Source organism: Camelus bactrianus, chromosome 28, assembly GCF_048773025.1.
Source record: "Camelus bactrianus isolate YW-2024 breed Bactrian camel chromosome 28, ASM4877302v1, whole genome shotgun sequence".
Lineage (NCBI taxonomy): Eukaryota > Metazoa > Chordata > Mammalia > Artiodactyla > Camelidae > Camelus > Camelus bactrianus.
Window position 1 is genome coordinate 8046173 of NC_133566.1, and position 144179 is coordinate 8190351.

The 144179-nt window shown below is 41.4% G+C and overlaps 1 long non-coding RNA gene and 1 other non-coding gene across 9 annotated transcripts; one reads left to right on the forward strand and one right to left on the reverse strand.

Annotated features, from left to right (window-relative positions):
* Nucleotides 1–9931: 9931 nt before the first annotated feature.
* LOC141575409 (uncharacterized) lies at nucleotides 9932–75655 on the forward strand. Of its 8 annotated transcripts, XR_012502936.1 has the most exons (11): nucleotides 9934–10300; nucleotides 21662–21854; nucleotides 22605–22892; nucleotides 25436–25550; nucleotides 30516–30648; nucleotides 49984–50102; nucleotides 52413–52490; nucleotides 56708–56934; nucleotides 58349–58446; nucleotides 61884–70854; nucleotides 71775–75655. It is a non-coding gene; the product is annotated as an uncharacterized LOC141575409 (long non-coding RNA). The 8 variants fall into 8 exon arrangements; XR_012502934.1 differs by having other exon boundaries at nucleotides 9932–10300; nucleotides 61884–75655; XR_012502935.1 differs by having other exon boundaries at nucleotides 9932–10300; nucleotides 62205–75655.
* TRNAA-UGC (transfer RNA alanine (anticodon UGC)) lies at nucleotides 49577–49649 on the reverse strand. The gene has a single exon. It is a non-coding gene; the product is annotated as a tRNA-Ala (tRNA).
* Nucleotides 75656–144179: the final 68524 nt, after the last annotated feature.

Genomic DNA, 144179 nt, shown 5'->3' on the forward strand with positions numbered 1-144179 from the left:
TCTGACTCTCTCCCTCAGTTATAAACTCTATGAAGGGAAAATGGAACAAAAAATCTTAATTCAATATGGTATTGTCAAAGTATAAAAATACTTGTCTTTGGAGGGGGTGGTATAATTCAAGGGGTAGAGTATGTGCTGGGTTCAATTCGCAGTACCTCAATGTAAAAAAAAAATAAGAAAAAGTCTTTAAAATAAAAGAAAAATAACAAATAAGAAAAGAGATCTCAAACAACCCAAGTTTAAAAAGAAAAAATGTCTTTTAAAAATAGTAGTCAGCTCGGTATTTTGATAGTTTAGGAGTTTGGGATTAACACATACACACTACTGTGTATAAAATAAATAACCAACTCCCAGGTCCTTAATAACCTAGTTCAACCTGAATCCTTTTCTTTTTTCCCCTAAGCAACCCGTGGAAGCATCTGAAATTCTCATCTTATAAAAGAATTCACTTAAAGGCGGTTTGAAATTTACTGGTTAAAACAGTTATTTGTGGTTCCATGAATATAGGTCCAGTTAGAAAGACAGACAATAAACCAGTAAGCAAATAAATATATGACGTACTGCCAGGTACTAATAATTGCCACAAAGAAACATAAAGCATATTAGGAGAGAAAATGATTGAATAGGAAATATGTGCATGCTATTTTAAATAATGTGGTCAGATAAGTCCTCTCTGAGGGTAAAATAATTTGAACAAAGTCCTGAATGAAGCAGAAGAGTAAGCCACGTAGGTAACAGAGAAGAAAAGCCTCCCAGGCCGGGAGAAGTGTAAGTACGAGACTTGGAGTTACAAACACAGCTGTCCTGGTGGGGACCATCTGGGCGGTGAAGATGGGCTGGAGCAGAACGGTGAGAACTGAGGCTGCAGAGACGGGTGAGGGACCGGATCACACAGGGCCTTGGTAAGGACTCTGGATATCCTTCTGAATACAATGGAAAATCTCGAGAGTATTTTGCAAAGGGGAACATCTTGATCTGATTCATACTTTAATAAGACCGCTGTGGGTAACATGTGGGGAATAAGCAATGGAAGCAGGGCAAGGTAAGCTGATGGGAAGCCAGTGGGAAGAGTGCTGCTGACCTGGATAGAGACACCGAGTTTGGGCTGGGATGATAGCGGGAGACGGGCTGAAATGGGGACACGATTTGACAGTAACAGTCACAGGCCTTAATGCTCGAGTTGGACACAGACACAGAGTGGTTCATGGTGATGAGTATGTGATATTTGGGGCTGAGCCACAGTTATTGCGCAGAGACCTGACAGGAGAATAAAGTGGGGACGCTGACGTGGGTAAGAAGGGTTGGTGGGTGTTGAATTCCCCCTAGAGCCTTGTCTCTATTTCTCTGTAGATGAAGTCAGCAGAGCAGTGATGGGTGTCCCTAGTTCTGCAGTGAATTGCGTGTTCTTCTCATCGACAAATTCGTGAGGCCAACCTGCCCATACAATTGCAACATCTTGAATCTGCTTCTTTCTATCCAGGAGGAGATTTCCAACTAAGATGCCAATCAAAAATTCCCGTGTCCAGAGTTAGAGCTGTGTGACTGTGGGATGATCTGAGAGATGCCTCCACAGAGGCTCGGTGTGCTCTCCCTCCCTCAGAGCACACAGTTCCCTTCAGTCCGGTGGAGAAGATTTCACAAATAGAACCTCTCAGGCCCTGGGGACCAACTTCCTGCTTTGCCGAGCTCTGAAAATGAGCACAAGTTCCGTGCAAAGGGCCTTCTCCAGGGCGCCATCTGGCAGATTACATGAGGACAGTGTACAGAAGAGTGGGAGGGTTGATGGTATAAATGGATTTTAATTTTTGCTCTGAATCTGATTCTGTCCTTCCGTTTTGTTAAGGAAGAGTTCTTAGGCCAGACATGATTCTCCTTTTTTTTTTCTATTTGATCATCCAAGAGGTTTAGATAGGGTATTTGTTTTAGGGTAAGAATCTTTAAAAAAAAAAATCTATGCAAATAGCGTCTTGTTAGGCATTTAGACAAGTAAATTCTCCCAGCAGTATTGAACCCCCTTGTTCCTCCAGGGAGTCTCCAATGGTATACATGTTCCAAATCTGGCCCAAAACCAATGAGGCTTTTTTTCTTTTAAGCACTTCACCATGGACAAAAGATGTCACTAAAGAAGGTGAGAAAAGAGCAGGTCCCCATCATCCAGAGTCCCTCCCAAAGAGCACACAGAAATAAAGAGGAGATGAATGAGAGAAACTGTTTATTTATACACACGCAGGAGCCAACCAGAAAAGTAACTACCATGTTAAATGGTGAAAGTTAAAGGCTTTTTTTTATCAACCTAACTTAATAGGGCAAAGGGGGAGGAGAGAATTGGCTTCCATGACAGGTTTTCTTCTACATCTATTGAATCTCAGGTGTCTTTAGCTTAAAGTGCTTTTGTATTAACCATGGGTTTTATCTGACTTTCCATTCCTCGAACTTTGTTTTCTTTTTCAAGATTCACTCATGTATTCTGAGCCCCTGGATTTTCCACGTGAATTTTAGATTGATTGTCAATTCCTGCAAAAAACCACCTGGGAATTGGGTAGGCATTTTTGAATCCTTAGATCTATTTGTGGACTATTGTCATCTTAGTAGAATGAAGCCTTCTGCTCCATGAATATGGGATTATTCTCTGTGAATGTAGGTCTTAATTTCTCTCAACAGAATCTCTAATCTATTGTAGTCTTCAGTGTCCAAGTCTGGTACTTCTTCCTCACCTCTTTTGGATGCTGATTCAGAAGAGACACGACCTCCTGGAGAACCTTTGCTGTCACGGAGCTGACATGGAACTGAGTCCCAAGAAGGCTTTAAATTCTTTTAAAAATAGGATTAATGTACTTTAATTACTCCATAGATGAGTAATGAATGGGTCACATTAACATAGGATTTTAATCCTTTTATAATTAGTAGAGTAATACAGACACATTACAAAAAATTGAAATATTGCCTAAAAGAGAAGAGATTCGTAATTCCCACCCACAGAGGTGTCTGTCATGAATGATTTCATCCTTATGTCTCAGTCTCTGTGTCTCTCAGTATGTCTCTCTCCATCTCTGTCTCTCACACACTCACAATCAGATCAATTTCCATCTATATTGATTTCACACATATGTGGTAATGTAGATGGGACCCTGGATGCAGACAATGGGTCTGCATACTTCCACCCTGAGGCCTCCCTTGACATTGGGTTGAGACCAGACACCCACTTTTCCAACTGCACAGCATTCATTCATCCACATGAACCAGAACGAGTGGACCCCATCCCCTCACCATCACCATTAGTGTTGCTTTAATTCCGACTGTTTCAACCAGTGCTGTGATGAACACCCTTGAAAAGGCATCTTTGAATAAGTGTGTAAGGCTTTTAGTGGGATGAACTGTAAGGATCAGAACTTCTGGGGAAGAGATGCATCTGTGGCCCTTTGATGCGTCCTGCACCCTGTTCTCCTGAAGAGGAGCGTCCCTTCACTCTTCCTTCCAGGAGATCTGCTGGAGCCTCTGCCTGCTTACATTGTCACCAGGGCTGGTTGTCACCTGACTAAAGACCCGCCAGTGTGATGGTGACCGGTGCTCTCTCTGCATTGTTTCCGTCTGCCAGTGTTCTCACCTGAGAGGTCAATCATCTCTAACACACACTGGCCACCTGCATTGCCTCTCATTGGAACTGCCCATGCCTGTTTCTTTTTCTGTTTAGAACACTGCGTTTCAAAAGGATTTTGGACTACAGGGATGGGAAACCTTTCTCCAACCTTGGGTTATGAGGAATGCATTTTCCAGGTTCTGGTTTAACTTTCAAGCAGTTTTTCTGGGCTTTTGCTAATTTTTTTGATTTGTTTGGTTTTGTTTTTGCCAGAGGAAGAGCTAAGCATCTCCCGTGTGTCTTCTGGCTGTGGTGTCACAGGGGGAACAGCAGTGTCTACCCTGAGATTATGCACAGAGTTACTAAAAGGGTTTCATTTTGTACATCACATCTTTAATCCCCCTGAATAGCCCCTTAAAATGATAAAAATGCTATTTCAAGTGAAAACAAAAAAATTCCCCAGCCCCAGCTTAAAACATGTGGGCAGGGACAAAAAAAAAACTTTTTTAAAGTTTCATTGACAGGGAACACCCAGGAGAGGTAAAGACACGCAGAGAGATAGAGGACTTGGGGTTGTCAGGAGCTGGGTGAGGAGGGAGGGGAGTACACGCTCTGGATCCAAGGTTTCAATTTAAGGAAAGAAATAGTGTGAAACTAGATGGTAGTGATGGTCGCACAACATTGTGAATGCCCCTAATGCTCCTGAGTTGCACAATTTAAAAGGGGAAAAGTCTATATTTTATTAATGAAACTCTAAAAAGAAAAATAAGGATGCCATAAATGACGTGAAACAAACAAAGGAAATTAAAGAAAATCAAACAAAAACATCTCCAGCGGAAGGGAACTCAAGTTTGGGAGGGGGAGGGGTCTGACGGTGGGATTTTGGAGAACATTTTGGAGAAGAAGGTGTGGGTGGGTGCAGAGGGGGCTCTGCCCCAGGGGGTGGCGATGCCTGAACTGGTTCTCAGTTGTCCAGCAGTCCAGGTGTAGATGCAGGTTCAGGAGGAGCTGCAGGAGCGGCAGGAGGGAGCTCGGGGCCTCCTGCTGGATCCAGATCGTCCTTTTATTGGTCTCTGACATCTTCCCCTGCCCCTGCCTCCTCTGTAACTATTGGATGTGGAGAGAGTTTTAAGTCTTGTGGAAGAGCTCATGCTGTGGGAGAGGAAAAATTTACCCACCTGCCTCCCTTTCCATGTGCCTCTTCAAGGACAGAAACCTTCCCAGAGCTTTCCCGACAGCTCCCACTGAGAAAGTGCCCACAGGATGTGTTCTGTGACTGAATTTTTCCAGATAGGTGGTCTGAGGCCATTCTTTGCTCTAGTCCCAACAGTAGCCTCTGGGGAAACCTCCCTGTGTGGCCCAGCCCTCGCCACTCCCTCACCTGCACACATGCACCAGCCCCGCCTTTCTGACCTTCGGGCTCTGCTTCAGGGGCCCCTGGCCCTCCACCTGACTTGCAGCGAGGTGGGCAAGGTGCTCCAGGTCAGAGCCGGGTGTGCTGAGCTACCCGTCAGCCCCGGGCAGGTCCCTGGGGAGAGCTCTGGGTGATGTCTAGGTCAGAGGACTGCCCCACTGATTTGTGTGCCATGGTGGTGGGGACACCTCATTATCCAGACCCACCTGGAGCCTGCACTGTCCCTCAGAAGAGTGGCACAGCAGCTCTTCACTTGGGGAGGGGCGTTGGTGTTCTTATTCATCAGCTTCTGTTAAATATGTGGTATCTGGCTCTGCAAAGACAGTGACCAGCAGCTGACCCGGCCTGGAAGTCTCAGAGCCCTGCCCGGCCAGGAACACTCCTGATTCTGTCCACTCGACCCTCTGCTGACAGATCAGACTGGGATCTTGTTCAGCTCAGACTCCCAGGAGGAAAAGACATACCCAGAGAGCATGGGCCGCATCTCGGGCAGCAGGACACTTCCCTGGCTCTCCTCATCCCATCCAGCCAGCTTTGACTTGGGCTGTGGGTGTGACCGGCCCCCCAAGCCTCCGATCTGCTCTTGCTTGTGTCAGAAACCCATCCCCATCGTGACTGCTCTACTTCCACCAGCCAGGAAGGGGCCGTGGGGCTACCTGGGTGGGATCTGAGTGGTGGCCTGGCTTGGGCGGGCCTGCCCTGGGCCTCCCTGTGTTACCTTTGGGTCTCTCGGGCCAAAAGACCAGAGGCGCCTTGGGTGAGACCTGACCCAGCACCGGCAGCGTTGGTACAGCTCCTAGCTGCGGCCTTTCTGGGGTCTGCGGCCTCGGGATATTGGGATGCAGCAGAACATGCCTCTGTCTCCAACCAAGTGAGCTGAGTAGGGAATTCTCTATAGAGTGGGTGCCTTGTGACTTCGGTTCCAAATTCTGTTGGGCTCTATTGCCAGGGAAGTGAGTTCACTTCCTGGGGTCCACTTATCCAAGCTTCCTCCTGGCACAAAGCTCCCCAAGGGTCTTTCTGGGCTGCCGATGGCTCACTTCCCACCCCATGCCATGTCCACACACAGTGACACCAACTCAGCCCCCCCCATAGCCCTGGGGAGGCCTGGATGCAGCCAGTGCCGCAGCTCTGAAGACACAGCTGGGTTCAGACCTGGCTCCCCCCACTCAGCAGTGAGGTCACCCTGGACAAGCCACGTGCCTCTCAGGGTCTCCCCAATCCCCCATCGGCACATTGGGTATCATTCTGGCCCCTGCTTCCTAGAGAAGCCATCCTGTCTCTAGACCTAGAAACAACTACTGCATCTGACACCCCCACGGGCTGGCATCACAGGGAGCTCGTGCACAGACTCAGCAAAGGAAGGACCCCACAGAGGGCTGGCGGAGCGCAGACCACATGCCACACAGGCCTGGGTTTGCCCTGGGGTCTGGAGAAAGTCACTTTCCTTGCTGCTTGCTTCCCAGCTCCCAGTCATAAGACTGAAATTAAATAAAACTGTGACATCGTCCGCTCTGGTATGCAACCTCCTAGGTCATTCTGTCATGTTGACATACAGGCCCAGTGTCCCATCTCGGCCTCTGTGGTGGGCTGCCCCACAATGCCTTCCTATTTTTTCCCTTCTATTCCCACGCTATTGTGTGATCCCAACACCCTCCACTGGAGGGTGGATGGACTTTGAGACCAGGTTCTGACATGCAGACTGACTTGTGAAAATGTGCGTGAGTTTCACTCATTACCAGCTCCAGTGTTCCTTCTCTCTGTCTCTGTTTCTCAGTGCCTCTCTCTCTGTCTTGTCTCTCTCTCTGTTTCTGTGTCTCCCCCTGCTTCTCTGTGTTTCAGTCTGTCTGTCTCTTTTCCTGTATGTATGTGTGTATATATTTATGTGCATATGTGTGTATATATGTGTGTGTATTGTTCGGGCCCAGGGCAGGTCACTTCTGAAAATCCCTTGATGGCATATTGATTATTTTGAATTCATGTTACTAAAGAAAAATTATCTTTGAAAATTGTGCAAGAACTTTGGTGGTATCTTCTCTAAGGATCAGCACTGCTAGGGAAGGGATGCACCTGTGGCACTTTGATATATCCTGCACCTTGTTCTGCCGGAGAGGAGCGTCCATTTGCTCTTCCCTCCAGGGGACCTCCTGGGGCCTCTCTGCTCACGCTGTGACCAGGGCTAGTTGTCACCGGGCTGAAGACCTGCCAGTGTGATGGTGGCCAATGCTGTCTCTGCAGTCTGTCCATCTGCCTGTGTCCTCACCTGAGAGGTTGAGCATCTCTAGCACACACCGGCCACCTGCACTGCCTCTCGTTGGAACTGCCTGTGTGTGTTTTGTTTCTTTTCAGAACACTGGGCTTCAAGAGGTTTTTGGAACATGGGGATGTGTAGCTTTTCTCCAACCTTGGGTCATGAGGAAAGCTTTTTCCAGGCTGTGGTTTGTATTTCCAGCTGTCTTACTTAGCTTTGTTTTCTGCTTTTGTTTGGTTTTATTTTGTCACAAGAAGAGCTAAGCATCTCCCTTCTGGCTCTGGTTTCACATTTAGAACAGCAGTGCCTCCCCCGAGATTATGCACAGAGTTACTAAAAGGGCTTCATTTGGTATGTCTCATCTTTAATCCATCTGGATTTTCCTCTCAAAATACAAAAATGCTAATTCACGTAAAAACAAACAAACAAACAAAAAATTCACCCGTCCATACTTAAGATATGTGGGCAAACAAACAAACAACAGCCACCTTTTATATGATTTCATTGATAGGGAACCTCCAGAATAGGTAAAGACAGAGAGAGACAAAGGGGATAAGGGCTTGTCATGGTCTGGGGGCGGTAGGATGTGGGGTTCTCTTTGTATACAAGCTTTTACTTTGAGGAAGCAAATAGTCTGAAGCAAGTGGTGTTGGTGTCACAGCATTGTGAATGCACTTAATGCTCCTTAAAACTGCACAATTAAAAATGGGAAAAAGCCAAACTTTATTCTTATAAACTTAAAACAAAAATAGAATATAATATAATAGAAAAAAAAATTCTGACTCCATAGAAGATCTGTCCTTTTGGCTTTAACCCCGTGCCCTATTTTCTAGTCTTAGTCTTACTAGCTCGGTATCTTTGGTAAAACAATGTTGCCTTTAACCTGAAATATACAGGAGAGCCTATTTTCAAGGCTCTGATCTTTAAGGATATTACCACTTTTGCACTTATATAAAGACAACAAGTTGCAGAATAGAAAATAACTTTTGTTTTGTTAGAGGTTTTACAGAGGCTCTATGATCTGGTCTACGTAGACAGCTGCAGACCGAGATAATGGCAGACTAATATCTTGGCGAACCATCTTCCCCAAGTCAGACTTCAGGCTCCTTTTCTACTAAAAAGGGGAGGGGCTGTGGTTGGTTGTTGCAAACTTCTTGGTGTAGGATTTCGTTGTTCTGGGAATCCTAGCAGCTGTCCATGTGGGTCAGATCATGGTGTTCCTGTAAAACCTGCAACAAAACAACATTTTTCTAATCTGCAACTTGTTATCTTTATAGAAGTGCAAAAGTGTTAATATCCTTAAAGGTCAGAGTTTTGAGAATAGGCTTTCCTGTTTATTTCAGCCTAAAGGCAACATTGTTTTACAAAAGGTGCAGAGCTAGCAAGACTAAGCCTAGAAAACAGGGAAGAGGGTTAAAGGAAAAGGCACAGATCCAATATGGAGTCAGATTTGTTCTTCTCTATTACAGTGACTTTTGGTGAGAAATAAGAGGATGATTCCTGGGTGGGTCCTCCACTGTCGCAGGCTGGAGTTCAGGTAGGATCCCTGCCAGATTCACCATGACATTGGACCTGATCTCCCGCAGAGAAAGTGACAATTATTGGATTAAAATTACCTGTCAAAATCCCTTCAATTGTCTGTAAACTGTACGACAGCAGGGGATGTCTCATTGGCCAGTCAACTACCAGTCTCCCCTGATGCAAGGAACAAGCATCGCGGCAGGCTCCATGGTGGCCTGGCCAGTGCACCTGCCTACTTTGCTCTCCAGCCTTGGCTTCCGAAATTTGACGCTTTAAAAGCTCCCGTCCCTCTTCCCTTTGGCCTGGTGTGAATGAACAAGGTCCCTGCACCCAACTGGGCTGAGCCTAGGCCACGAACACAGCCCCATGCACACAGCCCACCATCTGCTGTCTACCCCTGGGCTCAAGTGCACCCTCTGAACTCCCCCACCCCAAAGGTCCGCGTGCCCAGTGCCTCCGCCCTAGGGGTCCAGATCACCATCAGTACCATCAACCACCCAAGGCCCACAGGACAGTGGCTGGCAGCCTGGGATCACCCTAACCTATCGGGTCAGTTGAGGCACAGGGTGCGGCGATCAGGGTGCCAGGGCGGGAATTGGAACCGCCTTCAGCCCAGCCTGCCTCGTCCTGTAGCCTCAGACATTAACTATGAAGGTGCACACTAGGCTGGATCCCCCACTGGTGGCAGTAGTCATCATTACTGGAGCCAGAATTTCCCCACCCCAACCACAGGGTGAGGGGTGAGGGAGTGAGCTCAGGGTAGGGGTGCACTCAGAGTGAAGGGGATCCCATGGTGAGGGGGTACAGGATGAGGGGTGTGGGGCCTGCTCAGAGTGGAACTGACCTGGCTGAGAGGTGAGGGGGAAAATTTCAGGATGTTGGGGTCCTGTGGTGAGGCATGAGAGGTAAGCTTCTGGGTGTAGGGGCCATACGTTAGGACCTAGCAGGATAGTGTCAGGGCAGGGACCTCGGTGTGAGGAGAAGGAGCCCTGTCTTCAAGGTCTGGTGGGAGACTGGGCCTGGCCAGGGGTGGGAGGGTAGTAACAGGGAGGGGAAGTTGAACAGGGGAAGTGGGGCTGGCAGGGTGTGGCCTGGCCCAGGGCAGTCGTGGTTCTAGTTCAGTGCCAGGACCCAGTCAGTGGCGGGGTGAAGGCTCTAGGGAACGAGACCCGGAGGGACGAGCAGGAGGGGCCCCACCTGGCTCCTCCCGGCCCCAGTGGCCTGGGCCGGTAAAGCAGGAGACCCACCCGAGCAGTTTGCGCTGCGGGCGGGAGGAGGAGGGGCGCGCAAGCGCAGACGGACAGACACGCGGACGCCAGAACCCTCCCAGAATTCGCGGAAGCTGGCGGGAGCCGGTTGCTCCTGGACCAGCTCTTGGAAGAAGAACACGGACTGGGGTCTGGGCCACCGCTTGCCCGCCGCTCAAGTGCCGCTGCCAGGCAGTCAAGGAGGCGCTGGTGGGGGCGCGCTGCTCGGGGAGCCGGCGGGTGACGCCTGGGCTGTGCGGCTGGGGAGGCGCACAGGAAGGGGTGCGGAGGTGAGTTCCCGGCCGCGCGTCCCGTTAGGACCGTGAGGCGGGTCCCAGCCGCAGCTGTGGTTCGTGGTAACACCGCTATTAGTAGTTCCTGAACCCCGTGTTTTTACTGCCACTTATACCCGGGTTTAGGAGAGTAAGTACAGCCCCGGGAGGCGGGAGGGCGCCGGACGGCTCCGGAGCATCTCCGACTGGCCCTCAGACCATGGCCTGCTCCTGGGAGGCGGGTGCGGTGCGGGTGCGGTGCGGGCGCGGGGCCTCGGATGGAATGGGGGCTGCCCCATGAGAGCCCCTGGATTTGCTCCCATCTTCCCCGCGGCCTGACCTTGGGCGCGGCCTCTAAAGCCACAGGCTTGTGGTACTAAGGTTACAGGTCAGGCTGCTCCTGGGAGGTGGGCGCGGTGCGATCAGTGTGCTGGGCTGGCTGCAGCAGCAGCGGGAAATGGTCACAAACCCCGCGCTCTCACAGGGCAGCCCCAATCCCGCCATCGCAGCCGCCGCCATTCCCTGACAGCACAGCACCCGCCTTCCAGGAGCGGGCTGACCTGTAACCTGAGTTCCACGAACCTGGGGCAGCAGAGGCCAAGCTCAGGCTATGCGCTGGGGAGTTTGAAGCAAATCCACAGGCTCCCATGTGCAGACCCCATAACCCGCCACTGCCTACGACCACACCACGCCTTACTCCCGGGAGCAGGCTGACCTGGGAACCGTGCCTGGAGCAGCAGAGGCCGAGCCCTGGACAGGCCGTGGGGGAGATGGGGGCAAATCAACCAGCTTGCCAGGTCACTGCCCATCTCCCTGCCACTGCCCCAGGTTCGTGGATCACTTGATTTCAAGTCAGTGGGTTCCTGAGAGGGAGGCTCGGTGCACTCAGGAGGCGGGCGCCTCGGGGAGGGGTGCTGCCCCAGGGGGAGCAGGTGGACTTGCTCCCATCTCCCCCACTGCCAGACCTGGGGACGGCATCTGCTGCCTCATGTCGCAGGACACATGTCATGTCAGCTTGTCCCTGGGAGGAGGGCTCAGTGTACTTGGTGCAGCCTCAGGGACTGACAAGGATTTTAGAAGTGGGCTCTAGCCCAGCATAACTAACTCCTTTCTTCTCTTGCTTCCTCAGTTGGTGGCTGTATCGTCTTTTTCATTATAGGTTATTGCTGGATAATGAACATAGGGTTCTGTGCTATACAGAAGAAACTTTATTTAAAATCTATTTTTATATATAGTGGCTAAAATTTGTAAATCTCAAACTCCCAAATTTAGCCCTTCCCATCCCCTTTCCCTGGTAACCTTAAGATTGTTTACTAAGTCTGCAAGTCTGTTTCCGTTTTGTAGATGAGTTCAGTGTCTTTTTCTCTCTTTTTTTAGATTGCACATATAAGTCGGTATCATTTGGTATTTTTCTGTTTCTGGCTGCTTTCACTTAGAATGACGATCTCTAGCTCCATCCATGTTGCTGCAAATGGTTTTATTTTGTCCTTTTCATGGTAGAGTAGTATTCCCGTGTATAAATATACCACAACATCTTTATCCAGGCATCTGTTGCTACATTTAGCTTGCCTCCATGTCTCGGCTATTGTATACAGTGGTGCTATGAATACTGGGGTGCAGGTATCTTTTAACATTGGAGTTCCTTCCAGTTGTATAACCAGAAGTGGGATTACTGGGTCATAGGATAAGTCTACTTTTAGTTTTTTGAGGGATTTCCATGTTTTCTATAATGACTACACCAAACTGGTTTCCCACCAGCAGTATAAGAGGGTTCCCTTCCCTCTACAGCCTCTCTAGAATTTATCATTCATAAACTTCTGAGCGATGGCCATTCTGACTGGTGTGAGCTGATACCTCATTGTAGTTTTGATTTGCATTTCTCTGTTTATTAGTCATAATGAGCATTTTTTCATGTGTCTATTGGCCACTTGTGTCTTCATTGGAGAAATGCTGGTTTAGGTCTTCTGCCTATTTTTGGATTGAGTTGTTTGTTTTTTTGTTATTAAGTTGTATGAGTTGTTTATATATTCTGAAAATTAAGCCTTTGTTAGTCTTATCATTTGCAAATATTTTCTCCCATTCGTAGGTTGTTGTTTTACTTATGGTTGCCTTTGTTTTGAAGAAAATTATGAGTTTAAATGCGTCCCATTTGTTTATATTTTTCTCTTATTTCCATTGCCTGGGTAGATTGCACTAGGAGAACATTGCTAAGATTTATGTCAGATAATGTTTTGCCTATGTTTTATTTTAGGAGATTTATCATGAATTTTCCATCTGCATCTTAAGCCTGTACTCTAGATCTGTGCTTCAATTTTGAATTCTGAGCTTCTTAGAGAACACCTACTCTTAGCTCATATGTCAGATTCAACATGTCTAAAGCTGATTTCATAATCTTTTTTCTTGCAGGGTCTCCACTTATTCAGTGGGATAATCATTCTTCCGGTCTTGAATACCCAAAGGCTTGGAATGGTCTTTGATTTATCTTTCTCTCATCACCCTCCATATTTTGTCAGCTTCTGGAACTGTATGTTTTTGATTTCAAGTGTCTATTCTGATTGCTGATGCTCTGATGAAGAGCTTTCATCCCTGATACAGGAATTTTTCCTTCTGTTGAATTCTTGGATATTCTCTCCCAACCCTTTCAGTCAACCTACAATTTTGACCCTCCAACATCTAGAGTGAAGTCAAAGACTTACCACAACCAGATCTCAGCCAGGTAGTCAATCATTATGTGACTTAGCCTCCTAGGGTAACCTGTGCCTTATTAAAAACCAGGAATCACCAGGCTTTTCCTATCCAGTCCTCAGTTCAAATAGCTTAGAATTGCCCTGAGAACTAGTTGGAGCCCCATCCCCTTCATAGAGTCTTCCCTATTTACTCCAAATACTTCTAGCTCCTCTTTGTATTCCTGCACTGTTTATGATCTGTAGCCTTTAATCTAGGCTTTGAGTACTGACTTGGTACCATTCCCGGGTGGTTTCCAGTGTGTCTCCTCACTTAGCTGGTAACTGGAGAAGACTCCCGTGTTCAGCCTCTTTTATACCCCTCACCCTGCTTAGCATCGGGCAATAGCAGGCATCCAGGCAGTGCTTACCTACTTTATTTATTTGCAGGGTTGGTGGTGTGGAGTATAGCTAATAACTATTAATTCAGTGTTGCAATTAATAAGGAAAGCCAAGAAAATCCATAAAACTTTATCTCCATGTTCAGTTTAGCGCTATACCTCAACAGTTTACTTAACTCTGTGTTTACATTCACATAGTGTCAGTGCTTGTACCATTCCCTGAGGCAAGCAGTTGGAACGTCATTATGCTTGACTTTCACGTTACATTTCATACTGGATATATTTTATGGAATGACAAAACCTTCTTTTATAAGTAAACAGCCCGAAGCCCAGAGAGACTAAAAGCCTAACCCAGGGTCCCCTGGTTAGTGTTTGGCACAGGCCAGGACCACGGTTCACATCTTCCAGCTGCTCCTCTTCCAGTGCCTTTTCATTCCAGTGCTGGGAAATGTAGCCCCATCGGCCAAACGGCCAAGTCACATTGCTGCCCCTTTACCTGCCAGTGATGGCAGTGCTACAAAAAGTGGGAAAGGAAAGGTCAGAAATAGGAGTGATAAAAGACATGGAAGTGTGGGAAATGGATCCTCAGCCTCCTCCTCCCTAGTTGAGCGCCTCACAAGTATCCCACTCTGACAGTGCTGTTCATTGTTTACAACATAGTCTTTAAAATCAGACTGATATTTTATAGGACATGCCTTTATCCTGGTCCCTTTCCTGCTAGTAGTCACCGTCATGGGCAGAAAGTGCCTGACTGTGCTCTGTTTGTCACGTAGGTGGGAGGTAAAGCGGGAGAGGGAGCGGGTTGAACAGAAGCCGAGCTTTTTACAGCTCTGTTGTTCTAGGACCAGAGCAGTTCCACCCTTGCTTTCATCACCTCTCCACCTCCGAGTCCCAGACACCCACTCCTGCCTGCTTCCCCACATGCCACGTCCTGGGGGAGGACAGGGTGGTTGGCAATGCCCTCTCTGCCCTCCACTCTGGGAGGTGAAGGAGTCTGCTTTAACTTTTGAGCTGTCTTGGTAGTTGGGCTTTTCCAGCTTTTCTACACTTTTCCTATCCAGCTCTGAGAAATTGGAGATGTAACTTAACAATACATGGACTATACTAATATATTCAGTGGCATTAATATGATGTTGTCTGTAAGGTGTTCTGTGACTGGATAGGAGGTTTTTTGTCTCACAGGATGCTTCACATCCAATTCTAAAGGCCAACAGGATGCAGGTGTAATTCAAATGCTTACGTGTCTGTAAGGCAGAAATGAACATTATTTGGTAATATGACCATATGTTCATAGATGACAGTTAGTCCGCCGGATCTGTATCTAATAAAAGTTTAAATTCCAAATGCTTGAAGAAAATTTGTGGAACATGTCTTTTGGCCTGTAACTAGTTGCAAAAACTGAAATCACAACTCTACCACAAGCCACAGTGTTTTCCATTAGAGAAAGCCCTCTACTTTTACAACCTCTATGTAATGTGGTGATTTTTTGGGTGAGCTGAGAGATACCAGAGTATTTTGTTGGGAAACTAGAGTGGCATGACAAGTATTCTGGGACTGGTTACAGTTGAATCTCTACTTCCTACATCCTGGACTGATTACAGAGGCAATGTTAGTGTGGTAACCAGCTTCTGAATGCAAGTGTAGCTAGGGAGACAACAGAGAAAATAGAAGGGATATAAAGTAATGGAGGGATTTCAAAGCAGTACACATGGAGACTTTGACACAATCGGCTGCTGACGTGAACTTGGCAGGAATTTGTGAGAAGTGGTGGGTGTCATTGCAAGCAGGAGAGTCCTTCAGCTTTTGGGGTGAAAAGGAAAAGGGGAGAGCAGATATGGTGGCCACCTGGGGGCTACTTGTGTCCTGAATGTGAAAATGTCTAGTCCCCTGTTCAATTTTGCAGCCACAACTTCACATGACTCAGGGAATTATTTCCACCAGAAAACCATAAAAACATAAAGAACCTCTGTTTCCCAAAGTGTTTGTTCTCGATCTGAGATGATTGTCCTGTGGTGGGAGGTAAGTTGGCGATGGGGCCTATTACATCACCCCCCTTTCACTAAAAGTCTACCTCGCTGGTTTTCACCCTACTCCTAGAGGTGCTGTCATTCTGTTACACCTAGACCTGTAAGACTGGCTTGCCTGAATCCTCACGTGAAGAGGGACGGTTGTGTGCAGTTTTAAAAAATTGCTTGGGTAATGGGGTCCTATGTTACCCCCATTGGAAATCACTGTTCCAGAGCAAATAGTATGCTATAGAAACTATATTGTTTGTAAGATGTCTTCAGAAGTTTTGCAGTAGGTTTAAATATTTGCTTGGTGATGGCATCTTGATTGTTTGAAGGAGGCAACCCTCACTAGGGGCTATGTTTGCTTCCTGTCTGAGAGTTCCTTTACTGGCAGTAGGGTGTTTGTAGACAGTTAGACAGTTACCTGGTCTGAGAAGCCGACCTTGCCTGCAGCTGGGAATTGGCAGAAGAGTCAGTTATGGGAGGAAGGCTTTAGGATTATCTGGTAGCAGAATTCTGGGATCCAAACCCTGAGAAACCTTAGCTTTTTAGAGTATGTTCTGTAACAATAGGCTTTTGGATAATTTTAACACTTGTTATGGGATGTAGATTTGGGGAAAGACATAAAAGTGAAACAACCTTAAAAAAGAATCTCCAAATATTTTAAAGAAGACAGTTCTCAGAATGAGAGCTTTTCTGGAAAAGACTATCTCTTCACAGGGGAAGCAGGGAGCATGTGTAATGGCTCTTACGGTAACTTAAAAGGTAAACCTCACCCTCCCACTTAGCTATGTCCTGGTGTACGTACATCTTCCACATCTGTAGTTTTAGACATGACATGTCATTTTCTGGTACTGCATTCTGCTTCTGAGTGAGAGACTGACACAAAGTCACATAGCGATTGAAAAATTGCGCAAAGGACTTATTGTTAAAAATGTAGCCCTGTGGCAGGGTGCTGCATTTGCAAGTGACTTTCAGTACAGAGAACACTTAAAAGAATACAGTGTTATTTCTTTTTTTATACCTTCAAGCCTTTGAATAGAAGGTTTTCTTTGCAGAGTTTCTGGAGTACATCAGAACAAGCAGGAACTAAAAATAGCTTTAAGAAAGCACCAGTATAGACGTTGCTTATAGTATGGTATCTGTCTTAAAGTTAATTCTTTAAAGCAGGAAGTTGTAACTCTCAATTTCTTAAGAAAATATAAATATTCTTGACCCTTAATGACATTCTTTGTGGGGTGAAGCTGCTTTTGCTTCCATTCTGAGCATTGAAAGGCCTTCTATGATACTTCTACCAGTCCTTAATATTTTATTTTCCCTCTGTTGGGAACTTGTTATTAAACTTGAAGCAGATATAAATATCATTATCTTGCTACATATGTAGATATTCAGTGTTACATAGTCAGAAAGTTTGTGTACGTCACGCGTATCTACATAATTCCCCCCTTTCCAACTGTGTTCCTGATGAAAGGATGATGGGAAATGGCATTATGGGGATATGTCTTACAGTATACAGTGTTTCCCCTGTTCCCTCTACCAGATCTGGATGTTCTTTCATCTTTCAGCTTCTAGACTTACTAGCTCTTTTTCTTAAGCCAGGTGTAACTCATCCCCTTGCACACACACACATGTGTACACACACACACACACACACACACACACACACATTCTGCCATAGGGAGTAGCGTGCACCATCCCATTCTCCCACTCCCGCTCTGGACCCACCCACTGGAGGCATTGTCTTGAAAGAATTCTTTGTAAGTTCCTTTTTAAAACTCGAGTGGTCAGAAAAAAGGACTGATATCCACACCTAGTAGGCAGGCCCTCAAGGATAACTTCTATGGTTAATGCCAGGTTATCTTATGTTTGAGTACCTGGGTTTCATGTCTTCCTCTGCCACCTGTGTGACCCATGATTCCCACATTTCTGTCTCCCGCTAGACTTTTTCTCTCCAACTCTGGGCTCTTACAATCTTCTGCTGATTTGTCATCTTCACTTGGAACTCTGATATCTTAAAACCAACATGTGTAAAAACTGAGCTCTTGGTCCTCCTACCCCCAAACTGGTTCTTTCTGCAGCCTCCCCCATTCAGTTAGTGGGTACTTAATCCTTCCTGCTGATTGGGTCAAAAATCTTGGAGTTATTCTGACTTTCACTGACATACCCCATGAATTCTGTCAATAGATCTGGTTTAACACTGCCTTTAAAACATATCCAGAACCCAGCCGCTTCTCACCATGGCTCCTGCCTCCACTGCTGCTTCCCTGCCCTGAGCCACTGTCCTCTCCTTCTGCACAGCCCTTCTCAATGTCTTCCCTCTTTTAATATCTGACCCATTTCGACTATTCTCACCCGGCACTCAAGTGAGCCTTGAAAACCTAAGTTAGATCCTGTCGTCCTTCTGCAGTGCCTCCCATATCACTCCGGGTGAAAGCCACAGTCCTTACAACGTCCTCCAAGGCCATACAGTATCTGCACTGACCCTTCTCCGCAGCTCCAGACGTGCCCACATTCTGGAACATGCGAGGTGCGTGCTGAACTTGGTGATGGTTATTCCGTCCACCTGGGACTTCTCACCTCCTAGTCCTAGTCCTAAACTCAGTCCTCAGTGTGGCCTGCTCTGGTATTTAATACAACATCATCCTCATCCCATACCCTCAACCCTATTTAACTTGCCATTCTTTCTTTTTTCCATGGTTCCTCTTTCCTAACATGCCACCTCCTCTGGTGCTGTGTTGTGTGAATTGTCATCTCCACCCCCCACCCCAGCTAGACTCCAACCAAGCTTCGTGAGGACAGGACTTTTGTTTTGTTTATTGATCTATTCCAAGTGCCTAGACTAGTCCTGGGTACATAGTAGGCAGTCAAAAATAATTTGCTGAATAAATTAAAAGACTATTTTAAAACTGAATCATCCTTTCAGGAACGGGTGAGGAAAGGAAGCTGCATGAAGGAAAATGGTGCAGTAAATAATATTTGCCTCTTGTTCTTTGTGTGATATATATGTGTTTTAGTCTTAATTTGGTATCCCAGGTTCTTAATTTAATAGCTGTATTAAGGTGTAATTTACAGGCCATAAAATTCACACATTATAATTGTACAAGTCAGCCATTTTAGCTATTTCTAGAGTTGTGCAACTGTGTCCTCAAAAAGTCCCCTTGTGTCTGTCCATATTCAGTTCACCCTCCCCTCAGTGGCACCCTGATACTATTTGTTTTTGTTTTTTTGGCAATCACATCTCAAAAGACTAATTTACACAGCAGTACTAATATAGCTTTGCACTTTTAGAAATGACACACTTAAATATGAAATCAGCTGTCATTGCTGAATGTAGGCAGCAGTATCAGACATCGGTCAGAAGAATGGACTTGAGTGTCAGACTGGCTGCAGTCTTACCCAGCTCCACCATTTACCAAGTTACACAAATTATTTTCTGCCTCAAGCTCTTTATCTGTTATATGGGGGTAATAATAGCATCTTACAGAGTTGTTGTGAGGATTAAGCAAACAGGGAAACAAAGTTTAGTATAGTGGCCAGCTTATGTTATTACCTAAGAAATAGCCTTGCAGGTAGAGAGCAAAATTCAAATCAGTTTCTAAAATATGTGTAAAATATGATCCAGTTCCTGCCTGGTTTGTAAACATGTATGCCTACTGCAGAATGTAAAAGCAGACTAATTTCCAAAAGAAAAGATCATTTCTCAGCATTTCTTTCAAAGGTAGATGCAAAATCATTTTTACTAAATTTTCTATGCCCATCTCTGACAGAGCTTTGACACCAGGGAGGTAATTATCTGCTTTTTTGTTAAAATCATGCTGACCATCAGAAAGTGTTCTGAATTATATTTTAGCCTTTATGTTGGGAAATACTGTGAGACTTCTTCTAAATTAATGGGGGGAGGAGCATTCATTGTAGCTCTTGTAGCTTGATAAACCTGCACTAAATTATCTTTTTTAAAATTTAGTTAAAGTAATTAATTAATTTTTTGCAGGGGGGTGGTAATTAGGTTTTTATTTATTTATTTTATTTCTAGAAGAAGTACTGGGGATTGAACCCAGGCCCTTATGCATGCTAAGAATATGATCTTTCACTTGAGCTATACCCTCCCCCCTAAATTATCTTTAATAATGCCTTTTCCTCTGATTGGTTATTTTCTTTTATGTACAGATGCACAAAGCAGGGTCATCAGAAGCCTCTCAATTCCAAAGATGATAATAGTGAAAAACATTGCACAATGACAGTGAACCCTTGGCATATGAAGAAAGATTGTAAAGTCCTGATTGAATTAAGATGGTATTGTTACATTAACATACATGTAACCGTGGCTTTCTTACCTTTATTTTTCACTTTATAATGAAGATACTCCCCACCCGTCAAGGTTGCTTTGTTTGATATAGGGAATACCTAAGTCCTTTTCTGCAAGTTTTTTAAATAAGTAAGAGCAGGTAATTTATCAGAAGTGTGAATGGTGTAATCTGCTCTGTCTAGTATGGTAGCCACCAGCCACATGTAGCTATTGTGAATTAAGATGTTCTATAAGTGGAAAATACATAATAGATTTTCAAGACTTCTTACAACAAAAATAATGTAAAATATTTATTAATAAGTTTAAAAGTGTTAATCACACTTTTGAAATGATAATATATTGGATATTTTGGGATAAATATAATTATTACTGGAATTCACTTGTTCCTTTTTATATTCTAAATGGGATTACTGGAAAATTGTGACTGGCACTATGTTTCTATTGAGAGTGGTGGCTTGTAACATTGCAAATAATATGAAAAGAAAACTTTGGTTAAAAATTTTGTAATTGAGTAGTTGATTTACATCATATTAGTTTCAGGTGTAAAATACTGAGGCTCAATATTTTTATAGATTATATTCCATTTAAAATCACCATAAAATAATGGCTATATTCCCCTGTGCTGTATGATACAGCCCTGTAACCTATCCATTTTATACATAGTACTTTTTACCTCTCAATCCCCTACCCCCTTCCTGCCTCCCCTCTCCTCCTTCTCCACATTGGTAACCACCAGTCTGTTCTGTGTACCTGTGAGTCTAATTCTGTTTTATTATAGTCATTAGTTTTTTTATTTTTTAGATATACATATGTTAATACATAGAATAATTGTTTTTCTTTTTCTGACTTATTTCACTTAGCATAATACCCTGTAGGTACATCCATGTTATTGCAAATGGCATTATTTTATTTTTTATGGCTGAGTAGTATTCCATTTTGTGTGTGTGTTCATGTGTATAAATGTATGTGTATATATGTATATATATACATATAAATATATATATAAAATATACCACACCTTCTTTATCCAGTCATCTGTCAGTGAACATTTGGGTTGTTTCAGTGTCTTGGCTATTGTAAATAGTGCTGCTGTGAACATTGGGGTGCATGTGTTTTTTTAATTATATTTTTTTCCAGACATATACCCATGATTGGGATTGCTGGATCACATGGAAGTCTATTTTTAGTTTTTTAAGGAACCTCTATACTGTCTTCCATAGTGGCTGCACCAATTTACATTCCCACCAACCGAGTAGGAGGGTTCCTTTTTCTATTAAAAGTTCAAAAATTCTCTACATTTATATACTTTCCTTACAGTTTAGGACACAATTTGGCAAAAGCCAGATAGAATTTAATAGCAGTAAATACAGTACTTTTTTTTAAATGGCCACGCATTATAGATAGATATGTTATTGATGAGTTGGTTCCCTATTTTTGTAGATGCAGAAGTTTTTATAGCTTCACAGACATTTCAGACTTGCAGAGAGAAAAATTTCTTTACATTTTGCTGAATTTGTCTGGGTGGCTTTATCGAATTTGGTCCAGGCCTGCAGAGGTAAATACACATCCAAACCTGAACCATTTGAATGTCTGCAAGATTTTACGAGTCTAGAATGTCAGATCTGGACTATAACTCTGGTGAATGACATCAGTGAGTGGACTCAAGAAAACTCCATTTGAGTGCAAAACTTTTCATAAGCCAAAAAAGGCTTTGAAATTGTGGCAAAGCCAGAGACTTTTGTGCACCACAAACCCATGGGGACAACCACAGGCCTTCTGGATTGCCAAGGGAATTCCATGTCAGATGTCAAGCACTCATAGGAATCCAAAAAGTCCCTGCCAGCCAGAGCACCTTCATTGCTACTGTGCTGTTTTGAGCAAATGTCTCTTCATAAGGTTCAAATTGGTTTGTTGTTATTTTTTTTGCATAAAAAAATGAAACAATTTCTTGTTCCCTTGGTGAAAGTAAAAGCCTAACATTTTCGGATTTCTTTTGACAGAAAGCATGATCCTATGAATATAACCTCATCTGTGATGGTCTGCAGCTGGGAGCAACCTGATCAGTGTCAGTCCCTTTGCAGCCATTGGCTGGGAGCCTGCGTGTTACCTGGAATGATATTTGAAATATGTCACCCTAGCCATGCCTTTGCTGTGGGCTGGGAGGCGAGTTAGTCAGAATCTGCATTATGGAATGTATGTTTCAGATCCAAAGCTAGGAGATCTTTTTTAATAGCCAGAGAATGTATTCATAAATATATCTATTAATGTAATAATGCAAGAAAATTTTTAATGATTATTTTATTATAAACATTTACCCCCAAAATTGAAAATGTAAGAAGAGTGGAATTAAAACTTATCTGTACATTAATTATACATAAAGAATCTTAAAATCCTTCTAAACATTTTTTTTGTTCAAATGTAGATATTTTTCCCTTCCAAAAAGGAAAATTATTATTTCACATTTTTTGCTTTTTCCTTTTATTATATATTCCATATCAATAAACATAATTCTTTTAAATCCCTTTTAATGGCTGTTTAACACTATATTGAACAGATATGTAAATAGTCCTAGGTTTCAGAAATTGAAAAATTTGTCACTACAATACCATTGCAAAGAATATTTTGGTGTTACTATTTTTAGTTACTAATTTGGACTAAAAATTAACAAGTTTGCTTTTCTTCACCAAAAATATTGGTTATTTTATGAATGGACTGTAAGGATTTTAAATAACTTTTCAGTAATTTCAACAAAGAAATTCTCTTTAAGGCAAAAATGTATGATGGTTTGCAAATCTATTTTTATTACATCTTCACTTTTACCAGTGTCATATGTGTGTGTGTTTGCACAAGTGCTTTAACTAACAGCAATGTAAGAAAAATCTGTGTACTAAAAATGTGAAAATACTTAGTTTCCTGGTTTGTGTTTTCATTCTCCCAATATAGGTTTTGGATGACAAGCTTGTATTTGCAAAAATACACACCCTGTGGGAGGTGCTCTGTACATAGGCTGAGATACTGCACATAAAATTGCCTCTGAAGCCCAGTGATCTGAAAACCCGGTCCTCAGCCTTTGATAATTTCAGCTGTTTTATGAAAGTCCTCCAAGTGGATGAAAGTATCATCAAGTCGGAGCAAGAGTTTTTCATTGCCCTATTTGAGAAGAGCTGCGTGAATGACTTTTATATTCAGGATAGAGATACATTCTTCAATCCAGCCACCAGAAGCCGCATTGTAAGTCTAAACCGAGTTTAGCTGCTGTCTTGGGGGTGATTTAGAACCTGCTGTTGAATTATCAGTGATTTGGTTTGGTTTTTAAAAGCTGCCCATAAAAAGGAAAAAAGAGAAAGAAAAGAAATATGCCTACAGATTCCTGTTAGGATAGTAAACAGTGGCTGGTTAGTTACCCTGTATAAGCCACACACTCTCTTAAAATCTTTTTAGGTTTACTTCATCCTTTCTCAGATCAAGTATCAAGTAAGGGACAGTGTTAAAAGAAATTCGGGATTAACAGGCTTGTGTGCTCTGGGATCTGCAAGGCAGCTTTCCCTCCCCATGGTGTAAGTCAAATGGCAGAAACAAAATAAAGCACCTTATGTATCCTCCGGTGTTAACAGGAAAAGGCTAATTTTCTTGACCTTGTTTCTTCCTGGGTAAAATGAAAATAATATGTAGGAGGTGACAATCTCATTTAGGGCAGGAACCATGTTGTCTTGTTCACTGCTGAATCCCAGGCACCGGGAAGGCTGGGTTTAACGAGTCAGTGAATGAATGAACTGTATTTCCCCCAGAGTTACCATGTGGGGCAGTGTGGATTAGCGGCTAAGAGCATAGATTCGAGAGAGGAGGGTACAGCTCAAGTGATGGGGGGCATGCATAGCCCGCATAAGATCCTGGGTTCAGCCCCAACACCTCCTTTAAAATAGACAAATAACCCTAATTACTTTCCCACACCCCACCAGAATTACCTTATTATCTTCCCGCCAACAACAACAACAAAAAAAAGAGAAGTGGCCAAGAGCGCAGAATCAGGATGGAACACCTTTGCTGGTTTCTCGCTGTCGACCTTGTAAAAGACATTTAGCCTCTGTGTTTATCATGTTCCTCATCAATAAAATGGGGATAATAATAGTACCCACCTCGTAGAGTTTCTATGGGGATTAATGAATCTGTGTTAATGTTAGAACAGCCCTCGCTAATAGTAAGTACTACGCATCTGTCAGCTATTTTCAAAATTACTGACAGATGTTATTATCAACAAAAGAAGTATTAGTTCTTTGTAAAGGAAATGCATGTTAGACCATTTCATTTATCATTTTCTGTAATTCAGGCTTTTCCCTCTGAAATACCATTTTCGGTCTGTGCACTAGAAAGCCACAGGGTTTTCGAAATTTCATCTGTCTGGGTTCTTGTCATGATGGCAATACTGCAGAATGTTGACATTTATTAGGGACTCCGTCTGAGATGACAGCAACCCCGCAAATTCAGGAGCGCTTCTCTAACTGATAACATCTCACATGAAATGAAGTTTTTAAAATGTAACAGCCTCAGACGCTTAATGATGCCATAATTGCAAGGATGTTATATCTAAGCTCTTTAAATAAATCCTGTAATTGAAATAAAGGAAATACTATATTATGGTGCTCTATGACTTTGTTATCTTTGCTAACCATTTATCTGACTCTCTAAGACCAAAGAAAGCAAAGACTGAGATTGATCATTACTACTATGTAGTACACGTATTTGTGGATGAAGACAATACTGAAATGCACTGTTTAAGATATTAAAATGGACACTAAACAGCTGCTTGATGCACATGCATGAACAGAACAGGGAGCTGGGTGCAGGGAGCAGACACTGAGCTTCCTGGATCAGAGACCCAGCATAGCAGTCCAGCCCAGCAGTCCACATGTTTTATATTTATGTCCCAGCAAAATTAGAAGTGAGAGTCTGAAATGAACTTTGGGGACCCTTGCAAACAGCTGTCATGATTACTAATGTGGGACACCAGGATTCTGCAGTGTTTAGTTGGCATCTGTGCACAACCAGTTCTTTTCCACTAAAGCCTCTTGTAATTGCTGGTCCCAGATCCAGGCTGAGGAATCATCTTATGTGGTGTTTGGGAGGGAGGTAAGTGGAGTCAGGACCCATGTTAAGGCTGGGTGGGTAATAATCTGGTTCTAGTACAGTAGAAAGGAAAGTGGGTCAGGTGGGAAGGAGAATGACAGGATTTAAATTTTGTTTCTTGAGTAAGCTAAATACATATCATCATGTCAAGTTTCTTTGTTTATATTCCATGTGCTGTCACCGAATAACTACTGAATTGTGGGGACAAAAAAGCATGGGTTTTAGAATTGACCCTGCCCCTAAACAGCCAGAGTCCAGGTTCCTCTGGCGGTCCAAGGTGGGGCCTGGACCGTCAGGTGTCCCTCCACTGCAGCAGTTTGGGCACTTGGGTGGGCTAGTTTTTTTGCTGTGGAAGACTGGCCCGGTTGTAGGATATTAAGCATCTGCAAGGCTCTCACCAGATACCCACGGTGTTCCCAGGACTGTAACATCCAAGCGTTCCTTTCCACCCACGTTTGCAAATGACCCTCAAGGGGTTAGTATTAATCCTGGGTGAGAATTATGAAAAATTATATGGTACCTCCATCCCTTCTGGCAAGTGAGGGCCCCTTATTTACAAATGACCACGAAGTGTTAGCACCGCATTTTATCAACAGAACATGTGAACACGTGGTGACAGTGATGCTAACCTGTTTGCTTCTGCTTCCCAGTGCAACTTCAGCCTCCGTCAGAGGACCTCCGCTGCGCCAGCATACAGGGCCTTCTGTACAGGGGATGGGCTCCTCCTCGAAGCATAGACAAGAAACAGCCCTTAGATCTCATCAGGTGAGCTTTTGTGGAGAGCACTCCAGTGGGAAAGACTCAGGGTTGCCCTAATGGCATCTGAGGATGACAGTCCTCCAAGAGTGTTACCAACCAGGAAGCTCACAGGAGCTCTGAGATTTGTTGCCCCAAGTTTTTACTGGAGGCTTTATTACAAAGACATGATTTATTGGGTCACTACCGACATGGTTAACCCAAACCCTAACTGTAAGTCAAAACTTTCCTTAGCCATAACCGTTGAGCCCCTTCCTCTCCAGGTGGTCACTCACTTGTCACAAAGCTCAAAGCCCCACTCCTCTAATCACATGGTTGGTGTATCTGGCTGGCCAGTCCCCATCCTGAGTCAACTCATAAACACAAGCCATCCAAGGGTCCAACATGAACAGCAAAGACATTCCTATCTTGGGAAATTTCAAGGCTTTAGTGGTTGCCGTCCAGGAACTGGGACCAGAGTCCTACCGAATTCTTCATTAAACAGGAGTAAAAGTTAGATTTCACTTAAATTATAAAATAATAGAGAAATTCTCACTGCTTTGCTGTATTTGCTGTTCGACACCGTTTCACTACACCATGTGACTGTAATGTCGTGCTCAGCATGTGTCTTCTCAGAGCACCAGCACCGGCTGCTTCCCGGGAGCTTATGCTCTTTGGGCAAGGCTGCTGGGGGGAGGGAGGCCAAGGACAACCGAGCAAACAAAAATCATCAGGCGAATAAGGAAACAATTTCAGATTGAAATGAAGGAAATAACACAGTTTTGAGATGGGAGACTTGGGGGGAAGTGAGTCAAGAAAGCTATCTTTGAGTAGGTTACATGTGAGCTGAGATGGCGATAAGGAGGCTGGACTTTGAGGATCTGGGAAAAGTCACCACAGGAATAGAGGCAGCTTTTCCATTGGCCCTGAGGCACAAATGTGCTCAGCAGGTTTGAGGAGATACTGGGGACAGCGCTGGTGAGAGTGATGAGACGCGAAGTTTAGAAGGGCGTCAGGAGCACGGAAAGGAGTGTAGACTCTAAGTGCAGTGAGAAGCAGTCATGATAGTTTAAGCACTAAAGTAATTTTCTCTCACTCACGTTTTGCAAAGATACTGTGGAGAATGAATTGCAGGGACCCAGGAAGCAGGGAGGCCGGGTAGGAGGCCCTTGGACTGGGCCAGATGAGAGATGGTGGGAGCCAGGGAGGAATGCATTTGGGGAGTGGGGCTGACAGGATGCAGTTATGGGCTGGCTTTTGATGGTGAGACGAGGAGGGTCAAGGTAGCCCCAGGTCTGCCTGGAGCCAGGTGCCTGTTGTTTCTAATCTCAGCACCCCATGCAGGTGCCCACCTACTTGGGCAAACCTCTTAACCTTCCAAGTGAGGGTTTTAAAACACTGAAGTCTTTTTGTTTGTTTCATATTTTATGGAAAGATTCAACATGTACAGAAGTAGAATAGCACAGCCAGCCTGCCTGTATCAGTCACCCAGCTCCAGAATTATAAACTCAGAGTCACTGTTGTTGCATCTTTCATCGCCACCTCCTCCCCTCCCCCACTACGGGATCATTTTGAAGGCAATCCTACATAGCTTAACCTTTCATTAGTGAAATGACAAGGTCTCTTTCAAATACAATTGGAATATTCCTTTTTTTCTTTAGGGTTACAAAATAATTTCCTGATTGTCACAAAAATACACTTTTAAGTAGTTTGGGGGTTGAAATCAGGATCCAGACTAGGTTCAGACATTGCAGCTCGCATATCTCTCAAGTGGGTTCTAATCTATAATTTTCCTTTTTCTCATTTTCCTTGAAATTGCTGAGGGGTTTCTCTATTTACTGTGTGGCTGATTTCATTCTCCCCTGTGGTGTTAGACTTGTTTCTCCATCCTATGTATTTGCTTTAGCTAAGTGATTTGATCCTACCCTAAAAGCTTGATCTGACTGAGGTTCAACTCTGTGCAAGAATACTTGTTATGTGAAGTTTTTTACTCCTGTCACAAGGTACATTATGTCCAGTTGACTCTCTTTTTTGTGATGACAGCAGCCAATAATGATTGTCACCCGGGATCATTATTTCATAAGGGATTTTATTTGATGTGGTCATACTCTAATTTTCTCCCTCAATTATCAGCAGGATCACAGTCATGAAGAGGCACTTTCTCATTAACCCGGGTTATCCTGTAGAACACTGTTCTAAAAGAGGATGTTTGTACATATGTAAATATTTAAAGTTGATAAATTTTTCTTTTCTTTTTAAATCATTTTTTTTCTAATGGAATTACTGAAGATTGAATCTAGGACCTTATGCATGCTGAGCACACACTCTGCCACTGAGTATACCCCATCACCCTTGAGTTTCATATTTATATGATATTTTCCTTCTGTTATTTTTGTTTTATGTTATACAGTATTTGATGGCAGGGCAATGGGTTTGATGGGTCTTTAATCATTCTTTATGGGTTTTTGGGGTTTGTGTGTGTGTTTGTGTTTCTAAAGAAAACAATTTTCCCAGTATTTTAAGTATGTTCTACTAAGGAAAATATGTTGATCTGTTCCCTACTCCTGGTCCATGTGTTCCCTTTGTTTCCTCCCACTAGTGGGCCTTTGAAATCTGTGACAAGACTAGCATGACGTTAATCCAGGTTGAAGGAGATCTGAAGAGATTTATTCAAGAAGATGAAATTTGTAAACAATGCATTGGAAAGTATTGAGAAAGTTATTCATTAGGAGAAGGTCTGGGGTTGAATTGTTAAGTGCACAGAAATCTAAGCTATGAGCCTCCAAGACAATTATTAACTCCAGGAAAAACAAAGTAGGGAAGAAAAAAGTAAGCCTAGCAGACAACTTGCTACAGCTGTGAACAGTCTGTACCGAGTCCTAATAATGTAAAGCAAGGATACCGAGCTGATCAAAATTATAATGTAATTGTATCAAAAGGTTGGAAGAATGAAGGTTTCGGTGTGTAGATGAGATGGGGTTTGAAAGAGAGCTTAATCCTCATTTTCCAAAATAGAAAGTTAGATAGGTGATACATAAGGTTGAAAAAGTCAGTAGACTGTGTTTCAAGGATATTAGTCAGAGAACGGGAGTAATTATTCCAAGAGTCAGCAGTAGGAGCTGAACGTGGTTGCTTCTGACCAGGAAGTGGGGCGGTTGTTGGGAACTGCTCCTTTTTACAATCGGTGTTCGAGAACTGTTTGACTCTTTAATGAATGTATGGTATAACTTTGATAAAAAGAAATCAAAGCTGAATTTTGAAACATTGATGTTAAGAATTGGGGTGTTTTTGACAGAGAGAAATAACAATCAGACAAAACTACATTTGAAGGGATCCTCATTATTCCTAGCCTTTCAGCAAGGACTAGGAGGCAGACATCTGTTAAAGGTTCAAAAATTCTTTCTGACCTACTTGCTGACATGTAACATTTGGAAGTAATGAACTCCCCGTTGCTGTAAATATCCAGGCAGAGGCTGCTTGACCAGCTCTCTAACTGTAGCAGGGTGTGTTTACCGTTGGCCAGTTGGAGCAGGCAACTTCTAACATTCTTTCAGTTTTGAATGTGGCATTTTCAGGATGGATAGTTGATAAGAATGTATTACAAAAAGCTTAACAACAAAGAGTCCAAGACATCTCATACCCATTGCAAGGGTTTTCTCTGCCAGACACCATCCTGAGCCTGCCATCCGTGAGCCAGGCCACAAAGTCCAGTCACATGAGAATGAACACACTTTGTCCCTCCTATCTGACATGGCATCGTTCTCAACCCTTTTCCCCATGGAATGGTCCATGCCCAGGTCTCTGATACGGAGCTGGTCTAACAGCAGCCCTGTGAGAGCTGGTCCAGCCCAAGGGGGTTCCTGCGTGAAGTTTCCCAGGACTGCAGGCTGTTCTCAGAGCTGAGTCCCCCCTAGGCTAAGCCCACGGAGCTCATGTCAGCTCGAGACTGAGCCGGAAGCCTCAGAGAGAACTGAGAGCTGAGGAAAGCCACAGGTTTTACCCAGCACTGCCAAGTCAGCAGTGCGCCAGCTGAGGGAAGTATCAAAAGCAGCAAGACACAACTGAGCTGCCGCCTCATTGTTCCGCCTCATCCCTAAACCCTCTGTGTCTGCCTGTCTGTGTCTGTCTCCCTTTCAGGACCAGCCTGGCCCCGCTTCATGCCCTGCCTCCTTTCTTCTCATCTTGCCTCCCTGGCCTGTTCCATCTACTCAAGATTAACTGAGAAACATTGAAGAGTTTTTAAAACCTAAGAACAACAGACGTGCTAGATACAAAGAATAAAGGGCAGTGCCTTCCTCAGTCACATCCCTCCTGCCCTCTCCCATTCCCACAATGAGTTTTATAAATATTTTGTCAGAGAGACATTGCACTCCCAGTTGTTATCATTATCAGCCATTTCCTTATTATCTGTGGTTTACGATGCATTTGCTCCAGGGACGTTCCCGAGATAAGGCAGGAGCAGATGACTGAGCCAGTTGTTGATGTCCACTTGTGTCAAGCCTGTTAAGAATGATCTTTGGGGGGATTTGTTGAATGTGCCAGACTGTCCAGTGAGTGGTGATGATCCCCTGCATCTGCTCCGGAGTCGGCCTCGTCCCCTCCTTTGCTCTGTTCTCATTTATCTCTCTTCAGCAGGTGAACCAGTGATCTGTACTTCTATGATACGTAAAATACTTCTTATTTCACGGTAGAATTTGGGGGCTGCTATGAAAACGCATATATTTTAAGTGTGAATTGAGTCAGAGTTTTAAACTTAAAGCCCCCTTGATTTAGAATCAGAAATTAATATGATGGAGGGAGGGTATAGCTCAGTGTTAGATTGCATGCCTAGCATGCATGAGGTCCTGGGTTCAATCTTCAATGCCTCCATTTAAAAAACAAATAAATAAACTTAATTATGCCCCCCAAAAGAACAAAGAAAAAGAAATTAACATGAGGATGAAGCTACAGATTGATTATGTTTGTCTTCTGAAACTACCTTCTGTCTTTCTGCAGGAAATTCTGCACAGAGAAGGTCAGAATCTACTTTGATTGTCTGGGCTATTACACTCAGATGCTCCTCCTGGCAGCAGTCATGGGGGTGACTTGCTTTCTGTATGGATATTTTAATCAAAATAACTACCTGGAGGTAACTTCTCTTTACTCCTTGTTACCGTGCTTACTTAACTTAGAATGACATTTTCCAGGAGCATCCATGTTGCTGCAAATGGCCCTATATTGTCAGTTTTTATGGCCAAGTAGTATTCCATTGTATAAATATACCACTTTTTTAGCCAGTCATCCGTTGATGGACATTTAGGCTGTCTCCATGTCTTGGCTATTTTACATAGTGCTGCTACGAACATTGGGGTGCAGGTGTCATCCTGAAGTAGGGTTCCTTCAGGATATGTGCCCAGGAGTGGGATTCCTGGGTCACATGGCAAGTCTATTCCTAGTCTTTTGAGGAAACTCAATACTGTTTTCCACAGTGGCTTCACCAAGCTGCATTCCCACCAGAAGTTTAGGAGGTTCCCCTTTCTCCACAGCTTCTCTAGCATTTGTCATTTGTGGATATTTGAATGATGGCCATTCTGACTGGTTTGAGGTGATACCTCATTGTAGTTTTGATTTGCATTTCTCTGACAATTAGTGATATTGAGCATTTTTTCATGTGCCCATTGATCTTTTGTATGTCTTCCTTGGAAAATTGCTTGTTTACATCTTCTGCCCATTTTTGGATTGGGTTATTTGGTTGTTTCTTATTAAGTGATATGAGCTGCTTATATATTCTGGAGACCAAGCCTTTGTCAGTTTCATTTGCAAAAATGTTCTCCCATTCTGTAGGTTGTCTTTTTGTTTTACTTATGGTGTCCTTTGCTGTGCAGAAGCTTGTAAGTTTCATTAGGTCCCATTTGTTTATTCTTGCTTTTATTTCTATTGCTTGGGTTGACTGCCCTAGGGGAACTTTTCTGAGATGTATGTCAGATATTTTGCCTGTATTTTCTTCTAGGAGGTTTATTGTATCTTGTCTTATGTTTATCTTGCTGAAGAGAGTGTCTTTATTCCATTGTATATTCTTGCCTCCTTTGTCAAAGACTAATTGACCAAAAGTTTGTAGGTTCATTTCTGGGCTCTCTATTATGTTCAATTGTTCTATATGTTTGTTTTTGTGCCAATACCATGCTGTCTTGATGACTGTAACTCTACAGAATTGTCTGAAGTTTGGGAGAGTTGTTCCTCCAGCCTCTTTCTTTTTTCTTCAGAAATGCCCTGGAAATTCTATGTCTTTGATCATTCCATATAAGTTTTATTGTGATGTGTTCTAGTTCTATGAAATTTGTCCGGGGTAATTTGATAGGGATTGCATTAAATCTGTAGATTGCCTTGGGCACTGTGACCATTTTAACAATATTGATTCTTGCAATCCAAGAGCATGGGATACCTTTCCATTTTTTAAAGTCTTCTTTAATTTCCTTCACCAATGGTTTATAGTATTCTGTGTATAATTCTTTCACCAATGTGGTTAGATTTATTTCTAGATATTTTATTACTTTGGGTGCTATTTTAAAGGGGATTGTTTCTTTACTTTCTTTTTCTGTTGATTCATCATTAGTGTAAAGAAATGCAACTGATTTTTGAACATTAATCTTGTAACCTGCTACCTTACTAAATTCTTCGATCAGCTCTAGTAGTTTTTGTGTGGACTTTTAAGGGTTTTCTATATATACTATCGTGTCATCTGCATATAGTGACACTTTTACCTCTTCTTTTCCAATTTAGACCCCTTTTACTTCTCTTACTTGCCTGATTGCTGTGGCCAGGACTTCCAAGTCTATGTTGAATAGGAGTGGTGATAGTGGGCATCGTTGTCTTGTCCCAGATTTTAGTTGGAAGCTTTTGAGTTTTTCACCATTGAGTGCTATGCTGGCTGTAGGTTTGTCATATATAGCTTTTATGATGTTGAGATATGTTCCCTCAATACCCACTTGGGTGAGAATTTTTATCATAAATGGTTGTTGAATTTTATCAAAAGCTTTTCTGCATCTATTGAGATGATCATGTGGTTTTTGTCCTTTCTCTTGTTGATGTGAAGTATGACATTGATTTATTTGCATATGTTGAACCACCCTTGTGTCCCTGAGATGAACCCCATTTGAGTATGATGTATAACCTTTTTTATGTGTTGTTGGATTCTATTTGCTAGTATTTTGGTAAGGACTTTTTGCATCTGTGTTCATCAGTGATATTGGTCTGTAATTCTCTTTTTTGGTGGTGTCTTTGCCTGGCTTTAGTATCAGGGTGATGGTGGCTTCATAGAATGAGTTTGGGAATATTCCTTCTTTTCAATCTTCTGGAAGAGTTTGAGAATGACTGGTATGAGTTCTTCTTTGTATGTGTTGTAGAATTCCCGGTGAAGCTGTCCAGTCCTGGACTTTTATTTGTAAGGAGGTTTTTTATTGTTAATTAAATTTCATTCCTAGTGATCAGTTTATTGAAGTGGTCAGTGTCTTCTTGATTCAGTCTTGGTGGACTCTATGTTTCCAGAAACTTGTCCATCCCCTCTAGGTTATCCATTTTGTTTCCATGTACTTTTTCATGATATTCTCATATGATATTCTGGATTTCTATGTTATTTGTTGTAATTTCTCCATTTTCCTTGCTTATTTTGAAAATTTGGGCTCTCTCTTTTCTCTTCTTTGTGAGTTTGGCCAGAGGTTTGTCGATTTTATTTATTCTTTCAAAAAACTAGCTTTTGGTTTGATTGATTATTTTCTTCATTTTTTTATCTCTATGTTATTTATTTCCTCCATGATCTTTATTATTTCCTTCCTTCTGCTGACTTTTGGGTGTTTTTGCTATTCTGTTTCTAGTTCTTTTAGCTGGTGGGTTAGATTTTTTATTTGATATTGTTCTTCTTTTTTTGAGGAAGGCCTGTATCGCCCTAAACTTTCCTCTTAGCACTGTTTTTGCTGCATCCCATAAGTTTTGTGTGGTTGTGTTTTCATTTTCATTAGTCTCAAGGTATTCTTTAATTTCAACTTTGATTTCATCATTGACTCATTGGTTTTTTATTAGCATGGTGTTTAATCTCTATGCTATCCTTTTTTTCTTCTTTCTCTGTTGTTGATTTCTAGTTTCAAGGGCATTGTTTTCAGTAAAGATGCTTGAGATAATTTCTATATTCTTAAAATTTTTGAGGCTTCTTTTGTGACCAAGTACAAGATCAATCCTAGAAAATGTTCCATGAGGACTTGAAAAGAATGTATATCCTATTTTGGGGGGTTGTAATGCTCTGAAATTATCCACTAAATCTAATTTTTCTATTGTATCATTTAATTTCTCTGTTGCCTTCTTTATTTTCTGTCTGGAAGATCTGTCTAGTGATGTTAATGTGGTGTTAAAATTTCTGACAATGATTGTATTCCCATCAGTTTCCCCCTTTATCTCTGTTAGTAGTTGTTTTATGTACTTAGGTGCTCATGTTGGGTGCATATATATTAATGATTGTAATATCATCATCTTGTATTGCTCCTTTAATCATTATAAAATATCTTTATTTATCTTTCTTTATGGCCCTTGTTTTAAAGTCTATTTTGTCTGAAATAAGTACTGTTACACCTGCTTTTTTGGTGTTTCCATTTGCATGGAATATCCTTTTCCGTCCATTCACTCTCAATCTATATGTGTCCTTCTCCCTAAAGTGTGTCTCTTGTATGCAGTGTATTGAAGGTTCTTGCTTTATTATCTAGTCTGCCACTCTGTCTTTTGACTGGAGCATTTAGTCCATTAACATTTACAATAATTAATGATAGATGAGTGTTTATTGCTATTTTGAACTTATTTTTGCAGTTGATTTGTTATTTCTTCTTGGTTCCTTTCTTCTTCCTTTTGTGTATGGTAACTTTCCTTTGTATTACCTTGGATTGTATTTAGTTTTTGTGACTCACTTGTAAGTTTTTGGCTTGTGGTTACACTTTTTTGTAAGTCTGTTAACCAATTACTGTAACTGTGTGTACTAAACAGATAGTAATATAATCTCAAACCCATCCTACCGAGAACAAAAAATTTAATAAAAAAGAAGAAAGAAAAAAATACTCTATATTTTCTTGCTTCCCTCTCCCACTCAATAATTTACATGTCTTCTTTTACAATTTCATGTTTATTCTATTTGTAATTCATGGCAGTTATCACCTTTCCAGTTATGAGTTCTCATTTCTGTAGCATCCTGCATCTTTTCTATTTAGAGTAGACCTTTCAGTATTTCTTTTAGCATGGGTTTAGTTTGCTAAAGTCTTTTAGTTTTTGCTTCTCTGTGAAATTCTTTATCTCTGCTTCTTTTCTAAAGGATGGCCTTGCTGGAGAAAGTATCCTAGGCTGCATCTTTTTTTCATTCAGGACTTTGAATATATCTTGCCACTCCCTTCTGGCCTGTAGTGTTTGTGTAGAGAAATCAGCTGAGAGCCTTCTCTTGTAACTCACTCTGTTTTTCTCTTGCTGCCTTTAGGATCATTTCTTTATCCTTCAGTCTGGCCATCTTGATTATGATATGTCTTGGTGTGGGTCTCTTTGGGCTCTTCCTGTTTGGGAACCTCTGAGCCTCCTGTACTTGGGTGTATGATTCCTTCTTTAGGTTTGGGAAGTTTTCAGTCATAATTTCTTTAAATACCTTTTCCATCCCCTTTGTTATTTCTTCCCTTTCTGGAACCCCTATAATGCATAGATTGGCATGCTTTATATTATCCCATAGTTTCCTTATATTGTTTTCTTTGTTTTTTATTTGTTTTTCTCTCAGCTGTTCTGATTGGGTGCCTTCTGTTGTCCTGCCTTCTAGGTCACTTATTCGTTCCTCTGCATTATCTAGCCTGCTTTGTACAGCCTTTAGGTCAGATCTCATTTCAGCCAATGAATTTAACAATTCTACTTGGCTCTTCTTTATAGCTTCTATTTTGTTTTTGACATATTTTATGTCTCTAAACACTATCTCTTTTAGTTCCTTCAGTAATTTGATCAATTCTTTTTTGAAATCTTGATCTATTAGGCCATCAATGTGTATTTCATTGGTCATTCTTTCAGGGGATTTCTCTTGCTCTTTTAATTTGGAGTAATTCCTCTGCTTCTTCATACTGCTCATATCTCTCTGGCACTGTGGCCTAAGGAATATCAGTTATCTATTGTAGTCCTTAAAGGAGTTAATTTATTTATCTATCTAAAGCCTATGCAGGAATAAAACATAAAAAAGAGAGAGAGAGAATTTTAAAAGTATGGTGGAAAAGAAAGTTTGAAAACAGTGTATAATCAATAATAGAAGAGCAATTTGAAGCAGAATAGGAATTAAGTTGAGATGTCTTTTAAAAACCTTAATAAAAAGAAGAAAAAAGATCAAAACACAATATTTGAAACCTGTGAATAATCAATAACAGATCAAAACCAAGAGAATTAAAAATCAAATGAGAAGTGTAAATATATAGAACTGTTTAAAAAGTAAAGATTAAAAAGGTAATAGAAAATAAAACATATAAAAAGATTTAAAAAACAAAGATGTGTTCTCCTAGAGACTGTGTGCTCTTAATGGTTTTATTGAGAGGTCTTTGTGTCTTCGCCCTGTTTCATGAACTCAACTTGCTCTGCTGGCCCCCTCGCCTGTGCTGTTCACAGTGTCTTTTGGCAAGAAGATCACGCCCCTCCAACATTGGGTCAGGTGCTGCTCTCCCTTGCAGTGGGTGGGTGGGTCACTCCCCCTCGAGATGCTGCAGTCAGTGCTGGGCCAGTTGCTCCATAGGTGGACTCAGCTTCAAGAATAACAGCTTTATGGAGATATAATTCACATACCATAAAATGCAGCCTTTGAAAGTGTGCATTAGGGTTTTAATTACATTTCAGGGTTCTGTAGCCATCACCCCCAAAAGGAACCAGTAACCTTTAATAAGTTACTCCCTAACCTTCCTTTCCCTTAGCCCCCAGAAGCCATCACTCTACTTTCTGCCTCTACGGATTTGCCTGTTCTGGGCATTTCATATAAGTAGAACCATACAGTATGCTGCCTTTTTTGATTGTCATCTTTCATTTACTGTGACATTGTCAAGGCTCATCCATGGTGTAGCATATATCAGTACCCAAATTCCTTTTTGTGTTCAAATAATATGCCATTGTTATAATACACCACATTGCTTATCCATCCATCAGTTGATGATGAATAATTCTGCTGTAAATGCTCATGGACAAGTTTTTGTGTGAACACATATTTTAAGTTCTTTTGAGGATATATCAAAAAATTGAATTGCTGGGATGTATTCTACTTTTAACATTTTGGGGAATTGCTAAAGTAGTTTTTAAAGTGACTGCACCATTTTATATTTCCAGTAGTAATGTATGAGGAGTCTAGTTTCTCCACATTCTCATCAACAGTTTGTATTACTGGGTTTATAGATACATATTTATATATCATATATCATATATATTTGTCATCCTAGTTGGTATGAAGTGGCATGTCATTGTGCTTTTGATTTCTGTTTCCCTAATGCCTACTGATGTTGAACATCTTTTTATGTGTTTATTTCCCATTTGTATGTCTTCTTTGGAGAAACATCTATTCAAATTCTTTGACCATTTTAATTGTATTTGTCTTTGTATTGTCACGTTTTAAGTCTTCATTGTCTATTCTGGGTAAAAGTCCCTTATCAGGGAAAATATTGGAAATATTTTCACCCATCCTGTGGATTGTCTTCTTACTTTCTTGATGAAGTCCTTAGAAGCACAGAAGTGTTTAATTTTACTGAAGTCCAGTTTACTTGATTTTTTTTTCTTTTGTTGTTTGTGCTTTTGGTGTCATGTCGTAGAAGTATTTGTAATCCAAAGTCCTGAAGATTTTCTCATTGTTCATTTTCTAAAAGATTTATAGTTTCAGGTCTGTGATTTATCTTGAGTTAATTTTCATAAATGTTGTTAAGATAAAAGTTCAGTTTTCTTTCTTTCCAGGTGTATGTTCAGGTGCCCCAGCAATATTTTTCTAAAGATTATTTTTTCCCCATTGGATTGTCATAGAACCTCTGTCAAAAATTAACTGGCTATGTGTAAGAGTTTGTTTATGGACTCTCAGTTCTTTTCTCTCAGTCTATTTGTCTGTCCTTTATGCAAGTACCACACTTTATGGATTAGTTTTGTTAGTTTTGAATTTGGAAACTTCAAAACTTTGTTCTTTTTCAAGACTGTTTTGACTATTCTGGGTATCTTGCATTTCCATATTAGTTTTAGGATCAGCTTGTTCATTTCTGCCAAAAAGCCAGAATTGCATTGAATCTCTATGTCATTTTGAGGACATTTGCCATCCTAACAATAATAAGGCTTCTGATCCATGAACACAGAAGAGCTTTCCATTTATTTTAGGCCAATTTTAACTTCTATCATTAGTATTTAAGTTTTCAATACACAAGTTTCAGACATTTTTCTCAGTATTCCACATATTTTTCTTAATATTCCTAAGTATTTTATTCTTTTTGATGCTATTGTAAATGAAAATGTTTCCTTCATTTTATTTTTAGATTATTCACTGCTAATGTATAGATATATAATTACTTTATTATATATTGATTTGTATCTTACAATTTTGGTCAGACTGGGTTATTAATTCTAATAGTTTTTTTTCTCTCTCTCTCTCTCACTTTTTTCTTTGTGGATTCCTTGTGATTTCAATATACAATATCATGTCATCTGGAATTGAAATTGTTTTATTTCTTTCTTTCTAATCTAGAGGCTTTATTTTCTTTGTCTGGTTGCTTTGACTAGACCCTCTAGTACAGTGTTGATTTTGGGAGGAAATCATTCAGTCTTTCACCATTCTGTATGATCTTTGCTCCAGGTTTTTCATAGATGTTCTCTGTCAAGTTGTGGAAGTTGTCTTCTATTCCTAGTTTTTAATCCATTATTCTATTAATATGGCATATTACATGAATTGACTTTTGTATGTTGAACTGCCTTTGCATACCTGGATACATCCCACTTAATTGTGGTCTATTTTTTATGTTACTGGATTGGATTTGCTTGTACTCTGTTGAGGATTTTTGCATTTATATTCATAAGAGATAGTCTTTAGTTTTCTTGTGATGCCTTTGTCTGGTTTTGGTATCAGTGTGATACTAGTCTCATTGAATGAATTGGGAAGTGTGCCCACCTCTTTATTTTTAGATGAGTTTGTGAAACATTGTTTTTTGTTTGTTTGTTTTTGTTTTTGTTTTTTCTTTAAGTAGTTGATGGAATTCACCAGTAAAGACATACGGGCCTAGCATTTCCTTGTGGGAATATTTTGGGGTACTATTTCAGTCACTAATTATTGTAGGATTATTTAGTTTTCTATTTCTACTTGAGTTAGCTTTAGTCATTTATGTCCTTCTAGGGATTTATCCATTTCATGTAGATTATCTCATTTATTGGCTATATAATTATTCACAGTATTCCCTTATATTCCTTGTTATTTTTGTAAGGGCAGTAGTGACATCCTTCCTTTCATTTCTCATTTTAGTAATTTGAATCTTCTCTCTTTTTTTCTTGAGTACTAGCTAAAACTTTGTCAATTATGTTGATCTTTTCAAAGAACCAACTTTTCTTTTTGTTGATTATTCTCTGTTGTTCATCTATTCTCTATTCCAGTTATTTCTGCCTTTAGTATTTTGATTAGAATGTTTAATTCATTTACACTAATGTAACTTCTTATCAGTTTGAAGTTACATCTGCTATCTGCTTTCTATATGTCTTTTATTTTCCCCTTTCCTCTATTACTACACATTTTTGTACAAAGTAGGCATTTTCAAGTGTGCCATTTTAATTTCTTCTTTATTTTATCTTTTTTTCTCCTCCTCCTCCTCTTCCTCCTCCTCCTTCTTCTCCATTGCCCTGGAGATTATAATTAACATCTTGTTTTAAAGCAATCTAGTTCACATGAATGCCAACTTAATTTCAATAGTACACAAAATTTGCTTTGGCACCAATCTTTTCCCTCCCCTTCCTCATGCTGTCACTGTCATACAAATTACACATTTATGCATTTATAAGCGCATCTACACAGTTTCATAATTATTGTTTTATGCAGTTGTCTTTTACATCAAATAGAAGAAAACACTTACATGTAATGCTCTATTTATACTGTTTTATTTTTTTACTCATGTAGTTACCTCTACTAGTGCTCTTTATTTTTCAGGTGAGTGTCTTTTCATTTACACCTACTGGACTATCCTTAATATTTCTTGTAGGGCAGGCCTGCTAGCAATGGATTCTTTCAGATTTTGTTTTTGTAGGAGTGCCTTAATTTCTCCTTTAATTTTTTTGGAGAATCATTTTGCTAGCTATAAAATACTTGCTGACAGTCTTTTCCTTTTATCACTTTGACGATACCATCCCACTGCCTTCTGGTTTCCATTGTTTTTGATGAGAAATCAACTGTCTTTCACAGGAGCCTTTGTATATGTTGAGCCACTGTTCTCTTTCTGCTGTCAAGATTCTTTGTTCTTGTCTTTTGACACACTGAGTCTGATGTGCCTATTCTAGATGTCTCTACGTTTATACCACGGGGAGTTTGTTGAGCTGCTGGGATGTACAAATTAATGTTTTCATCAAATTTGGGAAGTTTTGAGCCATTATTTCTTTATATATTTTTTCTACCCCTTTTTTTCTCTCCTTCCTTCTGGCACTCCCATTTTGCAAGTATTAGTATTGTTGATGGTGTCCCACCTACCTCTGACACAGTGTTCATTTTTTTCCATTCCTTTTTCTTTCTGTCCCACAGACTGGATAATCTCAGTATTTTTAAGTTAACTGACTTTTTCTTCAACAAGTTCATAAGTATAGAGAAACCTCTTACTGAATTTTTCATTTCAGTTATTATATTTGTATCTCTAGAATTTCTAGTTGGTTTTTAATATAAATTTTATCTATTGATATTCTCTGTACTATGAGATGTTCACATAATTTAATCCTTTAGGCATGGTTTCTGTTAGCTCTTTGAACATATGTGTAATTGCTTATTTATGTCTTTGTCTAGTAAGTCCAGTGTCTGGACTTCCTGAGGGAGTTTCTATTGACTACTTTTTCCCCTCTGTTATGGCCAAACTTTTCTGTTTCTTTGTACATCTTGTAATTTTCTGTTGAAAACTGGACACTTAAAATATTACAATGTGGCAGATCTGAAAGCCAGATTTTCCTCATCTCCAGGGTTTATCATTGCTTCCATTGTCATTGCTGCTGCAGCTATTTATTTAGTTACTTTCCTGAACAAATTCTGTAAACTCTGTTTTCTTTATCATGCATGGTGATGAGATCAGTATGTGTGCAGAAAGCCTAGTTGTCATCACTGTAATAATGATTGGACAGTGATTTCTTTCAATGCCTGGAGCCAGTCGTTTGGGCTGTTGCCAGGTGGCTGTGTGTCTGCGTGCTGAGGGATGCCCTCAGCACTGGCAAGCAGTCTGCAGCTCTTCCGTAGCCTTCAGTTCTTGCTTATGCAGAACCTCAAGTTCAGCCAGAGTTGAAGGTTTAAGATTTTCAGAGATCTTTCCTTGCCATGTACCACACGTGTATGGCCTTCTACAATTCTCAGAATTTTTTGGAGCTTTTTAACCCTACCTCCACCCCCAGAACGTCTCATTACTCAATTTTGTCTTCTAAGTTTCCTAGTCAGCATCTAGTTAGCCTCTACTGGTACCACTGCCTCAGGCAGTTGTAATGTTAAATACTCACTGCTGATTGTTTTCCACAAACATTCTGGGGACAGGCTGTTTGCACAGAATGGGTTTGAGATACGTCAAATAGTGACAGCTCTCTGGGGACGGATTTTTTGGGTAACTTCAAATCACTTCTGCCCCTACTTTGATTGTGAGACTGTTGCTTTTAAAGGCCACAATTTAGGTGAGGATACGGGGATGGGGGTAGATCAAGTTACAATGCCACAAACCTCACTATCTTTATGGAGATTTAGCTGTTTTTTTTTTTTCCTCAAATAAACCCTCCCTGGATTGCTGGAAGCCTTGTTTAATTTCTAGATTTCTGCAGAGGTTAATTTTGACAAATTTTGCCATTGTCATTGCTTCATAGAGTAGTAAGTTTTCCAAGATTTTTACTCAGATATTCTTGAAGTGTATCCCATTTGCATTTTTTTAACTGAGTTACTTGCAAGACTAACTAATTCTACAGCTCCAGCCCCATTCACATAAAAGTCCATTTGCCTGTCTTCTCCTACAGTGAGCAGTGTGCAACTTGTTGTCAGTTTGTTGTTTTTCTTATAAAGTGTAGGAGTTTTTAAAAATATGCTCATGAACCGCCCTTGGTCATTTTTACAGGTTACAAAACTTCCACTAGTCTGTGGCTATTTTTTCCCCTCACTTTTCGTTGCTTTAATGAAGTTCTCACTTTTAAGGATTTTCAGTATAGCAGTATGTGGATGCTGATCACACAGCTGAGACTTTTAACTACTGTCTAAACCTCAGTCTTTGCTCTGATTCACTGTCTAGAACATATGAACACATCTACGAAACCCGTAAACCAATGGATGCTGACAGCCCTAATTAAAAAAAATGCTTTTTAAGTAAACCAGAAAATATTAACTTTGACACTGGAAAAGACAAATCTCAAATTTCCTAGCTGATCTTGCCTCCTGTGATCGTTAGCTACATCATGATTATAGAGCCAACAGGCATATTGAGCTACTGATTTTATTTCATCAGATTTTAGAATGCAGAACACATTTCAGGCCCACTTATAGCACCATATGTGTATCTTTAAGGATATGTACATATGATGATGTCTTTATTTTAAGTACCTTATTTTATTTTAAGTACCTACTGCTGTGAACCTCATTAAGGAAACCTTGGAATTGCAGAACTGAAATTTTTAATACCACCATCATCCCGTAGCATATTCTTTTGCACTTAGATGTTGTGTGGCAGAGTATTTTTCTGTTCCCTAGAAATGATCAATGTTGAAGGGGAAAAAAGAACCCTCCTCTAATATAGCCCAAATCACACACTTATCTGAAAAATGGCCACCATTTTAGTCCACACCAATCCATCTACTCACGCTGACTCAGAGTTCTCAACACAGACAATCCACCACTGAAGTCAGGGTCCTCAGCACACGTTCTATCCCCTCCCCATTCCTTGTTGTTTCTGACCTACTTTTGTCCACTCTTCCTGCCAGTCTCTTCGCTGCCTGACTGCAGTTTTTAATTTTTACCTTTGTGTTCCAGGCTGTGCCTAGTGATTTCCAGAGAAATGCCAGACACCTGGCTCATCAGGAAGGGCAGGGAGGATTTCAGGAAGCTGTTACCCTAACTCACTTGCAGATCAGTGAGTGGCTGTTGTGAGCATTCCTTCTAGATCTTTGCCATGCCGGCTGCATCCACTTCAGTAAAATAACGTAGCTCCTCCAAACACCTCTGCCTCCATTCATTGGGTTTCTGCTTTCAGTGACACTCAGATGCTGCTGATGGGCATTATACATATATATATATGTATATATTAATTGAAGTATAGTCAGTTACAATGTGTCAATTTCTGATGTACAGCACAATGTTCCAGTCATTCATATACACATATATATGTATGAATTCCTTTTCATATTCTTTTTCATTAAAGGTTATTACAAGATATTAAATATAGTTCCCTGTGCTATACAGAAGAAATTTATTTTTTTAGCTATTTTTATATATAGTAGTTAATATTTGCAAATCTCAATCTCTGATGGGCATTTTTAAAGCTACATCTGGAACGCTTGCTGCAGAAGAGTCTGAGAAATATATTTTCAACCTCATAGCCTTTTGGTTAGGAAGTTGGAATAAAGGCTGAGCTGTCTCACCTAACTTGTCTGCCTTTATGAGTAAAGATGTCTGGAGTTTCAAGGCCCAATGAAATGTCCCAGCCCTTCAGTAGCAAACCCTTAAGGCAACCAAAATGCTCCCATATACCAGAGCATGACTTGTCCTTAGACACTGCTGGCCATAACCACCAACGCTGTCTAAGGCATCGTCTTCATCTGGTGCACACTTTCTTTAGATATCTAATATCCTGATTAACAGGACAAGCTGGTTTGGATTCCCAAGGTCACAGGCAGTCTTCTGCCTGACTTTGGTGTATATATGTTCATTGAAGAGTCCTCTCTCAGATCAGCTAGAGCTGCCTGGTGTGTGGTTTGCCAGAGAAAGTGGGTGCAGTGCTCCCGACCAGAGTCCTACCAGTTGTTTTATTGCAGGAAGAGAGAGAGCAAAAGAGACAGAACAGGAAGTTCTTGTCCAGCCTCAATCACAGTCACCCCCGCCCAGGGCTCTTTCTCTGGGACACACAGCAGTGCAGGTGAGCAGCGACGTGGCCCCGGTGTACTCCAAAACATGGTTTGGTTGTACTGGGCTATCTGTGTCTTTCATGGACCCTGCAAAGTTCTCGGCTTTGTAAAATGGGGAAGAAGGAACTCCCACCCATGCCTGTAGCTCCCAGGGTTTGTACCCTTACGGGTTTTGAGGATTTGCTGGTAATTCATTCTTTTTCACCAGGTCGTTTCTCGGTTACACGGCAGTCCTGTGACTTCCTTATCAGAACTGCTCCTTAAGTTCGGGAAATAGTGAAAGATGCCATTTTACCCTGTAAGTTCATGTTCAGGGAGGAGTAGGAAGACACCACAGATCAGAATTGCTGTTTTGCTTTTTGTTGTTGTTGTTTTCATAAGCCGTTTCCTGTTGTTGAATAGACACTGAGCAAATGAATGACTGTCACACTCCCATTTGAAGGATGAGGAAAATGACACTCATGGAGAGGAGGCAAATTTCCTGAGGTCCCAAAGACAAAAAGGGATGAGCACAGAATAAGATCCCTGCAAATTTCTTGGCTGTCATCAGCCTTTAGGTCAGTGACAGAGTGCCGTGTGTAGTAGTAAAGTTGTAGCGTGCTTTTAGAAGGGTGCAGATGTTCTTGTTTTTGTTGATACAATGACACTGTTTTTTCTGGGACTCTGAAAAAGAGAAATGGGTTAGAAAATGTTGGTTTCACATCCTTGGTCCTTCCTCCCCCTCACAAATATGGACCCTTCCATCTGTAGAAGGAATAACACAGCCCCAGCCTTCCCGTCTCATGAGATCAGTACTCATTCATTTCATCCCTGCCCACCTGTAGGCGATAAAGCACAGCATGATTTTCATGTCCTGCTTCACTGATTCTTGTGAAATTAGGTGTTTGAAGATAGAAAAGCATGAAAGGAGGCTGCTTTTTTTATATATAAAGTGCAGTAATTTCCTTAGCAGAGAAGGAAATTGAGGATTTTCTTCATTGAAAATCAATAGAGATTTCAAGACCATCTGTATTTCTGATGCGTAGATGAAAATGACAAAATCTAGAGGGATTACAGAAACACAAGGAAGTTACCAAAAGTGTCTTCAAAGAGCTTTTCTAAGACTGGGCTTGTAACGAGACTGTTAGTTGACAGAGACCCTCTTCTCACCCATAGTCCCTCTCCTTAGGTTGCAAAGGGCCAGCGTTTCCCCTGTGTGCAGTCCTGGTGCTTCAAGTGAGTTGTGGGGCAGGGCGGTGCACATGGGGCTGCCTTCAGTTTGTCCATCCTAAGTAACCCCTGGCAGTCAGAGGGCGAGTGTGTTGCAACGGCATGAACCATGCGCCATGCTCTCCGGGGTGTGTGCTCATCTCAGCTCATCCCGGCTCAGGTGATGGCAGAGCAGAGTGTGGTGGCAAGAGGTCAGCCATGAGTAGCAGGGAGCAGCTGGAGTCAGCTGGGACCCAAGAGGCTAGGAGTTCCAGGTGGAATTCCCAGGACTTCCCACAGCTCATTCATTCATCTAAGACTTCTCCAGCACCTGTGATGTGGTGGTGCTTCTGTTGTGAACAGAACCAAATTCCTGTCCTCATGAAAGTGACGTTCTAGTGGACATGAGAAATGATACACGCAGAGGCAGATCCAGGTCAGGACACATGAGTGCTGTCTATTTTGGAGTGCACAAGGTGAGATACTTTGGGAAGGAATGTATGATAAAGGAATGTGTGGGGGAGAGGATGGCCATATCCCAGGTCTTATTTGGGTCCCTGGGATGCACCTCGCCAAGTGTGGGTCCTTGATTTACACAGGAACAAATTCAAGAGAGAGCCACACTTCAGTAAAGGTAGATTTATTCAGAGAGGTATATACTCCATAGACAGAGTTGGCTGTATCAGAAGGCAAGAGAAAGGCCATGAGGCTCCAGTTTAATTTGAAAGTAGATACACACTCCACAGACAGAGTGTAGGCTGTCTCCCTCAGCAGAGAGAGCAGCCACGAGGTGTGGGGTTGTTAGTTTTTATGCACTCAGTATCTTCATATGATCATAAGTGGGAGGAATATTCCAACCACTTTGGGGAAGGTGTTGGGATTCCCAGAAATTGGGACATCACTCACCCTTTGACCTTTTATGGTCAGTCTTGAACCTGTCCTGGCACCTGTGGGAGAGCCATTTAGCATCCTGACGTACTTTGGTGAGTGTGTATTGAAGCTCAAGGTCTACTGGGAGTTGACTTTTCCACCGTCTTGGTGCTAATGGCTGTGCCATTCTTTTAATGGCTGTGCCTGGCCCCCTTCCCTCCTGTCTCATGTAGGAGCTCTGGACTGATTGCACAGTTGCAGAGCATGAGACAGAGTGGAAAGAACTTCATAAGTGGAAGGCAGTGTTGGCAGTAGAATTCTCAAGTCAATTATAAAGTAAGGGTCTTCTGTTTGCTGGTGGTACCTGGTGTCGCATTAGGGAGCTGTGAGCCTTGGGGACATCAGTGAGTGGGTGGCTCACTGTGTATACTGTGTTGCTTCTTAGGCGGCCCAAGGACATTTGGCTTATAGGTGACCCATTCACTCATGCAGGAATTCTCTGCATGTGAGGCTAACGTGGGTCACATGGGGAGAAGTACCGGCCAGTCACAGCTTGGTCCACAGTCACCTAGTGCCCTCAAGGCTTTCATCCCATGGATGCATCACCTCCCCCTGGATGGGGACAAGGGCACAATTGGTGGGACAGCTTCTCAGTGGTGGAGGCATTGCTCTCCAGACCCAACACTCAGCAGCATGAACCCCTGGTGTTGGCCACAGTCTTGGCTAGATGAGGCTGTTGGGTAGCTGAGCTCATGAGATGTGGGTTCCATGCTTCCATTCTCACCAAGAGCTCTACTTTTGAAGGTTCTGGTCAGATAGCCACAAATACTCCCAAGCCCATTAAAAAAGAACTGTCTCTTTCACTCGGGGAAGGGCACACAGAAGGAGAACGGGTCATCCCGAGATCAGGAGAGGCCAAGTCAGTACTGCCATCAGGGGTCTGACAGACGAGCCAGCCCAGTTCCTCTTACTAGTTGTTTACTTGGAGGATCTGGGGTATTTGGGTGACCTGCAACTGTCAGGAAATAGTACACGAGGGCTTTGTAGATTTTCTGGTCCGGTGTTAACTCACCCCATTGTAGCTGTTGTGCAAGGAAACAAAACTTGGTGGACAACACGACATGGCCTCTGCTCCCTGGTGGAGCCAGGAGGTTACAATGTTAAGTACAAATGCGGGGGAATCATTTCTATGTTGAGAGGCCAGATGGCCTTACATATCTCTCATGCTGGATGTCTAAGTTGCAGAGGGAAACTGGATTCCATCCAGCTCTCCAGCCAAGGAGGAGACCAGAAGTGGCCTCCCCCACCAACTGTGAGCTCTTTGCCTCCACTGACAGCAGCATCTATAGCGAAAAGCTGGGCTGCCACCTGCGTTTCCGTGTAAACATCCGAGTAGCCACAGCAATGGCCTCGTGAGGGTTGGTGTGCCCAAGGAAGCGGTGTGTGGGACGGAGGGAGGAGTGCCGGGGTCAGACACCGGGAGGGCAGGCAGGCAGTGATGACATCTGTGCAGCGCAGGAGCCATGGAACTGAGCCAAAGGGAGGCGGGTTTTGGAGCAGGGAGCCTGGGCAGTGCCGTGTTGTTCATAAGAAGATCCTGGGCTCTGGATCCAAGAAGTCATTGGCTTGATTCCTGACCCCAACCCTCATCTTGGGCAAATGTTTGAATCTTTCTGTGCCTCTGTTCCCTGGTGTCCCAAATGGGGACAATAGTAGCAATTACCTCTGAGAGTCAGGAGGGCCTTTATAGATGTCATTTCATTATGCTCACAGCAGCCCACGAACACGGTTCTAGGTCCCCCATTTTACACGTGGCAGACGGGTAACCTTTTAATCAGTAATCAGGCAAATAAGAATGGTCAGAACCAGCATTTGAATTTGATCCCTGTGTCCAGATTATTTCTATTCTCACTCAGTATTACTGGAAAACTAGTAAATTCAGAACAAACACTGCTGGGAAGTGGGTGCTTGAAATATGTTTGTCTTCATCGCCATTAGGGAGTGTTGTGTTCATGTTCCTCACAGCCCGTCCGAGGCTCCCTGCATCTCCGGCTGCCCCTGGTGGGGTCTGCAGGGCTCTGGGCAGCTTCTCCTTGATCTCTACCCCAAGGCTCTCTGCTCTCTACAGGTTGATTCTCAACACTGACTGCTCAGTAGAGCTAATGTCTAAAAACAAAAAAAAAAGGTGGGGAAGGTACGGTTCAGTGGTAGAGCACGTGGTTAGCATGCAAGAGGTCCTGGGCTCAATTCCCAGTACCTCCATTAAAATAAATAAGTCTAACTAACGCCCCCCCAAAAAACCAGAAGAAGTAATTAAAAAACAATAAAGAGTAAAAAGTCCCCACTCCAGGCTGGGGCACACTATTTTTTCAAAGCTCCCAGATGCTTCCCATGTGCAGGAGGGTGAGGTCTACCCCTCTACACCTCTTCTCGTGATCTTGTCCACTCACACCCATTAGCCTCTTGAAACAGGAAAACTACTTGGCTCAGCCTAGAACTTTCTCCTGATTTCTAGACTTTTATTTGCCTACTGGACATCTGTCCTGAAGCCCACAAGCACCCAGCCAGAACTGAATCAGTTGTCTCTTCTCATGACTTGCCCCTCTTCCTGCCCTTCTTATTTCAGGGAATGGCACTATAATTTAGGACACTGCCAAAGCCAGAAAGCTGACCGGCATCTTTGACCTCTTCCTGCCCTTCCATCATACCTGTGGAAAATCCTTCCACCAGCTGAAATGTTTTCTTCTCTCTCCTCCTGGTGGGGCCTCAGCAGGCTTTCACAAGAAACTGCCAATAGGTCTCCCTGCCTCTATCTTGTCTCTTTCTAGATCACTTGGAATGTCTTCTCTACCTTGGAGGCACACAGAGTCCTATGTGATCTCTCCACCTGGTTACCTCACCTGCCTCCCACACCCTGTGCTCACTCCTAGACTATTTGCAGTTCCTGGAAATGACCTGGCTCTCTTTGGCCTCCCTCCTTTGCATGTGTAGCTCCCCAGGGAGAAATGGCCTTAACATTATACCTTCACCTGATCACTTCTAGGGCGTCTGAGAGCTCACCACAGTGGTTCCCTCCTCTGGGAGAGCCTTGGCTACAGTTCCGGCTCTCTGCCCCGAGCACCATCTGCTGACTGTTATCCAGGCCCTCTTAACACGCCTCCTCAGCCATCATTTCATGATGAGTCCTGTGCACCTAGGAGCTCCCGGAAGCAGGGACTGTGTCTTTTTTCTCTTTATTCTCAGAGCATGGTAGAGACTCAGGTATAATGGTGGAGGGAACAGTGGTTATTCTGGAATTTCTCTAGAGTTGGGGCCTTGGGGTAACAGTCTGGTTGGAAGAAGGGCTTAGGGGATTTACCCTGAAGCCACATTTTCAATTAACATTTCATGTTGTTTTTGTCTACAACTTGAAGTTACGAGTCTTAAAACAGAATGACGATTTCTAAAAAGTACTTTACCGAAGATTGAGGAAAATGGCAGTTTTCCATATTTAAGAATATTATTTTAATTTTGTGTGACTGGGGTGGTGGAAAATAGAAATGCAGGGGCTACTAAAGCATTCTCATCCCCTTCCCCACCCTCAGGTCCTTCTGACAGAAGAGACAGAGGGATGTGAGGAGAAGGCTTGGAGGGTGGACTGTGCTCTGATTTTAAATTATGACAGTTACTTGTGCTTTTTTTTTTAACTTTCTTTTTAATGGAGGTATTGGGGCTTGAACCCAGGACCTTGTACATGCAAAGCACGAGCTCTACCACTGAGCTATACCCACCCTTCCCCCCGATATTTGTGTTTTTAGTGGGCATAATGTGCTGGTAGCAGGTACTTTAGCATCAGACACAGTCACCTGCATCTGACCATCACGTTAATACCTTTCCCCTGAGCTAGAGAGCTAGTCTGTTTTCAAAAGTTCAATAAATTATCTACATTTTCTTTTTTCTTAAAAAAAGGCATTAACTCATTTTTCTCATTAGTATCGCCTATAAATAAAATGTGATTTTATTAACCATTTACCAAAGTGTTAAGGGTAATAAATATTAAGTACAGATTTCTGAAGCATCAGTCATCACTGAAGATCCACATTCTGCTGTTCTCTCTCTCTGTTAGTCACCTTACTTCTGGAACTCTGGAAGCAGCGCCAGGCAGAACTTGAGTACAAATGGGACACGGTTGAGCGGGAAGAACAAGTCCGGCCAGAAAAGGAGGCGCGGTGTCCCCACGTGGAGGTAGATGAGATTACCCAGGAAAAGCGGGCGCTGTTTAGATGCACTTTAGTCTGTTTACTTCTGGACTTGTCAGCCTTGGCTGCATGTTGGAATCACCAGGGGACCTTAAAAAATGTTGGTGCCTGGATTCCATCACTGCTAACTCTGATGGTACTTAGTGGCCTGGGGTGCATTCTGGCATAGGGAAGTTTTTAAAGTTCCTCTGGTTATTCTAATGTACAGCCAAGTTGAAGGAGCACTGCCTGGAATGGTGGACACAGAAGAGAAGTGAGGTCCTTCCTTCATAATAACAGTAAAAAGGGGGAAAAGAAAAAGACTGGTATAAGTGTATAAGAAAAGAGGCATTGATTTGTATCCTTTCATAACGCCAATAAATAAATGCAAAATATAAATTAGCCGCAATGACATAGATGTAGAAGGAAAGACACATTGGTTTTTATAGTTGACTCCCATTTTTTCACATGTGCCTTAATTATTGCGGCCTCCTTTTCATAGTAGACTAGGTGCCCCTTTGTCTTGAACTAAGTCCAGGTCACTGCTCTCCCTTCCGTTTGGGATGTGCACAAAGCAACGTGGCTCTCACCCTAAAGTCAGAGAAAGGGCAGAAGAAGCAGGGAAACCTTTGTTGAGGTGCCATCACTGTTTGAGCAATGTTTGAGCTAGGCATTGTATATAATTGGAAATGAAAATTTATTGCTGCCACTCATGCTGCAAAATTAAAAAAATAAAACTATATATCTTTGTATCAACATTCCAGAGCTATGTAAAGATGATTTTTTGAGACATCTGTATTATTGCTTCTTTCCATCAGCTGAGATAATTTAGAGCTGATGGTACTTGCAGTCAGCAGCAGCAGGACAGTAGGTTGTGAGCATGAATAACCCTTGGAAAGAAAAAGCTTTTACTAGGAACATCTGAAAATGTCTCCAACTATAGATTTAATAAATTGAATCACAGATCTACAGAATGTTGGCACTGAAAATGTCTGGAGGGAGCAGGTCAAATTCCTCTTTATATAAATGGAAAAAAATGAAGTTCAGCTACCAATAAAAAGGGACATTTGTCTTTTACAATGAAATAAGCTTCTAATAATCCCCATTATGAATAGTTCCCATTGTTTACAACTGAAGATGGGGGTCAAAGAATATGTTGGTGAAAGACTGTACATCCAGAGATGAAAGCTGAAACTTAGACAAAATTAGATGTGCATAATGTTTTTGAGTCCTGAAATACAAAAACGTATCATATTGGTAGCATACAAAAAATACTGAAGAAAATATTTTTGGACATTTAAACTGCCAATTGTAAATTAAAAATTCCCAACTAATAAGTTTAAATTTTCATTGGAACATGCTTGTTGAAAAATTGAAGATGAAGACTCATTTCACTTTATCGTTCTTCGTTATTTAAAAAATTGTTTAATTTTTCTTTTAGTTACTTATTTGAATTGTTTACTTTAATTGCGAATGCATGCTCCATTGTTTAGAGAGGCCAGCGTTGTGGTAGTGAGACCTTGGGAATGAAGTTGCCTAAATAGATATTTGAACACAACAGCTTGCTTCCTGAGTGATCTTGGACAACTTAACTTCTCTGTGCCATAGTTTCCTATAAAATAAGAATAAGAGAGTTGCTTCCTCATGACTGCGGTAAGGACAGGTCGAATTAATGTACAGAATCTACTAGGAAAACTTCCTGGCACAGAGGAAGGGCCATGTACTTAGTTACAGCTATTATTATGCTATATCTGCTTTTATAATCCAGGTAAATCTTGAGTCTTACTGATTTCATCTCTAAAAAAGAAATCTAAATATAAACTCTAAAATAGAAACTCTAAAACTTCATAGTTGTAGCTAATTAACATATAAAGCTCAACCAAGAAACACATAGTGGAGACCAGTTATCTGCAGACACCTGTGAAACTTCCTGTCCTGCATGGAGTCTAAGCTGTCACTACCGTCACTTCTGAAATCAAAGGCAAGCTAAGGAATAGAGCTTTAAAGCTTGGCCTCATCAGGTACCCAGACCCCTAAGTTCAGACCATGGCAGGGAAACAGTTTACTGTTCACATGTGCATTTTGAAAATATAGTATTAAAATGAACACTGTACGTATTTTGTTGTGTGTTTTACATCGATAACAGAAAAGAAAAGAAAAAAAAAAGGAAAAAAAAAAAACCCAAGCAGTTAGAAATAAGGAGGCTATGTCTGAAAATTATTTTTTTTTTAAATTATGTTTACGGTTTAGTGACCAGTTAGGAGAAAAATCATTTCATTGGTGTAATCCCTTGATTGACTAAACTTGTTTTTTTAAGTAGGAAGAAGAGCGTGTTCCATTTACCACCTGGGGAAAGTGTATACATATAACTCTTTGTGCAAGTGCTTTTTTCTGGGTAAGAACCTGCCACAGACTTTTTAAAATCTAATGTGAAATGCTGAGAAAACTGAAAATCAAGCTGGGAAATATGTAGTCTCATAGAGAAAACTTTTTCCAGAGAACATCTGAGCCAATGCAGGGCGTCAATCTGGAGGTTCCACAGTCTCTTCTGCTCACAGTGCTTCCCCCAATTCTTTTCACCTCATTTGTTAAAGTCACATCAGTGGTTTAGGATTCTCCAGGGTCTGATTAAGAGACCAGATGGAGCCATTAAAAATTCTAAAATTTTCCAAGAATAACAACCAAGGTAAAATGTCTAAGAATAGCCTAATAAAAGGATAGTAGGAACTATCAAAAAAAAGAAAAAAACTACTGAAAGATATAAAAGATGCTTTAATCACATGATTCTAGATTAAAAGATCATATCTCCAAAATATCAGAAGTTATAAAATTGATTTGGGGTTTATTGTGAATAAAATCATATTAGTAGTATAATAATTATGAAGATAATGAGAGTTTTACTAGCTCAAGAATAACCAGATTAGAAAGTAGGACAGGAAGTCCAGATATGGGCTGTGATATCAATAATAATTTAATATAAGAGATGGAAGACATTACAAATCAGGGAGATAAAGGATATTCAGTAAATGGAATATTTGTTAACTAATTGGAGGGAAAAGAAAAGATTGAAATCATACAGTGAACCATATATTGTGTTACATTCCAGAAACATTTAAAAAAGTAACACAATTAGAAAAAAACTACAAAGAAATATGGATGAATATACAACCTCTAGATGAACAGTAAGTTTCAGAGGAAAATATATAAAGATTTCCATGCATCAGAAGCATCCTAATTTTAAACAAAACAACAGAGAATGTTATTTGTTTACAAATCTGACAAGGGGCTAATTCCTTCAATATATAGAGAGTTCAGATCACTTCAAGGTAACATCAAAAAATCTCAGGAGCGTAGGAGTCAGAGAAGATGAACACACATTCACAAAGGAAAAAATAGGTGTCACACTCCAATGGTAATTCATTCAGTGCACATCAGAATGAAATAGTTTTCCACCTCTCAAGTGACACAGCTCTGTTTATGAGGATGAAGGGCCAGTGATCACCAATCCCATGCCTAGGTTACTGGATATTTTTTGTGAAGTATGGTTGATTTACAATGCTGTGTTAATTTCTGGTGTACTCCTCAAGCCTTCTTAGAAAGAAGTCTGGCAGTTCATATCAAGAGTCAAAATATTCATATGCTTTAATCCAATAATTCAGTTTTGAAAAACTTTTAATCAGGAAGTATTTCAAAATGGCAGGGAAATGTAGGTATGGATGCAAGTCACAGACATACTTTTGTATGTATATATATATAAAATCTCAGCCAAAATATTCTTCCAAACCTTCCCATAGTAGAATATTATGCAGCCATGAAAAAGTGTGTCCATGAAAATATTTTATGACATGTCAAAGTGTTATGCTTATGATAGGCTTGAGAATAAAATTAATATATAAAATGATTTGTAATATACAAACAATGCACTGTTCTGATGGAATTATGTCTATAGGTAGAAGCATTTTTCTTATTTTATTTTTTATTCATTCTCAGAGTTGGAGTCTTTTGATTGTAGGTGACAAAATCAATCTCCAATGTGTTTAAACAACAACCAAAAAATGGGGATGCATGGGATTTATTGGTTCCTGTAAATGAAATCCTCAGGTCTGAGGTCTGGCTTCAGTCAAGGAGAGATACTGTAGCCCAGATGATGTCAAGGGCTGGTTTTGTCCTGTCTTCATTCTGTGTCCAAGGATGTCTCAGCATTCTGCTTCTAGGCACTCAGCATCTCAGATCACACATCCATCCAAAGAGAGGTCTCTTTTGGCAGCTTCCTCTCTTGATAGAGGAAGCTTATCACTCACATGGGCACCAGCACGTATCTTCTCACATAATAGTGGCTCTTACTGGGTTATTTGCCAATTCTCAAATCATGTGTGAAGCCATTAGAATGAGGGGTATTATTTGTCTTAAACCAACTGAGATCTACCTCTGGTGCTTCAGAAAGAGTGGGTCAATCGAGCTTAAATCACAGGACTAAAAACAGAAGGGAGGTTATTTACCCTAAAGCAAATTCTGGGTCCTCTTCTAAGACTGGTGACAGATCCAGGACAGCAGTTCTGTCCACTACTGAGTACTTTCAAGTTTCTTTAATGAGCAAATATTAAAGTTATGATCAGAAAACATGATAAATAGGAAGAAACTTGAGGAAGGAGAATGGAAAGCTTTCCTGTTTCTTAAGAAATATTGAACGCAATAAGTGCTTGGAAGAAAAATGGAAATGTGTCAAGTTTGTAAAAGTTCTGAAATGAATTAGAATTGATTTCACAGACCATGAAGGAGACAGTGCTATACAGTTAGTGTGTTTTTGGGCTCTTTGAGTATTTCAGTTCTTTCACTTAATAGTTGCTTCATTTGGGGCAAATTGCATCATCTCCACGTGGCTCTACTTCCTAATCTGTAAAAGAGACATAATATTACCTTCCCCACAGGGTTATTGTGAGGATTTAGAAAAATAGATGTGTGCTGAAGCAATAGTAAGCATTTAAAGAATCTTAACTATTATGTTTTCTTAATACATAATTAAAAATTATTATGCAGACTTATTTAAAATGCATAATATTTAAATGGCCTATATGTCCTGTACAAGAAAGGAAGGCTTAATATACCTTCTAGAATACATTTTTCTCAGCCTTAACTAATTTTCACATTTAATCACACACACACCAAAAGTTATTCCTTTCACAAGCATGAAGCCTTAAGTGTGAAGAAAAGGATGATGAAAGAGAATAGAGGAGGAAATAAAATGCTTTCTCTACAAACTGATGGCTTAACAACTAAGAAAAACAACTTTTTAAGAACTTGGTCACCATATTCATAGCTAAAACTTAGGTAGAGTTTTTCACATGCCTGTGGTTAATGTCCCAAATGTTTTCACAATTAGTAAATCATTGACTCATCACAATAGTCCTATAAATTGCTATTATTATCCCCCCATTATATGGGTGAGGAGATTGAAGCCCCTAGAGGTTAAGACATTTACACAAGGCCCCACAGCTAGCATCGGAGCTGGGATCCAGATGCAGGAGTGTGGCTCCAGGAGGGGCTTGTAAACACTCCCTCTGCTCTCCCCTGCAGGTGCAAGCCAGCCTCCCGCTGTTACTGTAAATAACATGATGTGGTCCACTTAGTCTTGAAATTCACATTCTTTGTAGCTTTCTCTCTGGGGCAGCCATCAGGAGCAGCCAGGGACACTGAGTACATGCTTCTGGATGATGACCAAGAAGGTAGATGGAAGGAAAACAGTTTGAAAATGGGACCTTTAATGTGCACTCTTCAGTGGGCAGAAAAATACCTGCCTAGTGAGGAGCTGAAACCCTTTCAGCCACGTGCAAATTATGCTTCAGACACTCCCGTTGCCCTTGGGTCCACACAGTCAGAACTACAATGGATCAGGGACATGAATCTTGTGCAAATGCAGAGAGTATGAATACCTGCCATTTTAAGATCTCAAGGAGTACGAAAATCATGTGAAGCTTCCATCAGCAGAGACCTCTGTCACTTCCAGTATTTCCCTCATGGCACGTCCACAGCTTCACTGGTCCTATTCAGAATGAAGACGACAGCTAGCACCTGCTGACCCCTGAATCAGTGATAGGTTCTCCCTTGAAAGGAAGCGTATCCCTTTCATGGGTTACAACTAGATCATAACCTAAGTAATTCTATAGATGTAGAAGGGGTATTTTCGTTGGTTCTGCTATCACAGACTTCTCTCCAAAAGAACATGCCACCAGTTACTCCATTTTCAGCCATTTAAAGATATACTTAGCAGGCTTCCTTCTTTAGTGCAGTTTTAGGTTTACAGAAAACTTCACAGAAATTGGAGTTCCCATATATTCCCTATGCCCTGCACACAGCTGCTCCTGCTGTCAGCATGTTACATTAGTGGATGCACTCATTCTTTTTGACGTCCTTCATTCCTCCTCCCCGAAAGTTTAACATGCCTGATATTCACGTCTCTTGTGGCATTTATGTGCGATTTACATCACTTCTCACGTTTATGTGAGGTTTACAGGCCATGCATGTTGTCTGTTTAAGCGTGGGTTGGGGGCAAGTTTTCTGTTTAAAAATACGATCATTAGTGAATCTCATGCTGCTGGGTTTTTGGGTTGTCAGGTCCTGTTGACCATTGCTTCAGTTATTGGGATCATTGTCTGTGGACTTTCAGTGTTCATTGTATTTTCTGCAAAACTTTCCAAGAACCTGAATGGAAGAGACCCAATCCAGAAGTACCTGACTGTGCAGGTGGGCCACGCCCATCACTGCTTCCCTCATCAGCGTTATCATCATCGTGACCCTGAACGCCATATATGAGAAAGTGGCAATCATGATGACTGACTCTGGTAAGCTCCTCCTGCAGCTGAGGTCATTTCTACACCAGTTTTAGAACCAGGTCAAAACAGAGACTGTATCTTTTAGGCACTTCAATTCCAGTACATTACAGTCTTTAGAAAACTTCAAGTGTAAACGTATTTTCTCTAGCCTATGTGAGAAGTGAATTAGCTCCAGCTTTGCATTTCTAAAAGGGAAAAAGGAAGCATTAGAATGTCCAAGCTCTGTGTAAACAGGTCAGTGCTTAATAATAATTTCAATTACATTAGATCATGAACTTTATTGTTGAAAGTAAATAGTCTCTGTATTGCAAATAAGTGGAAGAGGGTCGTGGTTCCAGTGGCAGATTTGCTTGTGCGTTACAGAGAGGACAAGTAATCACAGTGTTATGTGTCTTCCCCCCATGCTGTTCCTGTTAGTGTAGCTCCATTCTCATCAGATGTGGCTTCTATAATAAATGTTTCTTCTCTCTGGTTTGTATCCCAGCCAGCGGCTTAGCGGCCCAAGTTAAGTGCTTCCGACCCGCTGCATGTGGCTGGGTCGTTCTCCCAGTGGTCTGCTCAGTGGTCATCTTCTGAAAACACTAAGACCAATTCAAATTCTGAACTAGGAGGATGAGCCGTTTTATGTTCCCCAAATGCTTCTAGCAAGTTGCCCCGTATTTTGTTTGTTTTCTTCAATAGTCCTACCTTACTGCCGTTCAGGGAGACAAGAGAATATCATTTAGCAGGATGTTTAAAAGTAGCTTTCTGTCAACTTACACCTGACAGAGGACAGTTCTTGCCCATTGGATACTGTTGTGCTTATAAATTTTAAGGAACGGCTGACTCTTTTTTTTTTTTTTTTTTTTTGCCTTGTGGGATATTGCGTTCATAGTGGGAGAAATTCTTACAACAGTGTGTACACTTGGAATTAACACAGTAGCTATGTTAAGGAATTCAAAACAGCTTAAATGAAAACAGTGTGAATTGTGTGTATATATACATATTTACCGTGTTAACTCATGTGTCCGTGGCTTTGATGAGCTTCTCAAAGCCGTTCACAGTTTTACAGAATTAACTTTTCTTTATTCTAGCTGCAGAGCTCCCAAGGACCAGAGTGACTATGAGAACAATCTAGCCATGAAGTTGTTCTTGTTCCAGTTTGTCAACTACTACTCCTTGTGTTTCTACATCACATTCTTTAAGGGCAGATTTGTGACTTATCCTGGAGATCTGGTGTATTGGCTGTGAAAATACAGAAATGAAGAGGTGTGAATACAGATTTGTGTTCTGACAGTCTAACCGTTTCATGTTTTCTCTTAGTTGCCCAATGAAGAGTGTCTTTACTCTCTGTTCCTTAGACTTTTTTAGGCATATAATAATGACTTTATTTCATTTTAGAGCTACCTAAAATTTAAATGAGATTTTCTTTCTAATATCCCAGTGTGACCAAGGTGGCTGTCTCCTTGAACTGAAGACACAGCTGACAATAATCATGGGAGGACAGTCAATCTGGAATAACATGCAAGAGGTGTTACTTCCGTGAGTACTAAGTCATGTGATCTTGGGGTGAGAACGGCCCACCCATCCAGGTCATTTTCCTGCATGCCCATCTCTAAAACTGGGGAGACTCTCTGCTTATTAAAGCTCTCTGGATAAGATGATCCAGCCAACATTGTAAACGTACCTGCTGTTTAATAATTATGCTTAGATACCTTCCTTTTTATGTTTAACTTAAATCCTCAAGTGCTATAGTTTCTGCTTATGAGCCCATCATTAGGGACTGACTGATCAGAGCCCTTTGAGAGATGGCCCTTTTTAGGGCCGTGAACTAAGTTTTCCCACAACTTCCCACAAATTTCTCCTCCTTTTACACATGCATTTAAAAATCCATAACAGGAATTTGTTGAGTGCCTAGTATGTGCTAGTCACTGTATTAAATGTTGTACATATATGTGTGTGTGCGTGCGCATGTGTGTGTACAATTTAATCACCCAAACAATCCTTATTCTTAGCTTCCTTTTGCAAATGAAGATCCTGTGGCTTAAAGAGGGTAAATGATTTGCCCAAGCTCTCATTGCCAATAAGAGACCACTGTGGGACTCACATGTAAGACCCTATCTCTCTGAATCCATGTTCTTCTAAGAACAGAGACTCTCTTGTGGTCCTAAGGCACAGGATTACATAATGTTTTAAGAGACACTTGTCTAAAAGAATAACTATAGAGGTTTTGACTTACTGTTCTCTACCTAAAAATGAGAAAAGCAGATGTTAGCAAAGGTCACACTGTCCTTTTGATTTTCAAATAAGCCCAATCCCATATCAAAGTGGACATTCCAGGGTTATCTGTAATTTCTGAACATTTCAAGGAGCTTACAGTATTCACTTTATGTTGCTGTTGTAACAAGTATCCCCAAACGTCACGGTAGTACGAAGAAAAAAGAAAAAGTATCCAGTAAACAACACAAATTTAACCTTGTATCATTCTTGAACGCAGAAGCCTGCTGAAGTCAAATTATTGGCAGGGCTGTTTCTGAAGGCCTCAGGGGAACCTGTATCTTTGACTTTTCTGGCTCCCAGAGGCCACCTGCATTTCTTGGCCTGTGACCTCTTTTCTCTCTCTCAAGGTCAGCATGGTTTTGTGTTTCTGACTCTGATCCTGTGGTCACATCTCCTCTCCTCTCTCCCCTCTTCTGTCTCCCTCTTCCTCCTTTAACGACCCTGGTGATTACAATGGGCCCATCTCTATAATCCAGCTCGTCTCTCTTAGAGTCGGCTGGTTAGCAACCTTAACCGCATCTGCAACCATAGGGCCCCTTTGCCAGGGAACCTGACCTCTTCATATTTTCTGGGGATTAGGACATAGACATCTTGGGAGGGGAATCATTTTTCTGCCTACCACACTAAACTTTTTAAAATAATTTCTGGGTTTGAGTTTCTGTTCTCATGAAACTGTTGATCTCTCTTCTGTCTTGCCTTCCATACAAGCATTCTGCTCCTGGCCAACCTAACTGCAGAGCTCACCCCTCTCTGCGGTGTCCCCCAAAACCACTTACACAAGCAGGCCTTACTGTTGTTTGGAGCATGGAAGAGAAACTCAAACAACTTGAATTTTGAAATAAAAAAACCTCCGTAATTTTAAAATCTTCCATGCCACTATAAAAATTTATATTTTTAACTCCATTTCTTAATTTTTAAACTATTTTAAACTTTGTTACTTTTTAAACTTTACTTTTTTTCTTATCATCCTACATTGTAGGCTCCAGAAACCTGCTATTCTGCCCACCGCATCCAAGTTCCCTTTCATTGTTTCTCCTCCCTTCCCTAATCTTCCTTCTCTCTCCCTTATTACCAAGTTTCTGTCTATTCTTTTTATAGGGCAATTAAATTATTTTTTCTTCCTTTCTTTCTGTTTTTGCCGAGTGAACACCTTTGGGTGTCAGTGTGTCCTTCCACATTTCTTCACAAGGGCTTCATCTTTCAGCTTCAGTATGGATTACTGGGGTCTGTCTCTAAACAAAGGCATTTCCCTTGTCCCCCAGCTCACCACGCCCCTCAAAAAAATAAGATTCTGATCTTTGCTGTGAAATGAATCTTTTTTTTCCCTACTGTGCAGTAGACAACTCTTACCCTGAGCTCACAGTCAGATTTTTTCCAGAGGAGTAAAAGTAGCTCATGTGCAAATAATACTATTTTTCTCTGTGAAAAGAAATAGATCAGATAGAGGAAATACTTAACTCAGATTACTCAAAAGCATTTCCTGAAGGAAATAGGTTAATTATTTAACAAGTAAATTTTGTTGAATCTGGTTATCAGTGAGCTATTTTTACCAATCAAGGAGAAGGATATATTTCCTAAATTGGTACTGAGCAATTCATGTGAAATGAAACTTACTCACATGAACTAGTTTAAAGTAAAGGATGCATTATAGTATCTGTGGTCTGTTTATACCTTTGCTTAAGTAAGCACATTGTTGTAGGTTCCAGTGAGCTGAACTTTGCCTCCATGTATTTCTACTCTGGGCTGAAATATTTAGGGAATATGTTTTGAATTATGTTTCCCTTGTTTGAAAACCAGGAATGCTGAATGGTAGCCAAGTTCGAGGGTGGCTTGCGTTTTCCTCACTGCCTCTTCACTTTGTATAATGTGCCTGTTTCCTTCTTAATTTTTCATATAAAATCCTAACATACCAGAGATCTATCAATTACTCTTGCTGCACCAATACTATACCCATCCTCAAAAATACATAGGAAGGGAAAAGAAAACTTATAAAGGTAGCGAATATTTTCATGCTATGTAGATATGTCTAAAGGAACATAATGAAATGAATTTCACCATAACTCACCTGCCTCCACACCCCAAGTTCCATGTGGATTTCTTGAGTAGGATTCTCGGAGCAAATGAAGAAGGACAGGGATGCCGTGTTCCAGGCTCCCTCTGGGGTCTCCCCAGCACTTGGATCGGCAGCTGGTATAAAGTAGGTCTCAGTCCGAGCCAGCTGAGTGGGTGAGTGACTCACAGGCATCAAATGCGTGACATCAGTGAATTAACAGCATTCTTTGTAGGACTCAGAGAATAAGCTGAGAGCCGTGTGGCCTTCCGTGCCTCACATACTATTTTGATATTGGGGTCATTTCTAGGAATGTTATTCTGTACTTGACAAAAGGCTAGTACAATTCCAGGGTTAAGCAACTTGCCCTAGGGAAATTTTATGATAAAACATTAAGAAAAATAGTTAAATGCCCAAAATGACATAGCATTGTCCTTTGGTGTTTAGATAATGTATGGCTGTAATTTTCTTACTTTATATGTTTTCTACATTTTCCACCGTGTGTATGCACTACTATATAGTAAGAAAAAGCAAATGTTTAAAAGAGAAAATCTCTTTCTCCAGATATGATTTGGTTAGAGGATGTGTCAGATACATATAATAAGAGAATCTTAAATACATGTGTCCATAATTCACTCTTTAATTTCAGGAACAGGACTCAGGAATGAAATAGATTAAGAGAATCAAAGATACTTGTATTCAAGATAAGCAAGTGGGAGTGTCGTCAACAGAAACGGTGATAATCTATAATGCAGGGATTAAATGTGATAATGAAGGTACAAAGACAACATGAAGTAGAAAATGCCACTTGGCAAGCAGTGAGTAAAGGGAAATTTACCATGATTATGCCAATATGTGTGGTCAATTCCCAAGCAAATGATTGTGTAACCCCTGCTAGAGGGAGAAAGCTTCCAGCCTTGGCTGGAGACGGGGGTGTATCCAGTGTCTGTACTTTTTAAAATGTCTACAGGTGCTTCTCATGTGCAAATTGATATCCCTGCACAAGAACCATATCCCAACAGAAAACCCAAAAGACCGAGGACAATGATGCATAGACGACTGCCCAAGCTTTTCTGCCACAGAAGAGTCGTTCCAGTCAGGAAGACTGAGCAAGAGGCTCAGAGCCTTAGCTAAGGACAAGCCAGCCGGGACATCTAATACGACCTAATGCCATCGACGGGAGAGGGCAGTTCAGCACAAGAAGGGAGCGCCCTTTGAGTTAACAGGGAAGTTTCATCCTGTATCCAAACTGTGTTGGATTTGGGTTCCGGAGGGTAAAAGCCCTGCTTCCCTGGGGCATGGACTGGATTCCACAGGAGGCTGAGACACGAAGTATGAGGCAGAGAAAAATTCCCCCAGGAGACTCCCGAGTCTGGGTGCCAGGGAGGGTGATGGACGAGCGCGGTCCCAGCGCCACCCTCACTGCAGGGCTCTGAGGGGCTGTGGAGCTGTGCGCTCCCAGCCGGACCTCAGACCTGACTGCAGCACGCTGGGCTGCGGCCTGGGGAGTGGCTTGAGCAGCAGGCTGTCCCCGTCATTCTCGTAGGTGCTGCAGTGACCCCCACCCCTGTGGCCACGGCATTCCCAAGCCAAGGGTCTAAGTGACTTCAACCCTATTTCCAGGTGACCACAGCCGGTTAGCCTGTGCTGCTCAAAAGGAAGATCCCACATGGGGTTTTGATGTGGTAGGGGGGTTGCTAATACCTGGCCTGCTTTGAATTGTTTCATCCTGACAGCAGCCCAGGCAGTGAAAGTTTCATCTCCCAATTTTATTTCAACTTTTTTTGTTGAAAGTATAGTTGGTTTACAATATTGTGTTAATTCTTGGTGTACAGCATAGTGATTCAGTTATACATACATATATATATATTCCTTGTCATATTCTTTTTCACTATAGGCTATTAAAAATTACTGAATGTAGTTCCCTGTGCTATACAGTAGGACGTTGTTGTTTGATGCAAAAATTACTAAACAAAGTATTTTCAGACTAAACATAGCCATGTATATGACAAAGTTGAGTTTATCTCAGGATTTAAATGTGGTTTTGATCTCCAGGGTCTCTTTATCAACTTATCATAAGTAAAGAGCCTGTGGACCACTTTTCAGACAAATGTTTTAAAATCATAAGATTTAGAGAATAAAGAAGGAAGATAATTATACTGAAAAGCAGATATCAAAATACAGAAATGGGCATTTGTGATACAGTAATATCTGAATTATTGGAAGAAAGTGTTGAATAAGAGGATCCAGTGGTGGGTCTACTGACCGCAACATTCTGCCACAGCAGTGAGTGTAAATCATCTTCTGAGATCCTCAACAATTGCATTTTGAATGTAAATAAACTTAAATAACAAATAAGCCATGAAGTGTGGATTCAGATTCAGGGGTATCTCGAGTCCTTATCGCCACCCCTTCCCAGAGCTCCCTGCTCTTCCCCTAAAGTTATTGAAAGAAATGGGGAAAGATTGTGAAGCGAAGGGCATGTTCCATTGCAAAGAAATCTCGTAGCAAACCTGGGAGCATGGCCAGGGAAAGGTTAATGCTGAGATCAGAGGCAGTGGGAAACCAGCAGGGGCAGCTCTTTACAAGTCACATCATATACTCTGTGTGTGTCCATGTGTGTCTGCATACAGACTTGTGGGCAAGTATGATGTATACACCAGCCTTTCCTGTGAAGCCGCCTCACTGTCCAAATTTGAAATCCATCCAAACGTGCAGTGAAGTCAGCCGAACCTCAGCCAGACGCTAAGTTGTCTGTTGTTGCTCTGTCTCTTCTGCTGAACTCCACGAGTAAACAAAGCGCCAGCTGTTGCTTTCAGGGACAACAGCTCTGTAGGCTACAGGTCCATGCATTGTTTCACTGCCAACTCCGATTTCATTTCAGGACAAATTGCCATTTGAAAAAGGGGGAAGCATTCAGTTGGCCCACAAGCCTCTGAGTGAGGAAAAAATACAACCTTAGAGACAGCTCTGTGGGACAACATCCAGGAGGGGGCAGAGCACTGGGCTGCGAGTCGAGGCTGTGTTTCTTTCAAGCTCTGCACTTTGAGGCGGCATGTCACTTCTTTGGCCCTTGATTTGTTCAGCTTAAATTAGGGTCTTGGACCTGTTCGATCCAACGTTAGAGTATCACTTTTCTGCTCAGTGACCCTCCATGGCTCTGCAATTCCTTCAGAGGGAAAAATGCCCACATCCTCACTGCAGTCTCTTAGGCTCCACCCCCAAAACCACCACTTATTTCCTATTCACTCTGGCCCACACCAGCCTCCATGCTGTCTGTCCAGCGTGAGGGAACTCCAGGCCTGAGATCACCGTTCCCTCTGCCCCTCCTCTGCCCGGCCCTTCCCTCCGTCTTTGCCTAATTCAAAGGTCACTGCCCCATCCCCACTCCTCCCTACCACACATTCCTCGTCCTCCTTTATTTTACCCACAGCACTTATCACCAGCTCACATACCCTGTATTTCTTTCTTTTACTTATTTTCTCTGACGATTTTGAGACTGGAAAGGCCACGGTGGATAATAGCAGAGAACTGGGGGAAAAAAGACAAGTGAGGGAAGGTATCTTCTAAAAGCTAAAATGCCCACCTGAAAAGGAGGTAGGAGATAAAGTAGTAGTCGTTACAATTTTGGTAAACCCAAGGTACATAGTCAGGACTAGTTTTCACAATATTTGGGGGTAGGGAGGCAGCAATAAAAGGAAATTTATCCTGAAAACAAGAAATTAAATTCTTGGGAAGATGATGTTTTCACCTTGAAATGTCAGTAATACTTTAATGACCTTGGTCTGATAATATCCTGCCTTATAATTTGATCTGTTTGGCAGCTGGGTCATGAAACTAATGGTGCCACAGTTTCGGGAGCAGAACAGAGCACCCCACGATGGGAACGGGACAACCATCTGTATCCCATGGGCAAATTGGGTTTATTTTATGAATACCTTGAAATGAGCAAGTCATCAGTGGAGATTTCTGTGCTGTCGGTTATACTAGAGTATGTTTTGGGTCTCAGAAGCATCAGTTACCGACCCAAACAATGACCTAGCATACCGAAACGGAGCCTGCTTTTCTCCATTAAATGCAATTATGCAATCAGGCTTTCAAATAGGGTGCCTGTGTGTATCTTTGTCAATATTTATGTTGTACAAAGCTGAAGATTTACTGCCAAGGAATGAAATGGAATACTCATTCAGGTACGTCTCCACCATTGATTCTCAGATCCTTCTGGTCATGTCGTCTAAGGATGAGCTCAGAACCGTTACTAGATGTGACTCAGCTCGGGCTGCAGCCCATGTGGCACAGCTGTTGGCTGATCTCCTTCTAAACAGAGTCATGTGAGCCCGCCAGCCTGTGCAGAAAGCCCGCAAGAGCATCCTGCCTCACAGCAGCAAGGGTCACAAGGTCACCCCTTCCACATCTCACACCTGCCTTTGACATTGTTCCTATCTCTTCTGGCCGATGGTTTCTGCCTGGTTCCTTGAGTGACCTCATGGTACATCACTGGCTTGAATTCAGGATGAATTTGCTGATCTGGAGTATCGGTTGAGAAAAGATCCCCTCCTTCTCCAATGTCTTTGTCCATTTCTGTACATTTGCTTGGGCTCTGTTTCTCTTTGGTTGAACTTGGTTTTGAGCTCTCATTTGCCTTTAAATGGTTGCATCTCAAAATAGATTTCCATAGGAAATGTCATCTTTTCTATTATGCATGGCGCACTTTTATCTACTAGAAGGCTGATGATGTGCACGTTTTGTATCTGAGCCTTTCAGCTCACCACTGCCTTGAATTAGTTTTTTGGTCTTTTTTAAGCTTAGGAGACAGGAAAGGAGTTTGGTCAATAGGCTTTGCATTTATGCATGCAAGTTCATGTCTGCAAACGCACCCCTTTGTGCTTCCTGTTTATAAGGCTACAGATAGAGGGAGGTATTTTTTTTCCTAAATTAAATTCTATATATAAAATAATTGCTTTTAAAAATATACATTATACATGGAAACGCGTCTGGTTCCTTCGGTGAGTGAAAGGTCATCTTGTGGCATCTTCAGTCAGCTATGCTTTGTGGCCTGGTGTCTGATTTGAGTTTCATCTTTGCTTTTGTTGTGTTTCGTGACCAGGTTCCTTTAAGGGTGCAGCTGCAGTCCCTGGTGTAGAAGTTATGTTCGTTTATTCTGCTTATTTTCAAAAGGACTATAAGCCAATGACCTGTTATTCCAAAATGAGTCATAATTGTAAATATGTCTTATTGAGGCTATTATCAGCATTAATAATAACAACAACATTCTGGGGGCAGCATATCATTTGGTATTTTATCACACACGAAAAAAGCCTTGGAAAAAAGTTATTGTTCTAGTTAAGTCAAATAAAGGTCATTGAAAGGAAAAGTTGTACGCTTTTGGGAGAAATTGATAGGACATTTAGAACTTTATAGTCTCATTTAAATACCAATTAAATAATTCAGCCTCCCCCTACCCTACAAAACAGATGGAGTAACAGCTATTCCAGAGATTTTTCAGATTTATTCGTTTTCCTATTCTCTAAATAATCCCTAATGAATTAGAAAATTCAATCCATTTCTGAGAGTAGGCAGTCTGTTATTCTGTATTCAACGCTGGAGTTAAACTTATTTTGTGTTCTTTTTGTTCATGGGAGATAGAATTTCCAAGTGCTTTATGAATTATTTTTGTTCCTCTAAAATAAAATGCCTTTAGTGGTGATCTCCTGACCTCAGTTTCCTCCTCCCAGTTTTCCCCATGATCATTAATGACACCCCACCTGCAATTTAGTTATGCATCTTAGCTGCTGAAGGGGAACAGCTTCTGACAGATGACCCTGGAGCCCTCCACCTGTGCTTCATTAGGCCTCGCACCCAGCAACCAACCCTAGTCTCCTTCGCCTGAAGTATCTTTCTCTGCTTTTCTGCCTGGAAGGACTCTTGCCAAGCCTTGGCAGGGACCCCTCCACGTTTTAGAAATTTGCTGCTCTCCTCCCTAGGCATGAATTGCACTTGATTCTTGTCTTGATGGTGCGTGATCGTGTCCGTGTCCATCGTGCTCCCCGGCTGGACTGATCCTGTCGAAGGCAGTAGTCAGGCTTTTCACCTTCCCTTCCATGTCTGGAGCACCACAGCCTGGACCCTGGTTCTCATACATGTTTAAGTGACTTGAGCTTGGAGTTTCAGCACACTCACATACAACTATTAGATGAGTTGGCGGTAACATTGCCCCCAAGCCCCCACAAGGTTCTATAGGGCATATGTTTTTTTCTGAGTGAAATTTCTCTTTTATTTGTTTTAGAGAATTCCCCACTTTCCTTTGGGATTATTAGAGTAATCCTGAGTTGTTAACCACAATAGCTCTTCCCCCACCAGTGAATGATCCTGCTGTCTGAGAACTCAGACAGGGGACATAAGAGAAATAATCTATCAGCCTTAAAATCTGGAAGCCATAAGATACCGTTTTGTACTTAGAGCACTCAAAGCACAAACACCAGTCTCTCAAGAATTTGACGCTGCCTTCCCAGAGGGCGGGTGCCGTAAGTGAAATGCAGTGAGTGAGGCAGTGAGATCTCTTCTTCTCTGGTGCTGCCTTTTCCACCCTTGTTGTGTTAACTTGATCTTCCCTTCATATATTGTGTTCTCCATTTAATTTACTGCAGTTAATATCAGTTGTTCTTCAACATCTCCTTGCACCCGCCCCCTCCATTCCCACTCTCTCCAGTGCTCTCCCACCCACGCAGCTCCTGTGCTCTCCAGGACCAGGCCTGTCTGCCCCACGCCCTCACCTCTGTTCTGTCTGCTCACCACCTGCACTGACATTTCCTTAACTCTGCAGAATGAACTTTCAAAATGGCAGCTGAGTAACTGGGGGGGGAGGGATTGTAGACCTCTCATCTCTTTACTGATTCATTCGTTTATCCATCCAACAAACACTGAGCACCTGCTATGCCAAACACTGTATCAACTGCTGGGGAGACCAAGACAGGTAAGACTTGGTGTCCGCACTCCCCAGGCCAGGCGAGGCTTGGCGAGTCGTTGATGGATTGCTCAGCAGGTGAGCACACATTGGACTTCCTAGAGCTGGAAATATTTGAACTGAATCTTGAAAGGTGAAAAGAAGTTAGCTCTCTAATGTGTGGTAGAGGGAGTGTACACTTCATGCAGAGAGGTAGAGACATGTAAGAGTACACGGCATGAAGCGGCTTGGCCAGACTGAAGAACAAGTAGGGCTAGAACAAAGGATCCATAGGTGGGAATATCAGGTGCACAAGGCCTCTGTCACGATGGGCCTTGTGTGATTAGACTTGAATCTACCCTTAGAGAAACAGGGATATATTGGAATATTTTTAAGCAAGAGAATTGCATAATGTTTATGTTGAAGAAGATCTGGTTATTCTGGCAGGAGAATGGAAGATACTATTTTTGGGGGGAGGCCCATATTTTGGGGGGAAAGGATATTTCGGGGACCACCGCAGGTAGCCCAGGCAACAAGTGACATACGCCTGTTGAGAGGCCCTGGGCAGAGAGAGAGAGAGACATGGGCGGCAGAAGTGGCGACTGCTGTAGAGGGGACTGCAGGGCCGGGGCGGCGGGCTACAGAGCTGCTGAGGTGACTTTCCAGGGACCCATCCGGAGAGCGGATCTGCAGGGGGAGTGTAAGGGGAGGAGCTGGTTTCGAGGAGATGGTTCTGTGTGTGGCATTTTGAGTGCAAAATGTCTATGGGACATCTAAGGAGTCATGTCCATTGTTAAGCTAGATTCACCAGTCAGGAGCTCAGAGGAGCTGTGGGTGAGGCCGTGGGGGCGATTCAGTCCTGCCAAGCGGAGGATTGAAGACGAGGCCTGGGGAAAAGGGCCATGTACATAGAAAATGGGAGAAGAGAAATCCACCAAGAGAAAGAACAGCAGAGCAGTTGGCAGAAAACTAGTTGAGGCAACACAGAGAAGGCTGTAACCTGGCTTAAGAGGGATTTGAACACTGACTAAAAGCAGCATAGTGAGAAAGGGGGGTGTGTGGGGCAATAAAGCAAGAGCTAAAGCCCACCTTTAATTGCCAAGACTGGGGAAAAGGAGGAGGAGGACTAAGGTAGCCTTTAAAAAACAGATCTGTATGTATCTGTGTGTGTGCATATGTGCACACAGATTTTCTGCCTGGGCTTTTTAAATTTATTTAAGTAAAACAAAAATTAAGGGGGGGAAACGTTCCACTGAGAGGAAAATATTTGTCCACGGCAAAAGCTACTGGTAATCAAATAAACAGGAGCTGAAAATGCCCATTGGTTTGAAACACGCAGCCACCGGCAGTGCAACTCCTGTCTCAGTGCCGCGGTGAGGGCCATGGGGGATGCAGGGCTCTCAGCCCTCTAGGAGTCGTCTGCGCAGGTACTTCTCCAAGAAACTGGACTTTAAAGGGAAGAAGAAAGTGTAGAAAGTATCAGAGAGCAACACAGGGCTGTGAGAGAGGCTTGGGCGAGGGTTAGTTTTGTTTAACTGTGGGCGTTTCTGGCCTTGATGAGTTGCTAGGCCTTTGCTGTTGTTGGTCTTTGTTCCAAAAGCTTTTTAGAAAGTTCTTCTTGCTTGAATATCTGAACAGATTAAATCATGTTGGGTTATTTCTGGTGATTTATTTTTTAATTAAAAAATTATCTGGAATTTATTTTAATGTCAAAAGTGGGGACACTGTGCCAGGTCTTCCAATGATTTAGCTAATTACTCCAGTACTTGAATCCACTGATTTGAAGTGTCAGTTTTTTAATACTACTAAAATCTTATAAATATCCACGTGTATTCTTGAAATGTATTCTATTTCATTCATACTCTCAGTGCACTATTTCTATACTGTTTCCATGACCATAGATTAATACCTCCTAGAGTTGGTCCTATTTTATCCATTTACAGAATGTCCCTAATACTACAAATTCAAACATCCCTCCTTATTATTTTATTTGTATATTTGTGTATATTTCTGGAAGAACTTTAGGATCACCTTTCAGATTTTTTTCTTAAATCCATTTGGGATTATTAACTAAATTTGCATTCAGATTCTAAATTTATTTTGGAGAAAAAATGTTCTATGTCCCCCAAACGTGAGTCTGCCCACTGAAGAGTATGGTGCATTCTACTGTTCATTCAATCATCATTTTTTTTCTTTTTTTAAGTCATTTATCAGAATCATTTTAACATTTTCATTCATTTATTTCTGTGCCATTGTTGTCATTATAAATGGCACCTTTTCTGGGTTTTGAACTGGGTTGATTGTTAATAAAGTCTTAATTTCTGGCTTCTCTTGAATAAGAAGGAGATCTGACAGTGTGAGGCCCTATTTCCAATATGGTGACGGTGAGCAATGCGTCTCATTATGATGTCCACTTGCCAATTTGCCAGTGGCTGCACCCACTCCCCACATTTCTGCTACTTACCTGCCCCCCGTAGGCAGATGAGTTCATGTAGGGTTAGGTGGGTTATGGACACAGATACTGATGTCACTGCTGCCACACTGCTGACCCTGTGGCTTCACTAACTCTGGTTCTTTCTCTCTGACCTCCCTGAAGATGACAGCTCCTTTTGGGCTGTGGACCTGCTGCATCTTTCCAGCACTGTCGGCTTTTCTGCAACACACCCCTGCCTCTCAGGTCAGAAGCAAATGTCAGCTCCTCCTACCCGTCCACCCCATCCACGGTCTTGCCGTTCCTGGCGAGAGTGGTCCCTACCCCTTGACTGAGCAGTAACCCTAAAGGGCTATAAACTTGCCTCTAATCCACTGTCTTAGTTACATTCCTGTGCTAGTTTACTTTAAAGGTCTGCCAGTTAGGAGGGGAGGGTCTAAAATTCTTTTAGATCTCTGGCCTTATCATTTCTAACCGCTCCCCGACCCCATGGAACAGCTTACCACAGATCTCTGCTGCCCCGTCTGTAGCAATGCCCTGTAAATTACAGACAAAGAGAAAAGAACTTCTAAGCCACCACCATAACTTTGATTTCCTGTGACCACACAGACCATAGAAATATCAAGATAAAAATTCCTGAAGAAGGATATTTTGCTTAGCAAGACACTTTAATTGCATACCTTTCTGTGACTTGTAATAACTTCATAGACTCTCTGAATGGGCTGCACTCACCTTCCCAGACTCAAGGGAGCTTCCTCACTTGCCTATCTTCAGTGTATTTCCTCCAACATTCTCTATGCATAGCTTTCCCAAAGGTACATTTCTTATTTCTATTTAAATTGTTAGATACATCCACAATATTCTTTTTTTAATCCTCAATTACAAACCATCTTCCAAGATTGTATTATTTCAACATCGAGAGTGAATAATATGCTTCAAGATTCCAAAGTTTATTACCACCAAATAACTATGGTTGGTTGAAGATTTTTAAGTATGTTATTCCTACTAAGGGTATATATGTGAAAGAAACAGGTTGTAATTAGTCTTCTTCCCAGGGATTTTATATTTGCCTTTTGTTTGGATTCTTTCACTGTTGAACATTATTATTACCATGAATGTCTTTTCTCTTTGGGATTTAGTTCACCATTTGCCCCTCTCTCTTACAGGAGTAAAGGAAATGATGTTGTCCTTCCATCCATCCACCACTCCATGTTGTGTGTCCATTCCTTCAACAGGTATTCAGTTTGGGTTCACCACCTTATTTGTGGCCTCTTTCCAGTGGCCCCTCTGTTGGCTCTGGAGAACAATATGTTGGAAATCAGAGTGGGTACGTGGAAACTTGACTATCCAGTACAGACGCATGGTGACAGAAAAAGCCCAGGACATCGCAGCGTGGCAGCCAACCACGCAAGGAACAGCAATTCTGGCTGTGGTGGACCCATGTGAATAAAAAGGCTCCATGGGGTGAAGACTTAGAAAAGTCCAAAACTGCATTGGCGTTGCTTCCTATGGAATCCAGTTTTGGGTATTGTTTAATATGAGAGGGAGATGCTAACGCTATCATTGTTATAAACAACATAGTTGTTGTAACTGTAATTGTTATTATTTTAAATATATATTCTTTGTAATTATTATTTGTGACTTACAAGACCCTTACAGAGGCAGTTGTTAAGAAGCGTGGCCATTATACTGTTACTGAAGTGTTAATTCAGTAGAAGTATGGTAATAGCATTAATAAGTACTCACTCTTTTGATCCTCACATGACTCTAAAGGTTACCCAGCAGTGCTTGTATGATGGAGATAGAAATCTATCCATTTAAGAGTTTGTAGAACCTAAAATAAGAGCAGTCATTCCACCGTATTTGACCATATATTCCAGACTATCAGTTTAAAGTAGGAATTACCTTATGAGGCCATATAAACCCTTTGTGCATCCCCAATCATTCATTAGCTTCCTGGTCCCCTGGGGCAGATGTTCTTCCAGAAGGTGTTCCCATCTCTCCTCCACACCCCACTCTTGGCCTTTGCTACCCACTGTTGGTCATTAGCTAAGCATCCTCATGTCCTGCATGTGTCTGAGCTGTGAGGGAACAGAACTCAGCTGCTTACAAACTGTATTGACTATGACCAGTCTGAACAGTCTCTCTCCTTCCCTGCCCACACCCCCACAGGGCAACAGGGGGCTCACAACCACAGCGATTCCCATGCCAGCCCATCAGTGAACCTTCTTCCCTAGAAATATTCTTACAACCAGGGCTGTTTCCTCCCTTACTTCACTGCCAGTTTCACTCCCAGGTTACAGTCCCCAACAAAAGGCTATCCCAGTTTGAATTTCTTAATCAAGTCACATTGACCTGAGTATCTGGCATTTTCCTATGAGCACTCATAGAAACAGAACAGGGCCTGGCAGTGGCTGTGGGCCAGGTTCCTGGGTGAGGGCACTTGCTGGGCCCTTCAGGTTCTGTAGCCTGGCCCGAGCTCAGCTCCCAGCACGGCGTCTTCCCATCTGCATGATTTCGAGCCAGGCTTCAACAGTTCAGAGCTTCATTCTTTAATCTGCAAACAGAATAATTCCCTGCTGCATATTTTAAGACTGTTATGTACCACAAAGGGTGCTTAGGGAATTCAGTGAGTCAATGCATGGAAGTCACACAGCCTGGTCCTCAGGGAATGTTAGTTTTCTTCATTATGCAGCATCGATAAAATTGGCTGCACAGACTTGGCCAGGTATCAAAGCTACAGGCACAAGAATTTGACAATGAGTCACTGTCTGGATCATAGTCACAATTTTACACAGTAAAACAAGCTACCTGGGACCACCCAGCTGTCAGCCCACCCGACTCCCCACCCCAAGAACCCGCAATTTATCTGATTTGCTTGCTACCCCTACTTTTTGGAGAAAGTTGGCAAATCACACACAGTCAATGACTGCTAGGTTATGACCATTACCATTCACTCAAATTGCCCTATTTTCAGTATCCACTCTGCTGCAAAACATAGACTAATGTTCAGAAATATGACAGCAAGGCCTTTCCCGTTCCACAGTCAGAGAACTATGAATCTGTCATGTTTAATATGCCATGTGACAATAAGCAATGCAGGAAAACAGGCTCCTGTGCTTTAAGAAAGTTTTTAACAATGACGTTTGAAACTAAAAGTGTTTTTGTTTGACCTTCAGTTAACCAGAAAATTCAATTGACTCCTATTCCCCATTACTCAGGTGTCTTGGTTTGATTGTATTAGGCACTTTTTCCTCATCTCCCCAGCATGGCTTTGCTCCATCAGCACAGATGGAGTGTCTCCAAGGCTGCTCCAGGTGCATAGGCGTGTGTATGCATACATGTGCACCCACTGATTGCTGCCACTGATTCATCTCCAGGAGTTGTTCTGTCTTATAACTCAAGCATTGCTTTATTATATCCTAGAAAACTGCCTTTAGATCATTGATTGAACTATAGACCAACCTCTTGCCCAAATTAGGAAGTGACATCTTCCAAGACACAGGTCCTGTGTGCTTGTATATATGTATAAGTAAGAATTAAATATGCATGTCACCCCCTCACATATTCAATTTGAGCCTTCCCAATTGAATGTGCACAGTAAAGGCTAACTTCCCATAACAGGAGAACTTTTAGGAAGTAAGAAGAAGGAATTAGCCACCAGGGAGAAGACAGGATATCAAGCAGGAGTTTGGTATAAAGTCATTTATTCTAAAGCTGCTCTGGCTCAATAAATAAGTGGAATTGACACTGTTGTATCATGCCAGAGCATCTGCTATTGAAGGCCGATTTTAATTTACTTTGATATAAGTGGAAAATTGTGTCAGAACAGCATGGGAAATGAAGAACACTGCATCTATCTGTACTCCTGAAGTGTGTTTCAGAGCTGCTCAATTTTGAGGAATATTATCTTGTCTGGAGACAATAGAATTATTTTCATTGTTGGAATTTTTGTAGCTTCCAGAAGCACATGTGCAGGTGATTCTGTAAAAGTCTAGAGTTGACTTAAATAGCAGGAAATTTTAGCCTATTGAAATCAGGAGAAGTGAAATATTTTTGCCTACCACCACCACCACCACCAGGCAAGCACGTGTACATCCAGAGAGATTTCACATCAGAGGGAATGACAAAGCTGGTTCTGTTACCGAGGGCAAACTTGTTCTGCTCACGGTACAACAGTGATAAATAAATAAATCAGGAGACAAGGTTTTGGGGCAAGGAATAGTAACTTTATTCAGAAAACTGGCAGACCAAGAAGATGGCGGACTAATGTCCTGGAGAATCATCTTTCCCAAGTCAGAATTAAGGCTCCTTTTAAACTAAAAAGGGGAGGGGTGTGGTTGGTTGTGCAAACTTCTTGCTGCAGGCATTCTTTGTTCTTGCAGCCATTCTTGGGTTAGGCTATGGTGTCTCTCTAAGCCTCCAACAAAACAAAAGTTATTCTCTATTTTGCAACTTGCCATCTCTGCGTAAGTGCAGAAGTGCTAACATCCTTAAAGGTCAGAGCCCCGAGAATAGGCTTTCCTGTAGGTTTTAGGCTAAAGGCAACGTTGTTTTACAAAAGGTGCAGAGCCAGCAAGATTAAGCCTGGAAAACAGGGCACAGTGCTTCAGACTGAAGGAACAGATCCAATATGGCGTCAGATTTGTTCTCTATTACAGTTTGAGTTAGGGGAAATTTTGCAGCAGAAAATCCCCTCAGTTGTTTTTCTTGCTTTGCCTGAGATATTGTTTGTTGGCTTGTGGTCTCATGGTATCTAAACCGTATGATCAGATGAATACTATTAAAATCATATGGTGCAGAAAACATAACTGCTTCAAAAAATGACTGAAACATTTAGATTTGTTTATTCCCATAGAATTTGGATTGAATCTATTCTCGACTTTTTTCTTCCTTCAAACCAGTTTTTTACTGGAGGATTTAAAGCCCAAATTAAAGAATTTTGGAGAAGACTCATGTAATTTATAAGAGCTTTACATTCGAATTTAAGACTGACCCATATTTATACTTTTAATCAAGGAACACAATAAACTTGTTTAGTCAATCATTTATGGCGTTTTTAACTTTATCCATGTAATCTTTTGGAAGTTGAGAGACTTAGACAATTGATATAACAAAACAGGTATCAATGCTTGACTCTGTGAATGAAAGAATCCCAGTATAGTTTCCTGAAAGTATATTTTATTAAAAATAATAAAGAATTCTTGCTCTCTAATAAAGCAACAGACAGAAGCACATACTGAGTGTTTAAAATAAATAAGACTCTGGAAAAAATTATCTAAACAACTCAAGATAGTATAGAGAAAAAAGTATGAACTTGAAGGAAAATACATATTGTGCAATTAATATCCTATTTTTAAGAAGCAAATGATAAGAAAACCAATTTTTAAATGATTTATCAAAAAAGGAGTTATATAAAGTCAACTTATTTTCACAAGTGTTACATAAAAAGGGCTATCTAAATCTATATTATTAAAGAATAAAATATACCAAATATATCTCCAAGGTTAATTGATTTTCATGATATTTATACTTTTTGAAAATGTAACTTACATATACTTATCCAAGCAGGTCTTGACATAACCACAGTACCCTAGTATACAGTTATACCTATACCACATAAAAAATGAGAAGGCAAGGATAAGGCCCTTGCTTACGAACTGCCACTGGACTTCTGGATATTCCCTTAGGTTAAAGACCAAAAGCAAAGTAACTATTCTACTTTGAAGAAGTCGCTCAAAATTTTAAGACATTCACTATCTATATCCAGTTACAGGAAAGACAAGTTTTCTGAAGCTTAAAAAAAAGAAATCAACTGCTGAAAATGAAATTATGTAATGTCTCATGACCATAAATATAAAGGCTCTAAAGTAATGCTCCGTTTACTTTTTTTTTTACAAGCACAGGTCATGATCATCACTTTCACATTCCATTTATGCTAGATGAACGAACTCTCTCAACATGCCCAATTCTGAGAGTTAAGTGTGTGTGAAAGCCGTCAGTCAACTTCCTTATTGGGAAAACACAGTTTAGTTTAAGTGGGAAACAACACTACATACATATATATGAGGAGGAAAAAGTTCAAACTGGGAATAACAGTGAAAACTGAGGGAACTGAAAATCGGCAGAGCAAACATACTGAGAATCCAAAGTGTTTTAACTACAACCCATTTACCTTAAGCTAGATGAACGAACGTCTTTCAACATGTTCAATTCTGAGATATAAGTGTGGGTGAAAAAAGTCAATCAGATAGCATGTTGGGAAAAAAGTTTCTTTTCAGTGGGAAACTACACTACATACATATATATGAGGAGGTTCTAGCTCCAAATCTGTTTTAAAGTAAAAACTGCATGAACTTCCAACTGGCACTAGGAAACATACTGAAACCAGAGTAAGTGATTCTACTGCAAAACACTTCATTTGTGCTAGGTGAAAGAATGCCTCTCACATGAAATGGTCTGAGATATAACTGTGTGTGGAAGCCGACATTCACTTAGCTTGTTGGGAAACCAATTTTCTTTTCAGTTGGATTCTACACAACATAAATATATATTTATTGGTACAACTTTGAACTCAGTATTACAGTGAAAAATGCATGAAATAAAAACTGGCACTTGGAAACAAAATGAGAAACCAGAGTAAGTGTTTCTAAAGCAAAAAATTCCCTTTGAGCTACATGAAAGAACGTCTCTCCACATGCTCATTTTTAAGAGACAACTGTGTGTGAAAGCTGTACTTCACCTAGCTTGTTGGGAACACAAAGTTTCTTTTCAATTGCAAAGAACACTACATAAATACATATGGGTAGGTACTAGCTCCAACTCGGTTTCTCAGTGAAATCGGCAGGAATTTGAAACCGGCACAAGGAAACAGACTGAGATACCAAAATAAGTGTTTCTCCTGCAACCCTTACCCTTTGTGCTAGATGAACAAACGTCTCTCAACATGCCCATTTCTGAGAGATATTGTGAGGGGAAGCCACCCAACACATTGCTGATTGGGAACACAAAGTTTATTTTAGTTGGAAACTACACTGCATAAATATATATGGGTTGGTACAAGCTCCAACTCGGTTTTACAGTGAAAACTGCAGGAACTTCAAACCGACACTAGGAAACAGACTGATAAACCAGAGTATGTGTTCTCCTGCAACAAGTTCTTTTTGTGCTAGATGAACGAACGTCTCTCCACATGCATATTTCTGAGAGGTAATTGTGTGTAAATGCCTTCCTAATCTAGCATGTTGGGAACACAAAGATTCTTTTAAGTTGGAAAATACACTCCATACATATATCTGGGGAGATACTAGCTCCAACTCCGTTTTAAAGTTAATAGTGAAAGAAATTCAAACCAGCACTCGGAAACAGAGTGAGAAACCGAGTAAATATTTCTCCTGCCACCCGTTCCATTTGTGCTAGATGAACGAACTTCTCTTCACATGCTCAGTTGTGAGAGACAAGTGTGTGTGAAAGCCGTCCTTCCCATAGATTGTTGGGAACACAAAGTTTTTTTTAGTTGGAAAATACAATATACACATATATAAGGGGAAGTACAAGTTCAAAGTCGGTTTTACACTGAAAAGTGCAGGAATTTCAAACTGGCACTAGGAAACAGATTTAGTAACCATACTAAGTGTTTCTCCTATAACAGGTGCTACATGAACGAATGTCTCTACACATGCTTAGTTCTGAGATATAAGTATGTGTGAAAGGCGTACTTCACCTAGGTTGTGGGGAAGACAAACTTTCTTTTCAGATGGAAAGTACAATACATACATATAAATGGGGTGGTATTACCTCCAACTCGGTTTTAGAATGAAAACTGCGTGAACTTGAAATAGGCACTAGGAAATATTCTGAGAAGACCGAGTGTTTCTCCTGCATCCTGTTCCCTTTGTGCTAGATGAACTAAGGTCACCCACATGCTCAGTTCTGAGAGGTAAGTCTGGGTGAAAGCTGTCCTTCACCTAGATTGTTGGTATCACAACGTTTCTTTTCAATTGGAAAATACACTCCATATATATATCTGGGGAGGTACTATCTCCAACTCGGATTTACATTAAAAACTAAAGGAACTTCAAACCGGCACTAGGAAACACATTGAGAAACAAGAGTTCGAGTTTCTACTACAAACCTTTCCCTTTGTTCTGGATGAAAGAAAATCTCTTCACAGGCTCATTTCTGAGATTTAAGTGTGTGTGAAAGCCTTCCTTCACCTAGATTGTTGGGAACTCAAAGTTTCTTTACAGTTGGAAAATACATTACATACAAATACATTAGGAGGTACTATCTACAACTCGGCTTTACAGTGAAAATTGCAGAAATTTCAAACCGGCAATATGAAAGAGACTGAGATACCAGAGTAAGTGTTTCTCCAGCAACTCGTTCCCTTTGTGATAGATGAACGAACGTCTCTCCACATGCTATTTTCGGAGAGATAGCTGTGTTTGAAAGCCGCCCTTCACATAACTTGTTGGAAACACAAGGTTTGTTTTCATTTCGGATCTACACTACATACATATATATGCGTAGGTACGAGTTCCAAATTGGTTTTACACTGAAAACGCCAGGAAATTCAAATCGGCTCTAGGAAACAGACTGAGAAACCAGAGTAAGTGTTTCTACTGCATGCAGTTCCCGTTGTGCTAGATGAACGGACGTCTCTCCAACTCTCAGTTCTGAGAGATAAGTGTGTGTGAAATCCGTCCTTCAGTTAGCTTGTTGGGAACGCAGTTTCTTTTCAGTTGCAAACTACATTACATGCATATATATGGGGAGGTAGAAGTGACAACACGGTTTTTCAGGAAAATTGCAGGCACTTCAAACAGGCACTAAGAAACAGGCTGAGAAAAAAAGTAAGTGTTTATCCTGCAACCCTTACCCTTTGTGCTAGATGAACGAACGTCTCTCCACATACTCAGTTCTGAGAGATAAGTATGTGAGGAACCCTCCCTTCACCTACCTTGTTGGGAACACAAAGTTTCTTTTCAGTTGTAAACTACACTGCATACATATATATGGTGAGGTACTAGTTCCAACTCGGCTTTACAATGAAAACTGCATGAACTTCAAACAGGCCGTAGGAAAAATTCTGAGAAACAGAGTATGTGTTATCCTGCAACCCTTACCCTTTGCACTAGATGAACGAACGTCTCTCAACATGCTCAGTTCTGAGAGATAATTGTGTGTGGAAGCCGTCCTTCAACTAGATTTCTGGGAACACAAAGTTTCTTTTCCTTTTGTAAATACACCACATACATATATATGGGGAGGTACTAGTTCCAAATCAGTTTTACAGTGAAAAGGGCAGGAATTTGAAACCGGCACTAGGAAACAGAATGAGAAACCAGAGTAAAAGTTTCTCCTGCAAACCTTTCCATTTGTGCTAGATGAACGAAAGTCTCTCCATATGCTCAGTTCTGAGAGAAAAGTGTGTGTTAAAGCCATACTTCAAATAGCTTGTTGGGAACACACAGTTTCTTTTGTGTGGGAAACTATGCTAAATAAATATATTTTGGGAAGTACAAGCTCCAACTCGGTTTTTCAGTGAGAACTGCATGAATCTTCAAGCGTCACTAGGAAAACATACTGAGAAACCAGAGCAAGTGTTTCTTCTGAAACCCATTCTCTTCATGCTTGATGAACGAAAGTCTCTCCACTTGCACAATTCTGAGAGTTTAGTGTGTGTGAATGTCTTCAATCAGCTAGCTTGTTGGGAACACACAGTTTCTCATGAGGGGCTAAATTCTCCACATTTGTATAAATGTGGAGGTTCTAGTTCCAAATCGGATTTACAATGAAAACTTCATGAACTTCAAACCAGCACTAGGAAGCATACTGAGAATCCAGTGTGGGTGTTTCTACTGCAAACCATTCCCTTTATGCTAGACAAACGAATGTCTCTCCACATTCTCAATATTCAGAAATGAATGAGTGTTGAAGCCATCCTTAAAATACCTTGTTGGAAACCAAGATTTTCAGTCCAATGGAAACTACGTTTCTTTCATTTATATGGGGACTTACTAGCACGGACTCGGTTTTACACAGCAAACCGTTTTTATTTGAAATCGGCTTTGAGAAACATGCTGACAACTCAGAGAATGTGTTTCTGTATATCACTTAACCTTCAATGCTGGATGAAAAAACGCCTCTCCACAGGCTTACTTCTGACATCTGAATTTGTTTTGGAGACATCCTTCACCTAACTTGTTGGAAAACCAGAGTTTCTGGTATAGGGAATCTACGCTACTTACATATCTAATAGGAGGCACTCGCTCCAACGTGCTTTTCCACACTAAATTGTTTTTACATTGAAAACGGCGTTGGGAAACATGCTGAAATTTTAGAGAATGTGTGTCTATAATACCTCTGCATTTTATGCTGCATGAAGGAACGCCTCTCAACATGCTCAACTTTCAGAAATGTATGAGTATTGAAGCTGTACTTCACCTAGCTTGTTGGAAACCCAGAATTTCAGTCCAAGGTAAACTAAGCTGCTTTCATATATATGGGGACGTACTGGCACCAACAAGGTTTTTTACTGTAAACCACTTTAATTTCAAACCGGCTTTGAGAAACATGCTGAGAAATCAGAGAACGTGTTTGTACATCTCACTCTGCCTTTTATGTTAACTGTGAAACTCTGGTTTGAAAGAAAAATTACTTTGCTTTGGTAAACTGCTTTGAACCGAGTTCCTCCGCTTTGATATGTAAATTGGGTAGTTCCCGTATTCCAGAAACTCTGGTTTTCCAACATGTTAGGAGAAGGACGTCTCCAACACAAATTCAAATATCAGAAGTGATCTTGTGGAGAGGCGTTCTTTCATCCAGCATTGAAGGTTAAGTGACATAGAGAAATACTTACTCTGAATTCTCAGCATGTTTCCTAATGCCAGTTTCTAAGGAAGAGCGGTTTGCTGTGGAAAACCACTTTGGAGCGAGAGCCTCTGCTTAGATATGTAAGCAGCGTAGTTCCCCTAGACCAGAAACCCTTGTTCTCGAAGAAGTTATGTGAAGAATGGCTCCAACTCACATTTAGATGTCAGAAGTGAGCATGTTGCGAGGCGTTCCTTCTTCCACCATTGAAGGTTAAGTGACATACTGAAACACTCACTCTGATTTCTTAGCATGTTTCTGAAATCCGTTTCAAGTAAAAACGTTTTGCAGTGGAAATGCGAGTTGGTGCTAGTTCGTTCGCATATATATGAAAGCAGCGTTGTTTCCCTAGTCCAGAAACTGTTGGTTCCCAACGAGCTAGGTGAAGGACGGCTTCCATACATATACAGATTTGAAAATAGAGCATGTGGAGAGGACTTATTTCACCCAGCATAAAAGGCAGAGTGACATGTAGAAACACATTCTCTGATTTCTCAGCATGTTTACTAATGCCGATTTCAAAGTAAAAGTAGTTAACTGTGGAAAACCGCGTTGAAGCGAGTGCTTCCCCTTAGACATCTTAGTAGCCTAGTTAACCTAGACCAGAAAAACTGGGTTTACTGCAAGTAAGGGGAAAGACAGTTCCAACACACATTCAGCTGTCACACGTGAGCATGTGGAGATGCGTTCTTTCATCCAGCATTGAAGGTTAAGTGACATACAGAAACATTTACTCTGATTTCTCAGAATGTTTCGAAAAGCCGGTTTCAAGTAAAAGCGGTTTGCATAGGAAACCCGAGTTGGTGCTAGTACGTTGCCATATATATGAAAGCAGCATAGTTTCCCTAGTCCAGAAATTCTGGGTTCCCAACAAGCTTGGTGAAGGACGGCCTCCAAACTTATACAGATGTGAAAATAGAGCATGTGCAGTGGCTTTCTTTCACCCATCATAAAAGGCAGAGTGACATGGAGAAACACATTCTCTGATTTCTCAGCGTGTTTACTAACACCGATTTCAAAGTAAAAGCTGTTTGTGTGGAAAACTGCATTGGATCGAGTGCCTCCCCTTAGATATGTAAGCAGCATAGTACCCCTAGACCAGAAACTCTGGTTTTCCAACATTTTAAGTGAAGGACGTCTCCAACACTTATCCAGCTGTCATAAGTGAGCATGTGGAGAGGCGTTCTTTCATCCAGCATTGAAGGTTAAGTAACATACTGAAACACTTTCTCTGATTTCTCAGCACGTTTCTCAAAGCCGGTTTCAAGTAAAGCGGTTTGCAGTGGAAATGCGAGTTGGTGCTAGGACGTCCCCAAATATAAGAAAGCAGCGTAATTCCCCTAGTCCTGAAACTATGGTTCCCAACAAGTTAGGTGAAAGACGGCTTCCATACATATACAGATTTGAAAATAGAGCATGTGCAGTGGCTTTCTTTCACCCATCATAAAAGGCAGAGTGACATGTAGAAACACATTCTCTGATTTCTCAGCGTGTTTGCTAACGCCGGTTTCAAAGTAAAAGCGGTTTGCTTAGTAAAACCGTGTTGGAGCGACGGCCTTCGGTTAGATATGTAAGTAGCGTAGTCCCCTAGACCAGAAACTCTGGGTTTCCAACAAGTAAGGTGAAGGACACCTCCAACACACATTCAAATGTCAGAAGTTATCATGTAGAGAGGCGTTCTTTCGTCCAGCATTGATGGTTAAGTGACATACAGAAACACTTACTCTGATTTCTCAGTGTGTTTTTCAGAGCCGGTTGCAAGTAAGCGCGGTTTGCAGTGAAAAACCGTTTCAGTACTAGTGCATCCCCATAGATATGTATGTAGCGTAGTTTCCTTATCCCAGAAACTGTGGGTTCCCAATTAGCTAGTTGAAGAACGGCTTCCAAACTCATACATATCTAACAATTGAGCCTGTGGTGTGGAGTACTTTCATACAGCATAAAAGGTGGAGTGACATATAGAAACACTAACTCTGGTTTCTCAGCATGATTCTGAAAGCCGGTTTCAAGTAAAAGCTCTTTGGAATGGAAAAGCCTCCTGGAGCTTGTGCCTCCCCTTATATAAGTAAGTACCGTAATTCCCCGAGGCCAGAAACTCTGGGTTCTCAAAAACCTAGGTGAAGGTTGGCTTCCACTCACATATGTTTCCAAAATGGAACAAGTGTAGAAGAATTCCTTTATCTCACCTAAACAGCAAGGCTAAATCTCAAGCACTTACCATGATTTCTCTGCATGTGTACTTGAGTAGATTTAAAGCTAAAAGCATTTTTCACTCAGAAACCTAGTTAGAGTTTTTTCATGCTGTTATTTATATCGGTCGGACAGTGCCCCAACACCACAATTCTGTGTTTCCAGCAGTGTTGGTGAAGGATGGCTTCCACACACATTCGGTTTTCTCTCCTCTTCACCCTTCTGCTTAGACATCAATGCAGGTTGTGTATTGTGGAAGCCAAGGAAGTTTTTTTCATTTAGGATCAGCCTCGGAGAAAACTGAGGCCTGCTTCTGCTACTTTTCCCTGCTCGATTTCCTCTTTGTGCATTTCCAATCCTCAAGAGTGAGTTCCTTTAACCAAGTAATTATTTCAAAAAAAAATGAGCAGGTTTCCATAGGGCCACTACTTCTTTTATATTCTTGCTTTTTAATACCTCTCTTCCATATCTTTATCTCCAGGTGCCTTATTTCTATGTCCTTTGGTTTGGGCTGATGGCTAATCAGCATTAGTGTAGAAATTGTTGCTTGATATGACTGATCTATATTCTTTCCATGGATATTTGATTTATCATTGGATTTTAGGGAAGATAGTTTCTTTAAATAAATTCTGGTAAGTAACTTGTGGGGGACTCTGATTCTCTTGGGCTAGAATTATAATGCTTAGTTTCTGAATAAGTGATACTTTCATAGAGCTCAAAATTCCACAGGTTTGAGTGCCACCACTGTCCTGAAGCCTTTTATACTTTTCTTTGTGTGCACCCAGACCTGAGTGTGTGTGTGTGTGTGTGTATGTCCTTCTGGACTTAGTTTAGCCTGAAATGAGCAAAGGCAAGTACCCCCCATTTTACACAAACAACAGACGACTTTCACAATTTGATACCTTTTAAAAATATATGAACTGTAATGTTGCAGAATTTGACAAGAGGCAGTGAACTTCAGGGCTGTCAGCAATGGAGGCAGAACAGTTGGAGGGACAGCAGGTGCTCGTGCTCAGTGGCTGAAGTCACACAACATCCACAACCACCTCTGGTTAATCTTATAGGGTTGGTGCTGTATGCAGGCTTTCAGGGCTGTGCCCACCTCCCCACCAAACATATATCTTAGGAAAAGTGGTGAGCCTCAGTATGAGAAACAATAAAGAATTATTAGGGTAAAATGAGTTTATTGTTTTTAAAAAGAAAAATTAGCATCCAGGTAGTTTAATTTCAGCTCCTAATAGACTGATGTGTTGACATTCACAAGGATGCGTAAACACCTGCAAGATCATGGGGCAGGACCGGAGACTCTGAAGCAGCAATCACCACACACATCTTTCACTGCTGCCCTTGACAGTCTTATAGAATTACTTGATTAAGAAAAGGCCATAGATGTTAAATATCATCATTTTGCGAAACCAGTTCTTTTGAAATCTTATATACTAATGTAACTGAATTGGATAAAGAAATGCTAAATGTGTAATAAAGTATCCAAAGAGGTAATGATTACTGAAAACACCACAAATTGAAGAAGACCACAGCATAATGTGCATATATATTTTAATGATCTGGAAGAATCAGCTCAGCAGTGTATTCGAGACATCTAGAGATGATGTCAAAAGGGGGTGTCCTTGGATAGCTTTTTGTGAATGTTAGAGTGAAGTCAGGGTCAGGTACACAAATTTAGTTTAAAAGCAAAAGGTGAAACAGATTTCTTTTCAAAAATCTATTGTGTCTGTTTAGAAATCATCAAATCCATGGGTCAAGGGAAGGGAAAAATAAACCTAGTGACAACGTGACTGTTTCAGGAGCTGGTAGTAAAATGACAGTTGACAATTGTGTAAATTAGATATGATCTTGATGTCCAACTGACCCAAAGATTTTTAGTCCATGTGCCAAAAATATATCAAGGAATAAATAGTGATCTATGTTTTATCAGCTCTGTTATCCCCCCTTCAAGCCTGCATTCTGATTGGGAAACTAAGAACTTCTACTGCAGGGAGGGGGATTTTCAAAAATGGAGTGTCCCCCAACCGAGAAAATAAAGAAAATGTAGCCGTACACTTTAGAGACACAGGAAGATCTGTTGAGCCAGATGACACTTGCTTTACTGTCAACTAGTAGGAGGTGCAGCTTTTTGATGACTTGGGTACCACGTTGCTGCCTTTCTCAAGGTATTGCCCACGGCTCTTGAGAAGCGATGAAGTGGGGCCAAGGAATTAGCCTCCGAATCCTTTGCCATGGATGTTGTCTCTATTCTCCACTTTTAAGCTTTAGCTTAGACAAGTTGCCGTGTCTTGCCAAGTGAGCTACAGACAGTAAGCATGTCTTGAAGCACACGGCTCTTTCCTCCTCACTGAAGCAGAGAACCTCTGCGTTGGAGCATCCTGAGATGTCATCGATGGTCATTTTTCATGTTAGGAATCAGTAAGGATGCTATGTCCACATGGATGAGGAGGGTAAGATTTCAGTCTCTAAAGTGGCAATGATGGGTTGACCTTTTCACTTAAAGAGTCTCACATCAACAAATTCGTGTCTGTTCTGGACCAAGAAGAAACAAGTGTTTGAAAAAGAATAGCTTGAAACGTCAGTGGGAAATGTCAGGCATCTTCTTCATGTTTTCAAGTTCGGGTATCAAAAATGGTTTTCCTATCTTGAGTGATACTGACAATTTGCCGTGCTCTGTGCCTCATGTATACCAAAGGCTTTCCTAAATAAAATATTTAGAAACGGTAACATTCTTGATATGTGTTAAACCGGGGGAGAAGGATGAATTAAAATTAGTCCCTAATGTGCATTGATTTTTTTAAAGACATCAATTTTATAGAAACTTTTGAAGAATTAAAGTGACAGAAAATTACAAAGCACCTTTTCCTTCTGGTAAGAAAGGGTTCTGTATTCCTTTATTGAAGAATGTAACATAGAATCAGTACTAATATTGTTTGTATTGTACTTAGAGTTTACAGAGTGATTCACAGATATTCTCCTATTTCATCTGTGCAATGACCTCTGGAAGATAAGATTTCCTAGTTATGCTTTTTAATGTCTATTTTTAACTCTGTCTAAACGCAGATTGATTGAGCACCATTTGCTCAGTTTAGAAGGCTGGACTGATTAATTGTGTCAGAACATTCCAGGAGGCAGAGGAAAGGAAGAGACAGGGGTTCTACACGATGGAAGCTGCTCCTGAAATGATTTGACCAGCAGTCTTATCCATTTTCCCCAAGGCTGGAAACAAAACACAACCAAAGACATGGAAACCAGGGAGGCCATGTGACTCCAGAATGGCACGTAGAGTCACGGCTGTCCTTCTGTGTCTTGGAGAGGAGGATGCTTTGGGTCTCTGTTCTACAAACTCTGTTTTGCTTTATCTCCACAGTGTCTTGTTTTACTGGCATATGCTGAAACTTGATTTACATTTCATAGCATTAAAACAAAAATCAAGATCTCTTTATCATTTATTTACTCTTTGGTAAATAGTTTTTGGTGAATATTTAACTTTATTATTAGGTCTTACCATGGCAATGTACAACACCTAGTTCCCCAGATAACAGCAGTGGCTTAAACATGCTAAAATTGTATTTCCCTCTTACATAAAGAAGTCAAGCAATCAGTAGCCCAGGGCTGGTTTGCATGATGGCCCCTGGGTCAGAGAACAAGATGCCTGTTATCTTCAGCCCATCAACCTGATGGCCCAAAGTGGCTGCCTGAGGGTCAACCATCAGGTCCACATTCCAGGCAGCAGAGAGGAGGGAAGAAAGGTGCTTCAGTTCACTTTTGGGATGGTTCTGTAAAGTCCCATGTAGCTTTCCTGCTTTTATCTTGTTTTAGACAGAGGGCTGAGAGACAGCTTGCTATGAGGTAAGCTCAACTCAGGACCAGACATCTCCCTCGAGGGGAGGGGAGGGAGTGGGCGGGGAGGAACCCATCATCCTGCACATGGTGTAAGACACCACGATGAGCCGCCGGGGGCCTCTGCAGTCCGCCCATTGCTTCGGGCTGCACTGATCGTTTTGTAACGTTTGAGATTTTCATGTAGAGGTGCGTGTATGCTGGAACTATTGCTGTGTTCATTTAAACTAGTTGCTACCAGAGCACGTTTGAGAACACATTTGTTCTCAACTTCTAGCCAGTGACCCTCCTGCCTGGTTTCTGTCCTGCTCTTCATTTCCACATTATTTTCCAAGACTTCTGGAGGAAATGTAAGCAGCCTGATGCTCAAATGCTTTTCTGTGTGATTACCCCCTTGTTCTTTGAAGGAACAACAAATTGCCTAGAGAAGAGTGGACGAAATTCTTATCCTCCACTTCTTTAAAGCTCTGAGATTTGCTGTTAGGAAATAGAAGAAAATTCCAGAAACACACTTAACAAACATTATTTCTTTCAAATGTGATTTGGAACAGCAAAGGACAATATATTTTATAGAACAATTTTTAAGACAACTGATTTGGCAGTAAGTTCACATAATGAAACTTCCAACAAGTCTTTATATTTCTCCTGGAATTTCCTTGGTTCTTGGTGTAAATTATTAATAATTAATATCAGCTTTCTATTCTTTCTCTTCCTGTAGTTGTAGAGTTAACGTGAAAATAGCTTGTTGTGTCACTGAGAAAGCCTCCTGGTCAGCCTTCTAGTTAAACAGCTTGTGTGCGTTTCAGTGGCAGGTGTGCTAAATAGTAGTTTCCAGGCACTTGAGGGATGCCCATCACACCAGCACTACGGGAGCCTATTTCTCACCCACGACAAGGTGAGACCCTCTTTTCCTCTGCTGCCTCGCCCAGCCCCCCGCATTCTGGTTCTTTCTCACGAACCATTTTCATAAAGTTCAGCCCTGCACCAGCAGAGCAAGTCTTGGTTTCTCAAAGACCAGGGTCTTAATTCTAGGCTTTCTGTTAAAGGGCAGTGTATAAAATCAGGCAAATTTATGACTTTTGAGGCCTCAGGATCTCTGCAATTAAAACAAGAACTTGAGTTAAATACTATTCTTTTCCACTTCTGAATTTCTATAACTCCACACAATAGCTTTTTTATTAATTAGCTAAAAATTTTTCCAGAATATGTTTTCCTAAGGTTCACAAATATCTGTTAATTTATATTTAAAGATGCTATATTTAAGAAATGGAATAATTATTTACTTTTAAAAAGTAATTTAAGTCAAGAAATGTTTGATGCTGAATGTTTACTATGAGTTCAAGTATGTAAGCTTAATTTTTGTGGTACTGTTGATAAATCACACAACGTGAGAGTTGTGGGTTAAGTTTTATCTGGGGCAAAATGAGGACCAGAGCCCAGGTGACAGCATCTCAGAGAGCTCGGAGGAACTGCTCTGAAGATGAGGGGAGCTCAGAATTATATGAGATTTCATTGCAGGGGAACGTGCAGTCAAGTATACGTTAAGTCAGAGGCTGCTGCTAGTCGAGGAGCAGGTGTTTCTGTTAATGACTTCAGTGCCTTTCTACATAGGAGGAGATGCAAGAATTTGGGCTCTTAAAATTTCCTGGAAATGTCTAAGTATCTGAAGGCTTCTCTTTCCATTTTCCCAGAGCACAGAGCACCCAATTCCAGATCTCCACCCAGAACTTCTTTCAGAGAGTGTTGAAGGTCAGCAGCTGCAGTGGCTCATGACTTAATCAAATCAGAGGCAGATGACAAGTGCCAATTTTTAGTTGACAATATGTATATATTGTAGGAAAAAATTTACTTTCCAACCCTACCCCTGTTTTACTTTTAGTTAGAGCTCAACTTATAACTGTTAGATGACTTAAGTCAGACGAGGGGGTGACGGGGTCGTCTCTTGAGCCGGCCAGTGCTCTATGTCAGCCTACTTGATCACATTCAATTTTCTTTCTGTTCAAACAGCATGCATCTGATTTTATGAAGTTTGGAGCCTGTCATGAGCACATGGGTTCTGGAGGTGGCCCTGTTCCTGTGGTCTTTGTTTATTCTGTGAATTATGGTGTGAATCTTTATGTGCCCAAGCTTCATCATAATTTCAAACTTTAAGGATTTAAATATGGGAGATGGATGCCAAGTTCTGGGAATAGATTTTCAGGATAACAGCCAGGATTGGTAAAAAGTAGGGAGAATGGATACAGCCTTTAAAAAAGATATGCTATTTTACAATATCTGCAGATAAATTAAAGTTCTTGTTGGGATTCTATCAGGAATGTTTAATTGGGAGACCTACCTCCCATTTTCATGAAATAAAATAATTTTATTATTTGTTTAGTGCCTACTGTCTAGCAAATAAGTATCCCCTTTGCATATAGTTTTATCGTTTAATCTCTACAAAGATTCCCTGGAGAACACACGTGTCACAGGTGAAGGAACCAAGACCATCCAGGTTAAGTGGCTGGAAGGCAGATGGGCTGGAGGGCTTACCCTCCTTCAGACTGAGACAGAGACACCAAGGTTTATTGACAAGCATGTAGCTGAAGTGGTTTATTTAATACTTTGCTTCCTTGATGAATTGGATCTCTTGAAATTCTTTATGTCTGGCTTATCTTCCCCTCTCTCCTCTGCCTCAGGACTTCTCCTCGTAAGTAGTATGAATTCAGCCTGAACTGATTCAGGAAAATCAGAAAATAAAAAATTAGCCCACACAAATGTCTGATTAGTCCTTGTAATTCAGTACTTCCTAAAACTCTTAGAAACGCAAGGAAGGTGTGTTACCTCGGGGACTTAGTGCATTTGAAGAGTGAGGAATGTAAGTGTGATCTGGTAAAGGCACAGGCTCTATAGACAAAGATCCGGGTTTGGATCCTAGCTCCACCGAGTACTGGAAACATGACCACCCAGAGCCTCAGATTCTTCATGTGTTAAATGGGCTGATAGAGCTCACCTCCAAGCGGTCAGGTCAAAATGAGATGGAACGAGTGACTCTCAGGCAGAATGCTTGGCAAAGTGCTAGTTGCTCTTGCTGCTTTATAATGTCCTCTTAGGTAATTCCGTTGTCCATTGGCTTGAGAATACCTCCTCATTTGATTTAAGAAAAATAGCATGCCTTAAAAATTTTAAAAATAAGGAATGAAGACTTACCGATTAATGCTGGGTGTATTTTTATAGGTCGTTTATTAAAAAAAGTAGGAGTTCTCTAAAGAGAATTTATTCAGTGTGCCCAGAATATGATTCAGTTAAAAATGAATTTCCTTTAAATACTTTTCAGAAATTTTCTGTGATATTTTTCTTGAATAGTAGTTGAAGATTTCTGAGGAGGTTTTACATTTAGAAAATTTTATTCTTGTAACAATTGACACATTAAATAAATGATTCATAACCCTGGACAGCATAAGGACCTGGCTTTTATTTTTATTTAATATATATAATTTTGGTGGTTAGTTCTATGACATTTTATTGGGTAGAATTATCTCCCATTTCCATTTTACAGGCACAGAAGATCAGTCATACGATACTCAGTATACAAGAGCAGCAGAGACTGATTAATTTGGGCCGAAGAGTAAAAGGGTGTGGAGAAAAAAATCCTTGATTCTCAAACTGGACACATTCTGCGGTGCTGTGCAGGTGAAACGGATTTGATTTTGCTTCTGGGTTGTCCTAGGTTTCGGCGCATGTGCCTGGGAAGGTCTCTCGGGCAAAGATGTTAACTTAAGAAGGTTGTCATTGTAAATGCTCTTAAGAGCATTAATCAAACTCCACAGCAAATAAATGAACATGTTTGGAAGGTTTTCCACCCTCATGTAATTTCCAGAAAACAGACATGATTCACTTGCTAAACCAAACACACAGGTATAATAATGAGCCTGGCTCACATGACTGGACAGCATGGAGGGAGCCTCATCTATTGGCGTGGGTTACGCTGCAGGAAGCGCACCTGAAGTTTTAATTAGAATTTATTTCCTGCGAGTGCTGCCTCCGTGTTTTTCTCCCTAAAGTAAGGAAGCGCCCTCCTTGCCTGGCCATTAGTCTGCAGAGCCCCGCAGCTGACACCCTCCCCTGCTCATCAGAAGGCTGATGGAGCCAGTTTGCTTAGACACGCTTAGCTACACTCTCAGCGGGGGTCATCAGTCTCTTCTGTGTGTTCACCTCCATGTGCAGGGGAGAAAATCGACTTTCGCTGCTGAGAAATGCTAATTGACTACCAGTTGTTTCAGAGGGACTGTGAAGTTGAAAACTGGTGTCACTTTCATTTTTATATGTTGGATGCTGACAAATTGCACGGCGACACCCCCACTGTAAGTACACCCACCAGGGAGGGTATCAGAGTTTGAATCTGTGTGTTTTAGTATTCAGATCCTGGCACTGGTCAGCTTTCAGTGTTCTCGCTGAGTTTGCGAGACTGTTTCTTGAGCGATTTCTTTGGCTTCCAATAAATTTGCAAAGCTGTCTCCTTCAGTGGAGTTCTGATGAGTTGAGTTGGGAGGGACATGTGAAATTGAGGCGGGCAGAGAGGTGCAATGAAAACTGGCCACCATCTGGTTACCTCTCATTTTTTATGGGCCAAAAATGCTTGTCTTCTTTTCTTTTCTCCTCCATCCATCCCTTCATGTCAGGGAGTCGTCTTCAAGAATTTCTTCCTAAAATGTAAAGTAATGATGAAGGCAGTGTGTTTCTGTGGTTGATTTCATTTGATTTGGGTTCATTGTTAAAGGTTTTCTGGTGAGGTACCTATGAGCTCTTAAAAGCTGGAAGAGCAGCAATACCAAGGAGAGAAAGTCAGAGAAACGAGTCAGCGGCCCCTGTGAGGTCTGGGGGACGAAGGCAGGAGGTGGGGCGGAGGCAGCACCGTGGCCTCCCCTGCAGCCCTGAGGGCAACTTGCGCATGTAAAGCCAGCGTCTCTTGTCACCATGTGTTCTAACAGGACTCCCACTAAACGAATGCGAGGAGATTTGGGGAGGCCTTACCATTTACCCTCTTGTCAAACATCTTTAATGCTGACTGTATTTATTCAAGATGACACAGAGATTACTTGCAGAGCGTGAGGGAGCGGTGCTTGCTTCCTGTCTTGCCCGCCCCAGGCTCACTAATCAGACTCCTGATTCTCGCAGGCACTGCAGTGCCCGTGGGGGGAGCTCTGCTCCTGTGGGGGGAGCTCTGCTCCTGGGGGAGCTGGGCACGGGAGTGCGCACATTGGAGCCGGTCGCACCAGCACTGATCCCTCACCACGTGATGAGCCCTTTGTGTAAGTAGTAGAGGTGGGATACAGAGTCTTCCTGTGTCTACGGAGTTCTCCAGTAAAGCCAACTAGGAGGAAAGAAAGACAATGTCTACTGTTCCATGACTGTGTCCTAAGGGTTTAAAGCTCACTGCGGAGCACACGTGAGATCTCATTCAGTAAATACTCTGGGGTCTTTACTCTGACTTGTCATGAATTTGGCATTCTCATAATGTTATTTCTCTTAAAATATGTCGAAGCAATCATTTTTGTGTGATGGTTATTGTGCATAAGTTTTCTGAAGAAACTGTTGTGGATGGAAGTGTGGGCATCAGTGGTACCAGAAGGGCTGGTGGCCCTGGGGGCTGCCTGAGCTCCACACCATTTGTTACCAGCAGTGTTTCAGATTGCATCTTCTTCCAGAGCTCGCTGGGGCTCCCAACTCTCACTACGTGTCTTGAGAGAATATTTGTTCAGAGGGGAGGGGACAGGGTGCTTCCAAGTATGGGTTCTGGGGTTCCCTGTCTAAAGGTGGCACTGGCACAAATCCTTTATTCATGGAGTAATGAAGCCCCCCAGTCTTGTGGCTAATTGGACCTCCCTGTCCTTCTTCATGTTAGGAGCTGGAGGGCTTGGGTTAGGCCCCCAAACCTGTTTTTGGTGAGCTTTCAGCCCTATCACACCTCCTGTGTTGTCCCGTTTCAGTCACATGACTTTGATTTTTGCAGGTAGGTGTGAATCCTGGATAGTGCCTGGGACTTCCAGGTTTCCCCTACAGTAGGGACACTGAAGAAATTTCACCCCATAAGGTGTGTTCGGGGGCCTCGAGGACAAGTAGGGACCCACAGACAGATGTCTGGATGGTTGGCGATCAGGCCCGAGTCTTGGAAGAACAGAGATTCCATTACTGTTTTAACAGTGAATTTGAGGGAGTAATTCTGGAAGGTCTGATGCAACTGAGATTAAAATTATTATATGGGTTTTATTGTTAGCAGTAGTGGTTTTTAACCCTTAGACCTAGTCCCCCCTGTTTATAATAAATATTTTGTAAACTTTCTTTTCTGGTGCCCAGAAGTGAACGTCATAGAAAATGTAACCTAACTATAAATATGATAAACAAATACACAGGTAGATGGAAAGATGTGGTACCTAAATTCTTATATTATGGGGTATTTTATATTCTATGCTAATTAGTGACTTCTCAGGACAAAAGGCACATACAAAGGGAGTCACTTCTAATAAACTATTTTTCCAAGCCTTACCTAACTGGGAAACAAGTGGCTTCAGAATGTTTGAGCACCTCCCAGGTCCCCGGGGAAATCTCCTTGTCAGAGTTACACTTGCTGATGGTGTCCTGTGGTAAGTGCAAGCAGATGCGGTTCAGAAGCTGCCCGGAGGCTGACTCCGGGGATTCCTTCTCCGTCACAGCTGTGAGGGAGCCTTGTCTTTCCTGACCACAACCACAGAGGCGATTTTGAATCTCTGAAAACGGCCATACCAGTGTATATCACAACCCTCACAAGATACGTTGAATAAACTACAAAACTTTAAGTGTCTCCTTTAGGATAGAAATAGGGTATAAAAGAAATAAATTAAAAAATTCTAGTGCCCGAATAAGTGCTACATTACACTGGCTGCATCATAAGGTTAGACAACTTCATTACCGCTTTGCATACCACATCTTGTAGTTAGAGATAATTAATCTTTTTTTTCCCTAAAGAAAAAACAATCATTTGATGAGTTCTTGTGTCAGAGGTGACGAGAAGTGAGCAAGTGTAAACCCGGGAATCGGGATGCTGGTTAGGCAAAGACCATCTCCGTCACTGCGCAGATCATCTTTACTCATTTTACTGCACTTTTTAGAATCGCCTTCTCACTTGGAAAAACCCCTGTGTCAGTTGGATTTTTTAGTAAAACAATTCTTTTTCTTACCTAGAACATCTGTGATGTTTTCAAGATGATAAAAAAATTTGCCCATGGCATTTAAACAGTTGCTTGTTCCCGTAATTCATGGCTCACGGTCTCGTATTTGTCACAATTGGAGAACTGTGTTTTCTTTTTGCAAATTCTCATTGCTTTGGTGACGCAGGGACACGTGTCCTTACTGGCTGGAGTATGACAGTAGTTGTTTGCATTCTCTCCTTAAATCTGGAGTCCTGTGTTATATTTCCTGTTAACTTAAAAAATAGGAATATTGTTATTTACCTAAATATCTAACCTCACACCAGTGGTGCATATCAAATTCGTCCAAATAGGAATTCCAATATTAAATGAGACAGTAATTTCACAACCCACTTTTCCAAAAATTTGGATTGATGGTTCAATTATACCAGGGACATTAGCTGTTTTAATTGAATGAATCATTGTTTTTTCAATAAAAATTTCCATTCCATCTGCTCTTTTGGTTTATTGTTCTTCAGTGTTTCATTTGCTTTCTTTCCCTAAAATATATGATTTTGGCTTTTGTCATTGAAAATCCTTGCTGGTTTTGCTACCTCATGCTGGAGAGGAAGGCTTGTGACTGTTTTATAGTCACTGGTTTCATGGCTGTCTGAGTGATTAATGCCACGTTGCAGGGGTGTGGAGACCTAATGAAGTGTGTACATAAAAGGTTTAGTCTACACTGAGTGCAGGGTTAGTGTTCGCAGCCCATGTCATCAGTATCATAATTAATCCATTACAATCATCCTCTATTAATCAGTGTTATCCTTCTAACGTCTCCAGGAGAGGAAATGTAGTAATCTAAATGCAAATCTTTGCCAAACTTTCAGTCAATTCAAAACCTTTAAAGCTTTGCTGTCAATAGGACTGTGTGCCTGCTATCCCTACTTCTGCTCCTCCTGACCCAGGACGCGGTCTCCACGGCTGATGATCCGTGAGACACTGGATTCTTGATCCCATGGCTCTGTGTGTTCTGAGATATCTGGGGACTTCAGCAGTGTTTTAGGGGCTTTGGGTCCCACCTCTTCATAGCATTGCTGAGATGAGATCTGTTGGTTCACCCTCATTCTTGAGTGTACGGTGCATTTTCTCTAGAACCAACACACGCCACCTTGGCAGCACTGCTTTGATCATGTGCCGGGGCAGCGTGTGCTTGTCAGTTCTTGGATTTAAATTTTCTGTTCTAATTTCTATAATGGGGTATATTGACAGAAACACTCCATGTAAACAGAAGCTCTGTGGGGTTTTCAGCAACTTCTAAGATCATAAATAATCCTGAAGCAGCTAACCTTCCTCCCAACAAGTGAGGAGCAAGCCGGCAAGTCCTGGGTGCCTGTGGCGGCCAAGCTGTGCAGCCCAGGCTGCTCACCGAGGAGCAAGGAGAAAATCTTAAAAACCTACTTCCATGCTGTCTTTCACAGAATCGTAGAAATGAACGTTTTAATATCTAAAGAGGGGTGATTTTTTTAAATAAATTTTTTATTTTTTTCCTTTTTCAATTTTATTAGGTAGAATTATTACAGTTCAACTTCACATACACATATTGCATGTAAATACATGTATAGAGCATACTGCATTTTTTAGTTTACATATATGTACTAATTATTCTTTCTAAGAACAGATTAGAGCTTTAGATTTTTAAAATTACAGTTACCAGAGGAATAAGGACATCAAAAAAGAATAATAAACAGAATATGGTAATCCAATCACAAAGGACAGTCAGATGTGCTTACATATATTCAAGAAATCAAAATAATATTTAGTTCATTTGTGGTCTTATTATTATTGTTATTAATATTAGATTCCCCATAAATGAAGCCATATGGCATTTTTCTTCCTCTTTCCACCCTACCTCACTTAGAATGACAGTCTTCAGGTCCATCCATGTTGCTTCAAATGGCATCTTTTATGGCTGAGGAGTATTCCATTGTATATATGTATCACAACGTCTTTATCCAGTCGTGTGCTGATGGACATTTGTGTTGTTTCCATGTTCCTTGTTCTATGTCCCTTCTGGCAACAATTACGGATTTTAAATATTTTCCACCTTAAAAACCTTCCTGAAGGAGATGTGGTAACTGGAATCAAAAACAGTTACAGCACAGGGTTGTGTGTGATGGGCCCTGGGGGCTTGGTAGAAAGGTTGGCAGAAAGGATTTCAGATTCTGATCAAATGAGTCCTCCTCTTGTAGCCCTGTTGACTGCCTCTCTCACGGCCTGCCCTACAAGTCTGACCAGTCCCTTCTGTGAATCCTACTGTATTGTGCAAAAATTTTGTCCAATTGGTGTCATCCAGTAGGGACCTTAAGTGAGGGACCCAAGCTCCTGTGTTGGTTTCTTCCATCAGCCCTTAACTTCCTTGGGAGCCAGGACTGTCTCATTGCCCCAAGGATCCCTAATGCCTAGTGAGATGCCTGATACAGCTGGTACTTAACGAGCACATGGGTCAAATGGAAAAACCTGATCAAGGAAAGGCCCTCATTTCTCAGACATACCTACTTGAGTACATAGTGTAAAATGACATGTCTTCTTGGATTTGCTGTCAAATACTTCAACAAAGGACAAATAAAAAAAAAAGGTCTGAATAAAGGAAATATGGAAAAGTTTGTGAATTCCTTAATCTGGGTGATGGGCTGATTGTACTATACTTACTGATGTATACTTAAGTTAGTTTATAATTTTGCTGTCATTAGCTGAATAGCAAATACTAATACGTATTAATTGAAATCCTTAGAACTGACCAAACCTACCCCACACAAAATCCTTAATATCCTAGTAGTTTGTGTTACAGAAATCTTTTCCCATAAAGACAGGAAAAAAGGTAAAGGCAGACCCGTGCAGTATTTCCACGTTGTCAAAAGACCAAAGGCCGACACAAAAGAAGAGATTCTAAAAAAGATAAAGAGGCTGAAATCAATGTCCGGAAAACCTAGCCAACACTCCTCAATGGCCCATCTTCATTCACCTCAGCACTGCCGCATCAAGAATGGGGCAAATAGCACCTAGTGGAATTTTTTTTTAATAAACACATAATGATCCATTTCCTACCACAGGCAATTATGATAAGATTGAGTATAAGTTCTAACAACAAATATTGTATAAATCATAATTTCTACTTGATTCAAACTGCTTCTTCTATAAAATTTGAATCTTTTTATCCTTAAGACAGATTTGTGGCATACGACCTAGTGATAAAATTTTCAACTGGCTTGTATTAAAAACGTTCACCATAGTGAGAGTTTATTACATCAATTATTGCTTTTTGGGAAACCCATGTGACTTGTCACTCTCTTTCATAAGATTTCCTGTGGAAAATTCAATCCTTCATTCAGGAAAAGGCTGAGAAATATATCTCATGGAAAACCTTCATAAACTGCAACACAAGAAAATGAAAATGACAGTGAGCAGCCCGTGAAGCTGGCAGACACACACAGCGCATGGCTGTGTTCCCGCCACAACTTTCTGTAACCAGCAGGGAAAATGTGCATTTCAAGAAATAGACATTAACAATTTTCAGGACCTGAGCACACAATTTCCCTTTCAGGGTTTAGTGGGCTTCCATTTAATTCTATGAGAAATGTTTAAAACAACAGAACAACAGCTGAGATAGGGTTTAAAGTACCTTTTATGTCTTAGTAAAAATAAAGCCAACTGATAGTTATCATTTTTACTTTATTTGATCTCACTCTCTTACTTTACCTCCCCAACCTCCTCCACAAAATGATGGTGAACATCCCCTCCTGGGTCAGAAGGCTAAGTAGAAAGTACCAATCACATGGAGGTGTGCTTTGTTGATTTCTTTTTCAAAACAAACAAGTTTCATTCATGTGATTTAATAATTAAGATCAGAAACAAAGTCTACTCAATAAATGGTAGCCAACACATGTCGTCATAGCTGCTCATCAGGTTTGGCCCCACATTATGCACTTTTACATGGACATGTGCCATGTGCTGTCATGGGAAACGATGAGTGGTGACAGGGCCTCTGCTCTCACAGGACACACAGCCTGGTGGGGGAGGCGGTGTTCAATCATTGCCCTTTTTTTAATGTACTTACAAATTATGGGAAATGCTATTTAAAAAGAGCAAAATGAGTCAATGAAAGTGAAAAATACAAGGACAGTATTTAGGCTGAGGGAAGACTGGGAACCTCTTTGAAGAGCTGACACTCCACTGAGACCCAAAGGACAACTCTGGTGCTGCAGGTGAAGGGCAGGGACACACTGATAAAGGGCTGATATCCAGAATATACCAAAATTTCTTTAAGCTCAACAAGAAGGATGAATAACCTGATTAAAAAATGAGCAAAATGCCTGAACACACACCTCATCAAAGAAGAGATCTAGATGCCAAAGAAGTCTATGGAAACATGCTCCACAGCATCTATCATCAAGGGGCTGCAGACTGAAACAGCGAGGTACCACTGCACACCTGTCAGAACTGCCAAAACGCAGAACACTGACAGCACCGAATGCTGGTGAGGATGTGGAGCGTCAGGAATTCTCATGCATTGCTGGTGGGAATGTAAAATGGCCCAGATACTTTGGAAGACGGTCTGGCATTTTTTTACAAAACTAGACGTACTTCTAACATGTGATCCGGCAACTGTGCTCCTTGGTGTTTACTCGACGAAATGGAAACTTATGTCCACACACAAAACTGCATACAGATGTTAATAGCAGCTTTATTCATAATCACCAGAACTCAGAAGCAACTAAGCTGTTCTTCAGTAGGTGAATGGATAAACTGTGGTCCAGCCAGAAAATGGACTATTATTTGGTGCTAAAATGAAATGAGTTATCAAGGCATGGAAAGACATGGAGGAACCTTAAATGCATATTACTAAGTGAAAGAAGCCAATCTGGGAAAGTTCTGCAACTGTCTGATTCCAACTGTATGGTGTTCTGGGAAAGGGAAAACCACAGAGACTAAAAGATCAGTGGTTGTAAGAGTCTAGAGGGGAAGGAGCAGTTAATGAGGTGCAGCACGGAGCATTTTTAGGGTCACTAGCACAGACTACTCTGTATGATGCTGTGATGGTGGATACGTGTCATTGTACATCTGTCCAAACCCACAGAGTGCACACCACCAAGTGTAAATCCTAGTGTCAAGTATGGGCTCTGGGTGAAGATGACGTGTCAGTGTAGGTTCACCCATTGTCGCAAATGCACACTCTGGTGCAGGAGTCAATAGTGAGCAGGCTGTGGGGACCAGCTGCTGTTCATACACCGAATCCAGCCCCAGCCACCACTGTTAATAAAGCTCTGAGGGTGTGTGGACTGTCCGGCTGCTTTGGCGTCTGAACAGCAGAGCTGAGCAGCTGCACCAGAGATCAGGAGGTTTGCAGACCCTGAAATATTTACTCCCAAGCCCTTGACAGAAAAAGTCTGCTGAGCCCTGTTCTAAACGAATCAGAATTCACCCTGATGAGACAGGACAGCAGGGCCCAAACCAGGCATGGTTAATGGGACTGATGCGATGTTTTAGTTCCAACACCTTTGCTGAAGTCCTGCGGAAACAGCGACAGACTGCAGCCAGGAAGCGTCTGCAGAAGGAGTCGGGAGCAGGCCTTCCCGCCAGGCTCCGGGATGCCAGGGGCCGCGCGCTGCACGGGGGCCACCCGCTTGAAGAAGACGGACTTGCAGTGGAAGCCGATCAACTCATAGAGCTCGGAGAGGATGCTGCACTGCTGAATTCTCTCCTAGGAATGCTGAAGCACAGGGAGAAAAGCAACAAGCATCTGAACGAAACATGTAAGTGAAAAAAGACCCGTAAAAAAGTTTTCCCTTAAAACAGAGACCCGATGACACAGGAAGGAAGAGGACGGCTGACTTCGTGCACTGATGGGACCAGATGCAGAAACGTAGGGAAGCAGCGCTGTGCAGACGCTCCAGACCCCCTCTGGGCCCGACCTCTCCGCGTTCCACCTGTCCTTTTACTAAAAAGTCCCGTATTCCCTGAAACAGAGGAATCTGCTAACTAAACATGGGGCACAGAGAAGGGAAAGAGGAAAAGGAAGGGATAGTAAAGGAACAACAGTTTATCTAGACCCTAGGGTTTGGGCAGGACTTTCACCAAACACACAACCCCTCAAAGCACAGAGCACACAGTGAGAGGCTGACAGAGTGACTGCGACTTCTGCTCCTTAAGCACCAGCTACCTGCCAGCACACGCTGCGCCCGTTACTGAATCATTACAATCAATTCAGAAACTATTACTGCCCCGGCTCACAGGCAAGGTAATCTGAAACTCGGGGAGGAATTATTATTATCCTGGACAAAGCCCCACAGTCCAGAAGTGTCAGAGCCTCCGGCAGACCCTGGACTAAAATACTTCTCATCACCACGGGCCCTGAGCCTCAGGCTGTGGCCAAGTCAGGTCTGCACGGGCCCAGAGCACGAGTCTGTGGGACAGGGAGTGGTCCCACTCGAAGTGCCAGGCCAAGGCCCTCAGGAACCTATGTAATGAAACCAAATCCCCAAACTCATTTCCAACGCACTGCCCTGTCCAGGAGGACTGCTCGGCACATCTGGCTTATCACCTGTGCACAGGCTGTGCAAGGGGCCCAGACAGTGATGTGACGTCCCAGTGGAAGTGGCTCGGAGACCGCTTCATCACAGGAAAGACTCTCCCGGCTTCCAACGTTAACTCTCCATTCCATTTCCAACTGGAAAGTAAGTTTAGACTTGTTTTCCTCTCCAGAAACAAAGAGAGTGTTAACATCAGCGGGAAACTCAAGACTGAGGAAGAGTCTCCTGGCCATTTGGAAGGAAAGGCTGAGGAGGGAACAGAGACAGGGATCAGAAAGACCCGTGTTCCTGTCCAAAGTCTGCACGTCACTCACTTTGACAGTTTCCTTTTTAATACAGGTGATAAAATCGAATTATGATTGTTGGGAAAACTAAATGAAATAACGTATGCCACTAGCATAGGTGTAAATTCCTCCATGAGTGTTCCAGAAATGGAAGTGACTGTGGTTATTTACTGTCTTCCAAGTCTTGGGTGCTAAGCCCACATCAGCCAACCACAGATGTGTCAGAGAATGCCTCAACAGCCAGCAGCCTTCTCCATCTTGGAAACTCACAGTGTCCGAAGAACAGGCAGTGGTGGAACCTTTGGGGCACTCTGGAGGTAGCACTCAAGTGATGACTTTAAAAAGCTGGGGAGAATTTAGGGGACCATACAGTTCAAATACAGAAAACTCATTCCATGTCTACAAATATTCATCTCGAGCCATGATGATTCAGAGAGGAAATACATATTCAAATGTACATCATTTTTCCACATAAGTGCATCAAAACAATTTGGAAAGAATGTAACTTTCTTCTCCAGATCACACAGCGGGGATTACAAGGTTTGTACTGAGAGCCCTACTTGTAAATCATCTTCAAACGTAACTGGGTCCACTATCAGTCATCATCATTCGAAGGGAAGGATGGAAAAGAACAAAGACAAGCTAATAAGCCCCAGTCTTTTGTTTGGTTACGATGTCACAGAGGAGACGGACAGGTCAACAAGGAACCACCCTGCCGTGATCACGGAGCCGGGGAGCGGGATGGGCGGCAAGATGTGTGACGCAGCCGCAGCTGTGCCCGCGCTTCAAGGCAGGTACCCAAAGTCGCCTCGACAAGGTGTCAAACACTTGTGCCCACGTCCTCATCACCTGACATGTATTAACGAGAAATGGAAACCTATAAACGGCCAATATCCTCGGTGGGCACACCGTCCAAATAGCAAAGTCACAGTTTGACAACTGGCCATCCCGGCTCCCTGGGATTCATTCTTGGAGAACCTTAAAAACCACTCCTCTGTCCTCAAGAACTGCTGCCTACTTGTCCGATCTTTGGCTCAGGGATACAGCACGTTCACGTGGAATTCAATGTCTGCACAGATTTGACTGTCTTTCTCCAGGTTCACTTGTCCGTTCTGAAGAGGCCTGAGTTAAGTCCAAATTCCATAAGATCAATTCCCTCCAGTGACAACTCAACGAGCCTGCAGTTACAAACCAACTGAACAGGACTGTCCTCAGCTAAAAATGTCACCCACCCTTCACTGCTTTCTTAATCTCCTCTCCTGGCTAATTGCAACAGACTAACACCACCCTCCACCAAGTTCCCCAAATATGTCAAATAGAAATTAAGGTACATAAAAGAGGAGACAACTCCATAGTCACCTCTGAATTCCTAGCACAGAGTAATGTCAATAAACAGAACTATGATTATGGCTTCTTTCCTTTAAAACCTTTCTGGTTATTTAAATGAGACCATGGAAGGGAGGTGTTTGGGTCCAATATCTTGATCCAGAAGACTCTGGAAGCCTTTTTTGGAATGGCTGTCCACTGATTCATTCAAAACACAACTTCTCTTTCCGGGAGGAGCTGTGATTTTCTGCCAGGAATTTGTTGTCACTCTCATGCCAGAACAGATTTAAACTAAATCCTTACTTTGGATATGATATTTTTCCCCGCTTCCAAAAAAATTGACTTTCCTTATTGCCTTGCCTTGAGGAATGCTTTTTTCCTTTTCTTTCTAATTCACCCTTTTATAAAGCAGGATTCTCAGGATGTGCTTGGCCTTACATAAGAACAGCCATCCAACTCCCAGTGTGAGAGGCCTGGGGCTCAACTCCAGCCCTCCTGTCAAGGCAACTGAAACTCAGTTCACGAGCCAACTGGCCCCCCAGGGCTTCTAAGGCTCGCGTATCTCCCAGAATCCCTGCTTTCTGGTTTGTCTTGGCTTCTAAGGATTTCCCCTCACTTTCTTGACAATTTGCTGTGCAGCTTGAAAGATGAGGAAGGAAGGTCTTATTTCTTAATCAGCATTTTAAGGAACTTATGTAATGAAGGTTTTCATGAGTTTCTAGAACCCTCCATTGCCGAGACAGAAAACACACTAGATATTTTCTAAATTTAGCTATCATGTTCATTTTTCCTTTGCTTTTGTTTTCTTAACTGCTAACAGACATTTTTTAATTAAAAAATAAAATAAGGCCCCAAATAGGATAGAATATTGAAGGGGCAAACAAAATTAAAGGGCAAAGACAGAAAAATGATAAGTACTCTACAAAGTTAATAGAATACATACACTATGGATCAGATCAGCAATTCTCAGTAACAGCTAATTGAAACCTGACCATGATGTAAAACGCCTCTCCTGTCAGGAGATGGACAACAGAAGATAGAATTAAATGAACAAACTAAAATTCTAAGTCTGGTGAGGTACAGAAGGCTACCAGCAAAATGTGTCGTCTTCTGGAAAAGAGGGAGACTCACCAGCTCCTTTCTGTGGAGCCTGAGCCCAGGTGAGGACGGTGAAGTGAGCTCTGTAAGTACCCAATTAGCAAAGTGAGTGATGAATAAAGAGACGTGAGCTTTGATGACAGAGATGATACCACTATTCACTTGTCCTGTAAAGTATGTCTTCACGTTCAGTGATCAATACCTCAGTGTCCTCATGGATTGAGATTATAGAAAAATGCACAACCCGGGCCCAGACCTCCACTGTGATTGTGGCACTGCACTTAGATGTCTCCAGGGCACCTCAAACTCCATCTGCAAAGAGCTGACTTCACGGTTCTCCTCCAATAGCAGTCCTACCCAGGGCCCCTGGTCGGGGGACAAGGTCTCCCTCCCTACCCCAGCTCAGGCCCATCACTCACAGATGTGACTGGACCCCTCGTTCAGGGCCCAATTTCCTCAGTCAACGAGTTTCACCACCCACACCTGTCCTACCAGGTACTCACTGGCACTCCTTCAGCACTGACTCTGTGCTGGGGACCACGCTGCACACTGTGCACACGTTATCTCACTGGATCTCCACAGCAGTACTGGGAAGTCGGTACATCACTGCTTCAATTCATTAGATAAATTGTTTCACTTCCTTGAGTGCGTCATCCAAGTGACACGGCTACTGAGCCACAAAACTGGGACTGAAAATCACTTGAAAATTGAACACTGCTACACCTCACAGCCACCCTACTCTGACTCATCGCATCACCTCCTGTGGAGCCTTCTAAATGTTTCTAAGCATTCTACAAGACAAAAGTGATCTACGAGAGCACCCCACTCCCCTACTTAAAATCTGTCAATGACGGTCCACTGCCCTTAGGAGAAAGCCCCACCGGGCCTGAGCACAGCCCAACGGCCCGGCATCCGCGTTCCCTGCGCGGCCGCGCCGCCTCACCCACCACGCAGCCCTACACGTGCCGTGTCCTGGACAGGGATGCTGACTCCGTACAACCCAGGGCTCGCCTCACTCAAACAATGATCACCCTCTTCAGTGGTCACCCTCTTCAATGCTGACTCTCAGAAAAATATTTTCTCAGGATGAATCAATCTTTTTCCTTACAAATTCCCATCATTGCTAATGAGCTCCCCCCAAAAGAGAGAAGACCTAATCCTCAGTCTCCTTATCTGTAAAGTGAGAATAACAAGGAAATATGAGAGGTTTTATGTGAAATAATATTCATGTGAGACTGAGGGACAATTCCCAACATACAGTAAGCACTCAATATGTGCTTACTTAATATTAATAAGAAGATATTGCATTCCAGCAACCTTAAATCAATGCTTTATGGCTTTGTCCAAAAGACTACCAATAAACTGTTGGACGAACCGCTTTCAGCAGATCAGCCCAAGCGTACAGGGATAGGTAAGCCTTGACTCCAGTTACAACTGCAGCCAACCAGCACTACGGGGCGGGGGCAGTTTGCTCAAACTCTTACATGTTGTTTGAGCATTTAGTTGTAGTTTTTGAATAAAGACAGGTATTATATAGTCAAAGCTCCTGAAACATAAATCTTCAAAGATTGATACAAATTAGATTTCAAGTACAACACTCTCACTAGAAATTATTTGAAAATTATAGTCTTAGTTCCTCCGCACATCAAAAGGGCATGTTATTAATATATCTGACTATATACACTGAAAGGATTGTTTAAAAGAAATTAAGATGAAGCCATACTGAATAAGCTCTCAGTATAATCTGCACAAAGCCCCACCCAAGGGTCTCACTTCTCACTTCCACATAGGTGTTCAGGTAGCTTAACCTGGGTCTTGGTTTCTTATGACACGGGGGTGGGAAAAATTGTGGATAGATTTATGAAGCAAATATAAATCTAGGGTATTTGCTGTGTAGGAATCCTAGAAATAAATAAATTGATATCTAGTCCCACCCTTAGGAAGCTCAGCCTTTCCAATTACAACAGCATTAAAAGTAAAATGAGAGATATATTTAACAAAATTTTACAAGATTTGTACATTGAACATTTTGAAGTATCACCAAAAACAGTTTAAAAGATCTACATATATGGAAGGCATCCCTTGTTCATGGAATGATAGACAATATTGTTAAAAATGTTAAGACTCCCCAAAGTGATCTACAAATTTAATGGAATCCCTATCAAAATTCCAGCTGACTTCTTTGCAAAAATTGAAAAACTGATGCCAAAATTCATATGGAAGTGCAAGGGGCCCAGGTCAGCCAAAACAATCTTGAAAAAGCAGAGCAAAGTTGGAGGGCTCACTCAAAGGTTACTACAAATCTATAGTACTAAAGTCATTATGGTACTGGCATAAGTTTGGATGCATAAATCTATGAGACACAATAAAAAATCCAGGGGGGAAACTTACATTTACAGTCATTTTTCCAGAAATATGCCAACAACACTCCATTGAAAGAATAGTCTATTCAACAAATGGTGCAGAGACACCTGGGTATCTGAAGGCAAAAGAATGAATCTGGAATCTGGACCCCCGTATTTTATATAACAAATAAAATATTAATTCAAAATGGATCACAGACGGAAACGTAAAATCTAAATGTATAAACTTTCTAAAAGAAGACATAGTACAAATCTTTGTGGTCCTAGGATAGGCTATGGCTTCCTAGATACAATACCAAGAGCACAAGTGGAAAAAAAAAGATAAAATGGACTTCATCATAATTAAAACCATTTGTTACAAAGGGCATCATCAAGAAAGTGAAATGAAAGGGGAAGGGGGTAGCTCAATTGATAGAGTGCGTGCTTAGCAAGAAAAATAAAATGAAGAAATCTAATTACCTCCCCTATAAAGAAATTATTTTAAAGTTTAAAAAAAATAAAGTGAAACGACAATCTGCAGAATAGGAGAAAAATTTTGCAAAGCATATATCTAATAAGAGACTAGTATCCAGGATATAAAACAAATGCTTACAACTGACCAATACAAAGAAAATTGACCCAATTTTTAAATATTCCAAGGATTTAAATAGATACACAATTGGCCAATACGCATATGAAAAGATGCTCAGCATCACTAGCGAACTCAAAATCAAAATGATATCTTATTTTAAACCCACTAGGATGGTTATAATCAAAACATGGACAATAACAAGTGTCGGTCAGGAGGCAGAGAAATGGGAACCCTCAATACGCAGCCGTTGGAAAGGGGCAATGGTGCAGCTTCTTTGGAAAAGCCTGGTGTTTCCTCAAAAGGTTATAGTTATATGGATCAGCAATTCCACTCCTAAATATAGAGTCCTCCCTCAGTATCCTCGGGGGTGTTCGTTTCAGTAACCCCCCACCCTGGATTCCATAATCCAAGGATGTTCGAGTCCCTTTACAACCAGCCATCTGGATCCATGAAGTGGAAACTACAGCTATGGCGGGCCAACTGTACAGCCAACAGAATGAAAACATATTCTCACAAAAACTTGCACATCAATATTCATGGCAGTATCATTCAGAGTAGCCAAAGTTACAAACAATGTCCATCCATCAATGAATGGGTAAAAAAATTATCAAGAATAGTCCCACAAACTTTTGGTCATTGAAGCTTTGACAAAGGAGGTGAGAACATACAATGGAGTAAAGACAGCCTCTTCAGCAAATGGTGTAGGGAAAACTGGACAGCTGCATGTAAATCAATGAAGTCAGGCTACTCCCTCACAGCACACAAAAAAATGAATTCAAAATGGCTTAAAGACTGAAACATGTAGACAAGAAACTACAAACCTCTTAGAAGAAAACATAGGCAAAACATCTGACATACATCTCAGCAATGTTTTCCTAGAGCAGTCTACTCAAGCAATAGAAATACAAGCAAAAATACACAAGTGGGATCTAATTAAACTTACAAGCTTTTGCACAGAAAAGGAAACAAAAAGCAAAACAAAAAGACAATCTATGGAATGGGAGAAAATAGTGGCAATAAATGAAACTGGCAAGGGCTTAATTCCCAGAATATGTAAACAGCTTTTACACTTAATAAGAAAGAAAAACAAACAATTCAATCCAAAAATGGGCAGAAGTCCTAAAGAAACATTTCTCCAATGAAGACATACAAATGGCCAATAGGCACATGAAAAAATGCTCAATATCATTATCAGAGAAATGCAAATCAAAACTGCAATCAAGTATCACCTCTCACCATTCAGAATAGCCATCATTCAGAAGTTCACAGACAGTAAATGCTGGAGAGGCTGCGGAGAATTGGGAACCCTCCTACACTGTGGTGGGAATGCAGTTTGGTGGAGCCATTGTGGAAAACTGTATAGAGGTTCCTCAAAAGACAAAAAATTGACCCCCCATATGACCCAGCAATCCCACTCCTGGGCATATATCCAGAAGGATCCGTTATTCAAAAAGACACCTATACCCCAATGTTCACAGCAGCACTATTTACAATAGCAAGACATGGAAACAACCTAAATGTCCACTGACAAATGACTGGATAAAGAGGTTGTAGTATATTTCTCCAATAGACTACTATTCAGCCATAAAATAATAATAAAATAATGCCATTTGCAGCAACATGAATGGACCTGGAGAATGTCATTCTAAGTGAAGTAAGCCAGAAAGAGAAAGAAAAATACCATATGAGGTCGCTCACATGTGGAATCTAAAAAAAACCAAAAAACAAAAAAGAAAGAAACTGAAAAATAAAGTTATCTACAGAACCGAAACAGACACAGAGACATAGAAACCAAACTATGGTTACCAGAGGGGAGAGGGTGTGGGAAGGAATAAATTGGGAGTTCAAGATTTGCAGATACTGAGTATGTAAAGAATAAACAGCAAGTTTATACTGTATAGCACAGGAGAATATATTTAATATCTTATAGTAACTTATGTTTAAAAAGATTATGAAAATGAATACAGGTATGTTCCTATTTAACTGAAGTGTTGTGATGTAATCAAGAAACTGACACAACATTATAAACTGACTAGACTTCAATGAAAATATTTTTAAGTAGACCAAAAACGAAAAAAAAGAAAAAGGATATTATCAAACAAAAAGAATAAAGTACTGATTCAGGCTACAATATGGATGAACCTTGAAACTTTATGCTAAAATAAGCCAGACACAAAAGGCAAGTAGTGCCCTTTTAGGTGAACTGTATCTAAGCGTTTACTGTACTACTCCTGTAAATTTTCAGGAGGTTTGAAGTCTATCAAAATCAAAATAAAATGTATTATTCATTAAAAACATAAAATGATTCCTCACAGGAGGGCTTTAATTATGAAATGCAGATATGCATGTAAAGCTCCTGGAACAACACTTTGCACGTCCACACACAGTCACTGCTGTCACTGCCGCTCAGAGGGTGGTGCCAGCGCAGATGAGGGCTGCCTCCACTCGCTCCCCTGCAGACAGTAGTGAAGGCCTGGGCTCTGAGAGGCAGGGTGAGCGTGAACCTGGGTCAGACACAGCCACGTCCCAGACTCTGCGTTACCCAACTTTCTTATACAAACTGCAACTTGTAATGCAAACACACTAGAGGGATGTATCTTACAAAACAGGGAATACAGCCAAAGTTTTACAGTAACTGTAAATGGAGCATGTATTGTACACCTGAAACATATCATATTTTAAATCAGCTATATCTTTGTAAAAAATTAAAAAATAATTTCAAAATGTTATCAATTTAATATTCAATTCGGTTTTTAAATAACTACTAAACAGCTTAGAATATATAAAAGCATTTAAGTGTGCTGTTTGTTTACATATTTATTTACTTTCAGCCTCCTGCTAAAAGAGAAATTAAACCATTTTTTTAAACACAGCTTAACAATCATAACAACAAAAAGGCAAAACTGAGAGTGAAGAGAAAATGGAGATCCAATATTTAAATGAAACCATGGGGAGGTAAAGTCATAAAAATGGATTCCATGAAGTCAGGGCAAGTGTTAAATGTCGACTAGAAATTCAGATGTAAGATTCTTGGCAGCTAAAGCAAAAAGAAAAAGATCATTGGGTGGGTGGTATAGCGTGTGCTTAGAGTGCACGGGGTCCTGGGTTCAAGCCCCAGGGCCTCCACTCACAGATAAATACACCTAATTACCTACTCCCCCAAAAGAGCCCCAAAGAAAAGAAAATAGAAATTTCCTTCCAAAAAAACCTTGATATTAAATTTGGATTATAGACTTAAAAAAAAAAGAAAAGAAAAATAGAAAAGATGAGTGACACTGTGAAGGAAAAGCCCAGCTGGGCTAACGAGCTAAGTCATAAATCTAAGAGTGATAAGTGTCGGTTTAGTGATCTAAGTTCTGCCGGGCTAACTCTTAAATCTGACGTTTAGTGTCAGTTTACTGGGATAATAAGCTAACTCGTAAATCCAAGGTCAACAATTGTCAGTAACGTGATCTGTTCCAAATTGATAAGCTCCAGTGTACTGATTCCTTGCTATTTGTTGTTTGAGCCTTATTGGCTAATACCCCATACTTGTAATTAACCCTATAAAACCACATGTGCAGGTGTTGGAGGTGCTCAGAGCTTCGGAACAGAAGCCCCTCTGAGTCCGCCGGCGTAATAAAGCAGAGTGCTTGTTTCTTGGCTGGCCTGTTGTTTCCGTAACAACACAAGCGATAATGCCCATGAGATAAATCTGCGATGGCTGCTGGCAGGTCCCCAGGTCTCACGTGGGAAAAGCTGAAACATCCTTCTCACCACTCAGAGTCATCCTCAGCCCACACCACCCCTCCCGCTGTTAAATGCAGAAGCACAGGCAGGGCCCGGCCTTTGCTCTCTCTGTGTCATCACAGTGAGACAGGATGGAAGGGGGCAGAGCACAGCCATTCAAGGAAGGCCACAGCAATTAACATCAAAATGGTGAAGGATTCAACCCCCAGTAGGCCTTGAGGCTCAGGATGATGAGATTTAACTTCTAGCAGAGCTTGAGCTTCATTATACACCCATTGTAATAGTAACATGGTGAATAACACGCCCCCAGGCACAATGGCAGTCCCAAGGCTAGCCACAAAAGGTCACAGGGTGGGAAATGGCCAACTCCCAGGGAATCCCAGCCCCTTGCCCTTAGGCTGGTCCTTCTACTTAATAGCATAAGAAACCACCAAGCCCATGAAAACCAGCAACACAGCACCACCTCGCGGTCACCACTCTCTCTCCCTCTTCGGAGAAGGCCCACACTCTGTCTGTGGAGTGTGTACCTACTTTTAATCTAAGCATCAAACCCCCACACCTTGTGGCCTTTCTCTTGCCTTTCAATGTAACTCTCTGAATAAATCTACCTTTATCAACACTGGCTTGTTCTTGAATACTTTACTGCACAAAGCCAAGGAACAAAATCTGGTGGGGCACATCCCAGGGGATCAACCAAAGCCTGGGACACAGCCATTCTCATGCCTCATGTATTTTTTTCTTGTATCAACAGGACTGGGTTGTGAAGGGAGCTCTGAGGCCCCAGCTAAGGGACAGAAGCAGCCCCCAGGTCTCGAATTGGCGGGCAGCCTCTTCCCCAGCAGGGGCCTTGGGGTCTGCCCGGTTCTCAGTGTTTCTCTGTTGTGCTGACTCCCCAGACAGACAGCGTTCCCCCTAGGCCAGTCCCCACAAAACCCTTCTCTCCAAAATACAAGCACATCCTCTTGTTCAACCAGGAAATATTCAGCCCACTTTTTCCCTCCCCAGTAAAATACCTAACTGTCCTCCCTCCCATCCCACCACTTCTTTCTTTGTGAGAACTCTGCACGCCCCACACACCATCCTGAACGCAAGTGCCTTGCTGGCTGGGACCGAGATGTTTCAGTCGCACACAGCCATCATCCTTTCACTTTCCCCTTGTTACCTTAAAAAAGCCTTTCCTGAGTCACCCATCCATCTGATTCTGAACTTCATAAAGTGCTGAGTTTGCAGTCTCTGTGTGCATACCTCCCAGGTTTTGACCAGGTTTCCTTCACAAGATCTTCATTAAGGAGCTGCATCTAGAAGTTTAAAGGGGCTATTCTTACATCTGAGCGGAGGAGCCTGCAAAAAATTTAAGTGGCTTTGAAGAGTTTACCAGGGACAGAGAGGTCGCAGGTCCTAGTCAACAGTGTCATGAGGCAAAATGTTCTTCAAAGGCTCAGAGTGGCTTCTGAACGTGGAGACGGCAGGGAAGAGGTGACAGGCAGTGAGTGGGGTGAGTGACACAGGGTAGGCTCCCCCGGCTGGGGAAGAATTGGATTTTTTTCTAGTTTTCCAAACAATTCCTTACTACCTTTTTCTCTTATTGTCACATACCATTTCCTACGAATTAAGAATATCAATGTCAGTCATTTGCACCATTTGGGAGAAGCAATACGATGCCATTCACAGGGCTGGAATATGACAGCCAAACCAGTTTAGGTTGAAAGACCAGTGGGGGTATTTCCAAGGTAAACACAGGCATGCAGCAAACTCCCCAGCTTCAATGACCTCATCTCAAAGGTGGGCCAATAAAACTACCAAGAATAGTGCGTGATGATTATGGCTAACATCTGTTTACTAGGTAAGTGCCCGTGACAGCTGCAGCTGAATGGGGAATGAGTATGATTAACAAGGCCCTGTCTACCTGGCCACACGCGCCCTGCCTTCCTGCCTTGGTGCAGCAGCAGAGCTTGTTTAGCTGAGATGAATGCCCCCAGAGCAGCCCCGATGGGAAAGCTCCCAGCTCTGCATTGTGAGGCGTGTTCCTTTCCTTCTCAGAGCTGATCACAGTTTGCTGTCCTCTGTTTTTATGTTTATCCTTTTTGTAACCGCCTCTCCTCCAGAGTTTTTGCTCAAGTGGCGCAGGGCCAGGTGTGTCTTGCGGCCTGCCAGATATTCTGGGCTGGGAAACAGCCGACCACACATCTGGCTCTGGTGCTGAACGGAGAGGGCAGAAGGCCCTGGGGCCCATGCTGAACCGAGGCCCCTGCACCCAAAATTATGGTCTGACTTTGGGCAAATTACACAGTCTTCTTTACCCTGAGATTCCTCATCTGTCCATGAAAATAACTGCCCATGACACACAGAGTTACAAGGATTAAATGAAATCACCAAATTCACAACCTATTCATGGGGCCACCAGTGCACCCTCAAGAGACACATGCTGACTTTACGGCTCTGACACACGCCAAGCGGGACGTCCGCACACAGTGAACACTGCTAAGTGCCAGTGTGTTAGGTGCTTCATGTGGGATATAATACTCTTTAGAACTTACAACAATCCCAGGAAGAAACGAATATTATCATGCCCATTTCACAGATTCACCAACAGGTTAGGAGAAGTTACATTCTAGTCCAAGGCCCTATGGTGAGGAAATGGCGATTTAAACCAGAATCTGGGCCCAGGCCTTGGCTCCATCTCTCTCCCATCCACCTGACCACTTGCCTATGAAATCCACCTGTCCAATACCTAAGTTTTCAGCCGGCCAGTTCTTAAATGCAATGTGTGCCACCGTTTGTCAATGTTGGTTAATTACCATAAACTGTTCTCAGAAACCACTACAGTAAAGAAAGTTGGACTTAAGGAATTCTGCATTGCGTTCTCCTGTAATGTGCAGAAACCCTTCCCTACACCACCAAATCCAAATGTATGCTTCCTCCATGTTTATGTTTGCACACGGCTTATTAAAGAAGGTACCTGCAGTAATTCCATCTTAGTTGCTTTCCAAGGTTGCAGATTATCCATAATCAGTCCTTGAACGAAAATACTGCAATGTGAATGAAAATACTTCAACCATGTCAGTAAACAAAGAATGCTGAAACCAAGTCATTAGCGGCTGCCGTCACCCCCCAGCAAAGACAGGCCCCTGCAGCAACTCACAATGGTGCCCTCTGAGCAGACTCAGAATAAGAAAGGACAAGATACTGGTCCTAGATAGCTAGGTGCTTGTCTAAAGAATGAATTCAGTGAGTCCAAAATATTTGCTTCCTCCCATACATAGAAAAGCACTAAATTCTTGAACTTGAGATACCTGGCTTTCTTTAGATAACAAGAAATCTTTTATTTTCCAACAACCTGGTCTCTGTTGTAAAGCTCCTATATATCCTAGCTCCTCCTCAACCTTTTGGGAGCAGTCCCTCAGAGAGATCTGAGAGGCTGTCATCCTGGCTCAAGTCCTCCCACCAAATAAAACATAACTCTTAGCTTTTAGGCCGCACATGTATTTAAGTCAACAGTTTTGGACACCATAAAGGGACCCAGAGCAGACTTTCTCCACCTGAACTCTCCGAGTAACAGGGGCCTTTGTACCAGCAGTGGCCCTTTGTGCCCATCCGCCTCCTCGGGGAGTCCATATGAATTTCGGTGAGTCTCTCCTGGTTCTCGGATCTCACATATTGGTTGATATTCCTGAGTTTTATTTGGCGGTGTTTCCAGGTATCTGGCCCTCCAGTTGAAGGAGACTGGGGGGAATTACCCACCCAGTGGAGACATACTGGGTGGGGCCTGGTTGAAAGATAAAGGGAAATACCCACCTTGAGGAGACGTCTGATGTGGGCTGGTGGAAACATATCAGGAAAATACTCACCCAGTGGAGACATCCCGTGTGTCCAAGTTGAAAAACACTGGGTTCAGGGCTCAGTGGTTAGGTAAGTGGCTGGTCTAATGTTTTCCTCAATTTGGTTACATCCATTGAATTTTTCAGGATAAAAGTAAAACTCTTATGAGGAATCTTTCAACTCCAAAAATGGGACCCTCCTCCTGGCTGGTAACAGTTTCTCGGGTGACAGAGAATCTTGCAGGAATGGTAGAGGCAAAGACTTCATGCCATAGAGCTGTCCCTGTGAGAAATCTTACTAGCAAATTTATTCTGAGAACCCGACCTTACAATGGGGAATAGAACTTTCAAAAAAAATAAAAATCAGAAAAGAAAAGAAAAAGAAATGACAGATTGCCAGCCTCCAACTATTACCCCAGCCAGGTTTATGTACGTACAAAACTTACAGCAATAATTGGAAATTAGAAAAAAAAAAATCTCACTCTGAAAGAAACTAACCAGGCCTGATAAAAACATTTTTTGGAATTCTGAACTTATAAAAACAAAATCCCCGTTAGGGGGAACTTGGATTTCTCTTCCTGTGTCCTTGAAATATAAACGTTTTATCTTTCTCTGGGTTTTTAAGTGTGTGTATGTATGTATATATATGTTTACTTTCTTTTTAAAGGAAACATTGGACTCTGTCATACAAAAGATACAAGTATCGTGTACATATGGTGGCCACGCAAATAAATTGGATTCTAAGCAATTCTTTGTACCAATTTTCAGATATTTTACCATCTTAAACTTTGTTGCATCAGTCTGGACCACAAAGGCCTTTAGCTTTTGGAGAGTAAACCTTTGAATTTTATTTAGGCAACACCTCCACTCTCATGTGGAAAAGCCTTTTCATCTTATTGGTTTAAAATCACTATATATATATATATATATATATATATATATATATATATATATATATAATAGATGGCCATATGATGGATCCTTTAATTAGGAAAAACTTTTAAATTTGTGAAAGTTGAAAGAGATCTCATTATAAATAGCTGTTTTATTGGTACCTATTAAAATCAAGTTTAAAGGTAGAAAAATATATCTAATGGTTAAACTAAGAACTTAGTTAAAAAGAAAATAACTGGTTTGAAAAGTTTCATTTGTGTTTTTCCTTTCCGATAAATGGTTCTAGAGTTGCTAATAAAAACTTAGAATAATTATTGTTAATTAGGTTGAATAACTGGAAAATAGGATTGTAAAAATGTCAAAAAAGAAAAGATAAAGGCTTATCCCAAATGGATAAATATTTTTAAAAGGTTATTTTGAATGAGATAAATAAAATGGACATTTTTGGATTTAGATACAAGGTTTTGATACTACACTACTTAAAGTTAAAAAAAAAAAAGGGCCAAAGAGATCACCTACTGTCCCCCAACATTAAAGTTCAAAGAAGTCCGTTTTATTTACCACAGTTTAAAATATATGTATATATAGACTGAAATACTTGATCAATGATTGGGACAACAGACCAATTAATCAAATTAAAAACTGAGAAGGGTCTAAGCTCTTTGGCTGAAACTTGGGCATCTAGAGACTTTTCTATAAAATTAGATACAATGCACAAAAAAAAAAAAAGGCTTCTGGCACTCCTTCTAGAAATAAGAATTATTGATTAAACCTAATAAATATAAAAATTAAAGGTATAAGACAATAAAATTGAGATAAATTTTGTAAAATTGGTATATTTAAATGGTCTTTATATAAAACTTTTGCTTAATTATGTTGTGGGATAGATATGTTTCAATGGAAAAATGATTCCCCTTCTTGGTGTTATAAGGCTGGGCACAAATCTGTCCCTCAGAAAATATTAATTGAACAAAGTAAAGGAAACCAATAGAGTTACATGAGTTGTCCAATATAACGTAAAACTAAAAACGAATATTCAGTGGCTAATAAAAAAATATAGTAAGAGGTTTACCCTGGGTTTAACTTATAGCTCAAGGAAAAGAGATCTTACTAAATGCCTTATGCAAGCTTTGGAAGACATGATAAAGTAAATCTTAAAGTTTTAAAACACGGAATTCTTTGTCTACAGCTCTTCTCACTGATAAAAAAATGCCAATTAAGGAGAGAAAATTGGGTCTGGGTGACAGAGCAGTTCTCTGGGGAACTTGAAGCGTTTGTCTTTGTCTTGCAGACCAGAAATGTAAATACAGCAAACAGTGACCTAGGACTGAGCCTAATTAGCTCAAAGAAATAAAACTTAGGGCCAAGAAATTTTTGGCATTTTAGAACTCAGAACTCTGACGGGTCCTTCAGACTTTGTCAAGAAATCTTAAATGTCTGTTTCATAAATAGTAAGCCTTAGTGATTTGAGCAAGCAAATTCAGCTTACTCCAACTATTATTATACCTATCTTATAAGTAAGTTTTAAAGTGAAGCTATGAGATCTCTAGCTTTTGTCTTTTTATAAGACTGCGTACACATTATAAATGTGAGATACTTCTACAGCTAAAAAAAAAAAATCAAAGTCAAAGTGCTCTGCTTAATTGACGTAAAAAATAAGAGCTTACAAATTAAGTATTTTTAAAATAAAAACTTACCAAATTGAATTTCAGCTTCACTTGAACTGGAAAATATTCAATATTAAGATAATATTTGATATTGTTTAGTTTAAGAATAATAATAAGAATTAATAATAATTAATAAGAATGTTCTAATTAATATAGACATCTTTAAAGTCATCAATATTAAGTATAATACCTTTACTGAACCTAGGTTTAATGAAAGTCAAATACGATCCTGTTATATCTGTTGCAGATTGGTCAAGAAAAAAAAAAACAGTAATGTGGTGTGGTAAAATTTTAAGTAAATTAAATGCAAATGAGATGAGAGCTTTGGGTAAATTTTTAAAATATATTTTTAAAATGTTTGCTTAAGATAATCTCTAAATGTTTGGTATCTTTAAATTCTAGAATTGTACTAAATTAAGTCAAATGATAGGATTTTATTAAATAGCTATGCCATTTTCAGATAAAATAAGATTGAAATATGAATTACTTAACATGTAACTTCCTCTTACAGAGAAATTAAAGGTGTTTAGAAATATTAATAAATGGTTGGTGCCACCCTGAAATAGTCTCTATTATTAAGGGAATGATCTCAGTATCCTAGGAAAATAAGGTAAATGTGTAAAGAAGATATAAGAATGGAATTATATTTTGTTAATGAAAAATAGTGAATATCTCCTGAAGCTGGTTACTTCTGAATGGAAGAGAAAATAAGGGACACACTAATATGAGTATAGAAAGCTGTGGAAGGCTTGTGGAAGAGGAACCCTGAAGAAAGAGTTTCATACGTGGTCGGAATTGGCTAAGTTTAGAATCAACTTGGGCAAAGTAAATGAATCTTAGAAGTAAGCAGGTACAAGACTAGATTTGGTTTTCTCTCTGTTAAGAGGAAAATATTTTCTTAAAATGTTAATCCACCTTCAGTAACAGATTGTAAAGCTTCTTATGCCACTTACCTGATCTGTTCTGCCTTTACCTTTGACGTATTTTCTTGTTAATGAATAAGTATTACGTTACAGTGATCTATATGTTTATCTGACCAAGTGTTCTGAAATCTTTTAACAAGCTCCCCAAATATCAATTTCTAATTAAAGTTCTTTTAATCTCCAGTTAAGTTTGGGATGCTACAGAGGGCCCCTGAAACATCCCAAAGAGAGATTTTAAGTGAGTAAGTTTCATTTGGCATGTTAAATAACATGGTATTGTCAAATGAATAATAAATCTTCTAAGGTTATATTGTATGAGAAAATATTATTAATATAGATATTGTAGAAATTATATGGACTCCCTAAAATTCTGGTATATCTGAAATGTTACCAGTGATAATTCTGGGTATAATGACCAGGTTTCTTTATCGATTATAGTGTAACAGTTTAACCATGCTTTTAAATCTTTTGTCATTTATAGACAGTTAATGGTTGTCTTCTAATGGTTTTGCAAAATGCTTTCTCTTCAAGGAGATTTACTGATTTCTAATAAATTTCAAACTATAGCAGTGAACTAAACTGGGTAAGAAATTTTAAAGTTCCAATGAAAACTGTGATTAAAAGAATTAGTTACATGGGACTGAGTAAACTGGTGAATATGGTTATAATTTTTGATTTTGTTTAAAATGCTACTGGCTTTTAACCTGTTTCCCAGACATAAAGAATCTCTTCCCTTTAAGCTAGTTATGATTCACAGAAATTTGATAAATTATACCTATGTAATCAGACTTGGAACAGTTATCTTTTCTCTCTATCTGATCCCTCAATCGACTAAAAACTCTTAGGTCCCCAATGGCTTTATCAGACAAATTAGGAAGATCATCTCCTAACAGATATAGGAATCTCAAGGTATTTTAAGGATTTTAAAGACAAAAGAATTTACCTAAATCTATAAGGCAGAAATCCATGACAAGCCCTTAACGGGGCTTTCCTGGCCTTAGCAAACCTTATTAACATTCTACCCTGAGACTCCTAATTAAAAGTTCCAACACAGCCAATTTAAAAAAGCCTATATGATCAAATAATCAGACTTAACTTGTAAACAAATTAATCTTGACATGGCTTTATTTGAGAAAAATGAGGGTAACTTTAGAGAGAAAAAAGATTATAATTTAGTGGATATTAAATTCTAGTTTTGTTAATTGAGGTCCGTATTTACTAAGACACTTCCCAGATCATTCCTTGCTGTTATGTCACATGGCTGTACAGTCTAATTGAATTATGAAAAGGATACCCTAGGTTTGTTTCTGAAGCTCAGTAATCTATCCTTGGGTAAATTTCCAATGCCCCATGACCTGCAGCCAGGGGATTATACATACTGGAACAGGCATGACTTAAACAACTGTCTCCAACCTGAATGGAAGGACCCTTTATCAGGTACTCTTAACTAGACCATACACACCAAAGCTGAAGGAAATGGACTTTCGGGTTCATTTCCTATCAAAAATAGCCCCTGCAGTGCACTGGCCTATAGAGCACTGCTCACCTTAAAACAATGCCCAAATGGAGAAAAAGCTACCAGGCCAGGATGAGAAGAAGACGACATCTGAGGTAGAGAGCTGACCCAAGACACCGGACCAGGGCTGCATAACAATTACTGTGATAATTTCTCCTACCTTTAATTATGAACTACTCCAATTGTTAAGTTTATGGTAAATTACCTATGTCTAGTACTTCTGTGTTACCTTGGCGGGTTTCCCTACTCCAAGGGTCTAACTAGATAGCCCTCAGAAACGTCATTCTAAAAATAAATTATAGTTCTGTTTAGGCCACTGTTAATCTTACAAGGTGGGAGACATCACCTCGCCAATTAATACCTGCTCTGACCCTGACCATAAATATGAACTTTCTCATAAGATCACTCAAACTCAATCAGAAACACAAGCAAAATTTTAACCCAAAAATACAACTTCTTGACTATTAAATTCTTACTCGTGACTTTATTAACGTTACTAGCTTTATTACTGATATACTGCCTATTTTATAAAATTGTTGTCTGTTACATTTCCCAATGTGTAACTAGGCCTACAAGATTGATGATGGCTAAACATCTTGAAGAAATAGATAAAATTTATAACCCTGAATAAAGTAATTGTAATAGTGTGATTCTAGGTATGGGAATGAGCAATGAAGGGTAAACACTTCCTGGATCATGATAGACTAGTAAGACAGGTGATCCAGAGAAATTTTAGTATCAACAGGGCCTGTTAAAAAAACTAACACCTTGAATGGCAACTCAGAAGATTCTTCACCTGAACTAGGATTGAGCCATCCTAGCACCGTGGGACAAAATTGGTCATGAAATGTCTCTCAAATTATTGGTCGAATTTAGGACCAAAGGGGAGCACTGTGAATGAAAGTACTACAATGTGAATGAAAATACTGCAACCATGTCAGTAAACAAAGAATGCTGAAACCAAGTCATCAGCGGCTGCTGCCACCCCCCAGCGAGTGCATGCCTGCAGCCCAGCCTCTCAGCCACTCACAGTGGTGCCCTCTGAGCGGACTCAGGGTAAGAAAGGACAGGAAACTGGCCTTAGATATCTAGGTACTTGCCAAAGGAATGAATTCAATGACCCAAATGTTTGTTTCCTCCCATACATAGAAAAGCACTAAATACTTGAACTTGAGTTATCTGGTTTTCTTTAGATAACAAGCAATATTTTATTGTTCCAACTACCTGGTCTTTCTTGTAAAACTTCTATATATCCTAGCTCCTCCCCTACCTCTTGGGAGCAGTCCCTCAGAGTGATCTGAGAGGCTGTCATACCGGCTCGAGCCCTCCAGCCAAATAAAACATAACTTTTAACATTTAGGCTGAACATTTATTTCAATGAAGTCCCAGAATAGACACAACTCATAAATTCTGTAGTGGAACACACTGGATCAGGAACCATAAGCGTGTTTTAGTCCGGAAAAACTACGGTTTACTCTTTCTTCCTGTCATTATACAATCCCACCAGAACTCATTAATTTGCTGTCTGCTCATCTGGCAACCAAACTCAGAGAAGAGTCAACTCAGCAGAGTGCTCTACTGGGGAGAACACCCCGCAGCAGCACTGCGGGCTTCTTGCCCTCCCGCACGCTCTGCTGACCCTTGGTGTCCTCCGTGGAGACCAGGCCAACAGAGCTGTTCCCAACAGCTGCGAAGTCCCACACGTTAAATAAATCATTTTATTTTATACGATATTTTATGTATATACCCATCTCTGAAAACAGCTTTGCCAGAAGCCCAAATCTTCAGCATCAATCTGCAAAGGCAAATCCAGTCCGCAAGGGAAAACAAGACTTAAGACGAAGCTAAGGCATCCAAAGTACTCTCCACGACCTAAGGCCTCCAAAGTCCCCTCCAGGACCGTCAACCAAACTGCATGCAGGTCTGCAGCTGCAGGCGGCAACATGTCTGCATTTAAAGCAACCCCTTCCTGCCCTCGGGCGCTACAATGTCCCTCTACGCCCTCCCATCTCAGGGTAAGAGCAGCCGCTGCAGAACCTTGCAGGGAAGCAGTGACAGTACTGGACAAAGAGGATCAGAGCTAAACTAAGTCTTCTGATGACACGAGCTTGTCACTCTGTCACTTTAAAGATGAAGATATATATAGAGAGGTGGGGTGATCTTGCTCAAAGTCACACAGCTAATAAGTGGCAAAGTCTATAACTCTGCTCCTCCCTCCGGCGTGACGCCCCAGCTTGGACGCCCACAGGGTTCTCTCGTGACTGCCTGACCAGTCCTTTCCTGTCACCCATAACACACCAAAGGGTCTGACCCTAGCCTGCTTTTTCAGCATCTTTTCCCTGCAGTCTCGCAGGAACAAGGCTGCTCGGGCCACTGTATGACTTCCAGCTCCCAGAAGCCTCCATGTTCAGGCTGGTCTTGCCTGTGCATCCAGCACCCTGCTCAGAGGCTCTTCCTCCCCTGCAGGAGGACGTTTCCACTCTCAGCAGGGACACCCCCCCAGGGAAGCCCTCTTCTCTCCCTCAGCGTGGCAGGTGTCCCAGGCCACATCCCGAGCTGCCCCATTAGGACTGCGGTTGCCCAGGTTTGCTAGTCAGACCAGCAGCCTCAGAGCCAGGGATTATGCCCGGGTCACCCTGCAAACCTACTGCCCGCCTCACAGCCCCCAGCCAGCAGCTCACCTGGAAGTCACAGCAAGTGCCCCACTGAATCCCAAAGTCTTCATTTGCCAGCACAGCTGACAGCTGGTTTCCAACCTTTGGTCAGTTTCACACAAAACAGCAGCTTCAACTGTGAAGCAGGGGGTTTTCTCTTCTGCTCCCATCCTTACTGGAAACGTCAAGGGAAATGAAAAGGACTTTTCTCAACACTTTTCTGATGACACCCTCCCACCCACAATACTCACATGCTCAAGAGCTTTGGGTCCACGTGATTTTGTTTCCTTTATGCTAAGTGGCTCAAAACACTGCGGGATTTTTTCTTTTTTGAGGGTATTTGTACTCAGTTTCTCGGCTTTAATCTGTTTTTGTCTCCTTCAGTATCCCTAGAAGTTGTCAATTCTTACTCCCTTCAGCAGCCTCCCTCCCAGCATCCAGTCTAGGAAATCAGCTGTGACGAGGGACCTGGGGGCAGTCACAGAAGATGCAACTAAGGCACAGAGAGGCGACATAATTTACCTGAGAAGATCAGCTTCAAACCCCAACACTGTGTGTCACGTCCCTCTGTTTAACTCTTATGCTGAGCAAGCTAACTTTTTGTAGATTATGGTTATAAACAGATGAGGTATCAAAACACATACAAGGACACACATCAACTCTAAGATGTTCATTAACTCCACTATTTTGTTTCTATTTATTTTATTTCTATTAAAAAAAAATTAAGAACCTCTGCAGTCAATATACCAAAATGTTACTGGGCTTTAAATACAGAATATAGAGGTGTTAATTGTGTCATTACTCATCCTTATTTGTATGTTCACAAGACAAAATGATTTGAAAGTCCCTCTCCCCTCCCCCTACTCACTACTGCCTTCACCAGAGCTCCCAAACCACACATCTAACAGCCTTTCACTTTACCCATAGCTGAACTCATCAGTTTTTCCCCAGAACTCCCTCTGCAGCTTTCCCTCCTCAGAGCACAGCAGGACCATCATTTACCTGATTAATCCACCCAGAAACCTGTTCCTTACTCCATCCTACCTTCACAGACGGCATTCATCCTTTCCTTTTTACCATCTAAACATGCCCTCAATCTGTTCGCCTTTACCCACTGACCGTCCCACCGCTCAAGTGGAAGCCACCAACACTGTCCACCTGGACTCACGAGTCTCCAAAGTGGCCCCACAGATGCATTCCCATACTTGAGACAAATGGGATTGTGTCACTCCCGCGTTTTTTGGACTCCTTTCAAACCCACTCTTCTTAGAAGAAACTCCAAGTTCTTCACCTGATGAAGGTCTTTGCCATCAAACTGTCAGCTCAGGGAGGGGAGGACACGCCCTCTCCCCTAGGACCCGCCCTCTGGCAGAGCATCAGCTTGGGAGGACCTGCTGAGCTACACCAGCCTGTATTCTAACCCTGGTCTTGAGTTCTTAGCAAACTGCTTCACTTATCCATACAAATCCAAGGTAGATTAGAAAGATTTTAGATGTTGAGCTAGACTATTGATTTGGGGATTTTGCACTAGCAACCTGCAAGTACATGTTCTAATGATTCTGTCTTCTTAAAACCACACCCAGATTTAAGTAGTACTTGTGGAATGTCTTCGGAGTAAAAGGGACTGTACTTTTACAGACTTTATGTTTTATAACATGAACAACCCGGACAGGGTCAAAAATGGAACCGCCTCACAAGTGACAGAAGACAGATGAGAGACATATAGCAACAGGTCACAAAGATGGTAAGAGCAAAGTTGTTTCTCCAACCCCTCAACAAATTTTTGAAAGAACCGAAAACTTTGAATTTTGAAAGTAAAATACTATCATATAAAGAAATAAAATAATCCTCTTCATCAGGGTTTCAAGATCTGACTCCAGAATTTTTAGCATGCAATATTCAATCCTAGCACAGAAAAATCAGATGGACTAGTGGTAAGTAAGTTCCAGGAAAACTGCAGTAATTCCTCCACTTATAAACGGACATAAACTCACCTGCTGAAGGTAAATGTTGACCGCATTCTGGAGAAATTCCGAAGCTTCCAGGCTCTGCTTCTCTATGGTGAGGACATGGACAGCTTCAAAGCATGCTTCTAACTGAGTCACCAGCATTCTTACACTGCAGGGGGAAACGGAGGCCCCCAGTCAAGAGCAGAGATGTTCCTGTCGTGTCTCGCAGACCGTGCCTCGGGGACCCAGTGCCCTGTAGCAGCCCGGCACCAGGTGAGGAACCGCAGCGTGGCCCACCCAAGCAGGAGGGGCACTGTGCTTGAGAAATCCCATCCCCGATGGGAGTAAGAGGGGCCGGTGGGGATGAGTGAACCTATAAATGCCCACAGAAATATGCCTGCATTCATTCAAGTGATACAAGCAACAGTAGCATGCTATTGAACAAAATTTCAACTGTCAGTGGAAATTTACCATTCCTTTCTGCTTGTCCCCTGCACTCTGAGACAGGCTTAGGCTCTCTCACACCGGCAGCTCTGATGCAATAGTTGTGAAGTCGTTTTACTTTGCTGCAAGTGTCCTCACTTCCTGTGTCGCTGTGATTGTCGTCTCTTAACACAGTCAGATGTCTTCCTGGATCTCTCCCTGCGTTCCTTGCTCCTGCTCCTCAGATCCAGACATAAAGGGCAAGTGAAGACACATGACCAGAAAAGGCACCGTGGACTTGAATGAAGTCCTCAGTGATCCCCTAGGTGAGTGCTGCCCACCACTTACCTTCGATTCTCAAGGTTCTGCCCAGGGTGACATCCAGACAGGAAAGCGTCCTGGCCAATAAAAAGCTGTGTGGCCTGGGTGCGGGGACAGGTGCAGGAGCTGGTTCCACAGCCGTGCCCCTCCCCACCTCTGATCCCCTCTCTCCCGAGGCCCCACTACCAAGCCCCCAGGCTCCCTGATCTTCTGTCCTTCTCTTCTACTCTAATCCAAGCCCTTTTCCTCTTCCTTTATTCCCTAATTATCCCCAGTTGAAGTGGTTTTTCAGTCACAGTATCTGAAAAAATTTCCGGCAGCTGAAAAAGAGGTCTCCAGAGGTCAATGCCCATACACTGGTTCCTGAAGACAGCCCCTGATTAGGGGGGCCCTCACCAACACTCACGGGGCATCAGACATGTTGCAGGGTCGGCCACCCCCAACAAGAGTTTGCTGTGACCCCAGTGCCCACAGAGCATCCCTGCTCTCATAAATGTATTTGGCCCACTTATCCGTTACTAAGAAGCAAAAGTAAAAAAATTGCTCATGTTTCTTACTAAAATTATTTATGAGGTAGAAAAAGAAATTGCAATAGAAAAGAATAAATTTGACTGCATGTTAGATCTGTTCCTTTGGCTTTAAACTTGTGCCGTTTTCTAGGCTCAGACTTGCTAGCTCTGTACCTTTTGTAAAAGTAAGTTGCCTTTAGCCTGAAATATCCAGGAAAGCCAATTCTCCGGGCTCTGAACTTTCAGGATGTTAACTCTTCTACACTTATGTAGAGATGGCAAGTTGCAAAATAGAGAATAACCTTTGTTTTTTTTTGGAGGTTTTACAGGGGCACCATGATTTGACACACATGGACAGCTGCAAGAACAAAGGATTCCAAGAACAAACAATTCGTACAGCAAGAAGTTTGCAACAACCAACCATACCCCCGCCCCTTTTTAGTCTAAAAGAAGACTGAATTCTGACTTGGGGAAGAGGGTTCTGCAGGATATCAGTATACCATCTTCTGAGTCTGACAGCTTTTCAAATAAAGTCACTATTCTTTGCTCCAACACCTCATCTCCCAATTTATTGGCCTGTCATGCAGCAAGCAGAACGAGTTTGGACTTTGTAACAAAATGACTGCATTGGTGGTAGTATGTCTCCACTCTTTCCTCAATTCCAATATGTCACAACCTATCAATTTTATATGCTGTTTAACAACACAACCAAAAAACCCATCATAGGGAATTGATTGTATGGAAATAAAGTTATTTCTATTCCTTCAATACTTGTTTTTCTTTTCTATTTTATTTTGTTTTGCTTATTGAAAAGAAATTAAAAGTGAAATCATTTTATTTCACCTATTTTTTAGCTACATATTTTAAATACTACAGAAAGATTTAAATTGCATTAAAAATTGTACATATATTAGTATAAAGATATATACACAATCAAGGCGGATTAAGAAAGGAATGGATATTTACTAAAAATCCACTGCACATCCAGTCTTTTACAACCATATCCTGGAATATAAGCTCTAGAATCCAGGATTCCCCCACTCCCTTTCTCACTGCTGAGTGCCTTAGTAATCAACAACCAAGGCACCATCATAGAAAAACGCAATCAGTATTTTAGGTATAAATGAGGGAATTAGCTCATTCAATTCTAAAACAAAAACCTTAAAATAAATACTGAACGTATTTACAGACAAAAAAATTGTACACAAAAAGTAGTTCCTTCCCCAAGGTCACAAAGCTAATAACTGGTAAAGGCAAGATTTGAACTCATCTGCCTGATTCTAAAAACTAAGGTGGAAATCACATTTGATTGTGGAGGGTCCAACAGCACAGCCTATAACCTTATCTTTGTTCAGATCTAGCCATAGACAGCCTGAGACAGCACCCTATTCCTATGGAACTCTAGGGCTAACGATAACACAAAGGATTTTATATCCAATAGTTTCTTAGGTCTCATTTATTTAAAGTGTCAGCAGGTCAGCAGAAAAAACTCTGGGAAATATGAGTGGGTTCAGAGGTTTTTGCTGATTAGAAACTCTATTTATCAGGACAGAGTGACCTTCCCATGAGAGGCCACATGGACCTAAACTAAAGGCAGGTGAGCAATGAAAACTAACAAGACCCTGGAACTCAAGCAAGAAGGATCCCTGCCATCCCCCACCAATTTGCCTCTTCACCCGCGTGGACATGATGGCAGAAGATCCAGGTTCTTGTCCAAGTTACACCATCATGGATTCTCACCCATAAAAAGTTACAACTCTATGCTGTCTAAAGGCCTTCCCAACACAAATATGATGACACCAACGTCTCAGCAGAATGTCTATGTCTCCACTTCCTCTCTTCTATTAGGAGAATAATTCTATGGCCACAAAGCAGAAATCCAACTAAAAACACCATGCACGAAGCCAGGTGAAGTCTGCGTTACACACTTTGGTCTCATGGTCAGTGAATGAAAACTCAGAATAAGTGGTTCTTCTCCCTCAGTAAGTGGGAGGTAGCCTGATTGTGTGTGTGTGTGTGTGTGTGCACGCACGCATGTGTGTAAATCAAATACAATGAATTCTGGGATGTGTACAGATTTTTTTTAAGTTACTATCATTTCATGAGGATGAGACAACCTTTAAACTAATTTGAATCCAGTGTCCTGAGACAGTCTCAGGCTGTTTTGGTGGAGGAGGGGAAAGGGGAAAGGAAAAGAGGAAAGAAGTAAACAAAGCAAAGAAGTAAGAATACTCCTAGTGAAAGGCAAGACATTAATTTTGTTCCTACTTGCATCACACACAAATTAGGGACTGGCTTTCCCCTGATGTCTTGTCGAGCACTGAGTTGCAGAAGAAGAGGCGACAGCCCATTTCTCACTGAACTTGTGACAGTATTTGGCATCTTATAGACAAAAAACATTTACCATGATCAAACACTCTAGCAGCAGGCCGTAATTCTCCTGTTTTGAGAGACAAGAAAACAGGAGTTCAAAGAGGATGTATAACTTGACAAAAGTCAGAGGACCAGTAAACAAGAGAGGATGAATTCAAACTCAGATCTGAATGCAGAGTCTGATCTTCCCACTCCCAGGGCTGGAAAATCCTTAACACACAGGCTCCCCAGCTCCCCTGCATTGTTCCTGGCACCAAGCATTTCCCATGGCAATGGTCTCCAGTTCTCACAGACACAGCGCTCTGTGCAGCCAATGACCTCCATCGGACCTTGTTCATCTACCTGCCACGCCCACCAGGCTTCACCATACAGGCAGGAATGCTGGCTTTCAAGTGCATACAAATCCATCCCTGGTCTAACCTGGGCTCTTCGGAGGCCTCTCCAGCCTAAAGGCAGCCATGAAAGTGCTCAGAGTTTGTACATGAGCCACACTACCTCTCTCCATCTGTCTCCCCACCTATACTACTTAGCTATGACCATTTTGAGAATCTTGGAAACAAATTTTGAAAAACAGAAAAGAAAGGATTCTGGAACAAGTATTTAATACTTACAATTTTAAATGACAAGTTACAAAGTGAGTATTGACAATCCGAATCTGCCTTCCTAGGTGTCAGTTTAAACAGTTAAAAAATATAATCGCAAAAAATTCTCACTTACAAAATTAACTGAAACATAAACAATAATCCAGAATAAACTCAAAAATAATGCCCATTTTCTACATGGAGAAACTACAGGACTGTACTGAGGGGTAAAGTAAGAGATGTGCATGTAGAGACATCAACATATTGCATGGAGGAAAGCAGTTTTGTAAAGATGAAAGTTCTGCTAAAGATAATTCAAAACTTACTAAAAAATCCTATGAAAACCCTTATCTGTTTTTTTTTTAACTTGAACAAAGTATTTTAGAAATCTTCAGGAATAATAAAGTCATAATACTAGCCAAGAAAATTTGGGATGGAAGGAAAGAATCAAAAAAAAATCTCACTTTCAGATATTAAATAAATTTTTACATTATGTAAGTTATGGTGCTGGAATAAGAAAGTAAGATTGACAGAAAAAAACCATGAGCTCAAAAAGAGACTCTAGTGTACATAAGTATTTTGTACACGTGGGAATTCAAATCAAAGAAGCAAAGTATGAATTCAATAATTATCCTGGGACAATCAGAGAATCACCTGGATAGAACAAATTCTATTCCTGTCATAATGAACACCAGAAAATTTACAGATAGTGATGTAAATATTAAAACGTACTAATAACAGCAAATACAACTCTTTGCTCATATTAATTCAACTTCCCCTCATTATAACAAGAACTATTATCATCTCCATCTTAGAGATTACAAAACCTACAGAAGAGATTTGTACCATTATAAGAAAGTATTTCTAAGAATAATACCAAAAATAAAACCGAAAAAGAAGACATTTACTATCTTAAGTATATTTTGGGCCACAACCAAAGTAAACCTACTGAACAAAATGAAAGGCAAGAAATGACAAGTAAAAGCTGTGTGATGCATGTTGATGAAGACAAGGGGTTAATGTTCATAACATACAAAGAGCTGTCACAAAGCAACAAGAAGCTCCCTCACTTAAATGTGTGCAAAGGACAAAAGGGATCATTCACTTTTTAAAAGTCAGATGGCTAATATGTGAAAAATGCTGAATACCTCACTGGTCATCAAATGCATGCTAAAACAATGAAAAAGCACTTTTGCTCATCATATTGGCAAATATTTTTAAAAGATATTCTAGCTAGTGTCCATCTGTGAGAGAACAAACTGTAAGCGACGTGTTTGGAGGACGACATGTCAATGGATATGTAAACTCTGAAAAACGTGTGTACACACAGACTCAACTCCACTTCTAGGAATCGTTTCATTTAGAAAAAAAAATCAGTTCAAAAAGATGTACTCATCAGGATATTTTCACAGCACTGTTTACAATGGTGGGAAGAAAAGCTGAAGTGAAATCATATCCAGCGATAGAGAAATGGTTACATAAGTAATTCTACATCTTTTCATTCCCCACTGGAGAAGAAATTTCTAGATTCACTTGAAAAGAGCCAGTGATGAATGTAAATGTCACATCCAGGGACCAAATTTCCAGAAGACTTAACTAAAGGAATACTCATACGAGTTCACAGGAAAATTTGCAGAAGAAGGATGCCAGTCAAACATCTTTTCTGACAGTGGAAATTGGAGAAAACTGAAGTGTCCACCATCAAGACAATGATGCGGTAAATAACGGCTAGCTGTGGGCTCTGATGGGGCCGGCGTTTCGGCATGGTCCAGGGCCTTGTCCACAGCACTCTCCCACCATAGGTGTCCTTGCACAAGAGGCCACACCTGCACATCAGGGGACCCCTCCACTCTATCTGAAAGGACCTGGTGAGTCTGGAGTGGGAGGACGTCTATGATATACCCTTGAGTGAATAAAGCGAGCTGCAGAAAACATATAATATGGCCTTATTTTTCAATAAAACATATATACACACACATATACATAGATTTCTAATATACATGTATGTATGTACGTATGTATGTGTATATATATATATATATATGTCATAGGCATAAAAGTCATGAAATATATACACCACATTGTCAACAGCTTTTACCCTCAGTAAATAAGGGGAAGGGATATAGGGGCCTATCGGTACCACCACAGCTCTCTTTTCAGTATTTCAGTAAAGTATACTTGGAATTTAAAAGTTTATTTAAGTCCGAAGCAAAATGGACGATGCCTCCACAAGACAGAATGCTATACTGGTCATCAAAAATCATACCAGGGGAGTTAGAATATTGTAGTAAAACGTATAAAAATCCGAATGGAAAATGGAGGTCTCCACAAAGTAAACAGGCACAGAGTGCTCGCTGGTTTTTATGAGATAGTTGATACACACTGATGAAAAGGACAGAAAATAGATGTTAAATTGTTAATTATTATCTCTGAGTAGTGGGACCAGGATAGCCTCTTTTGTCCCTTTTTTCAGACTTATTATATTAAATACACATTATTTTTCATCTGAAAAAAGCATTTTTAAGATGTGTAGTACCACACATTGAAGAAAATACACGATTACATACAGAAACAAGTAACTAGGAGGCACCGCAGCAGCGTCACACAATGTAGAACGGGCGATCCTGATTAACACCATGCAGTTACATAAGGACCCACAAAGTGAGAGCACCTGCTGTAACAGGACACGGCCCCCTTCTATTTGTCAGTTGTGTCTTCAAGGCTGAGGCAGTTCTGAGCACGGACAGTGTCAGTGCTGGTGTCTGGATGGATGCCACTGGATGTGAGGGCACCTGCAAGCCGAGAGGAAGAACAGAAATCATCCTCTGCTTTTTCTGTCCTGTTTCTTTGTTACTTTAAAAGATAGGCATAAATAAGATAAACTGTGAATCTTCCCTACTGAAATTTCAGTAATGAAACCTTTCTTAAAATCTTCACAGCTTATATTCTGCCTATAACTGTCTTTTCAACAAAGCATCATATTTATTAAATGTTAATTAACTCAGTTAATTAACTCCCTGTTGAAACCTTCTATTAAAGAATATAAAAAGCACTACATAAAAGCACCACGCCTGTAGTGACTACCTTAGATGTCTTGACGGCAGTGCAGTCAGCCCGCACCATCCCGTGGCACTGAGCTCCTGATGCTGCTAAGAGAGCACGCTGCCACCTCAGATGGAAAGAAACGGTGAAAGCATTCTCGGAAAACTACAGCACTGACAAAACATAACTGACAAATCCCAGGCTCCTTGGAGGCTATCATTTTCTGTTTCTGTCCAGACACAGTCAATGAGCAGAACCACCCCATTCCTGAGCCATGGGACTCAGGTGGGAAGGAGTTTTGGAGAAATTTCCAGGTATAGAATGTAACCAACTATATGTAGAACTCTGACAAAATAAAAGATGAAATACTCTGATTTTGGAAGACACTCAAAATAATCTCCTAAGCCTTAGTAGCTGGAAAGGCTGGGCTTCTCCTGAGCCACTTATTTATTTCACAGCCAGTGAGCATCTCCCACAAACCCTGTTTCCCTGTGTCTGCTGGGAGCCTCAGGCACACTCTTGCTGTCTATCTTATAAGTCACAGGGCAGAGGCATGTGTCTCACACCTGCAAACCTCACACAGGCTCACCTCCTAGCCTCACTGTCTGAACTTGGCCCCATTTTCTCACCTGTTTATTTGGTATCTGTTCTTCTGTAAGCTGCCTGAAGTGCTCCTTGGAACAAGTCAGAAGAATGAGTGGGTAGAGAAATGGACAGATGGACAGGTGAGAGTTGGGCAGACAGACAGAGAGACTCCAAGAAAAGGAGAACAAAGAAAATTTCCTCTGCAGAACCCTCTTCTAGTCAGGGAAGAAAACCACCACAGAGAAGAGTGAAGAGGCAGGTGGCTTAGGGCTGTTTCCTGGATTCCATGAAAAGTCACACCAAGAGATGAGAGGGTAGAACTATAAATAATGAAAGAAAAAAAGCACACATGCTTGAAAAATATATCTACAATATGTACTTTCTAAAGAATAGATTCAAATCAGAAGAGCCCAATAACACAATCATTGGGTATTTACAGAAGTGAGAATCCCACCTCCAATCCACAAGGCATTCCTTTGGAGCACTGAGGGTCTACACGGTGAGGCCATAAAGCCGTCTCCGCAAATCCATTCTATCCTGCACTTACGAGGAATGAGCAGCTGTGCTCAGGCTGCCACATGCGTCATTTACACCCCACAGCACCTCTACGGGGGAGGGACGCCTAGCGAGCCCCATCTCTGCAGGACAGAAAACAAGTCTGGGAGAGGCTAAGCCGACCTACCAGTTCTCCATCTTACAGGACTGGTCACTCCAGAACAGGACTCGAACTCGGACCCACGTTTGTAATCACGGTACTACCGTGCTTTGTGTGCTTTTTGTGTGTATAATACATTTGTTTCTGGCATGAAAGGATATTTAACAAATGATCGGTTGTCTTGTCTATCTCATTAGCTCATAATCAATCTTTATACTGTTGAATTGTACTCTTCCCCTGGAGAAAGTAACGGAAAGAGCAGGGGTCAGAATGAGGTGGGGCTCCATCCTTTATCTGGTACCTCATCTCATCCAAGTCCCCAACGAGGGAGAAGGAGCAAATGTTCTCTTCATCTTTTAAAGAGAGGGCTCCACTGATGGTGACTTACTCAACTCCAAAACCAAGGCTGGGGGAAGGGCACAGGCAGCAACCAGAGCAGTATCACCTGTAGGAAGGAGAAAAGTGCTCATGGGAGAGCTAAGTGGTGTGCCTCATTTAATTTCAATCGATAAAAGAATACCACAGTCTAAAAATACTAGCATGCAATGGATTTGCTTTTCCTTGACATCTAGCAAGTTTCCACAGCCCCCATATAACATCATCATGTACCAGTGAAAGGAAGAGTCTACAGACAGGGAAAATCTGTACCACAGGCAGGCTGAAAACCAGGCTGGAGGAAAGGAAGAGAAAGGGCATAGTTAAGAAGAGGGGAAAGGCTGGGAAAAAGACATCATCACAAGGACTCTCAAGCATCATCCAACAATCATATAATCATTCATTCAAGAGAGAGTTACTGAGGTCTTATTTTGTGCAAGATCTTACACAGGGCAAAGCAAGAGTACAGTGTCCATGGTGGCAGCAATTGGCGGGGATCAAATACACTCTGATCCCGGTACCTGGCACACTTGTCCTCAGTATAAAGGAAAAGAAAAAAAAGTAAAATAATACTATGTAAACTCAACGCATTGTTGAAAAAAAATTAAAGAAAACCTAAATACCTGGACAGACACACCACGCACATTCATGGATCAGAAGACAGCGCTCTTGGGATGGCAGTGCTCCCCAGAGCGATCCGTGCATTCAACGTGGTCTCGATCACAATCCCAGCGGGCTCCTCTGCAGAAACTGACTAGCTGCTGCTACAATTCATATGGGAATTCGAGGGTCTCAGTAACCAAAACGTACTTGAAAAAGAAGAACAACGTGAGAGGACTTGTAATTCTCAATTTCAAACCTTACAACTGTATCTCCACGTGAGTTTAGACGCCATTTTTAAGTTATTATTGTGTTTATCCTTATTTTCCAAATTCTGTACAATGAAAATAACTGTTACAATAAGAAAACTAAAAAGTAATGTATCTTTTAAAACATGCACACTGATTCATTCATTGGGAAAAAAATATTTTAACTTTAAAGAGTTAAACAAATATCTAGTGAAAAAGGACTACTTAAAAACAAGAGTGCATTTACATTTTTCATAAATTGAAAACTGAAAAGCACAAACACATCAAGTTTCTAGGGAGACCGATGCAACATATTAATAGTTATTTCCAAAATTCTAATTTAATGATGAAAACTCAAGAAAGAGAAAATCGTGATTGACAGCCAACTGCAAACACATGGAGAGCAAAGGCCTAGAAAACACAGTTCCTTTAAATCTGCTGCTAACTCAATAGGAGAGGAAATTCCTCACTGAGGGGACAGTGGAATCCCATGCATAAGACAGTATACACAGTACAAACTGCACTAGAATCGGGGGTGATTTTCTTAGAAGAATTCTAAAGTTACAACATTGCTGAAAAACTATAAATACACTGACAGACAGATTAAAAGACACAGTCATACATATTATATAGAAACTTATGAAGTCTGCTCCCATGTTGCATAGATATACAAACATATTTTTTCATTTATGGGCACTGATTACTTTAGCCCAGGTAGAGTATTTCAACTAAAACAAATAATCAATAATGCACTCCTCCAGTCAAATCTAGTTGATAATTTACTCTGCTATGTAACCATAATGTGTCTAAGATAGATCTAAAATTAGTGAAAAAGAGCTTTGTATGGCTTCTTGAACTCTTCTCAAAATTCCAATCTTAATTTTAAAATAGATCTGAGCAGTATTTCTATATGATCTTTTCCCTCGTGAAATAAACAACACAGTCTCTTGTCAAAATTCTGTCCTTACAATGATTCACGAGCACCGTATCCTAACAAAACTGCTGGACAGCAAGGCACTATCCAGACACTGTGACCAAACAAGTGAAACACAAGGAAGACAGTGACCCTATTCTGGAGGGCTTACCATCTGTGTCAATACCGGGGTTTTTATTTGATTGGTTTGATTGGGTAGCAAAATAAAATCAATCAGTTTTCTTCTTTGAGCATTCTGTAAGTCATGACTCTGTATTTAGTGTCATGAGCAGGAAAGACTTAAGCATGACTTGATTAGGTCAACTAGCAACAATCATCACAGGGGAGTGAGTAATAAAGAAGTAAACTGATAGCAATGCTTCTGCCTACATGAGACCTAAAATAAACCTACACTGATCTCTGCAACAAAATGAGGAGATGAGGTCCCCAGTGAGAAAACAAACTAACAAGAAATCATAAAAGGAAAGACTTCTTTATTAAAGATTCCAGGCAGGAGTGGAGCATGGTGGTGAAGATCACAGATGCTGGGGACAAACATGAGGCTCTGAACTCCCATAGCACTGGGTAGCTTTGACACTGATATGTCAGTGAAATTTTCTGCATCTCAGTCTCCTATCCATAGACTGGGGACAACAACAGCACCTGTCTCCTAGAACGGTCCTAACAATTAAGTTACTTTATATGTAAATTTTAAATAAAATACCTCAGATTTTAAATATTACCCCAAAAGCACAAGGAACAAAGAAAATAGTGAAAAATTGGAATTCATCAAAATGTAAAACTTTGCTTCAAAGGACACCATCCAGATAGTGAAAAAACAACAGACAGGAGAAAAGTTATTCAAATCAATTATCTGATTAGGAATTTGTATCTTCAAATAAAAAAAAAAATCTCCTACAACTCAACAATAAAATGTTAACTCAATTAAAAGTGAATAAAGGATCTGAAAAGGTATTTTTCAAGGAAAATATACAAATGGCCAATAAGCACAATCAAACGATGTTCAATATCACTAGCTCTAAAGGAAATCAAATCAAAACCACTAAGAGAAACTGCTTCACACTCACTACAATAGGTTATAATAAAAAAAAGAGTAACAAGCACTAATGAGGACACAGAGGAAGCGGAGCACGCAGCAGTTGCTGGTGAGGATGTAACGCTGCGTGGCCACTTTGGAAAACAGCCTGGCAGGTCCTCAGAGAGTTGAACATTTGGTTTATGAATGATGCAGCATTTCTGCTCTCTGGTCACACACGTAAGAGAACTGAAAACAAATGTCCACATAAAAACTCCTACAGGAATATTCACGGCGCCATTACTGATCACAGCCAAAAAGCAGAAACAACACAAGTGTCTATCACCTGATGAATGGGTAAACAGAGGGGCCCAGCCATACAGTAGAATATAATTCAGCAATAGCAAAGCATAGAGTACTGACAGGCCACAACGTGGACAAAGATTGAAAACGTTACTCAGTGTGAAAGAAGTCAGTCACAATAGATGGTTCCATTTACATGAAACGACTAATTTTACATGAAATGTCCAGCACAGGCAAATCCACAGAGAGAGAAGAGTGGCTGACTGGGGCTGGGGGAGGATGGGGAAGATGGGAATGACTGCTTGTGCATACGGGGCTTCCTCTTGGGGGATGAAAATGTTCTAAGACTGACTGCGATGCACAATTCTGGGCATAGAGTAAAAACCGCTGTACATTTTAATGGGTGAATTGTATTAAAACTGTTAAGGACAAAAGCACCTAGGGCCAGTACCTTCAAATAGTAAATTCAAATTGCTAACTTTTATTACAGGAAGAAGAAACTGCCCTCAGCATGAAAGCAGCAGATCAGCAAATATGGGTTAATTGAAATTGGACAAGAGCATTTCACTTGAAACAGTTGCTGAGTGTACACGAAATATTCAGAAATAGGAAAATCAGCTTGACATCACGAAGAAGCATTCTGCTTCAAATGCAGATCAAATATTTAGCAAGCCCAGCTGCTAGAAATGACCAGAGAAGAAACCTGGTTCTTAAAACAAGCACCAGAGCCAACAAGGAAATGGTGGTGAGGAAAGCAGGTGGCCGAAAATCTGGAACAGTTAGCTACAAATAATTTCTCCACTGAAAATTCAAAAATAAAATGAAAGTGATGCAATGCTGTGATGGCCTGATGTGAATGGGCTTCCTCCGGTGCTCGACAGTTCTGTAACCCCGAATGAGAGACTCAGGAGAATCAGCATGGCTCCTGGCAGTCCCCAAGTGACTGCCCACCAGCACGCCGACAACCATCACATCTGCCAGGGTTGAATTGCAGAGAAGAGACCAACTTCCAAAAGGCACAGGAAATGTTGACAAGGGAAGAAAAGGCTGCGGTAAGTCCTGGGACAGAGGCCCTATGAGCAGAGGCCAGAAGGCTGCAGGTGAACTGGGGTGGCCCTGGGGCAGGAAGGGACCACGGAGGAGCAGATCTCAATTCTCTACTCTCTCTCCCTCGGGTAGGAGAGATAAAGCCTGCATCCTTCTCACCTGGAACTGTGGGTTCTGGCTGGAATAAGTCTTACCTACAGGGAATGATTACACAATACTCTGTGGAAAAAGTCAAGAAAGCGAGAGGGAGTAGGGAGCCAACACCACAAGCCTCTCCAATGCTCCCATATTTATTGTGTATAATCAAAGGAAAAAGTCATTAACAGTTGTGTGATAGTAAGCAGGAACTTGGGGAAAGAAGGGATGAGACAGTGATTGCAGAATCCACCATGAGTACAAAGACTTAGTGTATCTTTAGGGAAGTCATGGGGTGAGGGGAACAAGATACATTCTTTAGATATGTGAATTACAAAGCAGACCACGAGACCAGCTAGGTCCTTGTTTTGGGGATAATAGACTATCTAACTGCACACAAGCCCAGCGTTTATAGCTAAGGGCCTGGGTCATTGCTTTGCAATGAGCAGAGTGCAATCTAAAACCTCAACTATGCAAGCAAAGCATTGTCTCTGCTTTTTAAGGCAAGGAGACAGGAGTGAGGATACACAGGCCCCTGCTTGCAAAGCAGTTATTAAGCATATTTTTTTCTTCTTAAAGTTGACAGGCAGCTGGGGTCTGTTAAAATTTGTTAACCCAATCATGGGCTCCCACATGAAACCATTATTGAGGACACCCTAGGGTGACAAATCCTGGCTTTGGGCATTTTCCTGCCAGCTTCAGCCACTCTAGCAGGGTCTAGGCACATCCCTGAATAACGATCCCACAGTACCACCCACACTCTTAACTCCTGGTGCTTGAAACTTAATTTTAGCTCTACACAACTTAATGTAGAAAAGTTTCAGAAATAAAAGATATTATATTCATTTTATATCTCATAATAGGACTGATTTTTCTGATTGCTCTAAGCTGCTGCTTCTTGGTAAAGCACCTAATTCTGCAGGTGAATTTCGTACTTTCCTTTGGGCATAACTAGCCAGTTTGGTCTCGCTAACATCTATTGGTCAAATACCGATACACTTAGTTGATTTCATTGTTCATCAATTTCAGCTGGGAGTAGAGGGAGTGTCACTTTGATCCTCAGCCCACCCTCAACTCTTTATCATCAGCAATTCAGGCCTCCAGAAAACAAAAAAAAAAGCATTTGTTTCCCTTCTGCACTTTCAACAAACCCAACAGGATACATCAGCCTGGAGAAAGAATTCAACACATATGTTAAAACAAAAATCTATAAACCTGAAGAAACTCCATCTCCGAATCATGTTACACAATGACATGAAAGTAAGTGTGTCAGGCACAAAGCATGGGTGAGCCTGACCACCTGATTTCTATTCTTCAAAGGAAGGAAGGTTTTCCCATTTTTAATTATCACTCTGTCATTGTTTCTGATTAAGCCAAAAAAAATAGTTTATGAAATAATTAAGCACTGCAATAACAGATTATTGTTGTATCAATTACAGAAGACATTCAGAGGGGTTAGGAAAACCCACCTCTGTAAAAAAATGCAATATTTCTTCCCCTGTGAAGAACACGTATACAAAATGCAAAGGAGAATTCAAACTCTTGTGGAGAGGAGCAAAACCCACAGAAACAAAGCAAAGTCATTAGTATGAGTCAATTCAAAATTCACTGGACAATCATGTTCAATGCATTCAATGAAATTTAAAGGCACACTGCAAACCATTCACTTAATGATCTGCAGGCTAGAGGAAGAATTTCTCTCTTTAACAGACAACAGTAATAAATAGGGTGAAACACCAAACAAGGACCAAAGAACAATCAGGTTTTTAACAGTTCTGATAAATCAGCATGTTCTAAAGATCAAAATCCAAAAGTTTTAAACATTCATTCACACCACAATGAAACAAGCACTTAAAAAAAACAAAAAACCCAAAGAAACTAAGCACATAGATCATGTACCTGGATCAATGAGAACTTCATGAACCGCTGGAAGAAAGAACAAGCTATAGCCTTTTCCTTGAAAAATAAAACTACTTTTAAAGATAAATGCTAAAACACATTTCATCATTCATGTTGCCTTGAAAAATCTGAGGCACTTGTATCTCATTAGAAAAGCAATTCTGAATAATAGTATGTTACAATTCAGTGCCAGTTTGCTTTAGGAGAAAAGAGAAAAGAAAAGCTACTGTTCCTCAAATCCTGCACAAAGTGTAAAGAACCTCCCTGCCTCTTTCTCCTCCCGTTTTCTAAGCTCATGCTCCCCAACCCTTCTGAAACAAGTATGAGAACGACTTATTCCCACCAATATGCCAAATGACAAAAGAATATCAATTTATTTGTATAAATATATGCCTACAGCTTAAACTAGAGGAGAAATATATCAGAAGTCTATATGGAACGTCTTTCTACCTTCCTGAAATCACACACACAATCGTTCACAGAGACACAGACATATTCCCCCTGGATTACTGGGCACTTCACAAGCTTAGGACTTCCAACTTCTAGAAGATAACTTTGCAGTTAGTTTAAAATACAAAACTGTCAGCTTTTGAAAGCCTTGTTCATCTGCTAAACCATCCAAATATCAAAGAGACCCAATTAGCCTTCTCTGTAGTACGTAATTTCCCATGATGGCAAAACAGACCCTAAGAAGCACTGGATCCAAGTCTCGTGTTTATCACTAGCTATGATCGTTTTTAAACACATTAGCAGATTCAGAAAGGTATGTCCCAACAGCATTTATTCTTATTGAAATACTATACGTGTTCAATTGCCTATATAGAGACTAGGTCCCATGATGGTGTTTAAGAGCTATTTGGTGTATTGCAATATGTAGTTTTAAGTGCAGACAAGGAGGGTGGGTATTACTCAGTTGTAGAGCACCTGCTTAATATGCACAATGTCCTGGCTTCAGTCCCCAGTACCTCCAAAAAAATAAATAAAAATAAGTGCATATTTAAAAATAAGAGTAAAGTTATAATAAAATGCAGACTAAAAACCACTGCCATCTAGGAGCCACAATTACAATAAAAAACAAGAGTTTCTATCAAATATTGACTATATGCCAATCACAGAGACAACCACAAATCACACCTGACAAACATCACGTGTGATTCTCAGCAACCCTACTAAGTAGACACGGAAGAGAAACCCGGCACTGCGGATGAGGAGACGAAGCTCGGAGTAGCCGGGGACGCTGACTGTCCTGCTCCCCGTGACAAAACGTCAGCCCAGGGCAAGCGCTGACAGAGCTGTACTGAGGGGACACCCAGCTGCTTGGAATCTTGGGGAACTGGGGAGTCCTAGAAAACTCAAAAAATTGTTCAGTGAAAAACCAGCTCAAATATATTACACAGTGCCACATCCTTTAAACAGGGAACACGACTGAGACCTTTTTGATGCCTCCGTGTCCTTCCTGCGATCATCAATTTCTTGCCCTCTCAGCGCGACCAGTGAAGATTTGGACCCCTTATGAAGTGCACTCAGATGGCAGAGCTTTTAAAGATGTTTTATGAAGTTTGTAAGACTCTGTCTATGCCTCACACAGGCGGTCATCCATCACTTCTCACCAGTGTGGATGTACCACCTGAAACCACTCCTTTCTGCTTTTTAAAATCCCTTCATCTAATCCAGACTTTTCAACAGCAAAGAATCAGCTCAACCACAGACAGTGGACAGCTCTTCACCAAATGGACTCGAACAGCCCATCGGACTACCTGGAAGCCCTTTTCTTCTATTAAAACCACTTCCAGGTACTTCATCATTTTCTGATTGGTGGACTTTGCCGCTGACTGGCCTACTCAGAGAGCTCCCAGCCTCACATGCGGGGGTGGGCGAGGACCCTGCTGTTGGGGGAAATCAGTGAGGAAGGCGGACATCCTCTGGCCAGGTCTGCACGGGTAGAAGTGCCACAACTTGCTCAGACATTATACCGTCAGCACCCCTGGGCTCCCATGGACTGGTTTCACATTAACCAAACTCATGACACACTGATGCAAGAAAACCAGAAATTTAACTTATTAATGTAACAGAAGACATGAAACTATGAACCAGACTGCAATATCAGAGTTCAACCATCAGTACATCTCCTCAATGGCCCAATCACGGGCAGGCAGTCACATAGCAAGCGTGGATAGAAGCAGAGCAGGAAGGGTTTCTAGATAAATTCAATGGACTAAATTTCTGTTATACCAACAGATCTACTGCCTGGAAAACAACGCTAATCATGGTGCACTCTTCATGGACAGTGGCCGAGACATGACTGTGAGCACCTGTGTGACTCTCCTTTCTCTGTCCTTTCTGGGCTAACTGATGCACAGACGTTTAGAAATCCAAGGATGCAGATACATATAAACACCCAAAGCCCATTCTAGAAGCCTCAAAACCAGACAACCAGGGTTAAAATACTACCTCTGCCACTAACTAATTTTGTGACCTTGGCCAACTTATCCTCTGTGTGCCTCAAATTCCACACTGTAAAACTGGGATAACAATCAAACCTTTCTTACTCGCTTGTTGAGAAGATTGAAGGATTCATTTCTGTAAAATGCTCAGAAATGAATGTAGCACATTTTTGGTGCTCAACAAATGTCAACTTAATATTACAGTGGTTTACAAGTCTCCTTTCTAATCATCTTCTGTGTTTCCTGGCTAGACTAAGTCCCAAAGGAAATCCTTATTTCTCCTTTTATAAACTCTTGGGGTCCACCCTTCTGTTCCATCCCACCACCTGTTTAAACTGAAGGAGAGGATGCCTCCTCCCCACTCCTCTGGGCCATGGAGAGTGCTTCTCCCTTCACACCCCTGACCGCTGGCCCACAGCTAGCCCTCATCACACTAACAGAGTGAGGTGTGATTCCGGGGAGACAAGCAGGGCATGTGAAACCCTTCCTTTCCCTCCAGTGTTGGCCACCCTTGGGAAGCACCTGGGATGCTCAGCTCCATGGCAGAACAGCCCTGTGCATTATTGGGCTGATCCTCTCAAGGGAAGGCTCGCTGTGGCCCAGAGATACCTGGGACAGGATGAGTCTCTACTTCTGGGACACAGTATCATGACACTCATTTACCCACAGCCCTGAAGTTCATGGAGAATGTACTTCATCAGTAACAAAGAAGACATTTATCGCCTGCCTACTCTTTTGTGTCATCTCTCAGTTGGCTGCTGGAGACAACATGTGTATAAGTATTGGATCCCCTTATGCCCCAACATATATGATGTAACAAAAAATTCTGTGGCTTAACGTTGGTTCAGGGCGACTGTGTAACAGTTCTGACTCTGCTGATGCTAAACTATGGGTATAGAAATTATAGAACCTCCTCAAATATCTTTCATCATAAAACCAGCTTTTCTTATTTACCTGTTTCTTAGTAATTGCCAAAGACCATCAAATGATGGCTTCACATAAAACAGCAGCTAAAGTTTAAGAGCCCTCTTGACATACCCACTGTGGTAAACACTTTACATAATTTCTAATTATCACAATTCTACAAAGCAGATACGAGCATCCCCATCTCACAGACGAGGGAAAAACTCAGAACGAACTGACTCAGGCTCAAGTGGTTCAGTGGCAGCATGTGCACGCAAACCCAAGTCAAAAAACTACACCCCTTCGTATATGTACCTAATCATCTCCCACCGATTAACACACAGCGGTGGGTCAATACTCAGGGAACTCAACACACTTTTTAGCTTTAAGTTGCTCCAGAGGCCGCTTCTAGCTCTTTTATAAAATCCCGGCTCACTGGTTTCTAACACTGGAAGAAAACTCCGATTTTGCCATTGTTTGCACAGCAAGTCTGAAATGTTCACAGCGAGATGACAGAATAAAACTAAGATATAAGCAGAATAATATTTCCAGGTAGACAGGCACAATGGACATTGTGCTATTCTGAAGCATTAAGCAAAGTAATCAAAATAAAATAACGTTGTTTAAGCCTTCTTTTACAAACAGGAAAATTAAGAGTGTAAGAAGGTGCAACAGCGCCACCTATGGCTAAAAAGACCTTCCAGGTTGCCTGGAAAGATGCAACACAAAAATTGCCTGTAGGATCAGAAATGAGAATCAGATAACTAAAAGCTTATGTAGCACATACTGCACTTTGCTTCGGGGGAAGGGTATTTAATTCAGTATTTAATCTGATATTGCTAATACTCCTGAATATAAACAAAAGACATAGGCTCATGGAAACTCATCTTAGAAGAGGAAAGAATCAAGTCCAGCCACTTCATTTTACAGGAGGGGAGACTGAGACTTTGGATCTGTCCTCCTGGCAATCCGCAGCAAAGCTCTCCTAGGCCTCATGTCTTGCACTGTAGCAAAAACCAACAGATCCGTACTAGGCCTATATTCATAAAAGTCACGTCTGTACTTTTCCAACAGTAGGTAATCTAAGTATCTTGCAAAATACTTCTCAAAGAGCCAGGAAATCATACAAGTTTGTTGAAATACAAAAGCATTTATTTACATATTAAAACAGCATGAGTTTTATTCTGTCTATTAAAAAAGTGACATGTGATATCAAAATTTTGATATTTTAAAACCTGTTAAGAGTGCAGAAAAAAAATCAAAATTTTATTTAATCACAAAACAGAGAAGCTTATTCCCTGAAAATGATCAATGTGGATTTTTCTAAACTTAATGGTTCTGGTCAGAATACCAGGAATTTAAATGTCTGAGTGGATGGTTACAGGACAACAGGAATTCTGAGTTGTAACAATACACATTCTGTGTAAATAATTTTCAAGGTCCTCTGCTTAAGGCAATTTAACTAGTCCCTGTCTCACTAGAATGATACAGATTTCATTAAAACTTCATACTGCCCTAGAAGTAAAGAAAACTGAATCCTTGTTACTTTAATCCATATTCATAAATATCATATATATACATAATGAATATGCATCAGAAATAAGCTACCCTTTTTAGTATTCAGAGTTGATACTTCTAAAGTATCAGTCATTGTGACAGTACATTTTTATTAAGCACCTCTACGGTGCTTTGTATACAAAGCGTCTAACTCTCACAGTCAGACAAGGTAAACGATATTACT